Source organism: Amphiprion ocellaris, chromosome 13, assembly GCF_022539595.1.
Source record: "Amphiprion ocellaris isolate individual 3 ecotype Okinawa chromosome 13, ASM2253959v1, whole genome shotgun sequence".
In the NCBI taxonomy this organism is placed as follows: Eukaryota; Metazoa; Chordata; class Actinopteri; family Pomacentridae; genus Amphiprion; species Amphiprion ocellaris.
The window spans coordinates 33838923-33983101 of record NC_072778.1 but is presented as its reverse complement, the minus strand read 5'-3'; the positions used below and the strand labels follow the sequence as shown (position 1 = coordinate 33983101).

Here is a 144179-nt window from a genome sequence, read left to right as displayed (position 1 = left end):
TCTCTAAAATGGAAAAACTGCCAGAAAAGTTACTACTTCATTTCTTTGCACGAATAATAAAGGAGGTGTGATGCATTGAAGTTACTTACTCATTTTTCTCCAGCTGTAGTCTGAGCTCCTGGCCCTCAGCTGAGATTAGAACCTGTTCTTCTGCTGGGTGCTGGAGCAAAGAGAGACAACACCACACATCACCAATCACACATAAGCTGATTCATGTTTTTCAGTATTTTTTTTTAATAAAATGAATGACAAAGACTCACCTCTTTGTTGGCAGACCTCTTGTGTCTGAGGGGATGCAGCCAAATGGGATAAGTAATCTCGTAACTCTGGACGTGCTGCAGGATGCTCCTCTGTGAATCCTGTGTGTTCTCTCCAGCTGCAAAACAAAGGAAATGAAGAAAAACGTGGCAAAAACACAACATAACGCACCTTTTGTGGGTTATTTTTGGTTGCATCCGTTACAGTAGAGATATAAATACTTATGCATGCCCAACAAAGACGTGGTGCAACATTGCATTTCAACAGAAGAATGCATCCAAATGCGTGTCAGCATCGATCGGTCGAATAATAATAATAAAACATCATTTAGTGATCGACACACTCACCATTGTAAACAGCGCCTTCAGATGCAGCAGCAGCCTCGACACAGTGCAGGAAAAGTACGAAACACAGCGAGAACCGCACAGCATCGAGCAGCAGAAGAAGACGAGGAGGCGCAGGAGGAGGAGGACGCGCTCCAGGACGCATTCTAACAGCAAACGGCTCCGATTCAAGTGGCTGAACTGACACATAAATGTGCAAGAACGGAGCAGCCCGGGTTGGTTCACATCGGATGGATCTGCCGGTGACACATCGCGATGCGCCGTTAGACTGAACGGGATGCTGGCAGACCGCGGGACGCACATCCCCGCTTCGTTACCAACCCCTCCCCTCAGAGGGACACCGAGCTGAGGCAACGCAAGCCAGGATGTGATGAAAAGATGTACCAGAGAGCAACAAGACACCCGAGTCTTGATTGCAGAACGTTGGAAATGCAAGCTGCAGACGGAACATCGTGCAATCAGTATTTTCAATCCGAATCAGAAGCCTCTTTATGATGATCCTTCAATGATTGTTTCAGTCTTGAAGGATTATTGAAGGTACGATGCATTCCCCAGAAGTCTATTTTACTACTGTACTATAAAGTTAGAAACATAATAGAAAGAATGGCCGCATTTCCAGCAATAGAAGATATCCTGGCTTCTAGGTGTCTGAAAAAAGAGCTAAATCCTGCATTTCTCATATTATAAATGATCAATATCCCCTTTTCCTGGTAAGGAGACACTCTTTACCTTAACTGACCACATTTTTCAAAGTCCACATGAACAGCTTGCAATGAGCCCTTTAACTAGTCTTGAAGGCCAACTACAACATCCTGAGGGTTATTTTCTCAACCTTAAAGACCCTTGTCAGTTCAAATTATTATTATTTTTGCCTTGTTAACATGTCCATCTGGTGTTTTATAAGTTAGATTACACATGTTGAGTAAAAATAATAAGTAGCCAACGCTATCGCTGAGCATTTTCATCTTGAAACTACAGTGGACCAATGGATATCTCAAAAGCACAGATTCAGACTTCAAGGGTTTCATATGTCACCAGTCTAAGGAACTAATTTTGTGCACAAAGAGACTTTCTGCATCCTTTTTTTGGAGTTAACACAATACTATAACTTGCCATTGTGTAGGGTATGGAGAAGGTTTATGGTGTTTGAGCAGAATCATAGGTGTGCTAGGGTGACTGGAGACTTCATATTGTAAAGGAGGAAAAAGACATCCAAGTCATGATTTCAAGTCATTAAGAGATTATTTTCAAGGATAAACATCTGAATATGTAACTTTGATACACAGAGGTGAGTTTTAAGGGGTTGAATCAATGACCACAGAGGAACTTTAAAGCTTCCTCAGAGCCACTGAAGATGTTAAATAACTCGTTTTTGCAGGCTTGCTTGTACTCTGCACAAATATTCAACCCTTAAATAGGAGCAAAATGCCAAAAATGTAAATTGACTGTGATGCTGAATTCACACAATGTTGGCAATAAAAGAAAAAGCTCCCCTTGTTCCATGTGGAGAGTTTTCATGGATTTTTCCAAGCTGCTAGTGTTGCAATCATTGCAATAAAACTGACTCAAACAGTGACTATTCTATGTTAGGTATTTGTATCGGTTAATTACTGAATGACAACAGATCCTAACAGTGTACGTATCTTATTTTAAATGAGTTGGATTACATGTATGAATGTTGTTTTTTATCTAGTTGTAAATGCAAACAATGGTGGCTTTGCAGTTACGTTGGCAACACTTCAGTGGTTCTTTTCAGCTGTGGGAGATCTTGTTGCTGTCAAACTTTCACACTATCTTCAAGGCTGACAAGAGTTAAAAGTTAACCGGCGTCCTGAATGACATGTGAACGCAGCTTATGTCTCAACAGCTACGCCACCTCATCTGAACTGAGGACAGGAAATTGTTTAAAAGACCTACTTAGGAAGAATTTTAAACTTGTGTGGCGTCTTTCTTACTTTATTCCCATCCAGTAGCCCAGTGGGCATTTGTATATTCTCAGCATGTAAATATACGCTGTCTTTAAATAACTGCACCACTTGCCTGAACACGTTCTGGTTTCTAGGATGTCCTCACTTCTATGAAGCCACATGCCACTGGATGTGTTGAATTTATCAGTGACTCTAGTGAGTGGATTGAAATGGACAGCTTTTTTATGTTATCAAGAAAATAGCAACTTCTCTATGCATAATTATTCATTAACTCAATATAGAGAATGGATAGAGTCTAATCCACTCTGATTCCAACTGAGTGAATAGAAAGTTGACTTGTGGTTACATAAAGTACAGTACAGTAGCTACATACTTTAAATAAGGTCACAGAACCAAAAATACAGCCCTAACTACCGACAGTAACCGAGCCCACTGCAGTAACAGAATACAGTGGGCTTCTACCACTTCAAGCATCCAGCAGCCATTCATACTGAGCCGGTCATTTATAAGTGTGATGATAAATATGCCCCAGAGCACATGTCAGGAGGATAGAGTGTATGCCGGGTGTGCGAGGTATTCTTAGCACTGATGACAGTGCTGGCCGATGGATCCATTCACATCTCTAAACGCCGCCTTGGCTGCAAGACAAGGCCTCTCACTCCAGTCAAGGTATTGGTTTCTGCTTTACTCTGCTTATTTTTACCTCAGATAAACCAGTTTCCCTACTACAGGCTGTAAGTGATATTGATCACTCTGCAAAACGGCTTCCCGAAACATTAAAATTCAAACATTAGGAACTCTGAAAAAGAGGATAGCTGAAGTTTAAAATAGGTAATTGTTGTTGAAAACCTCTCAGTAAAGAAAGCAGTGGGCCAAGAGAAAAGATGTTAAACATGCTGAATGATCAAGTGTTGGTAGTATTCTAAATACCAGACATGATATCAAATGGGGATGTATTTTTGGAAGAGCAACCTTAGGAGAGCTAATCACACTGGACTGGACTGGAGCACTGCAAAAACTCCAAATCTTACCAAGTCTATTTGTCTTATTTTTAGTCAAAATGTCTCATCCCACTTGAATTAAGATAAATTCACTTAACAAGAGACATTTCAGCAGATGGAGGGACTTGTTTTAAGACAATGGATCTTAAATATCTTAAGGCAAACAATCTTGAAATTATCTTGTTTTGAGTTGAATTTTACAAGAAAACTCAAAATAAGTTTAATCCTCGTGTCGTCCTGTGGGTCAAACTTGACCCGTTTTAAAGTTTGAAAATGTGGAAGAAAAAATATATTTTCACAGTGAAACTTCTGATGTCCAAATTTTAAACATTTTTGGGAAATCTTTGAACATTTTTCGGTGGAAAAAAAATGTTAAAAATGTTTCTTAACAACATTCACAAAAAATTTTACCAAAATCCAGCAAATTTGGCTGGATTTTGGTTGATTTTTTTGGTGAATGTCCTTAAAGAAAATATTATAAGTTTTACTAATATATATGGAATCACTTTAGATATTTTTAGGATTTTTTTTGAAGATTTTTACTCATTTTTTGAAAATATTCACAAGAATTTTCTTGCCAAATTTGGGGGATTTTTTAAAAAATAAAACTTTAAAGGGAAACTTTTAAGGAATTATTGGAATTTTCTTCCTGAATGTTTTGCAAATTTTCAGAAATTTAGGAAATTTTTTTGCTGATTTTTTTGGATTTTTTTCAGACAAGGAAACAATATTTTTTGCTGCCCGTAAATGAGGACAACGGGAGGGTTAATACACCTCAAATTAGGAGGTTACATGAAAGCAAAAATCTATTTTTGAGTAAAAAACTACTATTTTTTTTTAGCCTATCTGGATTATTTTAAGACACCTAAGCTTGACAATCCTGGTAAAATAGAGCTTAAAATAAGTTTTTGCAGCTAATTTTAAGATCTCAATATTCTAAATAGCACATGTTATTTCAAGAAATCTGACCAAGCCATTTTTCACTTGTTCTATTGGCAGATTTTTTTCACTTATTTCAAGGTAAAAGTTCCTCGAAATAAGTTTTTTTCTTGTTTTGAGAGGGGCATTTTTTCAAGTGAGTAGAGTGAGCAGATTCCTGGGTCAGACTACAAAACTAATCACGTCCTCCTTCCCTTTAAACATGACAGGCATCATCATGCATATAAAGCAAAAAACCGAAGTTTAATAAACAAAAGTAAGAACATGTTCCAACTGTGAGAGATTCATCATGCAAAGTCAGTCATGAAAGAAATTTCAGAAAACCCTCTTTGAAGGATACTAAGCGTCATGGGTAACCTGTTGTTTGACACGAAGTCTATATCAAGCTGCTGCTAAAATGAGCCACTTTCTGGTCCGATGAGTTCAGAGTTGTTCTCTGCTAGCAGTTGTCGTCCTCCAGGATGTCTGGATGTTCCTCCCAGAACTGGTCTGCGATAATGTCACAGTGGTAGGCCTCCACCCGCCTCCTGCTACGAGTAACCGCCACGTCCTTCTCCTCTTTGCTTGGTAGCTTTGTGCGTTTAGTGACAGTCTCATCTCGCTGGACAAAAGAAATTGTAAACATGATTAATATCATTTAACTTAATTTAAAGAAACAGTACAACATTTTGGGCTCAGAATGACTGGCTGCTGAGTTTATACACCAGATAAAGTCAGAACCAGATAACTATTAACTAACCATGTCCTGGTGGTAACTTCATCTTTATTCTCCAGATATAAATGAATAAACAAACTGGTATCTTGTGATGCCACAAAAATGTCAGAATCTTGTGCAAAAGCTGCTAATTATAAGGAGAAAGTTTCCTTACAATGAGAAACTGAAAGAAATTTTACTTTTCATGTGCTAACAGAACTTTGCTGCTGATTTTGGATTTTCTTGTAAAACTAAAACCCGATACATTGCCATGTCATGTGTGATCTCACGGTACAAGTAGCACTGTTGCAAAATTCTGCATATTTCACAACAGCAAAGCAGTCAGGCAGCAGTTGCCTTCCTTTGTCATCATGGCATGAAGATCTTTTAATAAAAGCTTAAAGGTTGCATGAAATACATATTCTTATATAGTATAGAGTTTGTAATCTTTAATTTTACATTAATAGCATTTCATAATACAGTACAAGCAAGGATCTGTTAAGAAGTCAACCTGTTTGTGCACTCAGACAATGTTCTAATACCAGACCAGAAAGTTGTTTTTCAGCTGCTACATACCAGTTCTCACATGCTCAAGTGTCTTTGTTTGCAGTGAGTTTTTAAAGTCTTGACAATGATATACCTCTAAGTAAAAAGAAAAACTAAAAATTCCATTTGAATATCACAATAGCTACTTGGCTCAAACATGCAGAACCTTAAAAGGAACAACATTCGAGTTTTGCTGTCAGTCAAAACTGCAACCTAAGAATGCGTGATCGTATCACCATCTTTGCTATCAGCTGATGAAGGCTTGGAAATGAACACTGACAGATGAAAAGCATTTGTCAGGATAAAAGCTTGCAGTTTTTTGGAGAATGTGATTTAAAATTATGGCAAGTTTTGAATAGAAAATTAAGTTATTTTTTAAATGTGCACATTTAGAAAGGATTGTATTTTATGTCTGCACCTGCCAGTAGAACATCATGATAAGAGGAGGCATAATATTATGATAATTCCACTACAGGACAGACCTGATGCTCTCTGCAGTTTGATGGAAATAATATGTGTGTTTACTGTATTACTAATCAGCCAAAAGGAGTTGTAAAATATCGGCATATCAGGCATCGTTAAGAATACTGGTTTAGAGCCATTTACAAACCATACAGGGCAAAACAGAGACAGAGAAACATTTTCCACCCAACAGCAGCTCCAGCTGAGAAGAGCATGTATCTCAGGTCCTGTCCACACATACACTGGTATTATTGCTTTGTATTTGTGTCTTTCGTCCACATGCAGATCCTGTTTTAGGTCACAGAGAACGGAGCTTCTGGAAAGCTCCTTCCACGATAAAGATGTTTAGAAACTCTGTTTGCAGTGTTGACATGTTGTCAGAGAGAAACTTGGTTTCTGGCTTGTGACGTCAAAGTGTTCGCCGTTATCTATCGTTATGTTTATATAAGGTGATTTTGTGGAATGGTGGATGTGGCTAAAATAATACCAGTGCTAAGATTGCTTCTTGTATGTTTACACAAAAATGTACAGTTACAGTTCCACTATATTGACAAAACAGAGGCATCAGAATGAGTCTGATCATATGATGCCATCTTCCTTGATGCGCTTCTATTTGTAGCCCAACAAAACTGCTAACCGATTTTTTCAGGATTCTAAGCGGCCAATATGACTTTAGGGTTGTACTGCCACCTGTTGGTGTGGCACGCTCTTAATTTATGTTGTTGCGTTTTCAAGTGGACAAGTTTTTTTTGTGTGTTTTAAGACTAAAGGAACAAAAATGTTTATAAAAGAACACATGTACATGTGGAGAAGGCCAAATTTTCCAGGAAAACATTCTAAAGTCTTATAAGTTCTGACATTGGAAATAAAGTGAAAGAAATCACAGACTGAAGTAGAATTAAGTTGAAGTAAATTAGTTCCTCTGCAATAATTGTTCAGACTTAACCTTAACTTAAAGCTTACCTTTTCCCAAATCAGGGCGGTGCCTTTCCTGTGAAGGGCAGATTCATTGTTGTAGTTGATGTCAAACTCTGAGAACAGGATCTCATTTTTATCTGCAGCTAATGTTCCCTATAAACAGAGAGGCACAGTTGGACACATGCATGTAAATATTACCAAAATGAAGTGTGTACAAAAATGAGCTCATACTCGATTACTCATTCAGTGTAAATTCATCATCCATTCCGCCAACAAAACCATTATAAAGACAACACTAACTCTTGCTTCTATTACTGTCACGATGTTTCATTTACTTCAGAATTAGAATTACAAGTAAATTGATGTTGATGTTGTGATCTATTCCTTGTAAACCTGTTTCTCATTGTTCGCTTTTTTTTAAACATGATATAGGAAATAGGAACTGCAAGAGTTGAGCTGTGAATGACTCATGTTGCCCAAACATCGAGCCAGAACGAACATTTCCACCACTCCTCGGCTGTTTCCCTCACAGCCCACTGGAGGATGAAGTGACTTCCAGAGAACAGCTGCGTCATCCACGGTAGCTGCCACAAATAGCGACAGGCCTGATGTTCTATAGAGTATTTTAATATGAAGCAATAAAAAATTCATACAGAGGCAGCTGAAAACTAATGCACAGGGTTTTGTTTCAATAAATAAACCCCAATGTTTATTCTGATAAAATACTGATAAGTGAGGTGATGGGGGGTAATACCCTGGGCAGGGACTCTGGTTGAAATCTTGGCCCATCATTCACATGCTCTGTACTCAAGCAGTTCCAGTACCTTTACAATGTCTCTGAATAAGGGGACAAAAATGCCTAAAAACTAAACATTAATAAATGAAACACATAATAATAATAATCCATTGGCAGCAGATTAACAAGCACTTCAAATGTACAAAAGTAGTCGGGCTGAAAGTCATTATTTTGAGGCATTACAAAGAAATCAGAGCAAAAGCCCTCCAACACTCTACTCATTGTGCCGATTTTGTAGCTCTTTATACTGGAGTGGAAAACCCTGTCAAAAGCTGGATTTTCTAAAGCTTGGGAGCGGAACAGGAGGAGGTGCAGGAGTCTAGTTTCCTCTCCGACCACTTAAATGACAATATTCTGAAAGGTTAATGTTCTGAAAGTTGAGATGAGCCGTAATAAAAGCAATCAAAGTGCAACAGTATATGTCTTTTGCATATATGATATACAACGTTTGAATAATATAATAAAGAGCAATAAAGAAGGCAGAGTGGCAGAGTTTCATCTGAAAGGGCAGAGCTCACACACCAGCATCGTGTTCAGAGGTCTGACCAAGAATCAAACAAGACAATACCAGTTATTGTAGCATTTATCTTTCAAACATAACAACCTCAGACTGCTCAGAAAGATAACAGGTGGAGGAATGCAAATGATGCAGTGCAGTCGAAAGCAGACGATGATAAGATTCTGGTATTAGTATGATAAACTCACCACAAAGAAATTTTGCAAAAACAGATACCAAAAAAATAGTGCTACTGCCAGCTTTAAGAAGTGGTAAATCGCTTGCAAATGTAGGTTTTCTGTGGTACAGACGAAGAAGAATCTGGGTTGCCAACGAAATCACAAACAGTATTCATTTCTGACAGTTTGGTCAATATTTGTGTAATACTTCTATCACTGAAACAGGAAAAGCTCTTTTAAGGTGCATTTTTACATTGAATTTTTAGCACAAAGTTACTTTTCTAACATTGAATACAATCTTTTCTTTTAAATGTCAATTTTGATCCTCAAATTTTCCCCTGCGGTTGTTGTAAAGCTCAAAGATACTAAACATTTATTTGCCTTAACACCCTCTGTGATTAATTTCCTTGAAATGAGGGAAAATGGCTGATTAATGAACCAACTCATTCGTTTAGAAGTAACTGATACAAAAATTCAACTAAAAGACAATGTCAGTTTGCCTTTGATGTTGCTTACAAGTAAAAGCCAACAGAGAAAAGGCTGTGCAACTTTGTGGCAACACTGATACATCCAATGAGATATGACAATCTGCTACCCTTGATGTGGACATTTGCACCAAAGATCAAGCCAACTGCACACATCTGTTGTGCTTTAATTCAACAGTTAATTAGAGATAATGTGTGGTAAATGTCTTGAGACTGGAAGAGGTGGGAACTTTTATTATTGTGTTTTTGCTGTGGCCTAACAACTTCATATGGATTTACTGGAGATGCTTATAGGATGGATTTGTTAATTAGTAAGTGTAAGCCTTTAGTTTTAGAATGTAGGGCGATCATGAGTAGTCCCATTTTACACCCTGAATGCTGTGTGGATGATCTTTTGTGTATCAGTTTCTAACTGTTAATGTTATGTCTTTAATCTATTTTATGCTTTACACTCTTTAAATATGCAGGTTTTCTTGTTATGAGCTGTTTAATGTCTATCAACAATTCATTATCTTTCTTATTTATACAAATTTTAAAAGGCATAACAGCAAAAGCAGTAGGGTTTCTACTTCCAATTAAAATAATGTCCAGTATATTTGTTTCACTCTCACCTTTAAGCGATCCTCTGCCTGTGTTGTAGTGAGCCCTCCTTTTAGCACTAATGTCCAAAACACTGTGTTGTACAAATTATTTATGTGACCTGAAAGAAACAAAAAGCCGACATAAAGACTTAAATCTTTCACTCTAGCACAACACGGTTTCTGCAGAAATCAGCCAGTCAAATTTAATGCTTTTTAATGCCCTGCAGAAGCCCTGGAAAAATACACTGATTTATAAATCAAATGGAGCAAATGGGTACTTACAGTCCGCTTGCCTCCAACTGAGGTAATCTCTAAGGTTACGGTTGCTAGGATACAGGACCACACGGCCATCAAAGCCTGGGGGGTATAGTAGGGGCTGTTCTTCGAAAAACTCCTTCCAGTAAAACACATATGAGGAGGAGAACTGGGAGGCTACGTGGGTCATGAGCTTACTGTCAGGAAAGCAAAAGAAGAAACAAAGTCAGACAAAGACATAAATGCTGCAGGAAGTTTGTGTGAGAACGAAATTGTCCTACAGTGAGACAACAACTCAGTACCTGGCTCTTCTTTTGAACCAAGTGGAGGTCCTCTTGAAAACAAAACTGAACTCATCGCTTTGACCATACGCGATTACAATATCTTCAAGTTCTTCCATGACAGAGCGTGCACTCCTGGCCATCAGTCCCAACGCCCTGTTATCATTGGGTTTTGTAAACTTGTGCTGCTCTGCGAACCTGAAAAATAAATAAAAGCAAGAAGAAACTCAAAACAACACCACAATTTCAAATAATGTCTCAAGACTACTGATCTGCAAAACCACTCATGTCTTTGCAGAAATGTAGGACGAAGAGAGAGCTCACTTGTGGAAGTTGCGACCATCCAGTCTCACGACAATGTAGCAGTTACGTAGACAGGTGTCATCTGTTTCAAAGTTGCGAACATACTCAAACTTGCTCTTGGCCATGTTGCTGGAACTAACAAAGAGACGGGCCAAGGGTGTCAGAACACAAGACCCAACACGTCCACCAAATCTGCAGGCCGTTCCAATCAGCATTAAGATGCTCCTGAAGAGAAAGAGGAACGAGCACAAACATGAAATGTAAACAAACTGCCAAAATAGGACCAAAGCTACTTTATATTGACATCAAGGCAGAATTAAAAGGAAATTCAAATCATGACTGGGGTTATTATGGAATTACTACTGTTAAAATGTCCATTAGCCACTGTTAATAACAGTTACTTACACAAAGATGTCATGTATGGCGTTAGTTCTCTACAACAAACAGTAAGTTAGCTCTATGTTTACTCCCCGCGTTAGTGTCGAGCTTTTTTAATTACACAAACACTGGTATTTAATGTAGCATGGCATTAAAGCTATGTTATTACTTGATAGCTACATTCATCCACAAACTGTTCTCGTTTCTTACACTCACGTTGGTTTGTGTACAGTCCGTCAATGAATTCTGTCGTAGTGGCACCTCAAGCAGCCTCAACAAAAGTTCCGGAGAAGAAGCGGGGAACTAATAATTAAAAATAAATACATTATTGTTAACCGTTGCTTCTTAGACCTTATAAAAAAATCCATAACATAATACATTATCTCCGTGCTTCTTAATTTGATAATCTATTAAGGCGAGCTGAATTTCACATAAGCTGTTAAACGTCGTTTGTGTTTAGGCGCCATCTTGTGGTACAAAGACAACTAGCAACCAAAGATCGTTTATGCCGGGGAGGTTATGGGATTTGTAGTCCAACTTAAGACCAGGCTCTTTTTCGTAGAGTTTGTCATAGATTAGTGGAGCATTATTATTGCACAATTATATGAAAAATTGCACAGCAAGACAGAAATTCGTTTTTCTATACTGAAATACCAAACTTGAATGTCATATTATAGTCGAGGGTGTTTGATTTCTGCTGAATTAGGTGCGGGGTGAAAACTCAACTGACGACGTTTCCCATAATCCCTCGCTTCACTGTCCACTCTGCGGCTGTTTCAAACATGGAGGAGCGGGCCTCAACTGAACTCATGACATGTGATGCATAGAGTTTTATTGGCCTTTAATATTTAAAAAAGTGGTTTGAACTTAATAATCTAGGTTCGTAGTGGCAACCGTTCAGTTTTATATTCGATAGTTGGCGGTAATGTACCATAAAGCTAACTGCTACAAAACACCAGAAGAAGAAAAATGGAGGAGAGGGAAAGAAAAAGTGTAAAATCTGACAGCAAGGAGACAGAAACAGCACCTTGTTCGAGCTCTGCATCGGCACCGGAGCAACCAAAGACAGACGGTAAAACTGGGGACGACGACGCGCTTAAAACAGACATCTGCTCTGATAAATTCGACCCTCTCCTGGCCTTGTATTCTCCGACTGCGCCCCCTCTTCCCTTTCCAAACATCAAGTGCTTCAACAATGTGGCCGAGTACGAGAGCTTTCTCAAAGGCGGTCGAGGTAGAGCAAAGCCGGAGAATGTGGAGAAAAAGCGGCGGAAGGCGATGAAAGGAGTGGCGGACCCGGAGCGCATCGAGAGGCTGAAGAATCTCATGGTGAAGAAACCAGAGTCAGAAGAAGGGGAGAGCAGCAGCGGCACGACGCAGAGGAGGAGGAAGCAGAGACCCCAGAAAAATGTTCTGACAAGGATGCCCTGTAGGTCCAACACCCACCGCTACTGTTGCACTAGACGGTTGCATGATCGTAGTTTTGTTGGTGGTTCACTAGAGGGATCATTAAGAGGGTTGGAGACCTGTTACCACATGGGAACTGCTGCATCACTGTGAAGAATATTTAAACGACTTTAACTAGACGTTTGTCACCTTTGCTTCATGACCAAAACAGACCAAACACGAATTACTTTCATGGCTCAGAAGTTTTCTAGCCAGCTACTGAGGCACCACAGACCTCCACAGTTACTTCAGTACAGATATTGAAGTCTGTGGAGCTCTCCTGGTGGTCCCAGATCTCTCAGATGGTTTGAGATCTAGTGATAGTTAAAGCCGTACCACATGATTTGCTTAATTTTTTTAGTGATCTAAGCAACAGACCCTTTTGCCCCAGATGGAAACATTTATGCAGATTCTCAGTCATCCAGGTCCTGATAATCCTAAGATGTCTGGAGTCATCATGATGTCTTGAAGACGTTTCGCATCTTATTCAATAGACTTCCTTAGTTCAAACTGATTGGTGGGAAGTTCCAGATGTTTATTAGTTGAGAATAATTACTGGGGACTCCCTTCTTTCCAGGACTTGAGAAATCTCTTAAATGAGACATAAAACAACTTGAAGAAACAAACAAATCCAAGCACTTTCATTCTTCTTGTTTTTCATATTCTAAATTTTATTTGTCCACACATGCTCTGCGTTCTTTCTGAAATGATTTATCTAAAATCTAGCAGTAACTTCGTAATTTGTCTTCTTTAAAGGCAGTTTTGTCTTTGTGTTGCAGTGTTGTTATGTTTATATGATTTGTTGCTCAATCTGCTTGTCATGTGTCTTCAGTATGTAAAGGCAGTCCTTTGGGGGAGCTGTACCGATGTGTTGAGGAAAGGATCAGAGTGAAAGTTCACATTCGGACCTTTAAAGGCCTGAGGGGAGTTTGCTCAGGCTTTGTTGTGGCCTTTGACAAGTTCTGGAATATGGTGAGCGACCTCACTTGTGTTTTTTTATTGTATTTTCTACAAGACATCTGCCATATGCTGAATCTGAAGTGTGCTTTGTTGAATAGTCATGAATTTAATCTCTTTGTTGTGGTCTTTCACCATTCGTTGTACATGTGTCTCCTTACCAGGCAATGGTGGATGTAGATGAGACATACAGAGAGCCTCTATTTGGGGAGGCATTCTACCATGAGAAAGCCCTCACCATTTCACGGGTATGTAAAAGTCTGAGTTTTATTCCTGATCAAAATGTATTTCCGACTGATTTTTAGTTGAAAGCTATAATCCTTTAGATTTCAAATCTGGGTGATTTGACATCGCCAAAGAAATCCACATAGTTTATCAAAGAGGGCTGTTCAAGACAATAGCAGCCTTGATTGGTTTAAACCATGCACACAACAAAGCCAGGTGTAAAGACAACAGCAACTCATAGTAAGCAGTTGCTTACTTTTCTGAGGGTTTGGAGTTGTGTAGTCTGTCTCTAGTGCCTCTTCATCAGCTCACTGTGGCTGCTCTTTCTATTACTCACTGCAACTTTTAAAACTGATCGGCTGTCAGAAAAGCCAAGCTGATTTTGTAGATGTATTTTTGATGAAGATTCACTGTCAGTGCTTTTCGATCCCTTTTTTTCTGCATCACAATAAAAATCACCCTGTGTTATGCAGATGAAATTCTATTAATGCAAGCCAGCAGCTGTTAGAAATGCAACAGTAATTTAATACAACTCTGATAATGCATCAGAAGAGTCAGTATTGTTGGGTTGCCTTTATGAACCCTTTTTACAAAGGGAGGTATTTAATACTTGGTGATGATGACAGGCCCTGACAATAAAATGGCTATCACGAAGAGAGTTAATTACAGAATGTACATTTGTTGAATGACAGTCGATGAAAAATGCTGATCATAAATAGTATTGAAATTGGGTTTTATCATAAGTATTCTAACATTATACCACAGACTTTATATTAAAGATGGATAAAGCCACTGTAAAGGAACCAACTGGCTCGTTGTTCTTGAAGCATTGAGTTTTGAATTTGGCTGTTGCTATCTTCATTTTTTGAAACCAAAGGGAATGTGCAAGGGCAGAAAATAAAACACACACGCTGATGGCAGCAACTTGTCAATGACAAGGCGACCACGCTGTGAAACAGCCTGCTTTATCGTCTGTTTTACTGTAAATGGGACCACAATTTACAAAATGAACTTCATACTGTATTCAACACGACTTGAAACTAACGATTGAGATCATAAATTCTTCAGGCAAATGTTTACTGAGGTAACAAATCAAGTGAGAAATAGTCTAATTTCCTCCTAAGCTTCTATGCAATTACCATAGATATCTATCAGCAGTCAGAGGTGTCATCCTCTGCTGGATGTTTAGAAATATTTAGAAAGGTTTAAAGCACTTCTGTACTGGCTTCACTTTTTCAACCTGGTGGCTACATCCACCTTTTATACACAGTTTCTGCTTTATGCTCTTAAGTTACTAACTAACTAACTAACTTACTAACCCTTACCCACAGATATTAATGTCACTGCAATCTTTGTACAGTTGTTTGAGAAGCTGAATCTCCAGGAAGGCTCAGGAGGCGATGAGCCAGTGAAGAAGCAGGAAGCCAAAGAAAAATCCAGCAAACATCAGCCGGCAGATGCCAAAACTACCCCGAAAAGCTGCTCGGCTCAGCCCACCAGTGTGAAAGGGGACAGCAGGACAGCAGAGTCTAAGCTGCCACAGGAAGTTAAAACCACACAAGGGAAACAGAAAGTCTCAATGAAGGCCCAGGGTCCTCAGACGTATGGCAAGGTCCATACACGCCACATCAACCAGCTCTTCATCCGTGGTGAGAATGTTGTCCTGGTTAACCCACAGCCACTCTGATGTTTTTCCTGTTTGATTATTTACTCTGGAAAAAAGGGAAGTTTTCTACAACACGTGAAGTACTGCGAGAGACTGCTGCGATTTAACTGGATTCAAATGAATCAAACATGGACAACTGTTAAATCATATTGATATGGAGAATTTTATCTGTCCACCGGAGAAATTTACATGCTATAGAGAAATAAAAGCTTCTTGGTGCTAATTCTACTAATGTGTTGTTTTCTTTTCTCTTGTCGGTCATCCAGTAAAGCCTGTGTTCTGATTATTCCCCAGCAGGTGGCAGCATAAACACATTCGAGCCATCTGTGAGCCTATTGTCATCTCAAAGAGCTTGTCCCTTTATGTTGCATTTCCCCGTTAGTTTGAACAGGAATGACAGCGCAGTCTCAGCGGACTTCATAAATGCATTATGAATAATTGAGTTTGTGAAGCTAGAGATTGCAGATGGCACTCAAAAGCTGTCATTTGTCTTGACGTCTCAGATTGCTTTTACTCTTTAATGGGCACATTACCCATAAAAGCACAATTTACTGCATCTCATGGAAGTTGTAAAGATGTTTTTTTCTTTTTCTTTTTAAATGACAGAGGTTAGTTTTGGATGACGAGCAGCACAGAATGATTGTCGCTGCAGTGTCTCCAGGTCTGCATCAGTTTTGTTTTCTTCTTTTAGTTTCTCTTAATTTGACTGCAGAGATTAATTGACCCTGTTTGCATAGATTTTATGTTCTAAGTGGGGCATATTCTATCAGTAGCTGAGCGTTTGTTCATCTACTGCAGGGCTATTCAATTAAAAATTCACTGGGGCCGGATTTTCAGACTAAGAACATGAGCTGGGCCGGACGTTTTTAGCAGACACTGAGCAAAGTTAACCATTTACAATAAACACAAACAGATAAGATAACAAAGACACTGGATGTTTATTAACGTATTGCCACATCCAACAGGACATAAACACAATAGAAGAGCAGTACTTAAACTAAACCTGTGCTGAAATACTGCTTCTTTAAATTTTACATTTCAAACACACAACTTCAACACATTTTGATAGGTAAATATAAGCACATGTTAAGGTGCATATGAACATAAAAACTAAGTGCAGATTAGAAACACCATCTTTTGTTTTGGTTACATCTGAAAGTGCATTAAAAAGTAACTTGCTTAACAGTAACTTTTCAGAACTTGAGACATTTTTCTTCTTTTGAAATAACAAAAAACAGAGTTTGTCCCTGTCCATATTTGGTCTCATCTGAGACAGTCACAGCTTCAGTGCATATAATCAAAAAAAATAAACAGTAGGCACAGTGATAGTTACTATCCCTTTGGAACGAAATAAAGCTGACATCAAAGTGCATAATAAAGTGCAACTAAGTGAAATAACTGTCAAAACTAAATGTATTTCTTAAATATTAAACTTATAATAAGTGAACAGAAAATAGTCACATAAATACATAAAACTACCTTTAGTGTCTGCTACAGCACGCTGCTTTGTTGCACTTACCATGTCTCGAAGACATCTGTGGCGAGAATGTTTGACGTGTCAGACCTGTTTGATAGCAGATGTCACACTCGTCTTAACTTGATCGTCCGTTAAAACTTCATCCACGAAGGCCAACATGCAGTCCTTCAGTTTCTGAGTCTGTGAACGGCCTCTTTTTCGTGGCCCTTTCCTGAGCTGTGCAGGTCCGCTTCATTGTAGTACAGCTCCGGTTGTAAGATGCAGTCAAACTTTGAATTATAGCCGCTCTCTCACGACATCCCTCGGGAAAGTTTGTCCGAAACGCGGCATGTTTTTCAATGTGGTGTCTTCGGACATTATAATCTTTCAGCGCTGCAAAGCACTCGTTGCAGAGTAAACGCATTGGTTTGGCGTTCGGACTTGGTGGTAAATAAATAAATACTTGTCAGTCCACGCAGGATTAAACTGACGGTTTTCCTCGCCGATTTGTCGTTTCAGGATAGAAAAAGACATGCTGCTATTTTCGCCTGTATAGAACTGCTAATGTTAACTTTTCAAACGCGTCTCCTCAACGCAAGGCATTGTGGGTTAGTTGCTAGGTTACGGCAAGTGTTGCATTCAATGTTGGCAATAATGTTGGAATTTTTGCAAGAACTTGTCAGTGTAACCAAAAGATGTTTTTCTGTTTTTCTCGGACCCAAGTCCCAGTCACTCGGCAGTTGTTTTCGGGCATCTCGAGGGTTGCTTTCGGGCCGCATGTGGCCCGCGGGCCGCTAGTTGAATAGGGCTGCTTTAGATGGTTGGAAAGGGGTCATTGGGGGGTGGGCCAGTTGTGAGGGGCCCGCGGGCCGGATGTGGCCCGCGGGCCGCCAATTGAATAGGTCCGATCTACTGTATATGTTACTTTTCATATATCAGAATATTATTAGTGTAGCCCATTTAACAGTCCTCTCCAGAGAGGAAAAATGGGGTCAATTGTTTAATGTAAGCTGTGTTTTAGTTGTGTTTGTCATACAAGTGTGTTCCAACAAACCTTAATATAACAAGAGGAGGGCAGAGCACTGATTGTAAAGAGATTAGATTATACAATTTGTCTCCTGTGTGTATTATACCAGAGTAATCAGGCCATCTTTCTCACTAAGAGGAACTGTAAAATTCAACAGTTTGAATTATCGAAGGATTACACAAATTAAAAGTTATTTGACTGTACAACATAAAGCAATGTATGGAATGTGAGGGTTAAAGTTGAATTTTTGAAACATCTGTTGTGCTGAGCCACTGCAACAGTTTCAACAAGGATCGGATATTTCCATGTTGAAGTCATGCCCTTGTACTGCTCTCTTCTGATTTAGTTTCTGGCTCGTACGTTACCTGAACAGTGATGCAACTTGGCAGGGACAATCTATGTATTTGGTGTTGATTTACTGAAGGGCTTTCTTTATTATCGCTAACAATGATGTTAAACTCACATCAAGTAAATGTAATTTCAAAACCAAGTGCAGCGGCTTCACTTTTGCTGCTTGAAGCACTTTTGAATGAGGCTAATGACACAGCACACCAAATAACACACACCATTAGCAAATTTCAATCAACTGTTTAATGTTGTAGATAAAGAATCTTGACGTGTAAATCAAATCAAAATGGGAATAATGCAAAATTTAATTTTCTCAAAGGATTTTTCTTACATTTGCATATACTAGTGTTTCAGTAACAATCCCATTTTAGAGAGGACCAAAATGAATCAAAGTAGAAAACAAAATGCATAAAATAATCTCTACTGATAATAGAAAAAACAGCAAACAGATTTTGGTCATTTTAATGCCTCAGACACCGATGCAGGGCTACTATGTGTTAGTGTGCTCAGCCTCTCCAGCCCTTTGGGAGAGTAGGAAAGCACAACTTCAGTCCTCCCGGGGCTTCAGAACCCACTGCCTTCTCCTCTGGTCAGTGAATTATTTATCTCATCTTTGACATACCAAAAATGTCAGGCACCCAAGGTCCAATTTTGATTATCAATCACTCATACAAGGGTCAGGAGGCCACCATCGGCAGGCACTTGGACCACTGAAGAAGAAATGTTGTGTACATCTAACACGCAACAAAGCTGGTGTACAGCGGAATGGGGCTGTTCATGCTGTGATGCCCCACAACACATCTTCATCTAACCAACAGAACATACTGGGCGTGTACAAACTGCATCCCAGCCGGTAAAAGTGCTTCCTCTCTCAATGTTTTGTACCTGATAAATTGCAAAACACGCAGACTTAGACTGACGACTGTTATGTCAGTGACAATGTTTGCAAGATTTGTCATTTTAATGTGCAACGTTAATGAAGATGAAAGGTGAAAATGAAAGGCAGCATTTAAAAAGGTGCACATTTAACAGACAGACGCATTAGACAATCTTAATAACAGTCTCGATCAACACTTGAGGTGCTGAATTAACAGTAATAGGTCTTTCATCGGGGTGTTTTTGTAGCTCTGAGGTTATCACTGGCCTGAATACAGTGGGAAATATGGGGCACTGGATAAACAGAAGTGAATGGGTGAAACAACAGCATTTGTAAAGACAGCACACTTGGCTTGAGGCACAAGTACAAACACACTTCATGTTTGTACAAAGTACAGAAGCTCCATTCTGGCAGCTATCTTCAACTCTGCACAGTCTTACTGTCTCTTTCACAGAGCTTAACTGAAGAGAAAAAGGCAAAGGTCTTTCAGGCACTGTAACGAAGAACCCACAACCCCTGTGTGAGGTTTTTTCTACCTACTGATTATCTCATTTGGATGCAAAGTGATTACAATATTCTTAAGTAAAATATGCAGATAGATATCAATAGTAAAGGCCACAAATGATGGTCTGCTGGAGGAAAAATATCCTCAGATTAATCAATAGCTTCCACTGCAAACAATTATTAATTACTCCAACTGTACAAGTCTAGTTACATTTGGAGTGTGGACACTTATGTACAAAGAGAAGGTGTTAATGTGCTTTGTTACAGGTCTTAATTCATATCAGATTTGGTCTGTATGACACAACTCTTCACATTGTCACAGCCTCTCATATTTGAACTTCATAACTTATTGTGTGAGCTCGAGATTTCTATTTACAGGTCAAAGGAAGAGCGAGGACAGGAAAGAGGTAACTTGACATTCTTCGATGTATGCAGAAAGGTAAAATGGCTGATCATGTTATCCAAACTCATCATTCAGTATAGTTAATGTGAATGCGTCTCAAAAACAAGAAAAAAAGAATTATGCAGCTACCGATACATGTTTTTTTTTTTTGCTATTCTAGCGATTTCACTTGATTGAGGTTATAAAGCAAATCCCCCTAACATTCTCTCAGTGGCACTCTCTTCCTTCTTTTCACTGACTCATAACTAACCAACAAGGCACACTTATCTGTGTGTCTGACTGCCATCCCAGACCAGACAGATCATTGGTTCGAACAACACACACACATTCATTTAGATCCATATCGTTACATTACTTTTAAAAAAAAAAAAAGAAAAAGATAGGGAGATTGCATGATGTTGGTATTATGATAGTTGATATTATTCAAGTACTCTTTGTTTGCAGCTCATAACACAATCCTTCGCCAGTGGACGGAGAGAGAGACTGCCACCACTCCTCCTGATAATCTTTGCTCTCCAGTTCCATCACTTTCCAAAGTTGCCAAAGTCAGCAAAGGCATCGTGTTTGGGCTGTTGGACCATGGCAGGGTTCATCCCCATTCCCATGGCACCAGGCATCCCCATGGTCATAGCTCCCTGTTGCATCCCCATGTTCATGCCCATGCCCATCCCCATCATACCCTGGTTGGGTGCCATGCCCATGCCCATTCCCATTCCCATTCCCATTCCAGCACCAGGGTGCATCATAGGATTAACAGGTGGTCTGACTGTTGTAGGTCCAAGACTCATACTGGAAAATCCCTGGGAGAGCATGTTGGCAGGTGCCTGGTTACCTGGAAATAACAGAACACATTTTGTGAATCAATGTGCCAAATTTTAAGTCACATTTGACTGATGTTTTGAAAGAAATCCTGCAATTCATGTCAGATCTACTGATCCACTCACCTTGTTGGAGGGTGTTGAGACTGGGCTGGCTTGGCTTAGGGGGCTGCATGCCAGGGCCCAGGAAGTCCAGGCTGATGTTGACTGAATGATCTGACCAGGTGGATGGGAGGGATGCTTTGGCTCCTGCACCTTGCGTAGCTCCTCCCTGCTGCACAGGCTGGAGGGGCTGCATAGGCTGTGGTTGTAAAGGACCACCCATATTCTGAAGGGGCTGGTAAAGCCAAAGGTGCATATTAGCACAGATGCAATGTTAGAGAAAAACTAATTCATTCCAAAATCACAGACATATATACAGAGATACAACCATAATCCACATTAAAGCTCCAACACTGAAAAACATGATGAAAAGCTGCAGTTTTTTCATAATTCAAGGCCCTAACCCTTTAACCTGACCCATTAAATTCTCATACTGTCATAGCAATCTTCTAGTGTCTCCTTCACAACTCATTAAAACCATACATCTAAAGTAACTAGAGTAAAAGGGGAAGTGGGTTTCTTCAGAGTGAAACAAAGAATGAGCTTTTTAAGTAGGTCAACAACCTTTTAACATAGAAATACAGTCGACATATGCAGGCTTTTGTTGGGTTTTCACTGTTTTTGTAACTCAAATCACATTCTTTTCATTCTATGTCAGTAACAGGAGGAGTGGGTAGTTAGTGGGCGGTCTCTGGGGGAGATGAGCATCTGGTGAAGCTGAGTGTTAACTCTCAACTATCAGGCTTATGCTCAGTCTTTCAATCACACAAGGTATGTCTCTATCAAACAAACTTGCTGACTGATATGGTCAACAAGCAGCATAAACTGTGTGCAAGTGGATGAATGTGTTAAAAAAAAAAAAAACTTTTGTGCTGGAGTGTTGTTAGTTATTTATTTGCCACACCTGTTATATATTTCACACTTTATGTATCATAGACTATTTTGCACAGAACGAGCCTGTGGTTAGAAAAATAAAAACAAATCGCACAATGTGCCACTAGAACAGCTTCAGTGCAACTTGGCTCTGATTATCAGAGTCTCTGGAACTCAACTGAGGGGAGTAAGAATTCTTCCACAGGATATTCTGTCATTTGGTGTTGTGGTGGTGGAGATGCAGCGTGCTGTATAAGGCCAGTAATATACTTTTTAAGTCCACGAGGCTCCTTGTGACATACATATCGTCATCTCCCAAAGGGGCCTCCTAGCAGCACAAAATCTGTGTCCATACAGACAGTTCACGTTGCAACTATGCCACAAAGACAGTAGTACGCACAAGCAGAATACACAGATGCCGACCTACTGCACATGTACAGAATGGAGTCCTCCCTGTGGACTAGAAAGTAGTACAACAACAACTACTACTACTACTACTACACCTTTGTGGTGTCTGCAGCTGTCCGTGTGTAAGTCCACAAAGTAGTTTGATCAAAGTCTAACACACTGGCCTAAAATCTCCCATAGATCTTTAACAACAATGAGATTTGGTGATTGTGAAATCCACAGCATGTGATTCACATCATTTTTACACTTAAAGCATTCAGTGTCTATTCGTGGCCTTTGGATTGGGGCGATGTCATCCTGCAAAAGATGACTTCTACCAGGAATGAAATGTTTCATCACAGAATAAAGATGATTACAGAACAACTTTGTATTGATTTGCATTGAAATTTCCCTCTGAGGGAAAAGTGGAGCCAAACCATGCCAGCAAAATCCCCCCCACTGCATAATAAAGCCACTAAGCCACGACTCATTTTAGGGGTCAAAGATTTTTCCTCTAATTTGTCCCCTGTCTGTACATTGAACTTAATTGATTTTATTTGTCAGTACTGATATTTCGGGGTAAAAATGTAGGTTATAAACGGTGGAGAAAATGAGTATTTAAGGCCTCTTACCAACAACCACTGGCTTGTTGTGGCTTCTTGGGTCACTGTAATTCTTACTGATAGCATCATTTAAACTAATTCCGGACAAAGTTTCTGGACTACAATAAGCACTTTTCAAACAATATTTGTATTTTAACATGGTATCATAAGCACAAGCCTCGCAATACCAAATTTTCCTAGTTATACAAAGGTTGATTCAAATTAATCTGTTACAATATTTTAGCAGAGTCTCTAAAATATAGCAAAGCCCCTTTAAATCACCTAAACTGTATGTTATATTTTTATACACTAACAGTTACACCAACACATTTATCCGTGGCTAAAGAGAATATAATCACATGATAACCCTGAAATTATCAGTCAAACTCCATATATATGACGTCTAACAGTGTACAGCTATTAACTGCAGATATTTTGCTTCAACCTGAATTCCATTTATGCCCAATACAAGAGTCATGTAACGATATGTATATCAATGAATTATTAAAAGGAGATGCGTGTGTGAATAAGTGCAACCATGCATACCTGTGACCTAGACTGAGGCAGGACTGTGGAGCTCATGCTCTGAGTGCTGCTCATGCTAAAGTTGAGGCTCTGAGAGGAGGTCAGGGACTGAGCTGGTACCATCAAGTCAAACAGGTCAGCTGAGGCAGGGCCAGAGGCTGGAGCTGGGGCGGGAGCAGCAGCCAAACCTGCTGTCATGGCTCCAAAAAGGTCATTTCCGCCGATGTTGACGGTCTGAACAGACGCTGGCATCTGACCTCCGGGAAAGGCGTTCCATTCTCCAAAGTCTCCGTTGGTGTTAGAAGCTGGTGCTGCAGGGACAAGGAAGGAAAAAACAAGATGCATGAATGTCTATATCTACCATTCAAACAGTGATATTTCTGTGAGCTGTGTAAATGTCTAATTTTCAGCAAACAGAAGTCATGCTAGCAAATTTCAACCTGCTATAGTGATAAAGAATGAAAAGCTTAATCTTCAGTGAGGGCAGTTTATCCAAGATTCTCAGTGACCACTGGTGCCATATTTTAAATTTTCATTGAACTGGCCTGGCTTGTTGTCTCTCTCTGTCTCTCAGAGCCTCCTCCACCCCCACCAACTTCTTGCTCTGTCCCTGTCTCCTTGTCATCCATAACAGGAGTTGATGTGTGTCTGTTCTTATTATGCAGAGCAGGTAGCAGGCTCCATATGGCCAGGGCTCCCTCCCAGCATCCCTCTGAATATTCTAGCAGTACGGCTGCAACAGGACAGCATAAACATGCACACACTAACAAAAAAACCCCTCTTAAAACCAACCTGATGCAGAGGACAGCCCAGCAGAGGCGGCAGTTGAAGAGAAGTCAGCAAATCCACCAATCAGGTCTGCATCGAGAAACAGAAATAGACACGCCAATTTTAAACAAGTGAGCTCCAGGTGTCATTCTACCATAGTTAGCATTCCTTCAGTGTCAGGAGTGTAGGAGGGAGGGGAGGGGTGGGAGCAGTGGATAGGTGGAGGAGACCAAACATCTGTTCAGCTCTCCCGCCCTCACCATTCACTAGGGACTCCTCCAAAAACATCTGGTGCACTTAGTTCCTATACATCAACTCCCTCCCCCTGCTGTCCCCAAAATCTGAAGCTAGTATCAGCAGCTGGGCACCGCCACTTCCAACAGAGTCTAGTGTGTGCCTGTAGTCACTGTGGAGTTTGTTATGTTGTAACGCTGAACTAAAAAAGGTTATTCCTGGATTCACTGGTGTCTGGTGAATATGCAGCTACTGGAAGACATATTTTTCCTTTTGGACAGAGACTAGTGGTTTCTCTAAGTTTCAAGTCTTTGAACAATTTATCTGCTGAAACCAAAGAAATGCAACTGTGGTATACCTGAGGCAGCAGGCTGACTGGGTGTTGTGTCCACCATTAGCAGGTCAGCTAGGGCAGTACTGGAGGGCTGGGAGGCAGCTGCTGGCTGGGGCTGGAATAAAGAACATTGATAGTTAAAAAAAATCACAGTGCTAACATAATCAGACTTGTATAAACAAAGTTATATCTTAGTTTATGTGCTCATGTGTGCTTGTTCTACCTGTCTGGGGGTGGTATCCGGGCTCTGGTCTCCTGTGTAGTGGGCTGCAGCACCCAGGTCTACTTTCTTTGACGGTACTCCTCTCTTGCTCCGCTTTGCCGTTGTCTCTGTTGCTTGGACAATCTGTACACTCTTGGTGGTAACAGTCTCTTCTTCATCTTTGAATTCTTTTCTCTGCTGGCCATTGTGAGACGATCGACCTCTGTCCTCCTCATTGTCACTGCACAAAAAGTAACGTGTCATGTAAGACGACCAAATATGTTTTTCAGTAATGATGCTAAACCTTTTACAAATTCAGTAACATTTTGGTTTACACCTTTAAGTTTAATATGGTGCCAATATGCTAATATTGTGGCTGTGTCCAACCTGAATCGATCTGGCGAGTCGTCTCTCTCCTTCTTCCTAAATATGTTTATGGTGTCATCAATGGTGCTGCCGATTTTGTCGCTGATCTCCCCCAGTTTTTCACTGAAGGGGAATGGACCTTTATTCTTGTCCCAGTCGTCGTCCCACTTTCCTCGGCTGTCACTGGAGTCATACCTGTCCCCCGCTGGAGAGGAGGATTTAAAGTAGGTGGAAAAGGAAACAGAAGCGTAGGACATTCATTTCCGCCCATGCGTTTATAGTTATGGTTTTCAGGGCATATAATACACAGTAACAGCATAAAGTGACTACATCAGTTCCAGCTGCCTGTATTCAACACCATTGTCAACATTCACAAAATATCAACAGACAGGGGAGTAAGGACTGTGTAGGGATATGAACTTAATAAGAAACCAGAAGTATTTTGTATAGTTAATAATAACTGTGTTTATTTTACTTGCTCAACTGAGGACTTACAGTAACCACGGTATCCCATGCTGTCAGATGACACACCAATGTATTTGTCCTTGTTTTTCTTTGCCTTTTTCCGTTCTTCCCTAAGCCTGTCATCATCCTGGACAAACTCCACCAACTCTTTCACCTTTTGACGCACATTCACACCTTGGTCCTTCCCATGCTCATCTAGGGACAGAGATTTGATGACAAAGAAAAAAAATCATGAGTAATTAATTACAAACTGTAATATATTAAAGACACACACACAAACACACACGTCTAGGCAATAAATATGAACATGTGGGTGCAGAGAACACGGAGTGTCCTTGCTTGTAAACAGAACCTGAAACAAAAACATGGCTGGAAGAGTGAAAGCAGATTTAGGGCAGTGCGTGTGTGTGGTTTAAGGGTTTGTGGACTAAGCAGTGCTTAGGGCCTCCATCCATTCATTACAGCTCACACTGAAGCTATTGTTAATAAATACAAAACACTGCAATCCTGATGTGCAGAGAACCCCCTCACCCGATCAAAGCAAAATTGAAACAGCAAAATGTTTTTTTTTAGCAAGTACGCTGAAGCAGAAAAATAAAAAAAATCAGATGAGAAAGACCAGAATAATACCTTACCTACAAAGTGGTAGGTTTCTAACGATCTAAGGTCATACAGATGTTCTCTGGCACTGGTTACAACCCTCTCCGATCCATTCCTGATTAGATGAGCCAGCAGGAGCAGGGACTATGGAAAAGAAACACACACACACACACACACACACACACACACACACACACACAAAAGTAGATAGAGCAAAACATGCATAAGATTTAATTCATAACCTAAGTCTTGTTGGAGACATTTTGACTTTTTCAGGCTGGAATTTCTATCCTGTGGATATCAGAATTGTTCCTCTCTGAACTTAGAGAATCGAACACCATTTGAGGGATTATAATGTTTTGATTTAGGGTTGACTATGTTTATAGATTTTTTGAAAAAATCTATCAATTACAATACATGTTTTTGTCTCATATTAAGATTTGTTACTGACACCTGATTCTTGCCTGAAAGTAAGAGGCAGTGCAGTTAAAGTTTAAATCAAATGAAAACCAAATCTATGCTAATTTAGGTTGGGTCAAGTCCAAAGTTTTAGGCCTAATCAAAACTGTACTCAGCGGTAAGGCCTTCAAGCCTTGTGTCATAATTAAGCACACAGGTGTGTGGGATATTGCAACAGTACTCTGCCACACCTTGTAGACTCTCCTCCAGTTCTTCTTGTTGTCCCTCAGCATGCGAGCCCACAGCATGTTCATCACCTCTGGAAACTGCTCATACATGAAGGTGGCTCTGTTTACACAAACATTCACAGAAGACAAAAAAAGGAGACGTTTTTCTTTACTGATAAAATTTTACTATAGTAGTGCATTACAACTAACTTTTGTACCAGTTCGTCCTTAAAACAGCCTTCAGCTAAAGACTCTGTTGAACTACAAAACCCCAGGAAGTGAAAGAAGCATTTCAGGAACTACAGGTTCATTTAGCACATTTGTGTTTGTATATCCACCGCATTGAAAAAATTGCAAAGATTAGGCAAATCAGTAGCAAGGTCATAAAATAGCAGTTGGCTTTCGAACAAGTCAAAACAATCCAGTAGCACCAGACATGTGGCTCACACAATCCTGCACTTCTAAAATAAGTCTGGAGTATTGATGAATTTATCTCAGTTGTCTATCAAAATTCGTCCAAATGGAATTTTCAGACCCTCTTCAATTGACAAGATATTAAGTGTACAGCAACATCAGACTGTGTTAAATAAAGCTGGTTTCTGGCACAGCACTGGATTTCCAGGTACACTTGGTGCCACATGTTGTACAACCCTACCAAAGGATGATCTGTGCTGTCAGTTGAAAATAAGAAAAAAAAATCCCTTGTCCATTTAATACTAATCAAGTGAATATTTTTATTTTGTATCACTCTATTCAACAAACTAAATCCGTTTTTAAAATATCTGTCAATCCATTTATTTGTGAACCTGTACAGATGGATACTTATGAGCCAGTCCCTGTAGACAAAGTGAGAAAGTTAATACATGAAACGTGGGCTGTGCACCACATCATGTTCCTTTTTTATTTTACTTACAGTGCGTACTGAAGCTGTCCTTACAAAGTATGCATGCAGTATGCACACAAATTGGGACATACAATTCATCATAATAATGTTCTTTAAGCTTTAACAGTTTGCAATGTAAAATGACCTGTCATCAGCTCAAACTGTTTTATATGACACACTGTGACATATGTGACGCATTTTCCGCTGTGCAGAGCATTGTGGGTCAAAATGACCTGAAAAACATGCTGGCTTGCATACTGCCAAATGCAGTCAGGTGCAGTAGGACATCCTGGTATACTGGTTTTGGGCACACTGCACTGACATAATAGATATCATGACATACTAAATCTTTTTCCAGCCATACTATGTAGTATTTCAGTGTGGGCATTGGAACACACCCAGTGAACCACACCCATTCTGCAAGGAACTTTTAGCACCATTTACAAGGACTTCTAAAGGTAAGATAAGATCCTTTGTGAATAAAGGCCCAGGGATATTTATAAACAGAAATAATGTTTTAGTGTTTCCTCTCTTTCCCTTTTTGCTTTTAGTACTTCACCATGAAATGACTAAACTAAGACTGAGTCTGTGTATATTTTCTGTCTCTCTAACTCCACATAATTATCAACTGAATATCAATAACAACACAACAAATAAAAGTTCCATCTATAGCCCAAATCTCATACCACAACCAGTGCTTGCAGCATTTGAATGAATGTTGCACTCCTGTTGTAGCAGTCATGTGGCTGAAAGCGATTCAGTACTGCCAAATGTAGAACAGCAGCGTCTAGGCTCCAGAAAAATACTACCTTGGAAACGGACTTTTGCAGGCAGGGCCCAAAACTTTAAATAGGTTACCATTGTCAAAATGGAGGCAAAGTTCCTGGAAATGCAGCTGAAAGGGGCTTTAAGGTAGTCTTTGTGGTTTACTCTTATTTACAAATAACCTTGGGATGTTTCAGCAGGACATGTTGAAGAACACAGTGTATTGTCCTTACCTTGCAATTTCACTCATCTGCTGTCCTGATGGTCCCCATGGGTCGTCATTGGTGGCCTCTCTGACCTTAGATTCTACCTCAGAGTAGTTCATCACCACGTTGGTTCTATACAGTATGATGAAGAACAAAAACAATCTTCACTGCTCAAATCAAGTGTTCAACAGGGTGTTTATTTTATTCAAAAATATCTGGCTGCCATTATGACCAAGAACATGGACAATAGATAAAAGGTGTTCCGATGACAGCCACACCCATGCACGTGTCCTTTTAGAGACTAAACGGACAATAGGGAGTGTTTGTGTGTATGCTCTAAACCCAGCTGACATCAAAATCTAAAACAAGGAACTAAACTTGCAAACGCAAATCTACACCTATTATAAATATGTGAATAAAGAAGCAGAATTAACAGTTATATCTGTACTTATCAAAGGCTGTTAACATACCAACAATCATGATGACTGCAGAACTAACAAAAGCAAATCCAGCGTGGCTTATATCTGTTAAATCAACTAATTCTTGTGGCACTCTGTGACAATCAGCACTTTGAAAGACAGAAAACACATGTTCATCCAGTGTTCAGTTTGTATAGGAGGTGTGCCTAGATGCTCAGGGAAAAAAAGATTTCTTGGGGAAGACATGTTCTACTAGTAGGATGTGGAACATTTCATCTGCATTACTGTCTGTTTACCTACTCTGCATTGCTTGTCAAGCACACCTTTGTGCAAGGTATTCTTAATTGCAATTTGAGTATTCCTGATTTGTGAATGGAGATTTAATCATCAATCTGATATGTATTCAGGAATAACTGGATAAACTGGTTATCTGGTCAATTTCTGGAATGCTTGCTGCACTGGGAGCGGTGTATCCAGTTCTAAAGCATTGTCCCAGGAGCATGTTTAGCCGAGCCATTTTCCATCCCCAATGTGCATTTTTTGTCTATTAGTTTACATAAGAATGGCTTCTCATGGGATTACAGAAGTATAATCAATAACGAAACAGGCTTTTTATTTCAGATAATTAAACAAGCCCTGTCACAGTTTTAGTCAAAACACAGCGAGGCAAACAAGGAATTTGAAACTTGCACCTCCTCATCCCTCACTACTGCCACATCAGCAATGAAATGCACAGGGCCTGAAAGAGCAGCATTGATCTGATGGTAGGGTTAACAGGGATACACTCTCTCTGCAGTTCTAAATACAGGCTGTATTACTACTGAAAGCTGTACGGTATGGTTACCACTCTGACAACTTATGCTCTTTTGTAAAATTCTATCTATGCCAAGAAAACTATTTGAAAACTGCCATGCCAGGTAGTTTTAAAAAACTGATTAAAACCAGTCTGAGTTGGATCATGGACTGCAGTAACTTTATGTGCTGAGGGGTACCAGACACACATGAAACTCAAATTTAATTTTGATGGGGATATTCTTCATATAATACTTGGTTCAGTCCCAGAAAAAACTTTATATATGTTTGGAAATATGACCATCATAATGTAGTTCAGGATTAATTTAGACCCATTTAGTTTTAATGAGTCTTATGACTCTGTGCTATGTTACTAATTTCATACACCCTGCATTTATCTAGCTACACAGACGACACAGCTAAGATTATATTTTTGCATGAATGACAGCAAAAAATGTATGTAGTGATGCAACAGCTTATCTCTTCTCAGAGGTTTCTGCTGTCCTAGATATCAGCAAGATAAAGCGGAAGTTGTGATACTCTCACAGTGACACACTAACACACAGATTTCCGCTGTTGTAGTGCTGTAGGTGTCAAAACATTTCCCATGCAGTTACTCACAAACCCAACTGCATTGTATTTTTCAAATAATTCATGCTTTTAATAAAACAGGATGAAAAATGTTGCTTGCATTTCCTGCCTCAGCAAAAATCTCAAAAATGTTGATTAATGCCACCATCAGTGTAAACAATTACTCAAAGTTTATTCGCACACGTTGAAAAAAAAAAAGCATTTCCGTCAAAAAACAGGTGACCATCTTTTAATTATCTCAAGATACAAGCTCTTTCATCACCCACAATTTTAAGTAAACCCAGAGGATAATGAACTCCCTGACACAGAATTACAGAAAGTCATAAAATTAAGTAAATCTTGTCCTTCTTTCTACTGTCTGGCACAAGAGGTGACATTGACAGACAAGTGCGTCAGAGGACTACTTCATGGTTAAACTTAAGAACACACTATTCTGTCAGTTTACAAAATCAGTCATTAAACTTTTGATGGCAGTTAAAATTGTGTAATAGCCTACCACAGACCTAAAGTACAAAACAGCACGGTCACGTTTAGTCAGCAGCTGAAAGTAAACCAGAGTCCAAAGCAGAACAAAAGAGCACAAACCCCAAAGTGTTGCCCAGGTTCAGTGCTGGCTGGTAGAGGGGTACTAAATTACTGGCCAAGCAGGCTTGAACTTACATCGCCATCAAACTATGCAAAGACTCACCAAAAGTGCACAAACATTAAGGACTTACTGTGTGTGTTTCACATGTTTTATCTTTACAGTGCGTCTGACAATTACTTGATTATCTCCTGTTTAAGTTAAACCAAAACCTGACGGAAAGGTAAACAGAGACCAACCAGTTTTAGTTTTACTTAAATAATCACATTTTTGCTGTTAAGGCAGCAGCTGGACATCCACCAACAACTTGTAAAACACTTCAGATAATTGGTCACTTATTAATGATGATAAAGCAGTTAATTTCTGCAGTGGCTCTTAGATATCACAATACAGTGACAGATCACCAATGTGAAGCGATATGCCAGACATATTTAAACTGACTACTATATATTTAGGGTAGGATTAAGGGGATAATAGTTGCCACAGTCATTTTAAAAAGCTAATGCACCATGATATGACGTTGGACAAACTTTGAGGTGTTAAAATGTTTGCTAGTTCCACTAAACAAATAGGTTTGCTGGTAAAAAGAACAACCGTTTTACTGGGAAGACCTTTGTTATCCAGCAAAGTGTTGTAAATCAAAGTTTAACGATTGATAAAACTTACAGTACAGCTACTGTAAGTGTAACTTGGCTACAAGTGTCATTCCGATCACAGCAGAAAAATATAGCGTCCCTACACTGAAATAAGTTCTTCAAAATACTTCCAGACAGTGGTCCCCGTACTGAGGTTGGACAGTATGTCCGTTAACGTATAACGCATAAACATTCCCTGTTGATTATTCAGTCGAGGAGCTGTCAAACTAGCTTAGCTGCCGAGCCTACTCAACTAGCTGCCTCCGCCGACAAGCTACATAATTAGCTCGTTAGCTACGAGAGTTAGCTTGTACTGTCGGAGAAAACGCTCGACCGACACGCTCAGTGCTATCCGAACATTGCAAATGCCATAGCAGACTATCGGAACTAGCAGGTAAAATAACTGGAACAATCACGGGGAACTCCTACTTAGGACAAACCGCGTTTGTAAAAGTCAGCTAACTAACTCGCTAATAGCACACAGGCTAGCTAACTTGTTAGAGTGACGTGACGTCAAAGTTTTGGGTACGTGTCTCTTTCAAACAGGTAAACTACAGACACAAATAACACCGAACAGACGTGAAATAGTCAGGAGATACTCACGCTTTGTCAACCAGCTCCCTAACCTTCCACATGTTCAGCATGATGGCTCAGTGAAAAGGGGCTCGAAGCCTCGGCAAAACTCTTTACTCCAGACGGACGCCGTCACCAAACCTTGAACTCTGGAAAGTAAACTATTCTTCACCTCCCTTTCAAGACAGGAGGCGCAAACGCACCAACAGCAAACAGGAGTGCTCGCTACGGGAAATGCCCGTGTCGCGTCATCAAAACTGCGTAAAGGCAGCATTGGAGTTGTAGTTTTTAGTTAGTACTCAGACACATCCACTGATACTCTAAGTATATTAACCATTCACTGATAAAGAAGCACTGAACAAGTAACACACAGTTATTAGCGACTGTTGGGAGCTAAAAAAAATGAAATAAAACATTTACAGGAGGAATAGTGATTAAACTGTTCTTTCTGTCATGTTTCTGAGGGCCCCCTCCATCATGGACCACTGAGTGTTGAATATAGACTGTAAAAGTCTATTTACATATAACCTGTTTGTGATTGAATTAGATAACATATAAACTTTAACAATGGAAACAACTCACAAAATATCTGAATTAAATATGTCTAATATGCAAGATGAAGCGAGAATGTGGTTTTAAATACATAAAACAACAGGACAATAGGATGCATGACGTGATCATTTGTACAGAACAGCAAAATAAAGTAAAATAAAATTTAATAAAAAAGATTACAAAACAAGAAAAGTATAAAACTCAAAAAAAAATTACCCATAAAGAAAAAAAATTAAAAGTTGCTCATAGGGGATCCCGGGAATCCTTGGATTTGTATGGTTTATTTAACTCTAATATCCAGTCTTAGTCAGGCTAATCTCCATAATTAAAAATACTGTAGGGTTGTAACCTTGATATTTAATTCTTTTTAGATTAGTCCCTGTAATTAATACTACTGTCAGGTATCAGCATTAATATTTATTATTGTCATGTAATGTTATATGTTATCAAAATTTTGTAGGGTCAGGTAAACACACACCATAAATAACACTGTAGAGTCTTTATCTCAACTATATATTTTTACCTTTGTTAGGTTAATTCACAATGTCAATTGTATTTTTCTACTGGAAAGCACTTTGGTGCACTGACTGTTGCATTAAATATACTTTATAAACAATGGTGACTTGATGTGACTTTACTAGAGTATCAGGTGATGTATCGTCTGATATTTTCTTTATTTACTAGCATCAATGGAAACTCAGTGCAAAAAGATATGATAAAGACCTAGGTAGTGGTGAAATTGTAAATTGTACCAACATCAGTTTTCCATTGTAAGGATTTCATTCAGTGAAAATCTTTTTTTTTTTGTATTGTTAACATTTCCAGAAGTTGTTTTCCTCTCTTTTTTTAATGCCGGAGGACATATTATGAGTGAAAAAAAGCAGACAACACCTTAGCAGGAGCATTCCACTGTGTAACTGCAGTATATTGTTGACAGTTTCAAAAACAAAAAGTCAGACTTTCTGAGCTTCATTTGTAACAAACCTAAGGAACCAATGACAGCAGCTTCCAGGGTGGGGCTTTCTCTATCGTTTTGCTTCTTCAGACTCAGTGTCTGAATTGCGTAACTGCAACAGACTTACCTGATGTCACCTGGCAGGTGACTGAGTGCAAGAAGCTGCAAAGGCTTGGAATGATATGAATCGGAACTGGACAACACTCTGTGACCTACCTCTTACATCCAAACATTTTTCATACTGTTATGTATTAGGTGCTTTTTAGAAACAACTTTTAATTTTTTTCATTCATGAGCTCACCATTTAAGGGAAAGCATAGCTGGAATTCATCATTCTGTTCTGTCATCAAGGACAAACAGCTACACATACTTCCTGCTATGAATCATCAGTTAGCTATCTGTTTGTACTGATATGTAAGCACCTTTTCTCTTATGACGTTAGGGTTTATTGCTCCTTCCATGCTTGTTTGCCTACCTGTTGTTTTTATTTATTAATTTTTCTTTCATAACACTTCTAGCTTTCCCAGGTAACCCCATGTTTAGCATCACAACACTATGAACTATGGGCAACTCCCTCACACAAACTTGTGAAAAGTGTGCATAAGAGGCTCAAAATGCACTTGGCAATTTGTGGACATCAGGATTGGGCTTTACACTTAAACAGCTCATTGGTGAGCTGGTGTGCTCTAGCTGCAGTGAGCATGGAGGGGTGAATGGAGAGAGAGGTGGGGACTTCATAAATCTGCACTCTAGAGGGAGAAACTGTGTAGAAATACACCTAAGCCATTTTAATAGAATAGAATGTCTTTACTGACATTGTGTATACAGTGTGCAATGAAGTCAAGCAGCAATCGGGTCTGCACATTCACATAATCAGACATTTTCAGAAGTTCAATAAGATATGTGCAAATATGAACAGTTAGTAGAAATAAAGAATGTGCAACTGTATTTCAAAAATAGCGGGATAGCTTATTCTTTTAAAGACAGCTTATTTTGTACAATAGGAATTATAAAACTAGTAGAGTGACTGATGTTTCACTTCTGGATCTTGCACATTGTTGAACATGTACGAAAAATTATGGCTCAAGTGAAAGGCATAAAGGCATCATTTCAATGGCAAAAGAACTTCTAAACGTGCAACTTTGATGCATGTCAGTGTGTTTTAATGGGTAAATCTGCAACCAGAGAGGGAATTTATATTTTTGCTCTCCCTACCTGTATTATAATGTAGTATTGATTTTGATATCATCCAGTAACACCATTTTACTCTCAAATGACTAGTTAATTCCACTTTTAATTGACACGCTTTGGCTTTCCCTGAGCACGGCTTATTGCACTCTTGCAAAATCTGTCTTTTTTTGTCCAAATGTGCTCCAGCTTTCCCCAAAAACTAAGGCCTACATCACAGTCAGCAGGTCAGCAGCCTGTGTGTTCACTATCCCTCCTCATCTGGCATTCAGGCATGCTACAATGACCCAGTGATGCTGTGTGACAGGCCAGGCAGAGCACTGGCTGTTTGTGTCAATCCAGATCAATCACTCCCTCTTCTGGACGGACAACGCCATCAACGCGCAGAAAGGTCACCGAGTGTGCTCAAGCCAGGCCTGATGTGGTGAGCAGGGAGGTCAGCCTGGTAAGTGGGCATCCTCGACTGGCTGAGCGTCACATTAAATATGGATACGGTCAGTTTATCTGTAAGATAAATTGTTATTCCAGGGTTAATTTTTGTAAAGCAAGAATAAAATGATCGACAGTAGTCATTTCATCCGTCTTGAAATATTTTTCTTTCTTTTTTTAATTCTCTTGTGACCGGGCGTGTGCAAAAAGTATTAAGGCTCTTTGTCATATTGATTGATATTCCATTGGGCAATATGAGCCCTCACATGCCCCACATTCTACAGTGTTTCTCTAATGATACATGTAAATATGGCCCACTGCTTACACTTCTATTGGAGAGCAGGAAGAAACAACACAATAGCGAAAATACAACCCATTTGAGAAAAAAAACCCAACAAGAAACAGCACTTAACAGCCCAGAATGCACTGCACCCAAGGGAGCAACCTCAATTACTGTTACACGTCCGAAAAGGAGAACTCTAGGAGAAGTGATTGCTGAGATGGAAATGGCTGCGTGTGTGTTTGTGTATGTGTGAGTGTGTTTTTGTGTTTGTGTGTGGGTTGGGAGAGGATGGATAGAAAAGCACTCAGTAAAAAGATCTTTCAGAAACACTTTGCCTCGGTGACGTTGACGCGAGCTGTTGATTGACGTGCACTTCTCGACAGAAACCAGAGCTATCAACCTATCTGCCACGCATTAGGAATGGCACGGTCCTCGGGGAGGGGCCTAAGTGGTAAATGATGTCGCTCAAGACACTCTCTGTCAACAACGTGTGTGTATCTGTGAGTGTGTGACTGCTGAGGATGGCAAAGTATTCAATCAGAGCTTTGATTGAAAAACCCTTGTGTCCTTAAAGATCAGAATTCTGCACACTGACATGTAGGCTGCATGTGTGTGTACGCAGAGGCTTTGTTTTAAATACAGTACAATCTTGTGCAGTCCAGGAAAGAACTGGCAGAATGCTTAATTGTCAAAAACGGATCTGAAGCAATATTTACGCAGTTAAACTGTACTGTCAATGCAAGCTTCGGAAAGATTTAACTTTCAAAAAGAAAGAGGAAGAAAAAAAAACATTCTCCGCAAGAATTTGTGTAGACCTACATTCTGTCTTTGGATATGAAAAAAAGGAAAACGTCAGCCTTTCCTTGATATTTCATATTTTGTAACCGCATTCCATTCATCATCTTGCCCTTTGGTTGATCATCAATTTGGTCTACTGAGACCAACTTATCACTAACAACTTTTGAGTTGCAGGAGATGAAATACTGAGGAAGATAAACATGATGTAATGGTAAGACAAGCAGCACTAGGGGGCACTCTGACTTTTCTGGAACTGGAGACTGCTGAGTGTTACACAGGGGTGAGTGCCTTCAGCGTCTGCACACATGTGAGTGAGTGTGTGTCAGTCAGTCCGACCGCTGGGAGTCAAGGCTGTGTGTTTACACGGCTGAAGTTCCCATGACAAATGTGGTCAGAACATCATCTCGATCTGGGAATGTGCACAAAAAAGACGCCGCTTCTATAACTCCACTATTATTCTTTCTTCGCAAACATGTGCTTCCAATCTCTTTGAAACACTCAGTCTTCTTTTTCTTTGCCGTTTTTACAATGTCATTACAAAACAATGTTCTTTGTTTTGCACATTAGCTATGAATTAGCAAACCCGCCCATCGCTGTGCCCATAGAACAGTTTCTGATCTGTGGAGTCACTCGCTGGGGCCCTGCTTTCCTCCTGTCAGTGTGAGGGTTCTTCCAGTGCTGTTATATTTCAGGCTGTTATTGTTGGCCCTCCTGCAGCCCCGGTAAGATCTTTAGTCCTTTTCCCAAGCGATATAACCCCCACACACATCACACAGTATCTGACCCCTGTCTCCATGACACATGACAGGTCCACTGTGGTGTGTGTGTGTGTGTGTGTGTGTGTGTGTGTGTGTGTGTGTGTGTGTGTGTGTGTGTGTGTGTGTGTGTGTGTGTGTGTGTGTGTGTGTGTGTGTGTGTGTGTGTGTGTGGGCATGTGAGCAAGGACTGGTAGCTGTGCGCTTCTATGTGTGTGTTTGCTTTCATGTAAATGTGTTGTAAATAAATGTGCGCTGCATAGATATGTGTACAGAGCATATCTGGCACAGTATGTAGGTACTGAATATGCTAAAACAATGAGGCCACTTGTCACATGTTGAAAGTCGCACAGACAACCCGCTGTGATCTCAAGCCACACACACAGATGTTCCTAATGGGACTAAAGTAGCATTCACATTCCTGCGGATAACCAGTCTGTTTATTTTTCTCTCTAAACCAGAGTGGATTGCCACTTTCCCGGTGAGAAAAAGGATGGAAGATGATAAAAAAAGAAAATGTGAGAAGGCTGATGAGAAGACTCCCGCCACAGTTTAGACCTCCAATGCCAACTGTCAGTCCTGCTAAACCAGCAAACCTCAGCGGCGGTGATTTAAGGGTGACAGTAATGCAGTGTATAATGGAAGTTGATGCCAGTGTGCAATTCTTTGCAAGTTAAAACCGCCATTGTCTTATTCCCCTACATGAGTAACTGAGCTTGGAGTAATTGTGAAGGGTTATGTTTATGAGTCGGGGTGTTACAGTAAATCCTGTTGCTTTATTCATGGGGCAGGAAAGCATTCACATACACGTAGAAAAACCCACACAGGTATGCTCAAGTCCTGAGAGCATCTGCTCCTTTACAGCCAGATTGAATTAGCAATTACAGAGAGTAAAAACCAGAACAAAACATCTGGAGCTGTAAGCAGCAGAGGTTATAAATCTGGGAGAAGGGGGGTATGAAAATGAGCCAAAGTGAGATTCTCAAGGACAGTGTCTCTGATTGGCCCATTAACATGCCAGGGGTGTCAAAAAGGACCTGAGGCAATGGGAGAAATGGGACAGAGCAGAGGGCTTTAGAGGGCATATAGAACACCAGTGAATGAGGAGGTAGAGTGTAGAGCACAAGAGAGAGCCAGAGAGATACCCTGCTGTAGAGGAGTGAAATGCAGCATTAGTAAAGATAATACAGCTATGGAGATATGCGTTGTTTGCGTCTTGAACCTCCTCACAGGAAATCACCCCGATAAGCAGAGAAAAAGCTGCAGAAAAGCTGAGGGGAAGTTGTGAAAAACGACCTAGGGGGTTTGGAAAAAGATCTAGAGCTGCGTGGGTACAAGAATTAAGAAGCGGAGGCTGAATTTCACCACTTTGCCAAACCATAATTAGGCATGTTTGGATACTGAAAATGCTGGGTGGGTGTTTATAAATGTATTTTAACGATTATATCCAGTTTGGTTTAAGTCCATATAAATGTGAGGTTGGAAAGCCGAAGTACCATTACCACATCTGTTTTTTGCTATTATTGGCACAATAAATTACGTAGGCAATTTGTTTTCTGTTGTTAGAGTAATAGAATCAAATTATCCCATGTTAGGGAAATGATTATGTACGAAGCGGAACCCATCAGGGATTCACAAGGCAATCAGTGAAGTAAGACAGAGCTGAAATGTTGGCGCTCTGCACTTCAACTGCTCCAGGTCCACTACGTCATTTTAAAGAACTTCTCAACCTTGGGTAGGAGAAAATTGTACCTGGTTCACACAGAAATACTGGTTGACCCAGTAATCTGTCAGGGCTGTGAGTGCTAAGTCAGTGCAAAACCACAGTGGCGGTAGTAAATCTCCTGTATAACATCAATCCAGTGGAGCTATGTGAATAAGCACAGAGTGAGATAGGAGAACAGTCATAATTGAAAGAACCTGACACAAGCGAAATGAGAAGTGTTTGGAATGAAGGACAATATCAAATGAGTCTTATCAATTAAAAGCCAGGGAACAGTGTTTACATTCCCACTCCATAGCGAAACACTGGGTGGATGTTTCAAATAGGTCAAGGTTGAAGTGAAAACAAAAGTTAGTTGATTAGCAGTCGAGGTGCAACATTCCTAATTTGTATGCTAATCTGGCAGATCATCATATCATGTAGGTACTGTGTGCGATTCTACTTCTGCACGCACTCATTTAATTATCCAAACACAATTCACAAAAGTCATTGGAAACAAACCAAACCAAAATAAAATAATTTGCATATATTTAAAAGAGCAGATAAAGTCCCTCGGGGTTGGTTAATATTTCAGAGGCATAATAATAATATGCTAAATCATTCACATTTTATCCAGCACCAAAACAAAGTGGCTTTGTCGATGTAATTAGGGTGTTTTAGAGTTGAATCACCCTGGCAAATGACCATGTTTTTCTCTCTGGGAGACCAGTGTGTGAATGTATCTAAGCCTCTCCCTCTCCCCATATGTGTGTGTGTGTGTGTGTGTGTGTGTGTGTGTGTGTGTGTGTGTGTGTGTGTGTGTGTGTGTGTGTGTGTGTGTGTTTGTATGTGTGTTTGCGTTGTATTGTCAACGTTCCTCCATGTGCGCGCAGTCTTAGAAAAGGATTGATTAAAGAGAGAGTGTCTGTCTCAGAGCAGTTAATGAGGTTTAGTCCCATGAGCTGCGAGGTTTGGGTGTGTGTGAGTGCATGCACATGTGTGTTTGTGTGTGTGCATGTAGACCTAGTGGAAGACGTTGTTAATTGGCTAAGACTTAGTTTCAGCAGGGGGATAGTCAAGGGCACAGTGCCTCCACATTTGTGGAGTGCCATTTGTAGAACACGATGATACGTTCACTTTCTATATTAAATATTATTTTGAGAGAATGATGAGTCAGTAGCATGCTGACATAAAGAAATATGCTTAAAGATACGCTTAAAATGTTGTATATTTGCATGTAATTTGAATTTGCAAATAAAGCAGCCAGATATTTTTTTTTGTGAGTGTGTGTGAATGATAAAGAAAACAAACTGACTGGAAAAATGCTATTTTGCTATTTGGTGTCACCTGAGTGTGTGTGAAGATGTGAAGGGAATTCATTCATTTTGCTCTCTGGGGACGAAAAAGAAGAAAAGGAAAAAGAAAGAAGAAGAGAGAAGAAAAAGAAAGAAAAAGAAATAAAAAAGACAGAAGTAGAAAAGATACACGGGGAGGATGACAGAAAGGGGAAATGAGGCAGAGTGGCAGAGAAAGAAAGATATTCCACAAAGGCCAAGATGGATACAATCTCACCTGCTCTGGTCTCCATACAGACCTGTCCATCTACATGTATATACAGACCTGTATGTTCTTTTGCAGTGCAACACACAGCACGTCTCAAACAGCAGGAAGCATCGATGCTTTCATGTGGAGCACAGCCCAAAGTAGAGCAAGATCACAATGTGTGTGTTGTGTGTATGCGAGTGTGTGTGTGTGTGTGTGTGTGTGTGTGTGTGTGTGTGTGTGTGTGTGTGAAACCCAGGCTTTTCCCCCCTTGGGACCTGCACAAACACGCTTCCCATCTTTCCTTTGAGTTTCACATTCAAAGGTTCCACTCGTTCAACTGTCAGTCATTCTCTCAGCCAATCAAGGCCGTTCATTCACAGTCTGTTTATAGATCAAGGGTGGTTTAAGCGTATGTATGTGATGTGACTGGAATTTTTACCATGACTAATACTAATACTGTAAATATTCATATTTTTCTGCACATCACCCATGGTGTCAATCAAAATCAACACTATTGTGCCATACTGTGAGTGCGCTGAGAGTCTATAACTGTGCTTGTGACTGCAACGGGTCCTGGAAACCCATTGCTGGTACTAGAAGGATTTCAGAAAATGCATAAAGAAGTCTGGACCAAGAATAAAGAAGGTCACAAAATTGAGTGAATGAAACGAAAGAAGTTCATGATTGTATGTAGAAAGAAAGAGACATTTCTTTAAAGCATGTGCAGATGGAGGTTATAAAGGGAAGTAGCTTGTGTGTTGGTTAGAGCCGGTGTGTTTGTGTGTGTGTGCACAATATGTGTGCATTTGTGTTATCAAAAGAGATTCAGCACGGTATAGAAGCATTTGCTATTGTGTTATAGGGCTATCGCAACCCAGATATGTCATGCTTAATTTAGTGGCTAAGAGTAGAAGAGAAAAAAGGGAGAAAAAACTACAAATTACTGTGAAATGTACAATGTATCTGAAAGTGTGAGTACATCACATAGAAACTGCACTTGTGCTTTAACTCGCAAGAAAACTGAGAGGGAAAGAACATTATAGTGAGAGAGAGAAAGAGAATGAGAGAAGCAAACAGACGGCGCATCAGGTGACAGCAGGCGGTATCAGACCTCACCTCTGATTGCTGTCTATTATGATGGAACAATAGTTTCCTGTGGGCCATGCTAACGACCTGTGTGTGTCAGCAACAGGGGAAATTAACCCAGGCCATACTGAGCCTGCTTTATGCCAGTAGGGAAACTGACAAAAGGAAAGTCAGAGAGGAAAGAAGCTTTCACACACCTGTTATTTAGTGATAGACAGCTGCCATATGTCCATACCTGCACTGTGTGAACCGTGGTTGAGGTTCAGTCTCCAACAGAGGGCAGCAGAGGGCTTCACAGCCCTCAAAGGCCCAGGCCAAGAGACTCACACGTCTAGATCTTCCAAAAATGTCCACTCAACACTCACTCTATGTTTGATATAAAAATTATTTAGGTAGTCGTGGTGTTTTGCAGATAAAGAGATGATGACTTCACCTCAGAGCTATCAAGGTGAGATTCTTGTTTGTTTTTGTCAACTTTTCCTATCTTTCCCAGCTGAAATAAGGTGGGAGTGAGGCTTGAACTGCAGGGCACTGGTAATGGTGGAGTGAGTGTTCTACAGCACGTCTCAGCAAGAAACTAGCTCGATCTATTCACACTACATGCAGAGCCGTGGCCTCCAGGCTTCAGTTCCTGCTTCGGTAATGACTCTGTTCCCCTGTGGAATGTAGAACATTGTCTTTCCTCAAATGAGGGAAGCACACAATTTCTCTCTCTCCCACACACACACATCTACAAACACACACACACATTCACGCACAAGCATCCACTTCAATATGCATGAAACACACATGGTTGTAAACATAAACAGATGAAATAGCGCACACTTGCATGTAGGTACACACATACCTGTACCCTCAAACATGCACGCATGCACGCGCACACACACACACACACACACACACACACACACACACACACACACACACACACACACACACACACACACACACACACACACAGTATCTCTCCAGTCCCAGAAACATTGATTGGGCCTCTCTCTCAGGTTTGCTTGGCCATGATCAATCAGTGGGTTTATAGACCACAATGTGTGGCAGCTTGTATTGCTCTTTCTCCCTCATCGTTACCGATCAGACAAAATCCCACTCTAAGCAAGCGCAATGCACATTCATACAATTTTAATGACTCTTAAATTAACCATCATATTTTTGCTCCACTCCTTCACTGACTAAATCGCTTAATATGCATCAACATTGGCCTCACTTGTGGGTTTCGCCGTGACATTTTTATAATTCCTTTGCACAGGCATTGTGTTTATTTATGAGTGTGTAGGCTTTTTTGGCTGATAAATGGCACAATTAAACAGTGCTCAGACACTCGAGCAGGCGTTTCAGGTTGCTGACAGATTTTTAGTGTCCTCTTCCTTGGCTAACGATGAAAGTAAATAATGTCTTAACGAGGTTGCTGGAGCAGTTGTTTGAGGATTCATTTTATCTTCTACATTTGCTTTGAGCAGCGGCGGTTGAACACAACACAAAAGCAAGGTTCACAGCCTAGATTTCACGCTTTGAACATAATTTAGTAGCTTGTTAACAAATTCCTTTACAATTATTACCAAGGTTACAAATGAAAATTGAAATAATTTCTGAATTTTTCAGGATTGTGTTCGCAGTGAGCAGACTAATTTCATTATTCATGACATTTTCCTACTCTATTTCTGCACATCCAACTACTCATTTTTGCAGTATTTTGAGGTATTAGATGTCTGTTTCTGTGCATTGTTTTGTATGTACATCATAACAGCAAAGCAGGGTCAAATAAGACACACAACGGCAGTGTTAAGCGGCAGTGTGCAGGATGCCACGGAACTTGAATCATCTGACTTCCTGTATGCATTATTCAAGGGCTGCTATTGGCTGCTGTGGGTTTAGTGATGAAAGTAGCCTGACGCAATACTCTGCAACAGTGTTTTACAGTATTGTTTTACAAACTATTGTAAGGCAGGGTTAGAACAAGGGAGAGTATTAGCCAGGCCCTGGGAGGAGGGTAGCTTTATGAGCCCTCTGAGGCTGGCTGGGAAGCGCCTGGGCTCCTGTGCAGTTAAGCAGTAGGCTACAAGCTGCCCCTACATTTACAGAATGCCCTTGGACGGAGGATGTGTGTGAGAGAGAAAGTGTGGGGCATGCATGCTCATGGGCTAATGAGTGCATGTGTTAATGCCTGTGTGTGTTTGTGCGCACATGTGAGTGTGCACGGACGAGATGTTGTTGGGTTGAGTCAGTCTCCAGAGGGAAAGAGAAGGACAAATGCTCCTTAAAAATAGCCCCTGGGCAGCTGGTGTACACAGTCTATCAGCAGTCCGTCCCTGGGGCCAAGGAGGGAGGGGGAGATGGAGAGAAAGAGAGGGAGAGAGAGAGAGAGAGAGAGACAGGGGATGGATGGAAGAGAGAGAAATGTGGAAAAATAGGGTGGAATGCAAAGAGAGAAAGAAGATGGAAAAAATTTATATATATATATAAATATATATATACGGATAACAAAAAAGACAATCCTCCTCTCCAGAAAGAGAGACGATAGTAGAAAAAAAAGAAGAACCAAAAAGAAAAGGAGAACAAACTGAGATAGTCAGTGAAAGACAGTAGGCAAAAGATGGAGAGTGCCCCCCAGTCCCAGTTGTGAATGCTCTAGAGGTCACAGGAGAGGGATAGGGTTTTAGAGAGAGTAGATTTGTCCCCAGACATCTTCAGTTACTAATATACCAGTGTGTGCTTCGCTAAATCGCTCCCAGTCGACAGAAGCAGAGATCCTTGAGACCCACTGAGACCCTTTATGGAAATAACTCTACCCCATTTGCTCTCAATAACTTGCTGTAACAGTGTGTATGTCTGTATGCATGTATGTGTGTGTCTTGGGAGGGTGGGTTGCGAATATTTGAATTGGAGGTGCTCACTGAGCATTTGTGTGCTTAATTTTAATGGACATTCACATAATGGATAGATGGTTTTTACAACTGTTCAATCTAATGGGAGCAACAAAGTCATCAAGCTATTAGATATTTATGGCATTGGAATGGATTTTTAAGGCTGTATTGTGTGCTTTTTTTTTTTGCGATCCTGGAGTGATTTCAGGTATGGCGTTACGGCATTCTAGAAAAATTTGATTAAACTCCGAGATAAGACAAAATTCTCAGAAGGAGTATCAGGTAGAATATAGTTTGCAGCATGTAACTGGAAGGGTTTGTGGGTGTATTTCAACTTTAAATGAGAAATAAAGAGCTGGGAGTCATTCTATGGTTGCCTGAAGGATCCTACACTCTCACAGTATCATCAACACACCAATTAGAGCCACAGACTGGGAAAGGATCAATGCGATTCTGAGTGTGTATGTGTGTGGGTGGTGGGTGTGTGCGCACGGGTAGATGTGTTTCGTTAGTTCCTCCACAGAGCTAATTGAGCTGTTTCTCCTCAACAGTTGGGAGCTCTTAGGCTGCGGACAGATGCCCTTGGGCATCAGTTTGTGTGCATCTGTGTATTTGCCACAGTGAGCATGTGTTCCATCCTGCCATAGTGATTGCAAGAGTTTGTTGGTGCATGCCAAAATGAAAACTTGTGTGTGATGTGTGTGTATGGCATGCAGGCCGTTGGTCTGTCAGTGGCGTATTTAGCGGTCTCCAGGCGTCATTAGTACCCTGACTGTCACATCGGGCAGTCTTAGTTGAGCTCTTTATAAAGCTTTGTTTAGAATACTCCGGCCACATGTGCGCCGCTGCGACTGATGAGCACTGAGCGGGTGCTGATGGAGTGTGTGCGTGTGTGTGCGTGGAAGTGGGGTGGTGACGGAGCAGAGCCGTCCTGACAGAGATGTTACCCAGCAGCAGGATCCCGATCCCCACCCCCTCCACAGACACACAGAAACCCACACTACCATCACCTACTCAAGCAGCCCGGATCTCAATGTCATCGTTCGGGTCATGTTTAACTTGAGAGAAGAGGATATACTTTGTTTATTCCAGGAAAAGGACAGTTGACCATTCCTCACTTAGAGGAAAAGCAGCTAGTATGCAGACTGTATGAGACAACAATAGTCTACTACACAGCAGCACACTGTGATGCATACTGGTGCTATTCTAGACTAATATCCCTTTTATGCAACTGTATACTTTTATTTATGTACTTTATTATACTTCTACATAAAGACCATGACCTCTCTTTGACAACTTCTGTTACATTTCAGTATGTTATTGTATAAACATTTTCATTAGTTACAATATGCATTATTAAATAGAGTAAACCACCTAGTAGCATACAAAATTAAAAACTGTTTAATCCTGACCAGCCAAGACACAGTTGGAGGGCTTTGGTATTGCTCTTAATGTCTAACAGATCTTCCAACTTTCTTCCTCCAAGAATTAGCATCATCAGAAAGACGAAGTCAGTCCAACTATTTGAGCAACTTTCTGAAAGAGTCTATCATTTTATCGAATCCTCAGCGAACAGTGTTGTGATTGTTACTCAATAAAGGTAAATTATCAGATGTTATTATTTAATTTTTTAAATAATGCATTACTTTCATTACTTTCCAACATCACCTGGGATACATGATGATGTAATATCAGTAAACAAAATAGCATTAAACCTGGCTTATATATGCCCACATTCACAAGATCTTTCTTTCATGCTCTTTAGTAAAGTATAACCAAGAAGCCAGCAGCAAAGTTAATTAAAACCAGCCCAAGGAGCACTTTTCTAATACTTTACTAAAATTCTACTTTTACTATAAAATCAAGGCTTCGTTGCACATCTAAGAGAATCAAGGTCACTAGATTCATGCTGCAATTTATTTATATATCTATTTTGCACGTTTGCAAGTTGTAAACCAAACTTTGGGGTTTAATTTTTGCCACTTACTCAGAATTTCCATTAGATTTCAAAATAAAAGTATGAACTGCAACCACAACTGACTAGTAACAGTAATGTGATTACTGAATTTAGGAACACTACTGTGTTACACTCAAATGTAATGTAATCAAAGTGATGAAATGCCCCCAAAACAGGCAACAATTGATTAGGTATGTGGAGTTATGAAAGTAAAAGCAAAGTTTGCACTTCTTATTTTTTTCATTCTTCATATAATTACTTCCATCACTTTTCTGTGTCTGCAACTTACCGAAACACTATAAAAGCCACCTTGAAAGAGAAATGGACTCTTATATGTAATTGTGCAATCACATCAATGCTACAAAGAGACAAAATCCCGTCTTTGAGTGCGACTATTCAAAACAGGTATAAACATTTTTGGTTTTAACTGTGGTTAGAAAATACTTTATATGTCCTACTTTCTTTGTTTCAAGCAGATTGGATCCCTGATGCTGCCATTATTCTATATTTTGTATGTCAACAAATTCCATGAAAAGGCTTTGATCTGTCTCAGTACTGTTTAACATCTTAACCCTGTCTTTGCTGCTTAGACCGACGTTTGTTTGTTTCTACTAAATCTTTACTAACTACTCACCAATGTATGTTTTCATGTTTTAAAAAGTCTTGTCTTTGGCAAATGTCACTCAAACAGCAGGAAGTAATACATTTCATCTCTAAAATAGTACCCATTTTGTGTTATAGGGAATACAGTTGTATAAGAAATTGAAATTATTGTCTTTTAACCTGTTTGGACACTCAAGCATTTGGTCTTGGAAACAGACCCCACAAATAAAGGATAGAGGTGGAATACTTGAACAATACAGAAAAGATCTGTTTAAAATCATTTATTCGACAAAAAGATGAACAGATGTCAAATTCTTCTGTGGATAAAGTAAGTATACCTTCAGCCGTAGAGACTAGTGCTGAAATAACTCCATGTAGGCTTTTTGCATAATTTGAACATTTGTCCAGAATCTCTGACAACAGCTTGCAGAAGGCTATGACTACTCTTCCTTCAGTTTAAAGATGTTTTGTAGGTTTTCTTACATGCACAGCCTGTTTGAAGTCTCCATACATAATTTCAGTGAGATTCAGATCTGGGCTGTGACTCCTCCAATTCTTCTTTTTACCAATTTTGGGAATATGCACAAAGTCATTATCCTGTCTGAAGTTTCACTTCCAGTTTGCCTTGAACTGTCACACATGGCCACACATTGTCTTCAAGCCCTCTTTTGATATGATGCAGAATTCATAGTTGAATCAGTGATTGCTCGCTGCTTAGTCCCAGCGGCAGCGAAACAACCTCAAACCATAACATTTCTACCACCAGGCTTTAGAGGTGGTATGATGTTCTTCCCCTTTGGCGCCTTTGGTCTGTGCCAAACAGGCATATTGTTATCATGTCCAAACAGCTCCAATATGTGCGATCTATTTCTGATTGTAGATGCACGCACTTTGACACCAACTGCTGCAGAGTTACCCACGGATCTTGTGATGAAATTGTGGAGTTCTTGGAGACTTTTTTGTGTCTAATACCTCTCGTGGGCTAAATTTCCTGATACGGTCAGTCCTGGGCAGTCACTTGAAACTGGAAGAGAGTTTTCTTACAGTGAAAGGATTTATTGTTTTCATGTTAAATTAAACAATACATCAAATTAATATGAAGATGGCTACAAAATGACAATTTTATGTGTCATTTCTTTGAGCAAAGTGTCCACTTGATGTCCTTATTTTTTCAAATGATTGTATTTCTGGCAGCAGGATGGTATAAAGTTTGTGGGATTAGTTCCTGTTCATGATAACAAAGGAATCTGTCACCCAGGGTGGCTTACTGATATGTTATTGCTCATTTTTATGAAACAATGGAGCTGTATGTCACAGAGAAATAAACTTCAGGCTATACAGACCAAATTAAGTTAGTACAATTCATTGTTGGTTTTTATCTTTTAATTGGATTACAAGGAAAAGAACATACCGGTCTTATTAAAGCACTGCTCACATGGCAATACAATAGTAATAATAATTCATTTGTATAGTTATACAAAACTCTGAAAGACACCATAATGAATACTTTATTTTTAATACTCTAGTACATTTTGCTGCAAGCACTCCATCTGCCTCCATCTGCATATTTCCTTCACCACAGGACCTTTAATTGTGAAAATTATTTTTAAATTGTGGTATTGCTTCTAAGTATGCATACTTGTGATACATATATGTAATAGATGTAAGCAGCCATGGAATCAACAAGTAGTCAAAGTTATTTTCAAGAAAACTTCCCCGCTGCATCTAGCTGGTGCTAGTCGTCTCTCCTCACCACGGCAGCTGCCTATGATGGTTATCTCTCATTCATTTTCAAACAGGCACACGCCCATACCCACGCACATTTACACACCCACTCCTGCAGCTCCTCCACATTTGCACAGTTGCACACGTTCACACACTTGCTTGTTCTTTCCCCCTCCTCCCCTCTTTCTGTTTCAGAACACAACTTCCAGCTTAACTTCCAGCAGAAGTGCACTACTCTCAGTCCTTCAGCACGAGTCGTTACTTTGAGCTACTTGGGAATACAGTCTAACTTTCTAGTAGAAGACTAGTCATTGAGTTTTCCTCTAGGGACCCCTGCTATATAACTTATACTCACTTTACAGGACTTCCATATCAGTGGAAGGCATCTCTGTTTCTGTGAAAGCACTGGGGTAGGAGTTGGGATAAAGCTATTTGATGTTTTGTAGCGAACGTATCTGAGGTAATGGATACTGTGTGAAAGGGTATGGCTGCGTGAGTGAAGTGACAAAGTTAGTTTGGGCTTTACAGATCTTTAAATCCCCCCGGATCACTCAAACTGCCCCCTTGTACACTCACCGCTCCACTGATTGTGTGTGTTTATGTGCGTGTGTCGGATGATTGGTACCTGGGCTAACAGAGAGGAGTCCCTCAGGTCCTTCTGTGGAGGTTCTCGGGTCTGGTCAGTTAACCTCCATCTCTCTCTTTGATCGCTGCAGCTCAGACGACCCTCAGGGAAAACACACTCAAACCTCGATCAGGCTCCTTTCAGCACACACAGAACCATACTTATCCATAGCAGACAAATGGATTGACACAAGAAAAACTTGCGCATATGCCAATGCGTACACCCCCCTCACCCACGCACGCATGCACGCACGCACGCACACACACACACACACACGCACACACACACACACACACACACACACACACACACACACACACACACACACACACACACACACACACACTTTGCCACACAGTCAGACCAGGGGGTAATGCTATACAGCCAGTGTCAGTGAGAGCAGGGTACTTAAGGTGCTATTACACTCCCATTACCTCTACTCTCATGTGCAATCAGGGAGAGGTGATGGCCTGCATTCTGGCAACACACACCGTTTCCCCTTCTGACAGCACTCTGGACAGAAGCCTGAGGCGCTGGGCTCCGGGATCGTAAGGTAGGTAAGGCGAGAAGATTTAATCCGAAGGGTGTGTGTCGTATCTGCTAGGCAGAAGAGACGGAAAATATCGAGTAGCAGCAGGGCTAACGTGGATAAAGCTCATACTCCCATTTCCAGATGATGATGATGTGTGCAGAGTTTCATGTGTTTGTGAATCTGTTGTAATGAAAGGCATGAAAAGAAAACATCTTTCTCCCCCCGCCCCCATTTTCTACCTGTTTTTTGTGCCCTCTCTCTCTCTCTCTCTCTCTCTTTAACACATACGCACACATACTCTCTCGCTCTCTCTCAGCTGGCCCCAGATAGTTTTGCTCTTCCCCCAGCTCCTCTGGGACCCCTTCTCTGTGTCGTTAATCAGAGCTCCTCAGCTCAGCTTCTCTCTCCCTCTTTCTCTTTCTTTTCCACCCAACACACACACTTGCTTGTGCACATACGCAGCCTTATAGTCTCTCCCCCCAACCTCCCTCCTCCCCCATGCATCCTCAGCCCCATCCATCATAAAACAGCAGTGGGAAGGTGGGGTTGTGTGTAAGTGCAAGTGTGTGAAAGTATGCGCGTCAGGTTTTGTGTGTGCGTCTGTGTGTGTCGGCCCATGTATGTGCGAGCGATAGGCACACATCTCTGTGTCTCCTCAGCAAAAATGAATTGAGACTTTACAAGAAGAAAAGCAATTAGGCCAGGGCTTTGCCCTATCATTCACTGGCTAATGTATCAGAGGCAGAGTGAATATTATTAACGGATGGGGAGGGTAAGGCTCTGTGGGTTTTACAGCCAGAAGGTAGGACAAGAAAAGACTAATGATTGTGATGAAGTAACCCTGAGTTGAAGGGTTTTAATCACTTGTAGGCTTTGTGGCTTCACAGTTGACACGCTCTTTATGATAACTGCATGGCTTCCAGCTCTCAGTCTCCGCCGCGCACCCAACAGTAGTGGGAAAGTATCAAATGAGCCATTATCGAACACGGACAAGGATGGCTGAGTACAATGCAACAAGATTACTCATTCATCAGGACGTGTGAGTGAGGGCCATGGGGCTGAGGCAGCGGAGAAAGACAACAAATTGTGAGTCAGAAAAATGGAAACTACGATTAAGCAGAGGACAAAGAGACAAATTATGGGAGGAGGGGAGGACGAGGGCACAGAGACAGAAGTGCAAAGGAGGAGAGGGGTGAGTGAGGTGGAGCATTGATGGACAGAGTCAAGAAGGAGCAGCCAGAGGAGAGAAGAGGTGAAGGCAAAGCGTTCGGTCAGTGATGCATAGAGACAAACCATTTGCACCTCAGCAGCAACTGACCAGAGTGCTCTTGACTTTCCATGTGTGTGAGATAGTGTGTGTGTGTGTGTTACGAGGGTCAGGGGAAACAGAGTTCAGATCTAGGATAGGTCACACTGTAATGGTGGCTTTTTCAACTACATTTTTGTTTCACATCTCTACTAGCGCTCTTAAATGTCATGCATTTTAAAAGAGTCAGGTCTCTGCGGGTCATGCTGACATTGATGTGTGTACTTTCCTCACACCGGAACCTTCCTCTTTGTGATTTAAAGCAACATTTTGTGCTCTCCAGTTACATTTGTTGACATGACTCAGCTCTTAACAGCAAATGCGATATGATAACTCAATCAGGCAAGACGCTAAATATTGAGATAAGCCCATAGTGACCCTGAAGAAAAATATGAGGCCAATCTGTTCCAGCCTGTTTCTGTGTTACAGTCACAATTACTGGAGATTACAGCCAAATCACTTCCACATGGGCTCAATGAAAATTTTACAATCTCTCCCACAATACACGATGAGGTGACTTTGTTTGGACTTCACCCAATAGAGGAAAGACGAGCTGAAGGGAAGTAAAAGCGAGAGAGAAACTTAGAGCAAGGGGGAAGAGATTTGAAGGCTAGGTGGAGGATTTTTGTAAAGAGCTTATTTTTGAACCTTCATGCAAACATCAGTTTCCCTCCCAAGAATTTCTGTTCCAAAATCTGTCAAATTGGAAACAAATGTTGTGGGTGAGACCGCACGAGAATAAAAAACATTCTTGTTGTTTCACAATCCACCACCAGAAAAGAGCTGGCTCAGAGGCGGAATAAAAGAATGAGCAAGCAAAGACAAAAATCTAAATCAGCTTCAACATCACAGCAAGCAGGGAATCGCGCCAAGACAGATCCTTTATAATATATTGGTATTAAAAAAAACAAAAAACAGACAAGCATGAACAGAGACTGTACAGAGATTACTATGAGGGTCAGAGAAGGATGGTTATGTATTTTTTTCTCTTGGTTGGGGGGGGGGGTCGTAATTCTTTGGGAAAGCATAAGGAGGGTCTTTTTCTCATTTTAGATTTATATTTTATTTTAGTCCCCCCTTGTGAGGCTTCATTTTACAGTTTTAAGAAAGTTACATTTCATAACTTTGGCAGACGATGTGGAATTTATTTTAACAATAAAGAGTTTATCATCATCACACTCATGATGATGATTTTAAGAAAAATATTGAAGTAAGCTGACCAGAATCAGATATATAGTCTTTTACATTCCATGCATCGTCTCTTCCCCAAACCTGCATTACCCACAATGCAATCCAACCCCCAACTGTTCAGTGTGAGATTCAGGTATGTTTTGCTCATAGTAGCTAATGGAGCCGCAAGCTGCTAGCCTCAGGCAAATATGAGGAACAAGCTATGAGATTGGGGAAGTTTGCTTCTTTCTCCACTGTCTTTTTCCCTTTTTTTTCATTTTTAGACTTATAGTCTTCAGCTGCATCCGACTCTGACTCACACAACATCACTTGAGAATTTATCTGATTTCAGGCAGCTCCCTCTGGACCTATAAACGGCTTTCTATAACTTTTTCCCCCTACATATTCACACTATACTTCAATGTGTAAAATCAGTGGAGTTCCCATTAACATAACAAGATATTAACTGGGTTATGCTGTCTTTACTGTTTTATAAATCTGTAGTTATCAGCTGCGAAATATAATGTACTAATTTGTTACATCAGTTTGACATACTGGGAGTTTTTTTTTAGCATTTTTCTATTCCTCCAAAGGAAAAATGTAGCAGCAACTGCGGTGGGCCTTTTCTTTTTTATGAAGTGAAACGTAAAGATCACCCCCCTTCTGTCTCCAATCATTTTTGAATGGTCCCTAAGTCAGTGAAAGGAAGGGGGCAATTGTTGAAGTCATTTCTAGTTTTTCCCTCTTTTCCTCCATAAAGTGATCTTGTTGAAATGTCCTCTTTGTCCACAGCAGCTCCTTGGTAAAACAATCCAGGGTAAAGTCAGAGCGTGTGGCCGTTAACTCAGCCTGGCATACCAGTCTTGCTTTTATAGGTGGCAAAAGCTACTAATCCTTCAGTCCAATATTTACTTAGTCCAAGTTATGCTTTCCTGGACCGTAGCTATGCATCTCTCCTGCTCCCTGCTTATATATTCTTGGCCCTTGATGTATTCCTGGCTCAGGAAGCAACTTTTAGTGCCCCGCAAGGGCTGAGTGAGAAGTGACAGTGTGTGCCAGAGTGAGAGCGAGAAGGTAGGGGGCCTGTTTTAGTTCCACTGTGTTTGTAAGGTCACTCAGAGTACATCTGTATGGAGTGGGAACGCACTCGCTTTCACTGTCACAACCACTCACAACAGCCATCTGTAATGCTGTTATGTGGAGCACTGTGTCCCTTTGTCCCTTAAACACACACACACACACACACACACACACACACACACACACACGCACACACTCCTCGCACGCTCACACGTCCACGTGCACGTCGACAGTGCACGTTCTAACCCTCACGCTCCCTCTCACGGCATAACCTTTCACACGGCAACAAATGAACCAGCGCAAACACACATTAACATAATGTTGGGTTCTAATTGCACGAGCATGTGTTTCTAATGAAAAAGTTGTTTTAGGGTTTTATTCCGCTCCGCTGTCAAACAATTCACCCGTGTTTTGAAATATAATTGTTGGGACTGTAAGAGTTTCGAAACCAAACCAAAACATTGCTGCGATCCTGGTTTCTAATGTTTCTAATTTGTTAAAATATGCTGAGTGAATGACAAAAGTAGAAGTTCGACCTGCCAAGAAAAACATATCAGAGGCAGGGCCATGTGGAAATACAGAGACTCTTTTAGAAACATGATCAATGTAACCTTTGTTACAAGAAGGAGAGAGAGAGAGGAGAGGGGGAGGAGAGGGGGAGGCAAGGAGACAACATACAGAGACAGTAGGTTCATGTTTGTGTACATGTTTATTTATCACTATATCCACAGTGCAGTGCATACAGCGAGAACAAGCTTAGGAATTCAAGGGGACACTTTCATTCTGCTTAGGGATGTACCACAAAATCATGTACATGCATTATTGTGGTAAACGGAAGGTTTTCTGTGTTCGGGTGAATATGTTAGAGAGTCATTTTCACAAACTGTCAGATACTGAGAAGAAGAAGAGAAGAATTTAATGGTTTACAGATGGAAACTATGTCTTTTACTTCTCCTTTGCTGCTCTTTCTTCTCTCAGGCTGGACCGAGGAGGATGTGTAGCCCCCGTCCTCCTCCTCATCCCCACACTTCCAACCCAAAACTAACATACAGCCTGGAAGTGGGCTGAGGACTGTATGTATAAGTGCACGTTGGTGAGGGGGGAGAACTAAATTCATATGGCTGCAGAGCATCTCTTTTTTTTCCTCCCTGCTGCTCCCTGCTTCTCTTTCTCTCTGTCTCCCCTTCCCTCCCTGCATATCTGTTTCTCCGAAGAATAACATACAAACCCTCTGTGAAAGGATTCATGGTTTATTAAACCAGAGGTCCTTTTCCTGTTTCAACACTGAGAAGAAAAAATAAATACCACAGTTTGTTTTCTCTCCCTCTAGCTTAGTCCTCCATCTATCTCTCTATCTATTTTCATACAATTTTTTTCTTCATTTTTTTCTACCATTCTGGTTGTGGCTGTCAATCTTTAACACTTTGTTTTTGGAATGTTTTACCCTGAACTTTCCGTACTCTTAACAATGCGTCTACTTCTTCTTGTTTCATGTCTTTTTTTCCTTTCTTTTTCATCTCTTGGACACCAATCAGCCTCACAGCCCATTAAAGCAGAGTGTGTGACCACTGAATGGGTCCCACTAGTTTACACCCCGTGTCTGCTCAGTCTGTGTGTGTGTGTGTGTGTGTGTGTGTGTGTGTGTGTGTGTGTGTGTGTGTGTGTGTGTGTGTGTGTGTGTGTGTGTGTGTGTGTGTGTGTGTGTTACAATGAGGGCAGACTAGGATAACTCAGGGTAATGTATTGTCCTGGGCGTGCACCCTGACAGTTCCCCCTGCCAGCGCCTGGTCATTCATTACTGCTAATTTGACATGTTTACGGACCCCCCTCCTAACATTACATACTTAAGGCAATCGACTGACCTTAAATGGAAACACCTACAGCCGTGCGGCATGTCAATACCAGATGAGGATGTTTGTATCTGTGTGTCTTATGTGTGTGTGTGTGTGTGTACCTGTAAAGCAGTGCATCAATACTGAGTTAGTGGTTAATCTCAAGGAGCAGGTGAGTTATGTCTGCTCAGACAGGTTCCAGCATTATCTGAGTAAGTGAGTGTAATGCAGCTAAGAGGTGAACAATTCAGAATAATTCAGGGAGTATGCATGCAAGTGTGTGTGTGTGTGTGTGTGTGTGTGTGTGTGTGTGTGTGTGTGTGTGTGTGTGTGTGTGTGTGTGTGTGTGTGAGGCCAACAGGGGAAAGGGAGAGATTAGACCTTTAAGAGGCGATATCTGTTTTGATTTCAATCACAGCCTCTGTAATTTCACCCCCTCCTCTGTTTGTGTTTTTACATATTCAGCACTTAAATACAGTGTTGTGTCATTATTTGGCCAATCTTGCGTTGTCTCTCACTGATACACAACATTAATCACCAATTAGCTTGTCCTGTGACTGGCCACCTCTCTCATTAGAATATGATAGAATATAATGGTACTTAATGATGCTTAGGAAACATAATTAAATGACTGAGCTGTAGAACATGTGGAAGAACCGCGGTGCATCAATCAAAGACGACCCTGTCAATCCAGCGCTCATCAAGAGTGTGGGGCGAGGGCGTGTGCACGTGCGAAAACAGAAGGTGTGTGTGTGTGTGCAGAAACTGCTGGCCTCTATCATGACCTCATTAGGGAGAAATGAAGGGTGGACGTGTCCCCATCACAAGATACCATTGGTGCTTCAAAGTGTGAATGACATTAATATGTGACTGAATGTCAGTCGGTCTATGTGGCTGCACTGGAGCAGATGAGGGGGGGACAAAAAAAAGGGCCATCTCTCTGAGGTATCTGCTCCTAGCTCTAATTAGCATGTGAATAAATGGAATAAATAATCTATATTATTTATGGATTTGCTTTTATCATTAATCAACATAACAAAAAGCTTGTCTAATGCGCTCTCTGCAGTCGCCACTGTACCGTCAGCTGAGGGGAGGACGGAGATGGGGGGAGAAGGAGGGAGAGGAAAGTAGAAGGGAGGGAGGCAAATAGCTTATCTTTTGTTTTGCCTTTTTTTTGTTTTTTCATTTTTGTAGAACAATAAAGATAAGTGTTCTACATACTTGCTTAACACGCACAGTTCGCCGGCCTCCTCCCCTTCTTTCCCTCTCTCTGCCGGCAGTGGTGAAATCCATCTCTCTATCTCTATCTCTCTAACATCCATTACATACCCCAGCCCCTCACCTCCCTACTCATTAGGCCAACGCACAGTAAATTAGCAGCAGCAATTACAGGGAATATAAAGCACGGGCTCTGCTGGGCTCCCTCTGACAGGTACCACACAGATCATAGACAGACACCCACAGTCACCAGGATAATTACTGTGGGAAACGACCACACAGCCTCGTAAGCGAGAGCGCAAACCCGACTGTGAGTGCACACTCATCTGAGGTATGCCTGCACTCAAATATGCTCCGTCTTGCGCGTTCGTGCATACACAGATGCCGAAAGGTGACTTGTGTGCACACAGTAAGTAAGGCCAGGAGTGGAACTTGCTTCCCATTGCCTCTCTATGCATCTCTGTGATGTCCATTGTGACTATTTTCCAACACAGAATATTATTAATATTCATTCCTCCTCTTCTTGTATTTTGCTCACTGTCTAGGTCTGCCTCCATTCTGAACCCCCCACAATCACACGCACTCCCATCCTCTCTCCTTCCCATTTCTTTCCTTCTCTTTCTTCATCCGGGATCCCCATGGGGACTCCTGTTTTTCTTTCAAATATGCCTCTCCGCTCTTCCTCCCTTCATGTGTCCATGCAGGGAGGAGAATGAGAAAAAGAAAGAGGTGGAGTAGGAGAGCGAGGAATGTGTGCATTAATATATTTCATTAGGATACTAGTAGCAAAGAAGCTCCCGAACAGCACCTCTCTTGATGTGCGAAGGTTCTGCCGGCTGTATCCAGTGGAGCAGTTCTCCAGGAATAGCGTCTTTAATGCTATGTCTCCAGAGGGCTGAGGTCTGCTGGCTCCACGCTGCCCTCGGCCTCCCACTCCTATTGTCCTCCTCCCACACTGACCAGTCTATCTGGGCCTGAGAAGCTGCTGGAAATAAAGAGCAAAATGGGTTCACCTTTTGTCTATGTGTATTTATGATTTATGAGTATGTGTGTGTGTGCGTGTGTGTGTTTCAATGTGTGTGTTGCCCTGCAAGCTGCATTTGGGAAAGCTGAATCCCCAAAGCCGTCCGTTGCAGCACAGCGTTGGTGCTCAGCTCGCTAATCAAAAACATTAGGCTCCAGGACTCATTTTCCTCAGGACTAAATATGTAACCTCCATAATTCAATATCCCACCTCTTACTGCTAAATCGTGCATGCTACCACCCACTTTACCGTTTGTCAGCAAACTATCAACTCTGTTATTAGATATATTGGAGTAGAAGCCCTGTTCATTTATGAACCTGTGGGGCAATTAGGGAGGCAAACACACACAAACATGCACAGTGTTTACGAGTCCTTATTTCATCAGTACTTCCAGGTCGTCTTGCTCTCCCCCTTGGCGTTACGGAAGCCTCCAGTTACCGTGGAGACCCTGGAAATACTTTGAGGTCAGCAGAATCCTGGGATCCGCTGTTTTCACAAGCTAATCCAATCGGAGGCTTCTAAATTAGATATGCAAAAAATAAAAAAGAAATTAATTTTCTGCTGATGACCGGGTATGCAAATGATGACTCAATTATGGTGGGCTGGTGCCTTTGCAATTAATAACCTTGGAATCATCATTAACTAATATGTTTAGGAGGAAACTTGTCAGGCTAACCATGTTCACCATGCCATCAGTAATGCATTAATGAATTAGATTCATTAGAGAAAGGAGCCTATCGGGGGAAGGGATGCAGGCCTGTTTCTGACCTGTGGAATTAGTCGAAGCCAGTCCTTCTCTATTCTTAGTCAACTGCCTGTCAGCTATTTGGGGACATTTTCGGTCAAAAAAGAGAAGAGATTCGTAATAACCACCCTCCTCGGTGCTCCATGGGTTGAATGAATCACAATTTTGCTCGCTGATCATAATGAGTCACGTTTAAAAATAAAATGACACCTGACAAAGTCACAGACAAGAGGTAACTTTAATTCAACATTGTGAGAGTCCAAAAGTTATCTTACAGCTCAGTTTTCATCAAAAACAATAACAATCTATACAGTAGAATTTTTTCTTCCCTTATAGAGCTGTTCAGTGTATTTGCAGTCAAAGACAAACAGAGGAAAAAATAGACACCAGCTATTTGGTTTGCATCTTTTTTTTGTTGTTTGTTACCTAAATACAAAACTTTGTCACCCATTACTGATATTCATATTCAGGATGGAACTTTGCTTACAAAGATGCCATTGTATGACAACAGACCTCTGTAGTTCATTTGAAACAGATATGTTGCGGCCCCTCCCGCCCCGGCACAGACCGGCACAGGCACACAAGTGCCTGAAAAACACTCGTCTGTCAGCAGGCGCCTCTGTTAAAACGGTCCTTTCTACCCACTTAACAAAACCAGGCTCTAGAAAAAGAAAAGCAGAGAGAAAAGCCCTATTCTCTGTCCAGCAACAGCTTGAAGACACACGGCAGACACAAAGAAAAGACTACAGAAATGGCTGATGGGCCAAGGAGCTCCCTTTTCATGCTTCGTCACATGTTCTTGTTCTGTTTAGCTTGTAATGAAGCTGCATTGTGCAAAGGCTAATACAGGGAGAGAAGGACTGGTGGTGGGGGGGAATCAGCTGTCAGGTACTGGAGTCAGACCTACGACTCCATGTGTGAGATTAAAATTGTGCTGTGACAGTGCTTGTCTTCACTGTGCGCCCCTCTGTACTACAATTAAAACAGCTCAAACTGTTGTGATCCCGTGGTTCTTGAGAAATATTACTGTCATGCTGTTGAAATGACTCCATTAATTAATTAAAAAAAGGCTACATAATTGCTACAAAAAAGACACAAGTGTTTCTGTGAACACTAACGTGCAGCAAGCACAGCTGAGACAGGCCTGCTCTGCCTGTCCTTCAAAGCGTGCCATTGCTGTAGTATTATAGTACATCGGGGTGTGTGTGATTGTTGAATTATGGCTCTTTGTGTTCTAGTCTGGCTTCACCACCAAACAGAGTGGGTTTGTGCTTTGTCCCCAAGTTCTCATGAATTCCTCTGTGGCAATAGACAATTGTGGTGAGGGTAGAAAACTGTACACGTGATTGAATGAAGAATGGGTTTGCATTGTTAAGGCATCTAGACTGCTGGTAAAGATTACAGTGACAGAAAAAAAGAGTATATAGATACAGTATGTAAGCAGGCATAAATAACACAGGAAAAGAAAGAACAGAGGGGGGAAAAAAAGGAACACAAAGAAAGAAAAACAGAGCAATTTCTTAGTTCTCTTGGTTTCCACACACAAAAAAAGAGTCACTCAAGAGAAGAACCCATGCATATTATCAGTTCAAGAACAGTATCAATCTGAAAGCCTCAAAGAGTTCAAACAAAAAGATATAGATTTACAGTATATATTAATGTGTGTTTATATTCTTAAAAAATCTACTTCAACCAAATACTCTGAATAAGATGCTACTTTTTTTGCCATACAATAAACATTTTCATAAGGAAAAAAACAGATTTTTTTTATTAACTTACAAATAATACAAAAATAGACAATGGCATGTTTTGAATCAACAAATGAAAGCATGGTATACCAATGCAAAACAATCAACATACAAAACAAACAAACAAACAAACAAACAAAAAAGATTTTAAAAAGTCACATTTAAATAGTGAGAGACAACAGTAAATAATGAAACAAAACACTGTGAAATATGTTCACTTACTGTATTAAACTTACACAACACAACTAAACGAGGGTGAGAGTCAATGTACAAATACAAGGGATAAATACATTATTTATAGGATATTTTACAGGAATCCCCTTTTTGTATCCAAATCCATGTTTCTCATGTTTAGCAGATGAGATATTGACAACACACAGTAAATCTATCTTCTGTACTGAGAAGCTGCCTTAAGACATTTAATGTTTACATTTCAAACTATAGCTATTGCAAAAAGAAAAGAAATGTCAAATGAAAAATTCAACATTTTTTTATATACAAAAATATATCACATATATCACGCATTTATTCTAATTTGCTATTTGCTAGACTCCTTCCGTACAGTGCTGGCTGGACGCACACATCCTCTGGCTTTTCAAGTCTTCACTAAAATCTCAGACAAAATGTCAATTTTGGCTAAAATCGTCAGCTTTTCTTCACAAGACAAGCAGAAAAAGCATATTGCAAACAGCTCAATCCTCACAGTTTTGTTAAAAAATTCAAACAAACAAACCAAATGAGAAAAAAAAAGGAAAAAAGAAAGGCATGGTTTCTGATGTTGAAACAGCATAGGGCGATTTTGATAGACCATTTTAGTTTTATGGGATAATTAGCAGCAAAATTGAAGGTTGATTTTATTTGTTTCTGTATTTCTTTGTTTTCTGTGTTGTTGACCTTTGTTTCCATTTGGCCAGTGTGTTGTTATGTGGTTTTAGCGAGCCGGCTAAGCTGAAGAAAGCATCTCCTATTGTGACAGAAGTTACGTAAACTTCATGGTCAAACCAACACTTCACTGTTGTTTGTGCGAGTTACGGATTGCGAGATGGCGTGGGGCCTCCAGTAATCAAACCCAAACCTTACAGGCATAAACACAAAGATAAATAAATGCTCTTTTCATGAGGTCAGTGTCACACTGTGGGCAAACTATCAGTCTCTATACACTCCATCCAACGCGGTGTCAGAGAAGCTACACTAATTCAACCAAGAGGGAAATAACATCACAAAGGTTCATATTGTCCCCTTTTTTTCCTCCTCCCCTATCCCTTCAGATGAAATCCCAATGGAAAGGCCTGAGTTTAACAGAGTCCTGCGTCTTATCTTGACTTCCTTCAGTTCAGCTCCGGAACATAACAGAGACTCGCCAGACTCCGCTACTGTGTCTTTTCCTCTCAACATTCCCAAATCTCCAGCTATCCCAGATCCTCTACATGGGTGGAACGATCATCCCAGGAATCGCTGTTTTGTGGGAAAAGAGGGGGAGGAAGAAGGAGCGAATGGGAGATTGAGGGTTAAAGAAAGAAAGAAACAAAGAGAGAGAGAGAGGTCAGTCATGTGATTGCTGGGTTTCATCTGTCATCACAACAGTCACATAACAGAAATGTGCTCCAGCATCTGGCGAACAAAGACGACTCTCCCTCATTATCTCTTCATTCCGAGGCCCCAGAATCAAAACATTTTCCCTCCGCTGTGCCGCTAACTTGGCGCGCAGCGACAGCATCGTTCAACTTTTCACAGGCCGTCTGAACAGCTTCATGCAAGAGCTGCCGCTGTTAATTGTTAGCAGTTACACTGTGGAAGCCAATTGTGCATCGTGGAGCATAATTCAAACATGAGAGAGGGAGAATGCAGTGACGTGGGATGACAGAGGTGATGAAATTAGGCGCCGCGCTCGAACATGGAAGTGGAACTCATGAGCCCGACAAAGGCAGCTCCACTCGCATTTTTACCTTCTTATATCATCCTCTCCTACATCTTCACCTCCCCACACTCCACCAACCCCCATCACCCCTTTCCCCTCTCCCTTTTTTTTTTTTTACACAGAAGCCATCACTGGGAGGAATTTTTCATATAACATATTGGCTCCCTATTGATTCCCCTCTCTCTCCAATCCACTAATTCCCAGGTTATTTCCTAAGTGTCTCCGGCTTGTTGGGATTAACAGAATGGTGTGTGTGTGTGCGTGCACGTATGTGTGTGTCGGTGTGATCCCCGCACAGTGGCCATTGGCCCTTGGGTCACCGTGGTCAGCGCTCATCAACGCCGACAGAGGAAGTGAGGAAGTGCTTAGCTTAGGGCTCTGATAAAGATTCCCATCCATCATTTCTCTCTCTCAGGATCTCAACACCATACAACATCCTGCCTAGACGAACGGCCCCGGCGCTGCGTTCGGTGGAAATGGGAGAACAGAATGACCCGTGGTGGCATAACGACCCCCTCCCACCCTCCCTACTGAGACACCCACTGCAGCACAGGCAGGAAGCAGGAAGCGAAAACGGGAAATAGAACACATATGGTATGGCACGCTGTCTCTCGGACAAGTCAAGAGTGACAAATAAAAACAGAAACGAGAAGGAAGGGTAGGGCAGGATGGTGCAAATGAGCGGTCTGGGATAGCGTGGGGTGGAAAGAAAACAGAGAAAACGAAAGAGAGGGATAACGTACTTCAGGAGAAGGCCAGGCCCTGCAGAGAGCTGGCTGATGAGTACTTGCTAGAGTCCACAAAAGACTGATCTACAGTGAGGAAGGAGAGTGGAGAAGAGGGTCAAGGAAGGCAAGGAAGGAAAAACCAGGAGTGAAGAGGAGGAAGAAAAGGAAGATTGGAGGAAGAAGTGGGGGTAAAAGTGAGAAATTGTTATCATAAGAGGTGGAGAAAAGCCTGAGAATGAATAATACTGAGTAAAACCTTTTACGCTCATCAACTGCGGCTCCAAATTCATGTAAATCAATGCAAGGTGGTTACTTGTTGAGCATCTTACCTTGCAGGCTGTTAGCATTAGCGCTGGTGCACGTGGGAGGAGGGGAGTTCTGGGGTCGAACAACGGGGGCAAAGGCGCTCTTCTGCTTGACGGCGGCGGACACCATATTGGCCGGAGAGAAGGAGAAGATGCCAGAGGAGCTGCTGCAGTTGGACGGCAGGCTGGTTGACGACGCCATGGTCGGGCTGGACGGGACGACTGAGAGGAGACAGACGGGTAGGAAAGGGTGTTTAAGGAAGGGGGTCGTAGGGTGCATGTCAGGGAAGAAGGACGGGGAGGAAAGATGAAGGCAGAAAAGGGGGAGTTAGAGAGAGGGCCGAGGGCAGAGGACGGGCAGACGGGACGAACAGAAAGGGACTGGTCAATGGATGATGGCAGGAGGGATAATGTTTTGGACTCATCAACTGGCTCAGACTTGTTTTTGCAATGTCTCGTGTTGTTAAGCAATTACCTGGAAATGAGATATTCCATAGCTAAGATAAAAAAGGTGTGTTTAGTTGTAAATTTGCAACTGAAAACAGCCCAAAGCCCCTTTTATTCTCCTCTGATCAGTCTGTTTTGATGACTCATCCTGTGCTCAAGGGGTGAAGTGGGTTGGTAAACAGCTCCTCACCTACTCGGAGCGCGGTAGCCGTAATTTGTTTTCAAGGCAACTTACAAACAAGGCCCTCCCACATCACCTTTATCACAGATAACCAAGCAACACATTTCAACAGCCAGAGCCAGTGGTTCCAATAAATTTAACAAATGAGCTGTTGCCATCTGCTTGAAGGCAACATATTTCTTCACAGATTCTTTGTGGGTTTTTTTTTGTTATCTTGAACATCAGTTGTGGGCCATATGTCACAAAGTGGCACATTCATGTTCAACTTTCTTCTTTGTCACTTGTTTAAACTGGACAAAAAGTACTCTCAAGTTAGCAAATATGTAAACATAAGCAGTGTCAGGATGACTTTGCTGTATGTCATATTCATGGGTCAGAGTTTACCACACTTGAACACACTGCATCATTGCATCATCATTGCATTTCCATTGGAACAGATTGATTTTGCCATGAATTTTCTGAATTAAACATGACTCTGACCAGGCCTGAAAGTCCTCAGTGTGAGAATTTATTGACCTTAGCTGCACGTTATTACTAGCTTCGGTTAATTATGTTAAGATTTAAAATGCAAGACAGTGGTGCAACATTTTGAATAGCAGTTCTACACATTTTTATTTGGTTCCTTGCAAATAAACTGAAGGATTAATACAAGATATTTGTGAGCTGGATTTACTCTGGCTACCGTAAATCACAATCACCAAAGTCACGCATGCACGCACGCACGCACACACAAAAATGGCCAGAAGGTTATTTTTGCAACCCAAATCCTGTCTTCCTCTGACATCATCCCATCCATCCACTTCTCCTCGGTTTGTCTTTTGTCTGCTAATACACTAAGAGCATTTTCCCCCTCAGTGATTTTACAATCAACTGAGTCGTATTTCACCTGCCCTCTGATATCTGCTTCTGCCTTTATTGTTGTTATTATCCAACACTTAGCTTTTATGGCTCTTCCTGACAAATCCTTGCAATAAAGTCATAATCCATTTATGAAGGGGCCTAACTAATCAATTAATGAAAATTGGACCTACAAAGGCAGGCCGAGGGGCCATTGATTGAAAGTGTCTGTGTGGGGCCGATGAGCCTGTTAAAATACTTGTTAACACCCAGGAATCAAAGAGCTGAAATGGAATTGCTTCTCTAGCAATTAGTTTATTGATTTAATCAAGGGTCTTTAATGTAGAGGGTGAATGTGTGTGAGCAGAGGTGGTGGGGTGTGTGTGTCGGGAGGGGGGGTGTTCGGTGATCTGCTCCCCTGGCCAATAAAGTGGGGATTTGCGTTTGACTCTGCTCTTAAAGAAACAGATGAGCCAGCTGAACTGCAACACTTTCTTCTCGTGTGTCAATTTTTGTTTCCGACTCAGTTTCTCAATTCCTGTCAAAGGCTTATTCCGTCATGTTCAAAGCGCCCCGATTTAATCTTTTTGCCTTCTGCGTTGCGATTTTGTCACCCTCTGTTGTTTTTTTGTTTATTTTTTCTAGGATGTGGTGTGTTTACTCACTAGCATAGGGCGAGTTGCCTGCAGATCCATTGAGGAAGTTGGGTGAGGTGCCCAAAGTTGCCATGCCAGAGTTAGCGTAGCCATTCATGCTAGTGGAGACAGAGCTGTAGCTACTCTGCTGGGGAGTGGAGCTGGGGACATAACCATGAGGGGACACACTGCTTGTACTCCTACTGAAACCTATGGACAGAGAAAGAAAGGGAGACAGAGAGAGACGAGATGTTAGGGGGGTTTTAGCAGATGACAGACAAAACAATAAAAAAAAGCTTACATGCAGAGCCGTCAAGTACTCTTTTCCTTTTGCTCGACGAATGGACTTAGCATTTAAAGCCAGGAGAAATTCTCAAAAAATCTTAGGTGGCATACGGCAGAGCGAGAAAGGAATGAACAGAGCGGAGGAAGAATGATCCGAGAGGGATCTAGAAGCAATCCAGCTGCTGAAACCAGAGGACTTTAACCTTACTGGCTCCTCTCCAGAATGAGATATATTGATAAGGCAATTAACACTAAAAGGCCTCTGCAGCTCTCTTGTAATTTAGAAAGAATGAAGCATGTATTTCTGACAGGACCTTTCTCTGCTTTATGCGTTACAGGAGCAGCTAACAGAAGGAAGACAATGTAGGAAGGAAGACTATAAATGTACACCTCAAGCCCAACATGCTGACAGTGGAGGAAAAAAGAAAACAGCTGGAATTGAACATCAGGACCCTCTAGTGCAACAAGAGCTGCCCTTCAGTACTGCTGTCTTCACGCATTACTCTTCAGTAATTACGTCGCACCAATTCTCATCTAAACAAACTAAGAAGCTGATATCTGCTGTTTTCTTCATATCAGATGAAGATGAAGGACATAGGGAGCTCATTGGAATTATTGAGACATATCCAGAGGCTGGTCCATCCACTCTCCTCTTGTTCCCCTGATACATGTGATGAATCACCACTGACTGCACCCACATCTCTCTCTGTCAGACAGGGGCCGACCCCAGTCTAATATACACACCCCTAGGACCCACTCATATTTCTCCATCGTACTCCATCCGTGGCTCTCTTTTTCTGCATTCTTCACTCTCTCACCGTCATTCTTTCCTTCTTTCAAGTTTCCCGTTTCCTCCCGCTGCCTCCTCCTCCTCCCCCTGTCCTCCTTTTGCTTTCTTATTTGCTCCATGCTCCTAAATCACCCTCTCTGAATTTCCCACATGAAAAATAAATTCTGTATTGCACCACTCATTTTTTACTATCCATCCCAAAAAGTAAAGAAAAAAAAGTGACTTTGCCAGTTTCCCCGTTGCTCACCCTGATTAGCTGTTTGTGCCACCTCTGACCCAGTGAAGGAGTTTACGGCCATCATGCCGGCATGGACGGAGCTGCTGCCAAGGCTGGCTAGCTGGTTGTGCCCTCGTGGCACTGTTGTGTAGAGGGCCTCGGCGATATCCGCTGCTCGTTTCAGGATCATCTCCTGACAATGAGGAAGAGGGGGTTAAAAAAAGAGAAAAGTTGTGGTTAGCAACAGAGAAGAGACAGGAAGAGAAGGAGAAAATATACCCTTGATGCAGACTTTATAGCCTCACAAGATTGCTAGATCTCCACTCAAGATATTGTAAACTCAAGCAGCGGCTGAGTGGTTTTGATCAGTGGTCACTGGTAGTGGTGGGATTGATTCCAGTAAATGGAGGAAATGCTCATTACCAGACTCATCAAATCTTTAGCCTGCCTCTTCGTCCCTGCTTTCCATCCTCCTCCTTAATCCCACATCTCCTCCTCTGTCACTCTCACTATTCTCATCTCCTCCCTCTACATTTAGTTTTCATTGTACTTCTTCTCCCTTCCTCCTCGGCGTACGAGCTGATAAAAGCGCTAACATATTCCCATGTGTATGTTTGTGGGTCCCAGATCCTCATGAACACAGCAGGGGGCTGCAGGGCCAGCGGAGACACCGCCTTTGATGCCGCCAGTGGTCCGAAAACCACAAGCATAATCCCGTCTGAGAAGAAGATATTGATGTTTGTGTTGAAATGTGTGTCGGTGGTGGTGTTTTTTTGTGTTTACCTGGTTATTGTGAGGCATCCCGTACAAGGCCTCTACCAGGTCTGCTGCTCTCTTTAAAATCACCTCCTACAATCAAGCGCAGACAGAGGAAGGGGATTGATCATGAGTGTGACGGCTCAGAGAGTTCAGTCACTTTTATTACATTTCACTTCTTACATTATGCTGTGAATGCAGAACAGAGAGTGCGAGAGAGGAAAGAGGCAGACAGAGGAAGGGATAGGAAGAGAAATGGACCTATCCCACCTCTTTGTTACTAGCTGGGCAGTTTGGGAGAGCAGAAGATACTGTTATCTGTGAATAAAACATGAGCCTATATCTCTCTATCAGTCAACCATCTTCTACATCTTCTCCCTCCCTTCTGTCACTGCCAGATCATGAATCTCGGCCCCCCTACATGATCACGCATCAATCTCATTTAACACAACATATCATCAGGTTGACGACCATACAACTCCGCTCGTCAGCTGGGACACACCCGTCTCCTGCCCTGTATTAACCCTGGTAATGATCCGAGTGAATAGCCCTGCATCCACTTTGTGTGATAAATGTAGAACATCATTGCTCAGGTGAAAACCGCCGAGTGGAATTTCCCACATCAAACATTTATCCTAACGTGGTGTTGCCGCTTCTCCGCGCTCATTTTCCGACCGCTTACCCTCCTTTCTCTCCTCGCTCTGGCTCTATTCTTTTCTCCCTCCCTGAGTGTATGAGTGTGTGACTCCAGGCTCTATGTGTGTGTGTGTGATGTAGACACCTACAGCCCTACGAAACCCTTTTTAAAAGTTAATGTGCCGGGGCCAGGATATATGCTGGAGGCGCGACAACCAGAAAATTGCAGCCCCCTCCCCTCCAACCTTCCCCCCTCGTTTCTTTCTCTCCCCTCTGTCTCTTGCACTCGCGCACACACACACGCTGTGCGTTATACTCTCCTGAGTGTATCCCTCGCTGTGAACAAGCCCTGGAGCATGTGTGCTCTCTGTTCCGTGACACACCGCCTTTCAATCAGACCTCATATCTCACACACACACACACACACACACACACACACACACACACACACATGCACACGGAGGCGTAGCCGCACACGCAGCCACGCACATGTGGAGGCTGTCGAGCACACCCAGGACATGACGAGAGGGTCAGCAAAGCAATAAAGATTGTAGAGCGCTGTCCGAGGTGCTAAATTCACTCAATAATGGGAGCGCTGCCTCTGTGTTAACCTCCCATTACTAGCACTATCTGGGTGGAAGGCAGAGAGGAAGGGAGGGAGGGAGGGGAGAGACGGAAAAGAGGGGAGACCAGAGAGGAGGCCTGCTTGAGGTGATTGAGAGATGTAGAGGCCCTAGGAAGGTAAGTGGTTCTTTAGTATGTATGCACCGCTCCTCGCTTCCTTCTCCCTACTTTTCCTCGACGCCCAATGCCTCCCAGGGATTGCTAGATAGGTAGATGGATGGATGAAGGGAAGGAGGGGATGAAGGGGGAGGAGGAGGAGGAGGAGGTGGAGGAAGAGGAGGGGAAATGAGGGAAGTGTGAGGCATTAGGACGCGAACAGATCTGCGGCTGGAGTGAAACGCTACTACAGGAGGACGAGTGAAACCTTCATTTAAATCATCTCTGGCCTCTCTCTGCACCAGCTCCTTACTCTCTGTACATCTCCTCCTCCAACATCTGTCGTCTCCTCACCTGTGTCTCTAAGAACTACTTTCTCCTCCTCCTCGCTATTAATCACTCCCCCGTGGTCCTGGGCTCTGTCTGTACCTATCAGTCTCTCGTTAGCAGAGGGATCTGTCCAGTAGCTAAACGCGATTAGGCAGCGCTCCAGAGTCATTCTGATAAACAGATAAATGTGGTTAGCGCCGTGTTGCCTCCCAAGCTCTGCTGCTGTAAGGGGAGACCATTTCCTGGGCGCAGGGTCTCTTCCCGTAAAGTCAGGCCCACAGAGACGTCAACAGGAAGGGGAACCTGATCCAGAGCAGAGCCTGGCCTCGTCTGGCAGGGCGGTCACTCATTAGCCGGCCCCAGACCCCCAGCTACAGCACAGCCTGAGCTAAACACCCTGCAGTCTGGCTACCCAGCGCTCCCTCCTCGCTATGACTGCCTGACTATTAGCTGCAGCACAGTATGGGGGCTGTTTTCAGCTGGACACTGGATCATTACCACAACATACAGAGATAAAACATGCATTGGCATATATCCTGCTTGTTCCCTCCTCAGTGTGTTTGGGTTCATTAACAATCCCCCTCGCAAAAAAGGTGCCAAGAGTGGAATACGTTATAATCCCAGTCAGTTTAATCTCATTTAAAAACTGACCTTAAGAACAACCGTGGGGAGACTTTGCCAAGGTAGCCAGCCATGAATGGACATTTGTAGCTCAAGAAGTTGCCAGCATATGCCCCTCTCCTGCCCCTCTCTAATGATTGAGGCCAACAGTTGAGAGAAGTGTGGTCGACAAACTGTTATTACCTCAATAAAGGCACAAATCAATAGAGCTGAAATGAACAACCAGGCCTGCCAGCTACCGCTGTTCATTTAGAAGAGAAAGAGACACCACCAAGTGAGGGAGAAAGAGGAGGAGAGGAGAAGAGATGGATGGATACAAAGATATTTAGAGAGATACAGGGGGTTGATAGGCTAAAGACCAGAACTCACTGGGACAAGTCTCGTATCCACCAGACATGACACACAGCGAGGACAAGTGATTTCTCTATCTTCCTTCTGCATCTACCTGGGCTCTCCGTCTCTGCCTCATGGTGACTTCCCTCCACTGAGTTTGTGTGTGTGTGTGTGTGTGTGTGTGTGTGTGTGTACACGTACAGGCATGGAAGGTTGTGTGTGTGAGTGCATTTCTGTGTGTATGTGTGTGAGTGTGTATACGCTGCTTTGTGGATGTGTGTGTGTGCTGGAAGTAATAAAGTCCACCCGGGGTTGACTTCGATCCACTGACCCAGCAGGAGGTAAGACTGGACAGCTATGATGGATCACCTAACCTGCTTCTGCCTCTCTCTTTCTCTCTCCCTTCAAACTCCTTTCCTCCCTCTCTCTCTCTCTCTCTCCCCCTCTTTTCCTCCCTCCATCTATCCCCTTTCCTCTTCCACTTTGCCAGTCTAAATGACCTTATACTCGGTGGAAGGATGAATAGAGTTGCTTGTGCATTCGGTGCACAAATAAAGTGTTTGAACAGAAAATGACCATGGACATAGGATTACATGTTTATGTGCGTACTGTCATGTATGGTCTACTGTCAAGTGTACAGTTATCCCTCTGTGAGTGAGGTCATGCTGCCCTTGAGCCATGTATACATCCATATGTGCTATGAAACTCAAGAAGTTTTCCATACATCTCTGTACCACTGCTACCAAGACAAATTCCTATATCGCGCTTGGCAACCAGCATGAGCACAGACACATGAGAGGAGAGAAGCTACTGTACCTTGGGTAATCTCTCCTGGTCTCCGGGGTGTCTGGGGATGACCTTCTGTAACCTCTGGAAGCCGTAGTCTATGGTTGGTTCGTTCAGTGCTAAGCATAGAGGGAACAGACAGAAAGACAGAGAGAGAGAGAGAGAGAGAAACATTTATTACTTGATTCTTAATAATGACAACCCCTACTGTTCAAGAGCAACTGAGAGATACAGCAGGAGGAACAAGTGACAGCAGACATGAGTGACTCGAGCACAGCTTTACATGAATATTTCAACATTAAACTAAACACGCTGAAAATGTGGGTGTTCTCTATTAAGTCTGGTGTGTGTCTTTGTTTGCCTGTGATGTAATGAATCTCTCTCTGTCGTCTGCTTTGGTGGTTAATAAAAAGACTGTCAGGAATCAGGCGGAGTGAATGTGTGTTTGTGTGCATGCGTGTGTAAATGTGTGTGTGTGTCCTGTGGTCTTGCGTTGATCAGCAACTAATATAAGCAATTACAGAGCTTGGTTCCAATATAACAAAGGCTTGATCGCTCCGGGGAACAAGCTAAACACACACACACACACACACACACACACACACACACACACACACACACACACACACACACACACACACACACACACACACACACACAGAGAGAGTCAGATCATCCAGGCAGCAGGGAGAAAGCACTCTCTCTGCATGCTGTGGTCGTGCTACGGTAATTGAATATGAGAAGATTTACCATGAATATTTAAACATTAGAATAAATACAATGAAGATCTGAGGCTTATAGTACAAACACTTCAGAAGAGGATTGTTGGATAAGTGCTCTCTCCACATAATTCATTCCTAATGTACTGTCTAGCTCTCTCTCTCTCCTCTGTCTTTTACCCTCTGCCTCTTTTTGCGGGCAGCCTGGGGAGTCAAAGCGCAGTCTTGACTACTTTTCTGGCCCATAAGATGCTGCTCCTGCATAGAGTTTGCGGCCATGTATGTTGCGTTAGCATGTGTGTGTTAAAGGAGAAAGAAAAAAGGAGTCATTATGCGTGAGAATGGCCTGTATGTGTTTACGCCGTCCGTCTGTTTCCCCTGTGGGTCGCAGCTTGGACGTTTCCTGAGGGCTGATGCCCTGCTCGCCTCACATCTGAGCAGCCAGGCTGACTAGGCGGCCCCCAGAAAAAGGCCCCTAGAGGCTATGAGTACAAGCTGTCCTGCTGGACCTCTAGTGACTTTACCATGGCTCCTCCCGAGCCGTCCGCTCAAACACACAAACCAGGGGGAAAAAAAGGAGAGCACAGGAGCAAGAATAGGTGATGCTCTGTTTTGGCAACACAAACGTATTTGGACAGCTCTCCCAGCGGACCGTTCCAGTAATCCATAAGAGTGAATGAAAGGAAAGGTGAATAGCTGGAAGCAAAGAGAGGAAAAGTAGAAGTCGAGATGCCAGAAGCAGGCTCAGCTTCCGAAGAATGACACACATTACAAGCCAGCTGGTCCACTGATAAAATAAGCCAAAACAATGAGATGATCACATGCAACAAATAAAGTATGAATTATTTCTGAGGACAAATATTTGACATTACTTCCCTATTCTCTGATCTCTCTAAAGCCTTAAGGAGGATTTGCCCTGGATTAGGCCTGCAGTCTGAGGAGGGGATTGTTCCGACAACATCCTCTCTTTCATCTCAAAGGCTTTTGTTTTTATGATGAATTTTTTATCAGTTCTCCACAATGTGCCAAATGAGCCTCGAGTGAACAATAGCATAAAAACTCCAAGACATACAGAGATACCCCTATTACAAATAAAGAGACAATTTTGGTAATTGAGGGAGGAAGTGATATTGTCTCAGCTCGTTTTCAAGGACCATAAACCAGAAGAGGAGTATGTGGGGGACAACGCACACCACTAACTACCTGGCTGTGTCTCTTTAGGGATTATCTTGGCTTTTTATGCCCTTATATCCATGCTCAATATCTCACATTTCACACCAGGAATTAGTGCTGGGAGGAAAAAAACTGTTCTGCCTCGAAAGAGGAGTGGTACGCTGCTACACTCCAGGATTCAAAGCACACTCTCCTATACAGGTATATTTATAATCCTTAGCTGTCGCTCTCCAGAAGAGCAAATCAAAGCCAGTAAAACATAACTGCCATAAATAAATGAATAGATGAGCAACAGCCCTGGACTGGAGGGATTCACCTAGCAATCACCCACATCAGATCAGATCAATGCTCATGGAAATTTCATGAAGCCTAGAATCCACATCGCTTCATATTTCACTATAATAACCCACAGAGCCGCAGGGGGAGTGTGTATGAAGGGGTGAGGGTGGGGGAGGTAGGGAAGGAGGAGAGGAGGCCAGGGTGGATGGAGAGGGGGAGAACAGGAGTGTCAGAGGTATGAGGGGTGGGGTAAAAAGGGGTGGATGTTTGGGATGCAAAGAGGTAGGGAAACAGAGGGGGAAGGAGGGATAATTGAGAGGTCAGAACAGTGGAGTTGTCCTGGAAACACAGAAGGGTAGGAGGAGGGGAAACTCTAGTCAGTGTCCAGTTGCCCTGTCTCCTTCTCCTCCGGTGTCACAACACTTTGTGCGTGGGGAGGTGAGTGGGTAGTGTACTTGCAGGGTTAGGTAATTGGCTCTGAGGCTTGGTGTTAACACCTTAACAGGCCCTCAGACAGTGGGTAAGGAGCTGATCATATCACAACCTCCTTTCTTACTCCTCCCCCCTCCTCTCCCCAAGTCACACCCCTCCTCGCCTCCCCTCCTCCCCAACTCCCCATCCTTCCCTCCCCTCTGCAGTCTCCAGTGCTCAGGTGTGATCTCATAAGCGCTGCCTGGCGATCGATGCCGCCAGTGGCAGGGGGTTCAATAGCCCTGAATTACGGCTTCATTTCTGCCCCCCCACCCTCCTCCTCCTCTCTCACACAGATGAGAGCTGCTGCTGCCCCCCCCAACACCACACACACACACACACACACACACACACACACACACACACACACACACACACACACACACACACACACACACACACACACACACACACACACACACACACACACACACACACACAACACCCCCACCAACTACTCACAATCCAGATCAATACCTTACAATCTAATTTTTATCCATTTTTCCATAAACCCTGAGATTGCGTTTATTTGCAGAATCCGACAAGCTAAATAAAGCATCGCTTGAACATGTCAGGGAGACTAATGCATGGCTGGAAATTCATACAAAGAAAACAGATGAGTAGAGCTTTTTGCTCCTAAAGGAAGGGAGAGGCTGAGCCTGAGAGAGGGGGGAGAAGGAGGGAAAGATGGGGGGGATTAGAGATTCTACAAATCAATGGAGGTGTGGATACTACTACAACCTAAGCTCTAATTATCTGTTGCAAAAAGTGCTTGTCGACAGTTAACAATACCTGACAGCACAGATCCTCAGCGGCAGAATGCAAATTCTAAAAAATCGGGAAGAAAAGGCTGCGCTTGAATTAAGATATAGGAAAACATAAGAAATCATTGCCTCTGGTGAATGCTTCTCATTTCAGTAGGATATAAAATAATCTACATTCGAAATTCATTTACATCATCATCATGGAGCAGATGCTCCTGTAATAAGAACGGAGCATGCTAAAGAGGGAAGACAAGCCACATGGTGCAGAAAATTAATCTCAATCTTAAATAGAGGTGTGAATTTCCTCGCAGTTAAGACTGTGTGCAGTAAACGTGAATGTATGCAGCTATCTCAGCTGGCCTTGTCTCCAGCTGTAGACCAGCCGTTTTAATCAACAGCAGGCATCCGCCCAAGCTCAATAAAAGACAGCATTCACAAATAGGAGCAAGACAAGTAATTGACCAGCTCGTGGTTGCACCCCACTTTTATTGCCAGATGACTACATGCCGCAGTTGTGCATCTGTGATGTGTGAATGTACTCATGCGTGAGTGTAGGTGTATTACATGTGCATATGAATGTAGAATATATTTCCAAGTCTATGTTAACTTTATATACACAAACATGCAAAAGATTTTCTATAACATTGTGGTATCAACACAACCAGCATCTGATATCCATACAAATTTAAAGAGCTCAGGTGATGTCTAATCAAACCAGTCTTTCTCAATGTGTCTCACGTGCAAATTTCATCGCCATGTGGGACAGTTTGATTGGGGCTCAAAACTTTACAGAACATTCTCATGCTTACAACACTTTCTTTGGCATCATCTGTGTTTCACTCCAGCGTCTGTGTCTACAAAATGAGAGACAACTGACAGTCCTTCCTCCACTCCTAAAACTAATTTGGAGCGCAGAGGCAGGCACACAGAGACGGAGAGAGATGTCAGCAGCAGCTGGTTTAAATTCTGTTCTTGACTTTTGTCTTTTCCCCTCACTGTTCCTGCTCCTCCTTGGTGCAGCTGAGTGATGTTTCCTACACACCTAATCTGCACTCAGTGCTGAAAAACTACCCCTAATGTTTGTGTGTGCGCGTGAGTGGATGCGTGTGGGCGCGCATGGTGCCAGCCTTAATGTGAGCCAGCAGAGCCTTTTAATATCAGCAGAAGCTGTAGTGGAAGCACTAAGCAGACAAGGCTGCATACTGAGGAGGGAGGGATTGCCTTTTGAACGACAAGGGTGATTCATCAACTCCCCCAATCTATGGCCAGTATCCCCGTTTGGCGCATGCAAACACATACACACAAGCATGCGTACACACAGGCCCCACTGGTGGAGTATTATCACTTTATATTGCACGTTGAAAAGAAAAGTCAGAGCTTCCCTGATGAATGTTACAAAGACAGCAATCCAGTAAAAGGTGATACACAACCAAACATGGAGATGCATTTGTACAGGGGAGCGGAGGAGAGGGGGAGAGGGGCAGGCAATGACCTGATAATGAGAGAGGGAGAGCGAGAGAGGGAGATTAGGGAGAGCTGTCAGCCCCAGAGGTGGGTAAGGCAGAGGGCAGAGAAAGGAACAGAAGGGGGATAAGGGGATAAAAAGACAGAGGAAGAGCAGGCAATGAAAAAAAACATTCTTTTATTCTTATCAGTGGATAGCTTAATTGCCTTTGATGAGTCTAATTGGAGCTTTCTGAAGTCTAATGGCAGAGGAGTCCTCAGAGACGGCAGAGGACACATTACTGTAATAGCTTCCCTCTGAATCTCCTCTGCACCAAAAGTCCCTATGCTTGTCTCTTCTGTCCGGAGCTACAGCTGAGTTTCTTTCCATTTGGCGGTGGCTGGTTCTGTAGTATCAATAATCACTTGGAGGAGGGTGTGTGTGTGTGTGTGTGTGTGTGTGTGTGTGAAGGGGGGAGAAATAAACCTATAGATAGGGTTATGCATGAGTGTGAGTGTGTGTGTCGGTTATGTTTGCAAAGCAGCAGTAGCAGCAGTATTGGGTATGTGTTGACTTAATTAGGTCTGTGAGCTGCTCGCTTTCCTCTCCTCAGCAGAAGTTGATTAGCAATGCCAGCTGTCCCCAATGTAATTCAGAGTGTGCATGTGTGTGTGTGTGTGTGATCGTGCATGCACATGTAATATATGAGTATATGCATGTCTGCTAGTGTGTGGCTGTGTGGACGTGTGTGTGTATGTGCTAGCTGCCAGCTGCCATGCAGTGCTGCCAATCCTCCATGATTAGTACCCACTGGCAACTGGGCCCAAACTGGTGCCAAACAGACCCAGGAGGGCAACATGGCCCATGGTAATCCTCGATCCCTCCATTGCATCCTTCTCCACTCTCCTCTTTTTCCTCCACCTCTCTCCACTCACATCAATTGCTTTTTTTGTGCTCCAAATTCATTCTCCGCCTCTTATTCAAGACACCAAATGTGAGCAGGTTCCTCCTCGTTGGCAGAAAGCAAAAATGATGAAAAAAAAGAGAAAAAGAATGGGTGAAAAAGGAGCTATGTGAGAGGTACAAATACCCACTGAGGGTACATAGCAGTGGCTGAAGTGAACTGTGCGAAAAAGTAGAACTGGGATCTATGCCTCGACACGATTGACTGTCACTGTGAAGATGCCAGCGCTTGGCAAGCAGCATCACAGTGTATGTGTTCAGCTCCCAGTGGGTGACCTCTTGCTACCTCTCACCTGTTGAGATTCCTCTATGTGCCTCCATAGAAGCCAAGAGGCAGATAGAGAGAGAGCGAGAGGAGGATGAATTCATTCAAAGAAGCAAGTTTTGAATAAGTGAATGTGACAAGGTGAAAGAGTGGAGGGCTGGGAAGCGATAGGGCGTTTATGCATACGGTTCCCACATGTCTGGCACATTAAAAGGCTGCGTACACACATATACACACCAGCACACACTTCTATACACACAGCTCTATGAGTTTGGCAGACTGTGGGCTGTTGGACAGCTCTGGCATGGCAAAGGCTGCCCACCCATCTGCCCTCTGTCTTAGTAATGCAGTTACTTGTCAACGTGTGCGTGTGTGCTCGGTATGCATTCACACACATGTACAAACAAACACAGGCACCCTATCGCAGTCTTTCCCATAAGTACACAAACCGAGTCATAACTGTGACGCATGGACATGGATTCGGTCCATGCACAGTAATTAGGACACACACAACATGCAGAAAATGCATGCTTGGTGATGCGACGCACACGCTCTCTCTCAGTTGTGATTTTGTCAAATGTTGGCAATTCCAGCCGGGGCTTACAGCCTAAGTCTATCAGTGGTTGAGATTACAGACAGATTTATGTGATTCACAATCTCCCAGAGGACCTGTGGCCTCGCATTGGTTAATCACCGCTTCACATTCACTCTCTCTGCCGCTCTTTTCACCGCACAGCTATAACTCTGCACCGATACACTCTGATGTAACACTCGAGCTATTCATGCACACACTCTCTCTCGCACGGGCCTCTTCCTTTCTGAATCACGCCTTCGACAGGGTTAATTCTAAATAATCCCTCTAATCAAAAGGTTAAACCTCCTCATGACCTTCACCTGCTTCATAAAAGAGGGCAAATACTTTTCCTCCTCTGATCAGCAGGCTTTTTCGCTGAATTATTGAGTCACGTTATTGGATTTGAAATTGTTTAGCATGCACGTTTTGTCTTCAAGAAATGGTGCGGAGAAATGACAGCTTATGAACTGTTCACCACGTCAGTTTTAGCAGATATAGCAAAAAGTGAGACTTAATAAAACTTAAAGCCAGTGTGCAAAGAATTTTTATGTGATTATTTTTTTTCCACACAACGCCTTATTCATAAGTTGTAGGCTGAATTGAGAGAATCTGGGAGAAAACCGCATTAGAAAAGGCAGCAGTTGGTAGATTGGGTGTGCATTATCCCCTCAGATTGCACCACAAATGAATCGTACCTGTGTAGATGAAGCGTCCAGGTGTGCCTTTGCAGAACTGTTTGGATTTGTAGGACAGTGTGACCTCCACCACCCCAGGGATGTGTCTGGGTGGAGTCTGCACACGAATGGCATGGGGGGTGATCAGCTACGGAGAAGCAGAGGAGGGCAGGCAGGTGGATTAATGCAGTGAAACTTCATATCTAAACATGTGCTCAGGGGACTGTTCTCCACTCGTCTTAGACCTTTCCTTTGCAGCTTTGACTTTCTTTCTTTGTATAATAAGCCTGAAAATGATGCGTTAGCGCTAAAGCCCTCAGGTGGCCTTGTAGCCCAAGGCAATGTCACTGTGAGGCTTAGGATGGTTATCAGTGCTGACATGGACTCTGTAAGAGGGGGTTCAAAAGCAGTTAGCTGTTTATGAATAAAACACACTTTCCTCTGCATACACCTATTGAAGAGTATAAGTAAATGTATAATACGCTTGTCTCTGCTGCCCCTGTCTCTGTGTCTGTCAGCCGAAGCTGTCTAGCTGCCGTTAGTCACATTAAAGCACCACTGTGTCTTAAACAGGCTCACTTAGTGTGGCTGATGAGCCCACTCGCCATGTACATGCGTGTGTGTGTGTGCACGCTGAAGGGTCTTTGAAGGAAAACGGTAACTAGACAAAACACAGATGAGACCTCACTGAGTGCTCGTTTTCTGCACGCTATAGTGAACTAGCACTCAAAGCTCGCAGTGCTCAAAAGCTATCAATGCTGCTGCCAGCACTCTGTGTACGTGCATGTGTGTGTGTGTGTGTGTGTGTGTGTGTGTGTGTTGTTCTAACTGTCCCTTTCATTGCTCACTTAGCTAGGCTTTCATTCTACCATTGTCTGGCCCCACTCACCTCTCGGCGAGATAATATAGGAGCTTTTTATAGAATTATTCCTTTACTAAAGAGAAAGCTGTTTAGCTGCACCGCTCACTGACCTTCAATTTCACACATACACTACATTTACATTTTAGTCATGTGGCAGATGCTCCTTTACAAAGGGATTCTTACTGTACGATGTGCACATATTTTCAAGAAGGCAGATAGTAACATAATAAAAGACAGGAGGGGAGGTGAGCAGAGATGTGACAGAAATAAGAGCTGCCACAGAGAGAAATGAGATTGCAGGCTGCTGTTCACATTGTAAAATATTTCTGATATGCCCTTACAGGAATACAATTAATTACTGCTTTTTATATTAATTAATCCATTTATTACTTATTTCAATTAGTTGATTACATTCTTGAGCTATAAAATACCAGAAAATAATGATAAACGAGTTTTGCAAGTTCCAAGAGACTACACCGTGGTGGTTTTCAGTTTGCCTGTTCTCTCAAATGGATTCAATTACAATTACATATATAAAAAAGGTAATTTTTGTCACTTTTCAGCATTAGCTAACCAGCTAATGGAAGTGTATGCGACGTAATGTAAAAACAGTCATTCCTAACCTGAGGGGGTCGCAAATTAAGCAAATAGAGCTGGGGAAAAAAACAGTTTTATTAAGCTGCTCTCCACTCAGAGCCAAACCAAGGCAATAACCTGCAATGAGTGGGTGCATGAAGACACCGGTTCAATATAAGGGGACCCCAGGCGAAAAAAAAAAATAAGAGTGAACACTAGTTTACAGTGGTTTAGGAAGGCCTCTATTTAATGTGTAAACACAGATACAAATACATGTGGGCTGACCTCACTCCACACTAGCATGGTTCCAAAGATGACCTGCAGGCCGTCAAAGAAGTTGTCGCCGATGATGATGACCGTCGCGCCCCCTGTGGTCCAGCCTTCACTGGGGCTGATGGCTTTGATGCTGGGGGTTGCTGGGAAAAATAAAAAAAATATCACAGACATAATATATTAGATGCTAACTAACCTAATGACAGCCCTCTGAGGTCTTTTCTATTGGCACCAGTCCCCTCTTTGTTCCGTCTCTCTCTTTTACCAGCACACACACGGAGACACACATACATCACCTCTCGCCTCTCTCCCAGGGGTCGGGGGCGAGCGAGGAATACTAATCAGAGTGATTATACGCACCCCGTTATTAAACATCACCCCTGCCCTGTGTGTGAGGGCAGCGGCAGTGCGCTTGTTTTATGACACGTGGCAAAGCGTGCGGGCGTGTAAATGTCAGGTGTGCTCAGTGTCTGATCAAAGGCCATGCGACCGGGGAACAGAGCACAGCCAACAGTAGCTCTGCCCTCTGAATACATCGGATTCATTAACCAAACACTTAGCTCTTGCTCAGCTGTCTGTTTCATATATCTATGTGGTAGCTCTCCCTTCCTGACCACAGCACGGGCTCATTTCAGCCCCCCGCTTGGTACATTTGTAATGCGTATTCTTTGCATTTCACCGAACAAAGTACATGGAATAACAACAATAAACCACATTTTCAATAACAGGTATTCAATGTGCTTTTGGCCCTCATCTGTCCGCGTTATGGACTTGGAGATTACCGGATGTGATTGAAGAAAAGAACAGCATTGGGAAAATACATGTTTATACAAGCTAAATCTCCTCTCCTTAACAGATATGCAGCTTGTCAGACATGCTGTAATTCTGTAAAGCGGCATAATCCACTTCAGACTAGGCAGACTTTTTTCCCTGCAGCCTAGCCTTTGCTCTTTGCCTGACTCCCTGTTCTGTTGATCCTCCCCAACAAGCTGGAATGATATTTAGCCCCCCGATATGCCTGCAGAGATCAGCGTTCACCAAGCAGCAATCTGTGGCTGTAATCATGGCCTAAGATGCCTCCTTTTCACAGCCGCTGATATTATGTGCGCTCAATGTGCATGTGTGGATGTGTGCATTTATGTGTGTGTGCATTTATGTGTGTGTGTGTGTGTGTGTGTGTGTGTGTGTGTGTGTGTGTGTGTGTGTGTGTGTGTGTGTGTGAGTGTGGATTAACCAGATGGTGGAACGTGAATCCATGTGATAGGATTATACTTTGGGGTGTTCCTCGATGCCATCTGTTCAACTCTATGCACTGCTCATCTATTACTGCCTGAAATGGGCCCCAAAGTTGTGTATCCTGCACACAAAACTCAACACACACTATACGGAGAAGGGGAGGGAGAGAAAACGACAAAAAAATCGAAACTGCTCTTCTTTTTTATCATTTTGATCTTCTCTTTACACCAGCACGCACTTTTACCCCTTGTGCTTATCGTGCCCGCATGTCTCCATGTCACCCTCTGTTCTGTTCTACCACTCCTCTTGTTCCTCCTTTTAAGTCCCATAACCAGGAGAACAGAAAATCAGAGAAGAGGAAATTCCCAAACAAATCTCTCTGACACAGGGAACATCTGTTATTGTACTGTATGCACTCTTCCCTCTGTGTAAGATCCAAGTTTCACTGATGTCTCCAATATGTCTCGTCTTTGTGAACTTTTCTAATCATCTGTGAGACCAGTCGCAGGGACAAGTGGTCCACCTTGCCTCTGGAGAATAGTCATTAGAAAGACTTAACCATAACATTCAATCTTAATGCAATCTAGTATAGGCCATCATGTAAATCCCTTCTTAGTTTTTTTGTCATTATCATCCCTGAGGTTGACTTTCCTCAAAGAAAAAAAAAATATGTTTCTCTTATTCAATGTCTGGGAAATCGAAATGAGAAAATAACTGGATTAGGGAGTTGGGAATCAGTGCAGGCTCCTAAATCATGTGCACATGTCATTATGAAGTATTAAAGGTTTGGGTTTGACTGTGCATGCGGGGGTGTGTATGTGTGTGCATGGGGTTTTTACGGTGTGCATGGGTGTGTTTGAAAACCTGAGGGATGGGGAGTGATGGAGGGCTGGAGGATAAAAGCAGGTCTCCGAGGAAATAAAGCCAGTGTTGGCTTTAAGCAGAACAGACCTCATAAGACACATAGAGTGCTTATGCGAGGCAGAGTAGAAGGCCCAGAGGCAGAGACCTGAGGGGAGCAAGCCACAAGGGAGAGACAAGAGACTCACTAGCTACCACTCACTCCTCTCTTAGCTCGAGTTAGAAACCCTACAAGAGAGGAAAGTGAGAATCCGGGGAGGAAACAGGAGCGAGATAAGAAAGAAAGCAGGTTTGAGGGGAATAGAGTGGAGACAGAAGAGAGGTTGAGTGTGGAGCCAGACATGGGGGGGAAGGGGATGAGAAAGAGGGAGGGAGGGGAGCCAAAGAGAGAGAAAGAAAGTGAAGAAGACAAAGAAAGCTAGGAGTGAGAGCCCGGCTGTTTAGTTCTTGCTTTTAATACCGTGTTCCAGGTAGGATGGTGTTCCTTCCGAGGGGTCCAGTCTTCGAGCTCGGCGGCCGTGTTTGGAGTTGTTGTGCACAAACATGTTGTCGGAGACGGCCAGGACGTGACCCTCCACGCTCACCGTGGTCGACACAACCACCTGAGAAAAGGAAAACCAAGAGATATTGAGAAACTAGTGATGAAAATAGTGCTGCTTTCTGTGTGCAATAGCTTCTGTGTTGTTCTGCTCACCATGAACAAGTTAAGAACAGGGCATGACTCCTACTTGACCAAAACTATATATTTTAATGGGAATAAATACAATGTAATGTAGAATTAATACACTTTTACTCTCCATAAAAGGTAAGGCAAGATTTAGCATTAGTTTTCCTGTATGAGCAGCACGTTTTGCAGTCTTTTGCTTATTAGGAGGGGGGGACTCTATTTGCTTTGTTTTTGTTTAGCTATATATTTCACATTAGGTTACTTTAAACCTAGAATAAGTGATTGTTTTGGCCTCATACTTAAATAGCTGTGAAAATGCATACACCTTGAAAGCTGATTGTGCTAACACATCAGTAAAAAGCTGCTATTTGCCCACTTAGACATCCAGAAGTCATGCATCACTCTCCTTTTAGCTATGTTTTGGTCTCCACCACCTCCTGACAGAAATTCCAGCCTCTTTAGCTATTAAACGCTGCATTATGTTCATCAGCTAGACACCAACTGTGCATTTGTGTTGTTTTTTGGTGGCAGGCAGCCAGTGTACAGTTGGATTGCAGTTTTTTTTCCTGAAAATTGCTATAAGAGCAGTGATAATCCTCCAAAACAGTAAAAGTGTCAAAACAATGAGCTAAGAGATGCTAAAATTATACGATAATATGAAAAATGCAGACTTGGGGACTAATTTGCTATGGGATCATCACTGCAAGTGTTCTCCTATTACATTTTACACAGTTATTGATCCATTGTTATAAAAAATACAGATTACAGCCATGTTTAATACAAGCCATAAAGTGAATATATATTGTCTGCAGATTCTCAGTCATCCACATCATTGTAATCCTAAATTCTGAAAAAGCCCCTTGAATGATAGCTCAACATCTATAAGCCCAAAAAGTGAAGTTCAGTTGATTTGTACTGACTAAATAATCATTTATACATAAACCTGACGATTAGAAAAGGGGTTTGTCAAACCATATATGCAGCAAGGAAGCAAGCATTTTTCGTTTGTGCAAGAGCTCTAATGTTTCTATTCAACTGTATGGCGGGTTTATGGATTTATATTTTTTTGTTGTGATTATAGACTTTAAGAATATTTGGTTATACATTGATTTTTAGAACAATTTCATTTATCCTTTTGTTCTGTTGGAACATACTATGCTCGTTTGCTTCTGGACTTCTCCCTGGAGAGACGTCCTGCGAGTGCTTTGTTTTATTCTACGGGGGGAGTGAGGTTATGCTGTGGCTGTGTCTGGTGCCTTGCAATAAAATACTGAAGGAGTTAATGTGGTTCTCCACCACTCTACAACACAACTCAGAGTTAGGCCCTTATTGTTGCATATTGTATGCTTTTATATGGTTGTGCGTCACCTGAAAACGCCTCATGTCTCGAGGGTTCCCTGCATTCTTTAGGCAGTTCTGGTTGCACTTCAGGAAGAACTTGAGGAAGAACCTGTGTGTGATATGAAAAGAGACAGATGAGCTACTGAAAGTGCATCTGAGAGTCACTGAAAGACCAGCGTAGTTCAATAAAACACAAAACAGACATAAAACAGCAGTGGCAGACAAGGCTCATAGACTATCCCAGCCTCATCCATCAGATGTTTACGACAAAGGAAGTTTTCTATGTAAAAACAGCTCCAGGTTATTAAGTAAGATGCTACCTTGTATATCCATCTCCGAGCTGCTGTCATAGCACACCATAAACTCACCGGGGCAGACGGAGGCCCCCCCAAGCTGTACAGCCGTGTGACGGAGGTTGTGCTGTAGCTACTCTGCAGCATAGTGTTGCCATTCCTGCCTCTCTCAATCTCAGTGTGAGAGACCACATCAACAGCACCTGCCATGCATTATTAATAGGCTGAGATGGCAAGTATGGCTACCCACATCAATACTTAATGAGGGAGGGAGGCAGGAGGGAGGGTCGGAGGAGTAAAGGGGAGAGTCGGGGGGGTGGGCTGGAGAACAGAAAGGGGACGGCTGACAATTTATTCCCTAGCCCCACCCCAAAGGCTTGAAGCCTGACAACTTCTTCTTGAACTGAAACTACACTACTGTACATCCCTTCACTCTCCCTTCTGCATTGTCTGTGTCTGTGAAAAAAAAAGAAGAGAAAAAAATCAAATGAACCACGAAAATAAACAGCGCCGTGTACAAATAAACAGGAACCCTCAAAAGGGGGAAAATAAAACTACAACATTTCCCACCCCCTCACCCTCCTCCTCCCTTTGAGGTAGCTCAAAGAAGTGCTGACAGCTGAAACTGCTTACAATACAGATCTCCACCAGCCAGAGAGAGAATCACTCCTTTGCTCAGCTTTTCTTTCATATGTCTTATTTTCTCCCCTCTGTTCATTTGTTATGGCTAGGATTCTGCACTGGGCAGCGCGTTTGGAGCCAACTGCCTTAGATATAATCATGCACGAGCAAACGCACACACACAGACGTGTCAAAAGAAACACAGTAAGCAGCAGCGTGCCTTGGACAATTGCTTCATCGAGAAGAAGAAGAAAAAAGGAAAAAACAAAAGAGAGCAAAGAAGATAAATGGACAGACCAGAGTTCTGTCTCATTTCAAGGGCCAGCCTACTGCTGTGTGCATTACAAGCATCTGATGTAACACAAGAACTCGTGAATTTATCCCTGACAACTTTTAAATGCATGACAGCTGGTTAGTGGTAGATGCTGCTCTTCAAGTGAAGAAGAAAAGCCTCTTATGAAGTCAATAACAAACTGTCTTTCTCTGATGCTGTTTTGCTTTTTTTTTCTTCCTTTGGCTTTGTTTGTGTTCTGATTTACGATCTCGCTGGCGCAAGAGGCCAAATCTGAATGAGAAGGGGGGCTAAAAGGGAGAAAAAATAAATAAAAAAGAGAGACAGGAGAGCAGAAAGTGAGAGGAGAAACTGATAGAAAGACAGACAGAAGGACGAGGTAGACAGTATGTGAAATCTGAAAGGAGAGACAGACCACCCTCCTGTATATTTTAGAAGCTGTAGGCCAATATCTCAATAATTCATGAAGCAGAGAGATGGAGTTTTTTTTTTTTTTTTTTTTTTTTTACAGTGGCTGTTAGACCCCACAGACTGAGGGTCTCCCAACTTTCTTATCTCCTCGAGGTCAGGGTGCAGCCTCATAGACAGCTGTGGACTACATCCACTTGTCCAACATACTCCACCTTCCCCACTGCACCTCCTGTTTAATTCATCGATTCCACTCTTTCCCCAACTGTCTCTCCTCCTCCTCTGAGGTGCTCATGATGGATGGATGATGGATAAGTGGAAAGAGGAGAGTTAGGGTCACCAAAGTCAGAGGTGACCAAATCAGGAGGTTAAATATTAGAGTTTGGAGGGGGAGAAAGGAGGAGGAGGTTTTGGTGGTGGGAAAGGAAATAAAAAAAAGTAAGACTACTGGAATACCAAGCGCCAAAGAGAAAGTCAGCATGCCTCATTCGCTGCGCTACTTGTCAGCACGTCCCCTCGATCTCCTGCATGTGGGGATCATCTGATTCATTATTTACATGACTCAAGGTGTCTGGAGTCAGCCGCATGGAAACATTACAAAACTGCAGCCAGTTGATGCCTCTGTGCTCCATCTCATCTCCACCGGGAGCCGAGGGACTGGAATCACCACTGCACACATTTACATGGATCAACAGAGTGTGGGTGTGTGCTGGGAGAAGGAGGGGGGGTAGCTGATACGCAACAGCAAAGAGATTACCATAAGGATTTATGGATAATCTGATTGACAGCTGACCGGTAAATATGGACAGATAGCTGACGATACCCTGTAATTCTCTCAAGTGCTCTCTTAAGCTCCCTATTATCGTGTTTTTTACACTTTTTGATCAATGAAAAACAAATTTATTGTTGGTCTGTCCTGTAATGCCCCTCTGGCAACTGCAAAAGTACCCCCTTGGGGGTATAAAAACCCCTAGTTGGGAATTATGGCTTTACAAAAAGGCACAATACTCCCATTAACATTACCAGTGTAAAACAGTGAATGAAATCAGGTGTTTTTCTTTGTTTCCACAATAAGAATTCATCAGTTTCTGCCTCCAAGGTCATGTTTTTGGTATTTATATTCTATAGTCACAAAGAAATTGGTCATTATTCTTTGGTTTAAGGTTAATTCTATTATTTTTAGGAACCCAAATCCTTAATTTTGATTTTTTTTGCAGTGTTACAATGTGGGAAATAATAAATAAAGCTATAAGATAGAGATATAAAATGTATTTAATACAGTGCGTAGTCAAAAAAATAAGAATGAAATGTTGAAAAAAATGAACATGTTTTGTGCTATGGGGGCATTTAGACTCCTTACTTCAGTATTGATATTCTTCTAGTCTTTATATTCTGGCCCTGTATATGATGTTTTAAAATCAAACAGCGTCTCCTCTGTAGACAGTTGGTTTATAGACGCTATTGTCTCCTACACAGACTCATGTTTGGATTATTGCTCTCCTCTACCTTGTTTGTATTAGAAGCTCTTGCTGGTTTCGAGCTGTTTTACTGTGCAGACTCCACCTGCTACAAATATTACCAGTGCAAATTGCTGCACCGGCTGGATTAAATGAAATAAAACCATTTTGCTCTCACGTAATTACCCCCAAATTCAGAAATGGCTGTGGAAGTGAATTTGTGTAAATAACTGCTTGGCCTCTTGAAGCCTCGTGGCATAAATTTGTAAAAGCGAATACGAACGAATAAATGCAGCCGGTCGCTGTAGTAATTTAATGACCTCACACTTTCATCATATCATAACGGGCATTATTTGTCACTTTGGAGCAATTAAACACAAAATCACCCTCTGCCCATAAAAAACAAAACAAGGAAAGCAATTATAACACAACTTTTAAGTAATCCCTGTAGCATCTAAATATTATTACAGTGGTGATAAAGATTGTCTAAGCGATTAGCTAACAGCAAGGGAGCCTCCGAGGGACAATTCTGTAAGATTTTCTAATAATTTTCCAACATTAGCCACAAATGAGGCAAAGAGTTGTTTTCCTTGTCAGATTTCACATAGATAACTTCAGAGCTGTGGTTGTATTTTCTTAGATACTTTTACTTTATTCTTCTTTTCAGCCTTCTGTTAAAAATTGTGCTGTACATCTTTGCGCCTCATTTCTTTCTTTCTTGCCCCTCCTCTCGCTTGTTTAGTTCTGATGCCGATGCGCTGTAAAAATGGCTGCGGGTGATGCCATAACTCAGCCCTCTTCGCTCCTTCCATCCATTTCTGCTGTACAGATCATCTCCAGAAGAAAAGCACTGTGTCTGGCTCCTAATATGCTTCATGAGGTGTGTAATTCACTGTGCTCCGGAGGGGAGCCATTTGTCTCGGGGGTTAACTAAGTGACACAACAGCACTTCCCCATGCCTGTTACCACCGTGGGACATGTTGAACTAATCTAGGCAGGTAGAAGGATGGAGGATCCCGCACTACAGCAATTAAGCATTAAGATTTGTTCAGGAAATCGATCCTAATGAAGTCAGAGGCGAGCTCGAATTAAGTGTAAATATTTGTAAGCAAATATAAGGTTACAGCACGCATAAAAAAACAAAAAAACGGAGTAACAAATAGGCGCGTGAACTAAAAGTGAAGTCCGGCGCTCTCACAGAATCAAATATCTCCCTCACCTCCTGTTTTGTGTATTTTCTTTTCCTTCCCGTGTTTCATTTCTCATTTTCGCTCTCTTTTTCTCTGCAACTCTTTCTTTCGTTCTTTCCGCCATGCATCACTGACACTTCAACCAAGAGCCTGACTGGCTTGTTTTCGTGGTGACCTGTCTCCCTGCCTGCAGTATACGTTTAAGCATGGAAGCACACACGCGCGCATGCACACATACACACACTAATTTAGGGAGATTTATGAGGGGGGCCTTGCACCAGGAGCCATGCAGGCTGACCTCAGGGGTGTAGGGGGGCACTGGGTGGGGGAGGGAGCCCGGCTCCACAGGGGGGGGGACATTAATAATCCAGAACCAGGTCTGTCTCTGGGCCTGGCCCTCGGCCTCGGATGCAGACTGAAACAGGCAGCGGTGGCCCAGTTTAGATAAGACTGGGAGAGAAACATCCAGTTCAACAGGCCGTACTATCAGATTTCTAGACACATAGATACAGATAGAGATACAACTTGACCGAATACAGAAAATACCACAAATCAAAATATGTAAAAACACACACAAACATTGGGGTACATGGATGTAGAGAGGCCATCTCACAGACTCACACACTTCACTCCATTCCTTTGGAGTGCTACGACTCAAAGTAGTGGTGGGCACCTTTATACTGCCCTCATGTCTATCTTAAGTGTCATGATTTATTCAAATAGAACATCTCACTGCGCTGAAAAATTCATTTCCAGCTCACTCCGTGCATCGTCCCATCCACCTCTTTATCTGCTTGATGTGTGTGCATGTCATGTCAGCTGAATTTGCCCCGTCGTTAAATATTTCTCAGAACAAATGGACCCTGGAGGAGGGAGATGGTGGGTCAGCGGGGGGATCCTCGCTGTGCCTTCGCCGCCCGGGGAGAGGCCCCACTTGGGAGAGATCGCTCCTCGCTTCCCCCCTGAAGTCGGAGCTCCGGTCCCAGCTTGGGGACAGAAGTCCCAGAGACACTTAACCAATTGTGTTTCATCCATTTCATCCGAAAAGGATCATTCAAAATTCAACTGAGAAATAGTGCAGGGAGCATCGGGAAAAAAAGACAGGGAATGAGATCTCTCCTGCTTGGGAACAGCGACAGAGAAGGGAGTGCTGCATTCAACAACTTATAGCCTGATAATATCGCTACCTGTGGGCTAACTTTACACCAGGGGGAGAAAATGCGACCAAATATACATCTGTGCATGTGTGTGCGTACGTGTGTTTGTGTATCAAAGCCATGATGAATAAGAGGCTGTCTGGGTGATGGACAATCTTGGCAGGCGGTGCTGATTGAAACACTTCCTCTGTCGGGCCTGGCCCATTAATCTGAGTGAGACAGAGACAAAGAGAGAGAGGGAGAGAGGCTCCAGGCCCCCAGACCACAGGAGTAATGACGGGTCCTGGTCCCTCTCACCTCAGCGCTGTCCTGCCATGCTGGGACGCTGTGCTACCCTGTCCGGCCCAAACCCTGCCCTCGTGGGACTGACCAGTGAATAATGGCCCTGTCATCAGCCTGGGTAGACACCGCTGCACAGCCGAAGGGTGTGTGTGACCGGGTGCTTATGTTCGCCCACGTACCTCCCTGCGCAGTCATTTACCCTAACTGTTCTCCTCTCTGCCTTAGTTGAGGACTGATGTATTCATATTGAATAGTGTTGATTTAAGCACATGTTAAACTTAATGCATAATGCATCGACTATATATAGCTTGATAAAGAGCATCGTGTCAACCCGGGACCAGCCCCATACATTGTGGGGATGAATGTTCCGCTTGCAAAAGTTCTTTCTTTTTGTTCCATTTAAGCACCGTATTAAATCATAACTATGACTGTGACTGTGCACAGGCTCAAGGTTATGTTTCTAAATGCAGCAGGATCAGAAATCAGAAACTTAATTAGTGTGCCATGTTTGTTCTCGGGTGAAAAGTTGTTCCCTCCAATGGGTCTTGAGGGAGGAATATGGAAGCAGAGAGTGGGAGAGACTGAGAAAATGCGAGACAGAGAGAGTGTGTGTGTGACGGAGGAAAGACAGAGGGAGACTGATGCTGAACAGAGATGTATGGCTTCCTACAGTGCATGAGTGTGTGTGTGTGTGTGTGTGTGTGTGTGTGTGGGTGTGTGTGTGTGTGTGTGTGTGTGCACATACATGTGCACGTGCGTGTTTTGGCCTTGCGTCCCTCTGTGTTTATCAAACATATTACAGCTCCTTCTAGATTCCTCACCTGCACACCCCCAGCCTGCTACATATGGCCCACCAATCACAAAATAAGGAATCATGCATACATTAGCATAGCTAATGGCCTACCCTCTCCATTTAATATGCAAATTTCCTGAAACATTACTGAATGCCGTCTGTTCTAAATGAATAAATTTGAATCGCAATTAGAATAATCCTTTATAATTAATGAAAACTGTCAATTTTGGTTCATAAGTAATTTGATTAAAGTGGTGATGGGACACTTATGAAGTTCACTGGGCTGCGAGGAGTGCGAGAGACACATTCACACCCACAGGCTTGCAAACGCACACGAGCCATAAGATGACCAACAGCAGGGCTGCATTATTGATGAAGATGATTAATAAACTTATGAAAGTGGTTGTCACACATACCAGGCATTTTTTTGTTGTTTTAATAATAATAAAAAAAAAAACTCCAAAACAACTTCTTTCCTTTACCACCATGGAGAAACAACAGATCAATCACGCCTTTCTGCTGCCTGACAGAGAGGGAAAAGTGAGGGAGTGATTGAAGAGGTTTCCCGGCCTCATGGTGCTGTGTCAGTGGCCTGTCTGTCCGGTGGGAGACACTGATGGACTGTCGAAGCAGGGAGAGAGCGGCACACACACATGCCAAGTCATTACGGGGGGGTCTCAAATGCCTCCCTGTTGTTTCTCACAGGAGGATGGGGTTTTTACTTTTCTGTTGGGCTTTATCAGTATGTAATACCATGATACAGGGAGCGCATGGTTGAAGAAGAGGGCGGCGTGGTGTCTAACTCCTCATCAACACCCCCATCTTTGGCTTTAACTCACTCATGCTGCGCTACTGAAGCATATAATGGTGTCACTTAAATTAGGGTCACTCAACTGTGGGAAATTGTCACAATGTGTGCTGCATGTTTATCTCTTCCATTTGCAAGGTATGTATACGGCGTGTGTGCTCGTGTTTGCGCGGCAACCCCAAACATGAGTGTGCGTACGCGAGTGTGTTTGCATGGCTTCAACCCAATAATAATGGTCCAGATAGTGTAGAGCCTCGCAGACTAATTAGCCAAATCACTGAGAAAATAGCAGCCTGCTAATTAATGGGTATTATGGTATTTCAGAAGTCACTGCTCTAATTGGGAGGGAACTGAGCCTCGCATTTCCATACTGCAGTAATACCGACTTTATCCATCCATCTATCTGTCCGTCTGTCTACCTACTTGGCATGCTTGCTTTTAAACACAATCCTCCCCATGCATGCAGGGAGCATAATTATCCTGCTCGAGCTCACATTTACAAATGCGGACGCAAGAATGTACATCATGTTTACATGCATTGCCAAGTTTTTCCACATAAACAGCCACATCAGTCCTGCTGTAACCTCAAGGAGACGAGGACCGCTGCACAACCACATTTCTGACCCCTTACCCTTTATATTTGTACTGATTAAATAGCTTTATATTGCTTTGAGAGGAAAAAGGACCTAATGCAAGTGAATTGGTGAGTAATATAATCCATCTGAATAATTCTCTTTTTGTGTGTCTCCCCAACCGGCCCCTCTGATCCACATGCATATCCCCTATAGGTTCCTCTTAACCCTATCAGACGGTGAGACAATCAAAATAGATTTGCATTCAAATGCCACATGCTCGCTATCAAATATCAAATCAAGCTTGAGTCGCCGAGACAGACAGACAGTCACCTCCTCCCTGCTGCCTCCATCTCCCCTCCAGCACCTCCTCCTCCTTTCTCCTCTCAGGGTCCCAGGGACTCCCATTCTCCCCCGGACGAGCTCTATCGAAGAGTGACAAGCTGTGGCTGGGGCTTGATTGACAGCCTGTTGATGCTTCTTTTTTTTTCCACCACACACCCCTCTTCATATACACACATACACTTTCTCTGCCTCCATTCGCCTCCATCACCTCCCCCTGCTGGTGCACCAGTCTGGGTGTCTGTGATAGCCCCTGGGCTAGTGCCCTGCAGGCTGCACACCACTATACATACAAATCACAGCGTGTCAGCCTTGTGAATGGGCCCATTTTGACTTTGTCCTTGTAAAGTCAGGCCCCCCTTGAAGCGGGCTGTATCTGTATCCTGCCTCTTTCTTTACTTTCCCTCTCATTCTTACATGCATGCACTCAGATGCATGATCAAACTCGCACAAAAGGACAAGTGGCAGCGGCATGCGTGCACGTAAACACAAGCGTGCATGGAAACGCACAGGAAAAAATGGCAGATTTAAATGTGGTGCTAATGGGCAGCACCTCACAGGAGCAGGGTATAAATACATCAACAACAACACAACCCCATAGACAGTCCACACACACCATGACAGCCAAGACCCGGGGCCTAATCTCACACACTCAGCTAGTACACCTGGTTAATGTTAAGAGGGCAGTTATAGTCAATTACATTCCCATATAATGCATAAACCTCCACCCTGCCAGTGCAGGGAGAGTAATTGAAAACAGGCGCAGAGTGGGCCGGGGCCCAGGCAAAAAGTCAACTTCCCACCCCTGACTTTGCCGTGCGCTATATGTGCTGTCTTCCCATGCCATATTCCAGAGTCCTGGGGGCAAATGTAAAGGGGGGAAAAGGAGGAAGGGAGTGGGGGGGGGGTGGTTGCCATTTGGATATGAGCGTGGTGAAAGAGCAAGAGGAAATGGAGTCATATGAGGTAGTGGAGAGGAGGACAAAAGGAGTGGGAAGACGGTGAGGGCTTTGTCTCCCAGGTGAGGTCCAGGGGAGGAGAAGTTAGGGTCATGGCAAGAGGCTGGTGGCCGATGGTGATGCTCCATGTGGGTGAGGTAGAGGGGGGAGCCGTCGGGGAGCCAGTGGCGGGGGTGAGGGGAGAGGAAGGGAGAGCGGTTGTAAGTAGGAGTTTGAGACTGACAGGTGACATTACCCTGCGTCATGGCTGGAGGGACAGAGGGACAGAGGGCGCGATGGTTATCCAAGCAGAGAAATGTCACTGTCCAGACACTGCTGTGACACGCACACGCACACACACATGCACAAAAACACGAAGTGCACGCACACACATACACACAAAGATCCAGGACAAAGGAGTCTGGAGTCTTTGAGAGTGAAAAAGGCTGGCTACAGTGGGCAGAGATGAAGAGATTACACCCTCTCCATTTAAAAAAGAAGGAGATTAGAAAAAAACAGACAAAGCAGAAGAAAAGGCTAAGAGTCACGGACTATACTATTACGAGTCAACAACCTTGCATTTATTCATATTGTCTGCTTCCTAACATTAACTGCCTTTTGTGAAGTTGGTTCTTTCTTTGCATTTGTCCCTTTTCAATCTGCTCTCTGCCGTTTTCATTAAAGCCTAACCTAATTTTTGGCAAAGCTTATAAAATGTCCATATTGCTGCTCATTCGACCCCATTGATTTAGTGTTTGGTTAAATATTCACGACTGTGGATGCAATTAACATGCTGTTAATGAATAATTGATCGCATCTTAAGCGGCCATAAAACTCATGCATATTAATTATTGAAACAGGAAATATGAAAAAAACAGCCTTCCTTGTTTTGCCTCAATCAACCTTCTTTCATTTTATTCTTTTTTATTTATTTATTTTTTGAAGGCAGGAAGGCATGTTGAAAGTCTTTGTGGTGGAAAAGTGCAGCTTAGGAATGTGTGTGTGCGTGGAAACTGAAAATGCTATGAAAACTATGCAAATGCCTCCCATAAACAGCGCTTTAACAGCTCTTATATGCATTTAAGCTGCCTTTGAGTACATCCATTTCGCTCATACATACATCTCGTGTGTGTGTGTGTGTGTGTGTGTGTGTGTGTGTGTGTGTGTGTGTGTGTGTGTGTGTGTGTGTGTGTGTGTGTGTGTGTGTGTGTGTGCAGCTCAGGAGTGATGTGCAGTAACAGTGCGGGCGGGCGTTGTGTTGACAGCCTCCCTGTGACAGAGGTAGTAGCTGCCTGTTATGAGAGGCAAGTGTTTACCACGAGCGAACAGAACAAAAAACAAACGTAGCGAACATGGGAGGCTTGTCAGCGAGAGACTGGAGATCAGTCAGCCAACAATGAGCTTTCCTCTCCCACTGTGTCTCTACTAGTTTATGGTTATAGGCTGATGTCGCCCCTGGCACCTCCCTGGATCCCGGTGGGTGGAGAACAACTGTGTAATAGAGGGAGATGGAGGCGGGAATCAGTTTGAATGTGCCTCGTATTAATGCTGCGGTGCACCTGTGGTCAGGTAAATACTCCTTTTCCCTGTGTATATGTATGAGAGCAAAGCTGCATGTTTGTGTGTGTGTTTACACACAGTTTGGGGGGGTTAAATTCATTACCCGTACATCCTGCACTCCTAAACCACTCTAAAATGCCTTGACATGAAAAATACATCCCAGGAGCAGCCGCACACTCCAGGAAAACACCAATTTACATCGTTGCTTGTTATTTATTTAGCACAAAAAAAGCTGTGGAGGTGTACGCGTGTGTAGGTGTGTGTGTGTGTGTGTGTGTGTGTGTTACCCCCCTCTGTAGCACCTAACTAACTACTCGGCGATGTTTGGTGCCTCGGAGCTAAAAGTGACAAGCCGTCAATTGTGTTCCAATATTAACCCCCTCTCAATGTCTGCATGCCCGTCTTCTTCTCTGTGATGTTGCCTTGATCAAAGAAGCAGCACTTTGGTAAAAATAACCAGGGAGAGTGAGATGGAGGACACCATGCTGCTTACAGACTGATGAACGACGGCCAGACTTTCAGCAAAACAATGTCCCCCTTTTTCTCCTCTCTTTGTCATTATCTTTCTCAGTCTTGGGAAGGCAACATGAGCCGTTGGCTGAGCATGTTTTGGGCTCTTCTTTACACAGCCAGGCCATGACTAGCAGATCATGGTATCCAGTTTTATGGGTTATGTGATCAACCTTTTTATATGGCGAGGAAGACAGCACTCAGCAGCATTTTTTTTCCTCCCACATTTTGTTCTTACTTTTCTGAAGAGAGATTGAAAGAGGGGCTGGGCGGGGGATAAAAGAGAGAAGCAGACCACCAGAGAGACAGAATATGATAGAAGGATGCCCCGTGTCTGTGTTTCATCTTATCTTAGCAGGTTCACCTAGCGGTGAGATTCCTCAAACGCACCTTCAGTCATCGGTAAAGGAGGGAAGGTGTAGGGAAAGGGATGGAGAGAAAGGAGAGAAAGCAAGCACACATACATGAAGAGAGAGCGAGAGAGAGAGAGGGAGAGAGAGAAAAGGGAGGTGGATCTCTCTGTGGCTAATTCTCTGGGTGTGGGAAAGCAGAGCACCTAACACAGGTTGGCCTGGTTTCAGTAATGAGTTTGATTCTTCTCTCTGCCTCCTCAGTCTCACTGGGGACCAAGACTGCATAATAACATCCTTCACACACACACATACACACACTCTTTCTCACACACACACACACACAGGCACAAACAGGTCTATGGGGAGCTAATTATTCTCACCTGTGTTAATTATTGCTGTAAGCCAATCAGTGGACTCTGTGCTAATTAGGCAGTGTTAGGTCTGATTAGTGTTTTGCAGCAGGCCCACTCAAACTGTTATCTACCATACTAGTCCCCTCAGGCGAGAGAGGGGAGAGTAGAACAGGTGGATGCTTGCCCTGTGTGTGTGTGTGTGTGTGTGTGTGTGTGTGTGTGTGTGTGTGTGTGCGTGCTCATGCTTAATGATAAATAACTGAAGGACAGTTTAGATTCACAATAAAACAAAGTCTTATCAGTTTCTTTTCGAATCAAACTTCACCGAAACAAAATAACACGCGCCATCAATTCAACTAGTCTCTGCCCTCTCAGTTAATTGGCCCTGCTTTGGGGTCATTTCTTTTATCTGGACAAACAGTCCCCATGCCCTTTTAGTTAATGAGGGCTGATCCAGGATCAGTTCTGTCAGTAATGGCTCCGTTTTTGCCGGGGTAACACCTCGAATTGATCCACACGTCACATGTGCAAAATCCCCCTCGTCCTGACCCAGGAGTGAGTGTAGCAACAGAGAAAAGAAAAGAAAGATGGGAGTGGTATGAGTGGAGAAGTCTGTGGATAACCTCCCAGATGAGGAGGATGAAAGGAGAAAAGGGGGGAAAAAGGAAGAGAGAAGGAGGAAGAGGAGGAGGGAAGAAAGAGGGGAGAAGGAGGCTGGAGGAAACCTTCCTCTTATGACACGATTGATTTTCTTTCAGAGGCTTGAGCCTGTCACTACTGAACACTTGGTCCCCTAGTCCTCCACACACACACACACACACACACACACACACACACACACACACACACACACACACACACACACACACACACACACACACACACACACACACACACACACACACACACACACACACACACACACACACACACACACACGCAAACATACGCACACGCACACACATGCACAAACTCCGTGCCCTGACCTCCACGTGTGCCTGCTGGTCCATACTGGGTCTAATGACACCGGGGCCTCCCACAGATCAATACGAAACTGTCACTCAGCTGGCAAATGCACGCACACACACACACACACACACACACACACACACACACACACACACACACACACGCACACACAAACAGACGGACAGATGCAGACACACACACACACAAGGTGGGGTATGCGTTTGCACATTTGTGTATGCTGGAAGCAATGTTTTCTACAACCTCAGCAGATGCCCTCGTCCTCCCCCTCTGTCGACACTCCCCCCCTCCACCACCACCACTACACACACACATACATGCACACACACATGCACGTACACTCTCTGGACCAAAGCCATATTCTGTCTCTCTCCTCAGCCGTTTTCTCACCCTCCTGCTCCCTCACACCGAGAGTCTGGGTCCTGATGTAATATTGATGAATGAGGATGGAAGTCCTATAAAAAGTGATAGGTCCTCGTGATTGTAAATTATAAATTGTCATCGATTTCATGTCGCCGCGCACAAATGCGCACATGCAAATGCACACAAACGCACGTATCAAAATAGACATGCTACTCCTTTTTGCCCAGGAGAGAAGGGAAAAGGTTTTTCTCCCCCCTCCTCTCTTGTCTTATTCCATGTCATTCACCAGCATGTCTTCCTGTTTCTTTTCTTCGTTACACACCCCCACCCTTTCATTCTCTCTCTCCCTCCTCAACAATCTCAAGCACCCATCCGCCTCTCTCCATACACATCTCAAGTGGCACTTAGAAAACCAGACTGGGGCTCGAGCCAAACTCTCCTCTTCAGAGAGCTTCAGTGTTTGTGCGACTGTCTGTGACTTTTTGGTGTCTTTGGAATCAAGATCACAGACCCCGCGAAAGCCTCCATCCTCCGTTCTCTTTCAGCGCAGGACAAACAAGCTAATTTACGTCCTGCTAAAAATCTGTTGACTGTGAAAAGCTGTGGCTAAAAACATTTGTTTGTCTCTGTTAAATCACTAATTATAGCCTGGCACAACACAGGGCAGATGCAGGCTAATTCACCATTAGGCCGTTTGGTGTTTATTAAACTTTTATAATGTGATCACTCTGATAACAGCACAATTGTTTCCCTGGGCGTGTGTGATTATAGTGTTGTACCCCTCTGTCCCCTTGTAATGTCTCCCGTTGAGTGTGTGCATATGTCCGTGTATATGTGTGTGTGTGTGTGTGTGTCTTGGAGCTTGCGGAGTAGTGTTTTCCATTTCTCATTAGAGTGGCACAGACTCCTGCTGCAGGGTCAATGGAGGGGGGAGAGGGTGTGTGTGTGATTGTGTGTGTGTGTGTGTGTATCTGTTTGAAGGGGAGTGGGGTGGTAATGAGCGCAGGAACATAATACTACGGCGTCCATTAATGCTCTGAGGCAGTGACATTAGGCATACTTAACTAATAGAGCCAGTCTCTGCAATTACCCACTGTTATCTCTGCAGCTTTAGAGGGGAACCGGCTTTAATAAATGTTTGTAGTAATGTGATAAATGCCAGGTTTGCTCATTTGTAATCTACACTGCGGGACAAGGGGAAGCGGGTGGATCTAATTGTTTTCCTCCAGATTTGAGAATGTGGTTGAGTTCAGAGAAGTCCTTCTTTATAGGAAAAAAAAGCAGATTTTCCTTTTTAGAATATTTTCCTCCAAGTACATCTCCCTCTCTGTTGTCTGTCTATCTCGCCTCTCAGTACCTCACTCTCGGCTCTCAGTGGGGTACCGTTACAACTGTCCTCCTGTCAGACAGAGAAAAGCAGTCCATACCCGACGCTCACTATCACGTCCCTGCCTCCTCTTTTTTCCCTCTCCTCTCATCTCTCTTTCATCCCGGCCCACATCACAGGCGCCGCCGTGATTGTGTGTGTAAACATCTTGTCATGCTAACATGGGCGTCATGACAGAAGAGAGATGCGCTTCATTAACGGCACGCTTGTAAGTTTGTCTTTGTGTTTGAACGTACCTGTGTGGGGTATATGTCTGTCCATAGGCGTGCGTGCAAGTGAGTGCATTTTCATTTTTCTAGGGTCAGCTTTGGGAGTACAGAGAGGATGCATGAATCTTTTGATTTTTTTTTTTTTGTGTGTGTGTGACACAATGTAAAGACCTAAATCAGCTGCAGTTCTACAAAACTGAACTTAACACCTCATCCATGTCACTCAAACGCTCCTCCAAACTCTACTCTGCTTAGAATAACTGCAAATTAACAAGCAAGTAAATCCTTGCTTCGGGAAAATACACCAACAATTTTGTCTGTCGCACCTCACACACCCTTCATTCTTTTGGCAGTAAATCTTCTCTGTTTGTGCGAAGACAATAGCCAGAGGAAGAGGGAGGGAGTGGTGTAGCATGAGAGAAAAAAGAAGGTACAGGAGAGAGGCAGAGGAGAAAGCGGCGCTGTTAATTGTTTTCCAGAAAAAGGTTGCAAAGGTCTGTGCGTTTGAACTGAATGTCACCTCATGTAAATCACAGCTCCTGTGTTGGAGAAGCCAATAACCGGGATAATTAGCGTGACTCTCTCCTGCGCTGAGATCGAGGAAGAGCACGCCGCTGAGGAAGAGTGTTCAAACGCGAGGGGGAAAGATTCCAAGTGTGATTAACCAAAAAAAAAAAAAAAAACCTTCAGAGTTAAATCTGGAGTTTTGAGTGGGAGGACCAAAGAAAAACAGACATAGACAGAGGGGCAGATAGATAGAGAAGGAGGGGAAAAGTAAAGAGAAAGACACATGGATGGAGAAAATCAGAGGGAGACAAACACAGGAGGAGACGCAGAAGAAAGGAAACGAGTGAACATTCCTCTCAGCGAGGTCAAGCCACTCAGTAAACAAACAAACAACGTTAGCAGCACACACATAAAGGGGGTGAGGCGGTGTAAAACAACAAAGTGTCTCAGTCGATTGCCTACGCCTTACTTTGTCTCCCCTCATAAGTTACATAAACACAAACAAAGGCCTTTAAATCCAGCTCTACTTTTTGAAGTGGAACAGTGACATGTGCTTGGGCCTCATTTGTTGATGATTAATGCAAAGTAAAAAGAATATATTAGGAACGTAAGACTATATCGTGCCTTTGATCGGACAATGCTGTTGACCATAATTGTCTGCGTGTTGACGTCCCTGCTTTACGTTTAATTATGGCAGACAGGCTCTCTTGAAGATTCCCTTTTGTCTCTTAACATTACTGCTCAAATTAGTGGAGCTCAATGTCACAAAACTCAAATATGAGAGCAGAAATGAAAAGGTTGAGCTTGGAGTTAGAGTGATATGATAACAAAGTAGCCTATAGATGTTTTTCTTTTTGTTAAAAGGAATCATGCCAGAAATTTTAAAAAGAAGGAAAATCTCACCTACAGTGAGCAGAATGTGATTAAAGAGTCATAACTTTGTTGCACAATCCCATCGCTACTATCACGCAACATATCCCTGTCTCCCCCATGCCGTGCAGGTTTTCCTTCTATTGTGACATGTGAAACTGAGAGCGCCGCTCACAGCGCCTGGCCAGCGATCCATTCTTCCTGGACAGATTGATGGAAAACAATCAACAGACTATACATCTTGCTCGGGCACAGCGGGTCACAAACACTCATCCTGGACACCTGGACTTACATCCTGGGCCACGGCGCTGAGGTAAAACACCAAAGGAGGGGCTGGAATGGAAACTGGCTGATAGGAAGTGAAACACAAGGCTGGAGGGGAGGAGGAGGAGGGGAGGCGGTATGAAGCTGGCATGAAGCATACTGTCTGCGTTCTCACTTTGCAGAAATAATCAGTAAACAATGAATCACGGGCGAGGGCTGAGATCGAGGCATCTTGAAGCCACGGCGCTCGATGACACGCTGGCTCAGCCGAGAGGAGGCCTGAGTATCCTTCACTGAGAGGAGCTGGTGTGTCTATTCAATTAAGAGCAGCAACACAGGCAGCCATGTAACACATTGGCTGTGAGAGAGCACTTAGTGGGCCGTGTGCTAGACTGTCCACACACATCAGCGCAGTGGGAAAACAAAAGCCTTTCTCCCGCGCACACACACACACACACACACACACACACACACACACACACACACACACACACACACACACACACACACACACACACACACATAACCATGCACGTCCAAATGTATAGCATCACACCGAGAGGCACACACTCATGCTCTTCACGCCTCATTTGAAAAGCAAATTGAGCGCATCTTCTAGGGCGAGTCACGGACTAAATCCTGGAAAACGTTACTCTTTCCTCACTCACAGCGCCACACACACGTTCACACATGAGACCTTTCATATGGTAAATATATCTTCACTCTATTTAACTCCCGTTCTATCTGTATCTCTCTAAACCGGTAATTTCCAACACCAAAAATGTCTTAAATAGCTCCCCGAGAAGTAGGACGCTACTCATTTGGGTCAGCTCTGGCCAGCCAAACCCCTTCATTCTGGGACAGAACAAACACTAACACAAAGGCAGAGGGAACAACCAAGGGGAGCAGCCAGGTCAAGCAGGGAATGTCAAGCAGTAATGACAAAGCAGTTTGCAGAGAAAATAGAGCTACAACAGTGCTATTTACAGTAGCTGCAGCCAAAAAACTCCTCATGTCATGAAAGCCAGAACTTTTCGCTGTTATGACATTTGTTAATTGCGTTTTATACGCCCTAATAAACTGGTTGCTACCTGCATTCAGCTGGGGAACATTAGCTTACCTACATATAAAGTGTGATAGCAGCTCTGTTTAGTTTATTGGGTAAAGAATTAAATGACAAAAAACTAACTTAAGCGTTAACAACAATGATTAAAAAAACAAACAAACTTATTTCCAGTGTGCTCTTAATTGTTTCCTCACCGCAAAACAAAGATTGCTTGTCTTATTTTGATATTTCATATTGACAAACCTAAAACGAACGCAGGCATACTCTGGAGGAGGACGATGTGTGTTTTTTGTGGGGTGTTTGGCAAATGAAAGTGAGCCAGTTGTTGGGGGTGAGAGGGCTGTTTCAGAGGCTGCTGGACCACCAAACTCCCTGCTGTCAATCAGCGTAGCCGTCCATCCCCTGGGGAAACACTTTCCTCCAACACTTGGATGGGGGGAAGCACCGCAGGGGAAATAAGAACACAACCAAACAGATGCAGAAAGCTGTGGGTCAATGTGCATCGGTGTGCATGCTATATTTCTGCATGCCTGTGGATCCTTATAAACTGGGCATGCGTGCGTCTGCATATGTATTTGTGCACCGAGTTTGCCTGAAAGCTGCATCTGTGTCTATGTGAGTGTGTTCCTCGTGTGCGCGAGGCAGATTTGTGAGGCAGCTAACACCTGAGGGAGGGGAGTTCTGCCTGCATATCGATGAGCCAGCAACTCTGCCTCTTTGCCCCTGAGCCCTGCACAAACACCACAACCAGCTCAGGGCCAGTCCTTTTCAAAGCCTTCCATAACATCGAATGCAGCTGTCCCCCCTAAGACTGCACAAAAAGAAACAGCACATCAACAACAAAATTTAAAAAAAATCTTCTAAAGAGAGAGGGGCTGTGTGTACTGTGAGCATCCCCTCCTTCTTACCTCCACCCCTCCAGGAAAAGCACCAAATCAAGCTAAAGGAAGATCATACAGGTTTTTTTTTTTTTTGTTTTTTTTTTTAAAGAGCAGAGTAGATAATGTAATCCACCAAGCTGAGTAGTATCCCCCCCAGGGTCTTATGACTCTGTTTCGAGCTTCTCTTTGTCTCAGAGGGAAATGTCAAGCTTCTGATAGTTGGTCAGACACACAATAGAAAGCCAACTGTGAGAAAAAAGTGGAATAAAGGGGGGAAACAATAACCATCCTGCATTAAAAATAAAACTGACCCAAGACGTGGGGAAAGTAAAGCAAATAATGAAGACCTCGGGATTCAGGTGTCAGCAGATACAGTCAGAAGAATGTAGGATAGCTGTACTGTAAGTGTGCGTTCACCTTCTCACTAACACAGTCATGGATATGAAAATGAAACTAAGCTAAGGGGACGGAAGGCGCTGCCAGTAAACCACATTAGCATCAAATGCAAATGAGAAGGGGGCTAATGGCTGGACAGGTGCAGACTGGGCCTCTAAATGACACACACACGCACACACATTTTCGCAGGCATGCACACTCACACACACACACACAAATGAGATGGATGAATTAAACATGGGTGGGCTCTGCTTGGGGGGCTGGCAGGGCTGACATAAAGTCAATGACATACATTATTCACTAGTGCACGTTAGCCCAGCCAAGGCAACACATGACCTCTCACCCCAGGAAGTGCATCCAAACATAACAACCAAAACAATGAGGGGGTTCCCCACTTGAGATTCACGGTGACAAACAATCAGTACATTAGACTGTGTTCAGAACACTGCACAACACAAAGTTTATATGATCCGTCCGAACATGTCCGGTGATTCGATAACATGACAAACCAGGGGCCACAAAGCCTGCAAAGAGAAGTGGGGATTAAAGTCCAGCACCCGACTGACGAATCATTTGGAGCTAAGGTGTTCCAGCATTCAGTTTAAGTTCAAGCAGTCAGGCTAATTCGATTCAGGCTAAAGCAGTGAGAAAACTGAACAATAAAAGAGAGAGCGGTACTTACAGTTAAAAATATGTGAAGAATTCAAACATGTAATAACCAAAAAAAAGTCATACAGTTGCCAAAAAGGTGCAAGAAATGCCCGTTCAATTGATTGCCTATTAAATAAGAAATGTCGTGCGTATCCTCAATATCAGCTCATCAAGTAAACAATATACCGTGATTGACAAACTATACCACACAGGTTTAGGTCTTTAACTGCAGACTTCACTATTTTTTTTAAACTAAAAGTACTTTCAAGTTTACTTTTTTGAGATTGTTTAAAAGTATTAACAGACACATTTTGAAGCATATCTGAAAAATAAAGAATTATTATAATTTTTAAGTAGCATAAACCTAAACTTTCACCACCATATACGATATAGGTGAACACTTAGTCGAAATCTTATTGTGTATTATCGTGTCATTTCTATAAGGTATTTTATATATATAGATTGATTTTCTCTAAACTTTTTTAAAATATTCTGAGTGAAGTTGGTTAATAAGTCAAACAATATGGCAGCTCACCAGAGAGTCAGTGGTAAAGTCTTGGCTTTCCTGTTGGATCAGTATTGCAGGAACTCTGCTTAAACAGCAACTCAGGTTTAGCTCGACAGTTGGCTTTTTCAGGACAAAGTTAGTTTTCAGGCATAACTGAGGTTGAACGATGCTGAATTTAGTTTATGGGACTGAAATAACCTAAAAGTAAGTCAGATTAACCAAAATAAGCCTGGCTTATTAGGTAAACTCGCTGTGTGGCGCAGGCCCCAGGTGCTGACCTGACGGAGGTGAAAGGTGAACCAAAACCTGGTTTGCCAGCGCAAACTACCCACTGTGAAGCTGAGACTCAGTCGGTTCCACTGGCTCACAGAACAGGAAACCGTCGGCCATGACATCACCCTCCCCGGGAGGAGCACTTCCTGCCCGACATTCTTCACTCAAGACACACACACACTCATCAGGAAATGGCCTCTATCAACACACACACACTCCCGGGGAAATAACCAACATTGATGCAGATACACAAGCACAGACGCACATGCAAGGAAATGAGCCACATCAACAGCGGGCTGCAGGAGTGTGTGCAAATGCAAACACACACACACTCAAAAACAGCAATAAACCTGAAATAACATTGTCCGTGCATGTAAACTTGACACCCCGTTGCCCCTCCTATAGCACTGCGAGTGGAAAGGGGGATCATGGGCTATGCATGGCTAACTGGTGGATTCTTATCTCTGGTTGCAGAGTGTCTCTATCCTCCCCTCCAGAGAGGCTCTCCCTGCCTGGGGGACACCCTGCAGCAGGCCTGTGGGAGCTGGACGGGCAGGAAAGGGCCACGGGACACAGGTGGTAGGAGGCAGGAGAGGACACATGGTGCTGGAGGGACAGTCATACCCCCAAAGCGAGTCGGGTTCACAGATTTGTCCACAGTTATATGGATGTACCACGCAAATTAACAAAATTAGGTCTGTGGGGAGACAAAATTTGAGATAAAGCATGCAGAGAGAAAGCAAAGATGTGCACGGGTGGGAGGGAAATCTGTTTGCGATTTGAAAGCCATCCAGTGCACATGATAGACTGATCATATGCAGTGGCTGCATATGATTAACCCCACACTAACCAGGAGTGATGGAGAGAAGTGGAAGTGGAGGTTGGGGGGTTAAGGGCTCCCCTCATATTATCCTGTCTCTGTAAGAGGCTAAAGTGGACCACACATGCTTCCCTGGGGAGGAGACGCACAGGAGCGTCTCACCTTTCAGCTGCTTCGCCTGCCCAGTGTCAAGCACATACACAACATGTCATGCCAAGGTCTGTCTGAATTTCCAAGAGCTCGCCACCTCAGAGGTTAACTTCATAAAATATGGCATGGCTTGTCTTCATCTCTGTTGCTGACTGTTTCAGCTCAGACAGCAGAGAGACGGTTGTCAGAGATGACAGCGTAACTTCTAAAACTGAACGATGCTGCAACTGCAACAGTCTGAAACAAAAACAGCCACAAAGAGGGACAGACTGTGGTTCAGCGTCTCTTTCTGCCTCAGTACAAATGTAAGAAGTGTTCAAGCGCCTTCCTCTATCATAGCCTAAACAAATATGCTTCATAATTAAAATGGGAGTCATATCGCTCCTTGTAGATGCTTTAAAGCACAAACAAATTCTCTTTTCAACAGGAGGCGAGATAAAGAGAGGGGTGAGAGAGATTCTCCCGGTGAGCATGTACAGTACCCAGAGCTCTGCCGATCCACACTGTACCAGATTTGTTCTCCTAACAATCAAATAAGTTTCTCATTAGCTGACTTTATTTTTCCTCATTCCTGCGGTTTTGCTGCAGTGGCCTGTTTCTCCCGTCTTAACGAGAGAGAGCTAATTAGGCAATCAGACCCATTACTCTTCCAGAAGAGTTAGAGCTAGCCCAGCTAATTAGGGCTGTAAAATCTAATCATCTCTGCGAAACAGCAGAGGGCTAACGAGCCCTTATTTAACGAACTAAATAACTTCAAGGGTGGAGAGGGGCTGCTGATGGTATTTCTTTATGAATCTGAAGGAGGGGAACTCATGGTAATTGAGTCAGTTTCAGCCTCACAGTTGTTTGTTTGTTTATGAATCCCGGATTATTACAATTGCCAAGAATATATTGGTACTAAATGAGCAAACGCATAAACCCTCCTCTCCTTATTCCCCTTCAGTCCCCTCACTTTAACACTAGCTAGCACCCCCTCCCCAACCGCTCTCCTCTCACCTGACCTATTTTCCTGTCCAGAAAGAGTGCTCGTTGGAGAGGAAAGCGGAGATATTGCTGTTGTTTTCCCTCCCTCCCCTCCTCCACGTTCTAATTTGTTGTTCGTTAATGCTGCCCTCACACCTGAGCCATCGGGCGTCGGGGGAATACTGCCAACGAGCGACCACAACACATGCTCGGTGTGGGAAAGCTGTTCACGGGAAACGGTCCCGCCTCGGCCATGGTGGCTGCACTCGGAGAAACTTCGACTTCCGGCGCCTCGTAAAAGACGGAGCGACAGAGTGCTTAGATGAGAAAACTCAACAAGTATGCACACGGGAAAAAAACAAAAAAAAAAGAATCAGAAAAATGGCACAGAGTGATGGGCAGGCGTGTTGTCTGAGGCCACGTGGTGGGGTGCAGCTGTCTCAGGGAGCGCTGAGGTGAGGCCTTCCGCTTCACTGGAGCGGAACAAGGGTGGCGCACACACACATAAACTTGTGCACACACTTACAGATAAACACACACACACACACACACACACACACATAAACTTGTGCACACACTTACAGATATACACACACACACACACACACACATACATACACAGGTAAAGAGTAGCTTTTGACAGAGCAGCAGTGAGAACAGGACAGCTGTGTTCATCAGATAGCACAGGTCACTGCCTCATTAACACTCACACAAATATGCTCAAATGCGACAAATTCAAATCAGACATAGAGTGTGCTTCACTTTTACCTGATAGCGCAGTTGTTTAGCAAAGTTATGGATCACAAAATACAGTAAAAAACAGAAAAAAGGGCCTCTCTGTTACTCTTTCATGGAAAATCGCTTCAGCATGCATCTCCTCCAGTCTTACATCTGCACGCTTGAAGAACTCCTCTAAACAAATACTTCCTCTCACGCTGTATGTCCACACACAAGCATACAGCTGAGGCAGGACAGTAAATCTGCGCGGCTTTGCTTTTTTTTCTGACCGACTGTAAATCGCGGGAGCTGCAGCGTCGGTCTGAGGTGGTTTATGACGGCAGGAGAAAGGCGTACACTCAAAGAAAAGTGTGTGTGAGTGTCAAAAGCAGCTAACAACCTTTGGTACCACACCCGTCGAAGATTTATACACAGAAACACACACGCAGACTGTTGCTGTAACCCTAACTACTCATCAGCTAAGTCATCAGCACAACCACACAAACACTGTTTGACCACACTTGAAGCTCAGCTTAACTGCTCTGTGATTGCTCCTCCACTTCACACACTCATACCACTGGAATATAATTTACTTCTGTTCCACACATTTTGCTTACAAACACAATTACGGTTGCTGAAAACCAACCTGTGGCCTGCTTTATTAGGCCCGCAGGTTATGTTTTCTCAGCCAAATCACACATCAAGAAATTGCTTTCATGTGCTTACATCACTGGAAATTCAAGTGACATTTTGTTGTGATTTTTTTCACAGCTGTGAAATGCTTCTGCAACGTTTTCTGCCGGTGCGTTTTGCACACAGTTCCTCTTTTGCGCCGTCATACATGCTGTGTTTTGAGCATCATGTCAGCTGGGGTTGAAGGGCGAAGTTTGCTTACCTGTCGATGATGACAGGGTCTGATGGGGTCTCGTTCCTGTTGCCACAACTCTTCTTATCGCAGCATCGACTGTAAGAGAGGTTGAGAGAATGAGGGGAGGCAGAGACAAAGGGGGAGTTAGTCACCAGAATGTGAGCACCAGAGAGGGCAGAGATAAGGCACAGCTCAGGAAATCAGATGAGCATAGAGGAAAGAGAAACAGGAGTAAAAGGGCGTGAGACTTTTTTGAGTTCAAGCAGAAGCATGAGTCGGATTTTCTGTTTTAGCACGTCAAGGTAAGACCGGGGCTCTCGCACTACAGTAGGTGAGATCAGCAGGGCGATTTTAGGCAAAGTTTGGAGGAGAAGAGTTAAAGCACCGAGCTTGAATGGGGCTGGATAAAAAAACTTGAATTAGCCTCCAGGGCTCAGGTTAGCTCCATTTCTGTCAGGCATCACACAACCAGACATCTTATGTTCTCTATTTTTCCTCAGTGCTCGTCCCCTCCCTCTATCCCGCCTCTCTCTCTCGCTCTTTCTCTCCCTCAGAAGTGGGTCACAGAGTGGTCCCACTGGACCTGGGGAGTAGTGCATGCTGGGTAGAAGGGGGTTGCATACTGATGTGACGAGTCCTTTCTGAATCATTTGACTGCAGCACAATGTAACAGTGTGTTGTGAGCCGTCAGCCCTCCTTTCTCTCTTCCCCCCACCCCCCCAAAAAAGTATCTACCTTTTCCCTCTCTGTCTGCTCGTCTGCATGTCTGTGTGTACCTGTGTCTGACTGCATGTGTGCATCTACTGTATGTGTGTGGGAGGAGATGGAGAAAGTGAGGGAGAGAAAAGGGGGGAGAGAGCGAGGGAGAGAGACTGACCCTCCCCCTACTTTCTCCAGTCCCTCAGGACAAGAGGCTTGGAGAGCCAGATCAGATTTCTGATCTCCACCGTTTCCTGCAGCATATGAAAACAAGTGGTCTAAATTGCCTTGTGTGATAACCAGGAAGTGGCTACGCTTTGCCACTAGCCATTTTTCTACATGCAACTCTGCATGTCCTTCTACATGACTGGCTTGTAAGAGACGGTCCCACGCTGTGCGATGCTTTCATTGATTGTAAATGCATGTGATGGGGCTTGTGAGAGTTTTGCCTGCTTACTACTTTTGAGTGAGCGCGAGTGTGTCTGTATTTTATGTGTAATTCGAGTCTGCCCCCCTCTGCACATAGCTCACTGTCAGGACACAGCAAACTGCATGTATTACACAGACTGAGGAGGATGGGTTTGAGTAATGAGCTTTTCCTTGTCCTAATTAGCTGAACATGAGAGGGATGCGCACACACACACACATATACACATAGACGCACAACAGAAATAGGCCAGGGCCCATCTCTCCAACCCACTTTAAGGGAAAATGATAAGATTTCTATTGTAATTTAGCAGCACTGCTCATGTCTTTGCCCCCTCTTCACACCAACACAGACACCTCCAAAGTGAGAAAAACATTCATCTTGATCTCGCCTCTGTACCATTGGCCAGGTAATAAAAGAGAGACGTAGCACGGTGTGTTTTGTCTTACCTGCACATGATCTCATGGGTCAACAGGACCCGACACATCTCTGGGTTCTTATCCTGGCCCTCATAGACAATCGCCTGAAGAGAGCAAAAAGAAAATCAAAGAAAATTATAAGGACAGTGATTTATATTTTTAAGGGTGCTGGGCTGAAAGAAAACAAAATTCAACCACAATGCAGGGGCAAAATAAAAAACAGAAATGTGTGTGTGTTTCTTTCATCTGGGAGCAGTGTTTGCCTATCTGGCAAATGTGTGTATCGTGGGAATCCAGTCCTGAACAGGAACGCTCTGTTCTGACAGAGACAGTAAGAGGGAAATTCATGTGTGTGTGTGTACTACTGCATGTGCATATGTGTTTGTGCATGCACGTATGTTTATATGCAGTGTACAGTGAGCAGTTGGACTGCCAGACTGGAGTATAGTGCACCATCTGGTCCATACAGCACAGCGTCCAAAAATCTAGTCTGGTTACCCCTCCAACCCCACTCAACATGCTCTCCAGGGCTGTGATCACCCGGCACACACGCACGCACACACACACACACACACACACACACACACACACACACACACACACACACACACACACACACACACACACACACACACACACACACACACACACACACACACAGATAAACATGCTAACACACACGCTCTCACACAAACATCTCCTCCTACTCTTTTCATTCTAAGGCAAACTCTCTTCAAGCCTAATGGCACTAGAGGCGGAACTGGCAAAACAAAAGACCTGATATCAAAACAGCGTTGAAGGGGCTTTACTTGCTTCGCTGTCTAATTCATGCTAACGGAGAATTCCCTCAGTGTGCGCCAGCCCACATGTGCTGCTCTGTATTTCTTTGTGTGATTGAATTGGCCATAACACACTCTGGGATAGTTTGTTCTGTTTCACATTGAGGAAATGAGGGTCAAGGTCCTCAAAGAGTGAGCTGGCATGCATCACTGTCTCTCTCAAACACTAACACACAACTGCCTCTGCACCTCAGCGAGATATTCACACGCACACGTACATACAGCCTGATAAAACACACACACACACACACACACACACACACACACACACACACACACACACACACACACACACACACACACACACACACACACACACACACACACCGTCCCCACTTACTGGCTGCCTGTGCAGAGGTAGAGTATGAGGACACATGTCCTCTACTTTTCTGGGCCTCTGTAAATGTATTCCACAGGTAAGACAGGTCGTTTATCAAGCCGGCTGTGCTGTGCTGAAGTTGAGGGTCTCAGACACAGGCATGCAGCAGGATGAGGGTGGGGGAGGCGGTTGGAGGTAGGGGGGCAACACTCAGACCAACACAACCATTGAACTGATGCACATATCTTGGAGCTTTTTCTTTTTTTTTTTTCTTTTTTTGTTTAAACGCAGAACCTCTTACCTGTTTAGTCATAGAGTCAATGAGACGAACGTACAGGTCCTGCTCTGTCCTGATCCCTGCAGAGAACAGAAGGAAAGATGTTCAAATGCAATTTGCGGCTTTCATACTTTCACATCACATCTGAAGGGAAAAGCTTTAACCCAGCTTTCGGATCACAAGTTTTATTCATTCTGATTTCCCCTGTGAGCCACTTCATGGAAACTATGAGTTCAAACTGTTAATAATGACTTTCAGTTTTTCTATGCCATGCTGTTAGTGTGGTTGAAAAAATTAATTTACTGCCTTTACCCTGTTCATTTTACCCCATAAACATTTATTAATGGTGAAAATGAGCACAGCAGGAAGAAACAAACGTCTTTTTTAAAATAAATTAAACCAAATATAACCTAATTATTCAATCGAGGGAGCAAAAAAAAAAAGAGTAACCGTTTAAAAGACGTTTTATTTAAGCTGCTTGGAGTTGTTTATTGCTGCAGCCAAAGTAGGCCGACCAGGAAGACAGAATATTTACTAGAGGATGCACAAGCACAGCAACAACAACAACAAATAAAACAGGCCTGATAATTAAAATTAAAGTAATTAAGCTTTTTAAAGTTTTTAAAATCTGAATAACGCAACACACAAATACGACACAGCGCTGATAATTCGCGGTAATTTAAATAAATAGAACAAAACACTATTATACCCTTTTACAATGAAAATCAACGGTCTGACCTCCTGTAACATTTATTTCCAGAGTTTCCTCACTTTGCTTTGGCGTATCATTCACTCCTTGCGTTTGTTATTGCTCCATAAAAATTATGGAATCCAAACTCACCGTTACTGTAGAGCAGCTGAAGTCTATAATGGATCCCATTGTTGGTCTTTTCCCCCGTCGTTTCCTATGAAAATTAAACCAAACACACCCGGTCAGAGCGAGCAAACCACCTCCTCCTGGGACTTTTACTGCGGCTCCACAACTTGATATTTTTAGATTACAGACATGTTACGTCTCCCTCGCTGTGGGATCCCATTCAAAATCACCACATTTCATTTTTATAGCGTCCACAAAAGAAAGAAATAAAACTTTCAGAAAGTTACCAACTGATTTAATTACTCCATTTTGGCCAAAACTAAAATCCTCTGAATAATGTAATATTTAGAGAACAAAAAACTTGCAAAATAGTTGCGTTTACAACTTTATTACCTCACACTGGAAATGGAAACTCTTTAAATGCCCCTGCAGACATTTAATATTTTTTAAAAATTACAACAACCTCACATATTTATTGCCTCTCTCCAGTAAATCACTGCGCAATATTAAATGTGTTTTTACTGATCAATAGCAGAGGGGCATTTGGATGCAATAAATAATAAAGAAGCCGGTGGTAAAATCTAATTAATAAAACACATATTTATACGTAAAACATTCTCTTTTAACGCCACTTGCAAACAGGTCAATATCAGCCCCATACATGATCGATTTTTAGGCCTATCAAACACTAATATTGATGTTTGTTTAAAACAGAAAATATCTCGACTGACAACACCTGCAGGAGCTGGCTGCACGCTGTGCTGAGCTGTCAGGGAAAATATGAGTCAATATCAGCAGCGGCAACGGAGGAGAAAAGTTGGCAGTGAGGAGAAATTTGCGTAAAAATGATGCAGGAGTTTTTGCGCTAATAATAATTATTATTGTAATAATTATTAGAATGATTTGAAGAGTGCAAGTCTTTCAGGAAACCACATGTAAAAATCACATCAGGGAAGCCTTTAGGACCAATGATCCCTGCTGTGTGCGTCTGGCTACTTTGGTAATTTATCACTTAACAGGCCACTATACCGTGTCAGACATCACCCCATGCTCTGCGTAAATATGTCCAACATATTTGGAATTTATTCATAAAAAACCGACGTGTAATTAAAAAAAAATAAATGATTTAAGTGTACACACTCACCTTTTCTTTCTCTACAAAGTCAACGAACGTGGTTCTCTCTATTTCCACCGGCTGCCCCTGTCTGTCGTACAAAGCCAGGACGAAGTGGAAGAAGTTGGACTTGCGCAGGTTGGAGGGCGGCTGCTTCTCGAAGTGAGCCCGAGCAAGACCCACTCCGCTGCGGACACAAGCACACACAGCAGCAGCGCCCACCACCACCGTGGTTAAAACACGTGCATTCAAGGAAAAGTGCAAACACAACAGAGATCTGCTTAAAAAACTCAAATAGTGTCCATTCTAAAAGCGCATGTAATTTAATTCCATAAAAGACGCTCTGAACACGCAGGTGCACTTTACATTTTAATTCACAGCAATAAAATTAAGCTGCAACTAAAATATTTAAATGTGCTTTATTATATTAATTTGGACACGTCAGCTGCTCTCATGGATTGGAAGGCCTCTAGTGCGTAATAGTGTGATTATTTTCATTGTAAACTTGCCCAACTTGATTCAATATTTTTATTTCATTTTGCAAGAAAAGCCGCACGGAAAAAATATGCATGCAGAGTTTATAAAGTAACCTGCTCTGCTTCACCACAACCCTAAAAAAAACAGAAGAAACAACCACCGAAGGGAGCCAAAGAGCCTAAACATAAACTCACAGCTCACTTTTCAGACCAAAGTTATTCTAAACCCAGTTAGCTGTGATTCCCCCTCCAGAAATCTCTTTCAGCCACATGAAGTGTTTTACCAAGTCGGACTTTGAGCTAAAAAAAACTTAGCCTTATAATGCCAGCGGGAACAGTGATTATCCCACAACTATACGTCCTCTGGGGACGCACGCTGCCCCAAGTGATGCAGCCGCTCCGTCTTTAACACCGCAGATCTTAATGCGCTTTCTCTCCCCGTTCGTCTCCACGCACCGATCAGAAGCGCAGCGCCAAGGCCGCCTCGGGCTCACCTCTGAGCGGCTGTGTTGGCGTCCAGCACTCCGGCGCCTTGCATCCATGTCCGAACCGCGTTCATCCCGGCCACCATGGGCTCTTCTTTCATACTACTCCCACTCCTCTGGATGCTCTCGTGGATGCCAAACATCAAAACGCACCTTCACGCCGTCTCTATCTCTCTCTCGCTCGCTCGCTCTCCTCTCTCTCTATCCTCCTCTCCGTGGCTCCCTCCTTTTTTTCCTCCTCTCCCCTTGCCTCCCCTCCTCCTGCGTCTGTTTGATCGCGCTGTCAGAGGAGCAAAGTGGCGTGGTCTGTTTCACTTGGCGTTTAGTTGCGCGCGTGTTTCTCAAAGTAAACAAAAGACGCGACACGTGGAAAGGAAAAAGGGGAGCTGTCAGCATCCAGGGGTTAGCTGCAACCTCATGTCAGCGACTCCAGAAGAGAGGAAAAAAATAAAGACGAATGGGGGGAAAGCAGCAGCAGCAGATATGAAGATGAGCAACGCAAAGAACGATGAAAGGGGAAGCGCAGGATGAGAGGCTTCACTGAGTTGGCGACGGTCCCCCGGATCAAGGTGCAGCTGACAGAAACACAAGCAAAATGTCAGTTTTTTTGTTTGTTTTTTGCAAACAGTCCACAGTGAGAAAAAGAAAAAAAAGACGAAGAGATGAAACACCCTCCTTCGCTGCGCTCCTTGATTTCCAAAGTCTTCGCCTCTGTTCGAGATGAATGAAACGGAAGATTACGCGCAATTAAGAGGCAGTCCTTTTGGGTGTAGCGGCGGCTCGGCTCCTCGTCAGCTCCTGTTCGGGTGATTTGCGCTCTTTTCTTCCCTGAGGAATCACTTTGGACCATCTCTGGGATGCCAAACAGGAGAGAACTAGTAGGTGAGGGAGGCGTGGTCTGCGAGGCGAGCAGGGAACGCCCTCAAACACAGTTAATAACGCGGACAATCAGCTGTCCACCAACCCGACCAGCACGCTGCCCGCCCGCCTGCCTGCTGTCCCCGCCTCGTCCCACGCAGTGTCCCGCCCCAGCCACTTAGCCAGAAGCTGTGCGCGGCGTGTGTGTGTCTGTGTGTGTGTGTGCGTAAACTTATGCCAATCTCGGTATGTGCGCTCCTGACAAATAATATATTCACGACAATCAAACAACAACAACTCCGGGGGGGACATTAGTTTAATCCAAGCAGTTTGCGCACCGAGACTAAAAGGGCAGCAATTGAGGAGGAGACCCGGGGTGGTTGTAACATCTATCGTCTGTTTACCGCGTTGTCACTTGAGCTGCAGGCACGAAAATGTGCCCGCGTGTGTCTGCAAAACAAGCTGAAACAGAATCCGATCAAATGTTGTAAATGAGCATCAGATAAAAGTGATTTTGTCTCATTAGTATGTGACAAAAATGCGCAAGAGCACACTGAGAGGAAACAATTTGAGGAACAGTTGCAGCACTTGTGTACAGATTTAATTGTGTTTACTTACGTGTATATGTGTCAGATTAATTCAACATGAACAACCACAACCCGTATTTTTAATTGTTTATAATATGTATGCGTGTGTCTTTGGAGAAAGGAAGAAAAAAAACGACTTTATTCAAACATTTAAAATGAATTTTCAGTGTTGTGTTTTCTCCTAAGAACTGAATAAACTGTGTTGAGCAGTCCAAGTGTTGTTTTTCAGAGTATCAACTCTGGCAGATTATGAGCTTAAGAAAGTTTCAGCTCCCCCCCAAAAAAGCCTGGCAGGCGCTGCGCACATTTTTCTGTTACAGCCCGGTGGTTTGAAATTAGCTTTGATTAGATGCATTACATAAATCTTGCGGGACTAAGTGCTGAATCCAACATAAATATGAGGATTACAGCTAAACTGTGCTGCGTCCCGCTGTCCAAAAAATGTGCACTCAGAAATAACTGCTCACAAACAAACAACAAAATGTGTAACAAATAAAAAAAAAGAAATAATTTGCATGGCTGCTCACAGAGGCGTGAAACTGCACAAGTGGTCTCACAAGCATGAAACATGAAAACTGCAGCCAAACCTGCAGAAAGTGACGAGCTCTCCTCCTGTTTCTCATCAATCCTGGTTTTCTTCCCCCTGATCATTAAGAGTCATCTCTAAATTGTCAAATTGAATTGTCCGGGGGGCATCTGCTCAATAAGTACTGTTTGGTAATTATAATGAAATTGAAAGATGGAGGGGGAGAGAGTCGTGTTTATCAGAAGGGTATCGTTGAAAATTAAGATTTTATCAGCAATTGTAGAAATGAAATGAATTGACACGTAATCACAGTGGGGAAAAAAACTCACAAACAAAATGATTTCTGTAATTCCAATACTGTAAAACGACTTTTACTTTCATTTTAATCTTACTTTTTGTGTGCGTCATATATATATTCCCACATTGCGCACAAGGCAAACTGTGCTATAAATGCCATAAATGGTCAAGGTTGTACACCAAACCACCAGCAATCATCTCATCATTGTCTATAGCTGTTTATTTATGTCTCCTGCTGTGGGAGGAGAAATGTGAGCGGCTCACCACGTGAGTACAGGATACAGTAAATAGTGATAAATAAAAGCGACGTGAGATAAAATGTCTCTCACAGCCTCGCTTTTACGCGCACGCACACACGCTCAGAGCGATCCTTCAGCACATTTGTTTGATTGCGGCCGGTTCTTTCGCCATGATCTGTCTGCCTTGGTCGGCATGTAGGGGCCAGCGCGAACACTGGAGGCCTCTGGGGTGGCATATATTTATATCCCCGAGCACCAGCACACACTGTTAGCCCAGATATCACCGTCTCAGTGACCAAAAACAGAGACGTCAGTTGAGGGGGGGCTAGATGATCTAAACATGTTAATACTGCGGTTTGGTAACTCCGTGGCACCCAGACACAAGGTTTCCGAAATCTCTCCGATCATTACGCACAGGCGGGAATGCGCACGCCATCTAAGCCACGCAAAGGTGCGTCTGTGTATTTATATGACTCATGTTCAAGTGTCCACATATGGGAGGGCTATTAAAATTCCCCCCGTGTTATAACTCTATTAGACATTTTGAAGTAAGTGATGAGAAAAATGGAGTTGTAGGCGCTGCCGTCCGCCTCCTGCGCAACTACCAGATGTTCTCGTAAATCAAAAGGTTGGGCTGATGATAATAATGGCCTGACTGAATGGAAGACTCATAAAAAAAATCACAAGTTGTAAAAAAAGAAAAAAAATCTGGCATATGCTTTCGAGAATGGGCCTTATGTCTAACAATATGCTCTCTAGTCGACATAAAAGGAGACAAATAGAGATGTTTATCATTTAAATATGTAGACGACTCACCAGCAGGATCCTCAATATCAGGATGGAATATTTTTAAACTAATACAAGAAGGCTTTTATGTTGGCAAAGTTAAAGCTGCAATTAGGGATTAAAAATGCAAAATGTTATTGTGATAAATAACAAGTGATTTGCATGTTTTAAAACTCCTTTAGGCAACACATCTTCCTCCAATCCGATTTTACTGCAGGTCAAGACCTATCAGACACACACACGTAGCAGGTGCAATGTTGCCATCTAGCGGCGTCAAAAAGAAATTACACGACTGACTCTACAACATCTTCCCACCACTAAAAGACCGTTGTTTTCTCCAATGTGGCACTTGCATAGTAAGTAGCAAGCAGATAAATGCCATCTGTCCAAATGGCTACTTCTGTGCCCATTCATTAACATGGTCAGCAAATGGGGACAAGGTCAGAGGGACTGTGGATTCAAGAGAACAAGTTGTGAATGTAATTGATGACAAAATTCCTGGATTTCCTCATTTTTGTTTTGAATTACTATATATCTATGTACTGAGTTGAGTTTTTAGGTTGTAGATGAGTTTCAAATTTCAGTTCTCATGGGGATAAGTTGTTATATAGTTTCGTCAAAAGCAGATAGATGCTTCCCTTATTAAATTCTGGAAAGGGAAAGTGTTTTTGTGAAAGGATTCATTTTACAGTGAATAAAACACAAGGTTTTGTCTTTCCACTTATATTATTGTATTATGTATTGTACTACTGTAATAGTATGATAAATGTGTTGATAACATTCAGCTCAAATTTTCATGTCATGCTTTCTAATATATGTATATTTTTATACACACACACACACACACACACACACACACACACACACACACACACACACACACACACACACACACACACACACACACACACACACACACATACACACACAAATAAATCTATGAATAGTTGCAGCAATATTTTAAGTTAAAAAAGCCAAGGCTCCTGGGTAATTAGCGTAGGTATTTTTCACAATTTTCTTACAATTTACAAAAAAAAAATTTAATCCATTAATTGACAATGGGAGAAAATGTTGGATTGTACTGAAAACCTATTTTAACAAATTAAGGTTGGTCTGAAAATACAACTAAATAACAGTGAGCTGCTATTTGAACAAGAATGTCACCTAGAAGTGTTAAAAACTGACACCATCAGGACCAAGAAGTCACCAGTCTAAAGTTACAGCGAACCCGAAGTACTGACAGCTGTGAAAAATACACAGAGATTTCATTTCTACACTTTTAACTACATTAATCAGAGACAAACTTTGTGTTGTTCCTGTACAACCACATCAGTCATGTATCGTCTCGCTTTGTCAGCCCATTCTGTGGTACAGAATAGTCATGTGAGACATGATGCAAACATTATCGCAGTGAGACAGAAAACAAGGTCACGATTATTGAAACTGATTGTTGTAATTGCTTACAGAAGTGTTTTGTTATTCATTAAAATGATTTAATTAAATATACTATAAAGAAGCCCATAAATAGTTTCAGCAATGTTTCAAGTTTTAAAAAAAAAGCCAAACTTTGATGGCTCCTGCTTTATAAATTTAATTATTCAATTTCAATGTCACCTTGGGCTTTGGGATATCAGAGTTGGTATTTTTCACAATATTCGGACAATTTAGAGACAAAACACTCATCCGCTAATCAAGAAATAGTATACAGACAATTAAACAATGATGAAAAAGAACTACTGTAGGCAAATTTAAGCTAATTAAAATGAGATCTCAACATACAACTAAATGCCCTTTCACTGACCATAAACTGTTATTTGACCAAGCAGGTCAACAAGACATGATCAGAACCAAGAATATCACTGGTCTATAGTCACAATAAACTCTAAATATCCTGCATACTGACAGTTATGATTAATGCAAAGTGATTTTATTTCTACACTTTGATTAATCTGAGTCATACAGTGGGAAGATTTCAGTGAAACCTTGTGAGACATGATGATCATTATGGAGAGACTGGACCCAAGAATTATTATTTTTAATTAAAATGATCTGATTAAACTAGCTGCACACTATTCAATTCAATTCAAAGAACTTTATTTTTGTGCCAGAGCATCTGTGTGTGTATTGTACATACAATTCACGTACACAACATTCCAACATACATAATAAACACAGGCAACATACGCACGACGAGACGCTCAGCACCTGTTGCCATTACAGCACCACTAGAGTCAAGACAACTAGTGAGTGCAAACAAGCCCTAGACTTAGTTGACTCCTGTGTTAGAAATATAACAACTGGATGAATGCTGACACAAATATATAAAGAATAATTTTTGGGTTATCTGTTGACCAGATAAAATAACTAATTTAAATAAATCACCTTGGGCTCTGGAAATTAGAATGGGCATATTTTTTAATTTTCTACGGAATTTAAAGACAAAACATTTCATCTATTAATCAAGAAAATTGACAGATTAATGGACAATGGAGAAAAAAAAGTTGATTGCGGCCAACTGAGAGCTAAAAAATAAATCAAAATGAGATCTCAACACGCAGTTAAATGACCTAACACCAGCCATAAACTGTTATTTAACAGGCAGACTAGCGCACATGTTGAATCACAAAATGTAATACTAGAAATTTCTTTTTCAATATTTTCACACGGTTACTGCAGAACATTTTGCTACTTTTGGTTCACATACTGGGGGGAAATCGAACAACAAAATTAGAAATATTTCCCAAAAATGCCCTCTGTAACTTTTAAACAACTAAAACATCAAAGGTCATGGGTCTGGTTAAACCTTTAGAAACATCTGTTCCGAAAGTGCTTTTATCACTGAACCTCTTCTGCTTTTTATGATGGGGAAGTGAAAAGAAGGTTGACCACAACCTCCTGACCAACCACGTTACGGCCCAACGCAATTAAGTTGTAGCTTAATATACGGTACGTGTGATGTTTGCTTGGGTTTTTCTTACACGACATGGAAATTTGGCAATAAATGCATCTGTGTGTCCACATTGTCAACATTGACATTGGAATTTCAGGTTATTTAGATCTGCTTTAGTGCACCTCTTCTGTTTTCATACACACAAAACATTTACACATAATGATTTTGTTACTTTTTCCACAATCTACAGGGGATTTAATATGTGACAAATATATTTCTGACATCTGTAATTATCTGCTTTTAAAGACTAAAGAACACAAACTTTTGTCTGTTTAATAGAATTTAATTGTAATTAATGTTTAACTCTATTAAACAGACAAAATATTGAATGAGATAATTCAGCAATATACAATACATGTCATTATGAAATGAAACAAAATTTTAAAAATACAAATATTCAAAATTACAGATAAAATATTTTCCAGAATTTCCAGAAAGCAACAATATCTCCTGTTTTCTCCTTTAATGAGTCGACTCTTCTTGTGCTTTCAGACCAAAGAACTACAGACTCTTCACAACCTGCTCAAACTCTTGGTACAGGACCTCACCACACAGGTCAAGAAGGTTTCTGTCTCATTTCTACTCTGAAGCTCACCTTCTCCTGCTCAAACTGCTGACAAATGTTTCTGCTGCTCTAAAGTCTGGTCTCCAGAACTTCCTAAAAACTCTCAAAGTCTCTTCTGCTGCAGGTTGCTTTGTAGAACTGTTGCAGAAAACCTCACTAAACCACATGGAGGGGCCTCAAGATAGTCATCCAAATGAAACCATACAAAAACCAAACTAGCACAACCCAAACGCTAAAGTCTCCTGCAGCCTACCAGAGAACCTCTGAGAACAGAGAATCAGGACAGGAGCTCTGACCTTCTGGACAACCAATGCTGGTTCACAAACAAGAATACAGAATGTGTCTGACCAAAAACCTCTAAAGACTCACTACAACCAAGATAAAGACACAACTGCACCAAATCAACTAATCACTGCACACATTAGCACCATGTGCTACCTGTGGCTAAAGAACCACATTTACCAAGACAACTATCCAGTACAAAGCCCTAAAACACAGCAAGAAACACATTAAAGACAATTTTACTGCTGGAAGCTGCAAGCCAACGCCTAAAAAACAAACTAAAGCAACAGAACCAAACCCAGTTCACTGGTGAACAGAAGCAGAGGAAATGTTTGTCTGCAGCTAAATAAAGCAGGAAGACACTGAGCTGCTCAGGTGTTCCTGATAACACCAAGCTGCTCAGGTGTTCCTGATAACACCAAGCAGCCACCTGGACAGCCAATAGGAACACAGCTTACTGGAAGTCCAGAGGGCTGGGTTAGTGAAGGAAATTTAGTTTAAAGTTGAAGCAGAAAGTTACCAAAGAAAGTTGAAAGCCACCTTCTGATACCTGAAATCTCTGAGTTTTCACACAAAGAACACCTGAACATGTCAAACTGGTTCCATAGTAGAACCATCATTGTAAAAACGTCATAGTATGGTGTGTTGCTCAAAAAACATTAGGACCCGGCTGTCAGGGGACAAACATGTAAGAAACATGAGAACAGAGAGAACCCAACCAGTAGGTCACAGTTTATCATCCCCCAGTCATCTCCTGAAGTCCATATGGTGAGAGACATCAGTATCTGGTTGTTCATTTACCAGAGGATGCTTATAATCATGCTGATGTGGTCTGTACTCTACAGTATTTTAGTGACTCAATAAATGCCTAAGTCAACCTACCCGGCCAGCAGGCAGATGGGTCCCCCCATATTAGAGCCGGGTTCTGCTCGAGGTTTTTTTTCCCTGTTAAAAGGGTGTTTTCCTTGCCACTGTCGCCTTTTGGCTTGCTCTGGGGGTTCAGGCATATGGGTTCTGTAAAGTGTCTCGAGACAATTTGACTGTAATTGGTGCTATATAAATAAAATTGAATTGAATTGAATTGTTTTATTTAAAATGCTTTTTAGTTTTCAATAAACATTTAACAGCCTATATGTAATCAATAAATGGCCTTTGTCTATCTTAAGAAAAATTCACTCAGAACTCTGATATGTTAACAGCACTAAATAAATCAATAAATACATGCATACACACAAAAATAAGTTAATAAATTAACTATGTTAAGATAAGATTTAGATTTTTAAAAAAGTTGTTTATGTTTTTGCAGAATCCAGTATTGCTCACTGGTTGGTCATTACATTTTGTTAGTTTGATTTCACTGTTTAAAATGATGCCACCTCTTTTCAGACAGAACCTGTGATAATAAAACAATACAAAATTTTTAGTTCCGTGTTAATAAAGCACTTAAAGCTTTAAGTATGGCTAAATGCTTTTTTCACAATTAAATATATCACTCCTTAGGTGGTAGTGGCCCCAAGTTCAGTAAAGTTGGAAAGATATTCACAGATTCGGGCTTCCAGCATCAATAACTCATTAGATATAGGTTGTCAAAACATAAACGGTGCCTCTTTCCCATTGTTGCAAGGCAGACAATGTGCTACAAGCCCAGTTTTATCAAAAGTAGCTGTCTTTCAAGCTACAGGAATAACATTGGTGTCTATGGAGTGAACAGGGTCCGTCTGCAATTTGCAAAACCGCTGCAACAGTAAAGAGAGACAAATATTCAATAACTTCACTCTTATACATTGTAGTGTCACTAAAATCACTGCAGCCTTCAACTGGCTCCTGTTGACAAAGTGTTTTAACAGAAATGTAAATGCTGTAATTTGATTCTTTTAATGAACCATGTAACTTGAATGGATGTGATGCTGGTGTGACCACAGTGCACACGTCTGATGTTGCTCACAGTGGTCCAAGGAACGCTCAAGGAGTTTGTGTGTTTGCTCAGACTCATGAAAAATTAGAGGGAACACTGGGTACAGCTCAAATACGCTTTTTCCATAGTTTGGGAGAATTCTGAAACACCAAAGATGGTGAATCTATGACACGTGTGCCACCTCTTCCCCTAAAAAACAATCTTTGGAACCGCGCAACGGTTATAAAACATACAATGGTGCAACGGTGGTGTTGTGATGATGAGTGAGTGGAAAAAGTATAACCTGTGGGGGCTTTCAAACCTCATTTAGGAGCAAATTCACCAAACTTTTCAAGCAGATTTTTATCAGGTTTGACTGGTGTTTCTAGACATGCAGTTTTTCTGTCTCAGTGCACATTTAACTTACAGTAATGGCTCTTTTTAGCCTGAAACGACTGTCCACAGACATTACCAGCTGCCAGCTGAGTTTCAAAACTTGCCTGTAAGAACTTGTCATTGGCCAAAATGAGTTTAGGAACCACTACATTGGACTGTGATGAATAATACTGTCACATGCACTGCACTGATAAACCATCACACTCATAGTAGGCTATCGTTCAACTACTATGATAGCATTGCAAAGCTGAGTTACACAGATACTTGTGTTAAGTAAGTGCAAGCACATTCACCCCTTCTGTTGTTTAAAGGTCACTCCCCTGCTTTTACACCAAACGATCATTTGATTGTCTGGAACGTGGCCTATTGAGGAAGTCTGTCTGAGCTCAGTTTTTAAATGACAGTTCAGGGATTCTCAATAGTCCTTTCTATTAAGTTATCAGCAGCATTTGTCAGATGATTCAAGATAAACTTAAGAGTTGTTAACAGCCCAAATGTTTTAATAGAGTAAAGCAGATACTGGATGATTTGTCCCAACAAACTGATTTATCTGACAAATCTGTAGCTGCATCCAAGAGAAGGGCAGCGAGAGCAAGAGAGACATGGAAGGAAAACGCAACACAATGTTTGTCTTGGCTGTGGATGGAGGAAATACCACATGTGCCATATCTGCTTCCAGTGAACAGGCAACAGATAAAACAATGCTTCTGTGATTTGTCAAGTGTGCGGAGGCAAGTTTCCACCAAAAGCCACACTCTCATCCAGCCAGTTACGGAAAAGACTACGGGCACCTCATGATCATCTAAACTTTGTTTGTTGGTCGAATAGAAACAACTATTGGTGTTTCTGTTCTCTGCAAAACACAATAGGGGGTTTGAGTCAACATTTCCAACCTCATTTGAGGCTAAAAGGGTTACAGGAAGATTTGATGCTGTAGAAAACTGCACAAATCGCCTGCAGCGAGGGTGAAGCTGCTGATTGGGACTGTGAGAAAAATGAAAATTCAATCTTGAGAACACACAGGACACAGTAAACAAAAAGATTGTGCTGAATTTTTATTTTATTTATTCACTTGTCAATAAGGATTACACATTACCAAAGCCGTGTTGTTAGATAAAATAAATATAAATAGATAAAAGCATGTAGCATTGCTTGAGAAGTCCAGTGGTGGGATCTTTTTATGCTTCTTCCTTGTTGTGCCGTCTGTTCTTCTTGCTTCCCCTCAAACTGTAATGGGAAACAAATTAAAACTGAGTTGTTTAGAATTTGTACAGATTTTCTGAGCATCACAGGCAGCAGTATAGTGTTTGTTTTTTGAAGAAACTAAGAGGCACAAAAACAGATGAAAGGGATAATGCAGAGAGGCAAAGAGGTATAGAAAGTGGAAACAATGACATTAAAAGGAACATCAAAAAATCCAGCTGCAAATCACAGCTCCTGTAAAGATGTTAATACTCGTGTGTGTGTGTGGGAGGTAACTCATGTGACAGGCAGCATGTGGGGAAAACACTCAGGGGCAGTGTTTTCCCCACATGCTGCCTGTCACCTGTGTTGCTTACCGGTAAGCAGCACAGGTGAAATAAAAGCTGAATGTCCCACGCTACACCACTGAGAGGCACTAACCTGAGATGACTCCACTCGCTCCACTGTGAGTCACAGATGGCATCCTTCGCTCGGACACACACCGCCTTTGCCTTGTGCCACACTTGAAACTGGCAAATGTTTGGAGACTGGACCATCGTGGTCTAGAAGTTAAATTTAAAACGACATATTACATCACAACCGTTACGCAACATTTGCCCTCTGCTCAGATTTGTAGTGACTTCTTGACATTGACACAAAGCTTTGACATTTCTTTGCTATTTTCACTTTACTTGCAAGTTCCTCTTACCGTGGCAGCTTTTGAGTCAGTACACGGGTTGTTGCACCTCCTGCATTCACCCCTGAGCTGTGCAATCTGGAAAGTGAGGGGGAAGTAGGAGTAGGGGCTGCTCCAGGACCTCGGGTAACTCCACTCTATCACCGAGCTGTTGATTTTTACGATCCTCACCTTGTCAGGTTTCACTATCAAGGGTGGAAGCAAAACAGAGTGAGATGAAAGCAATGATGGGAAGAGGAAGACAAAACTGTCATGTGCACAGAAGTAAATAAACACCCCCCCAGATGTTTCACCTATCTCTGACAGGTAAAAATGCTTGGAGTAGTTCTCCACCAGGAACTGCTTGGTCTTGACATAGACGGTGATGTGGATAGGCTGGCTCTCCTCAGCGTAAGGACAGTGCTGCTTGTCCAGGCAGGAGATCCTGCGAACGCTGTCATCCACCGTGCAGCTGAAGTTGCTGTGATCCGAGGAGCACATCCACAGCTGAGAACCGGAGTCTAAAGAACACTGGATGCTCTTGTTGTCAGAAACACTGTAGAAAATAGTGAAAACATGCATTTATATATAGATTACATAAGATTCTGTAACAAAATCTCATGTGCAAATAGGTGAAAAAGCAGTTATGGTGTTTTGCAAACAAGTATTGTGAAAAAAGAAACAAATCACTATTTAAAAAAAAAAAAAAAAACATATACCAAAAACAAGTAATATTTTTAGAGGAAATCTGATCCCAAGACATGACCTCGACCCTCAATATCACAGAAAATATACTTTGTTATGTTTCCTCTATTAGGAGGTATTTATGGATGTCCCTGTGCAGTCTCAGCTCCAACATGAGTCTGCAAACCGTGTTATTATTGGAGCGGAAAACCAGAAAACATTTCAGCAGTCTGCGAGCTTACCGTCGAGCTTTGATGAATGCTACTTTGCCAACGCGGCTGGGATGCCAGGCCCAGGAGCAGTGGAACTCTCCGTTGTAATTTTGAGCGGAGCACTTTAAATAATCCTCTGATGGGAAACGTGAGAGAACACAAGGAGATTTAGCAGTGGAAGTACTTTAAAATGTCTTCAGTTTAAGCAACTGTGCCGATGTGACACTGTATTATATGCAAGAAGTCCATACCTTTGTCATTTTTCACCAGAATCTTCCTCCTCTTGGTTTCATCCTCTGAGATCAGGACCACGGTGTGATTAAGGAGCGATCCGTCCTTGCTGTGGCAGGTGTAGTTGCCTCCTCCGAGGCTTTCCTCCAGCCGCACCAGATAGGAGTTTCCTCTCTGTGCTTCCTCTTTTCCATTCTTCTTCCAAAAAATACCTTGGCTCTGGTTGCCTATCCTCATAAGCTCCTCTGGCAGCTCAATGCAGCTCAGGGGCTGCTGGCCCAAAGTGCCATCCACCTCCACAACCAGGACTAGCAGGGGGAACATTGACACAGACATACTGGAATGAAAAGAGATTCAGGAAGACTTGTTTGAACCTGAGGTTATAGATTCCCTTGAATATCATACATACTGTTGGGCAGCAGAGTCCAGTGACTCCTTGGAATTTGGTAGCTGACGTGTAGAAATGCACAGACGACGGTGAAAACAAACAACTTCATCTGAAAGAGAAAACAGGGAGGGTAAAAATGAGGTGGAGAGAGTGATATACAGAGAAAGAAAGCAAGAAAATGAGAGGGAAAAAGAAAAAAGCATCACAACAGAACAAAGGCCAATAAATTAACAAACAAATTAAAGCAATAAAATTGCAGTTATAGTTACCCAGTGCAATAATTTGAGCCCATAAATCCATGCAGCACACTATCACTAGCTTTCATTAGCATTCTGATACCTCAAGGAATTAACCTAATGAAAAACTGCATATAAGGCCAGGCTGCAGCTAACACTTATTTTCAATGTTGATTATTTTCTTGATTAACCAGTTAGTTGTTTAGTCTACAAAATACCAGAAAATGCTGTTTTTTTTTTGTTAAATCAATCTGACCAAATATATTAAAATTACTGTTACAGAGGAGTAAAGAATGTAGAAAATATTCACATTTAAGAAGCTGAAATAAGAGAATATGAACCTCAAGTGTTAATAGTTGACAACTAATCAATTAGTCAATTAATGGCTGCAGAGAGTAAATAATAGACACTCCTTCCATAATAGCATCTAATTTCCACTATTCTAAAAACATCCAAATCAAAGAACAGCCAGCTGACTAGTAATATAATCCATCTTAATCACTATTTAAACTACCTGAACAGAATCATGCAGAAATATGATTCACACAGTGTTATTGAATTTATTTACATTAACATTTTTTTAAACGATTCCTTGCTGACACCTCACTTTTTTCCCTTTAAAAAGAGCCCTGCAGATAAGCAGTTAACAAACGAGTCAAAAGTCACCCTACCTTGTCCACAACCTCCAGATTTAATGGGGATGTTGCAGTTGTGGGAGAGTTTTATACCGACATCTCGTGGTGAAATTTCCCCACGTTGCCTTGAATAGAAAAAGTCCAGAGGAACTTCGTTTTCCATGTGTCTTGATGAACAGCAGAATTCGGCCACCTAATACTCACTTCCACTTGTGTGCCCCACTGACAGTGAAAGCACAGACTGTGTTTGGTGACCTTTGAAGAGCTGCCAGTAAGTCTTTTGTGGCAGTCTTGGGTGTTTGTAGCCTTTAATTTCATGTTGTTTGCTACCTGCGGTCGTGATGTTTGCTGACTTTCAAGTTGGTCGGATTCCCTACCGTGTTCCACTTTCATTTTGGTCGGGACATCCAACACCTTGGTGCAGGATGACGCACATTTTTTTTCATCCCAGGCAGTTTCAGCGTTTTTCTCTGTCTCACTAAAACTGCACTTTGAAAACAACAACAACAACAACAACATTCAAACTGCCGGAGAAAAACTATGAAACCTCCATAGTGTAACTAGGAAAACACAGAAAGCAGGCCTACCGTGTCAACTTCTGCAAAAGTAAGAAACGAGTGTGACATCACTGTCTGTGTAAACAAGCAAACCGGAAACAGCTGCAGGTGATTTGTTTTGTAATGATGTAACCAGAATGTACCACTACAATCGCTGTTACCTGCTGGAATGTACCATTCACATACGGCATGAGAGGGGGGATTTGCAACTTCAAAACACCCCATTTAATAGCTGAGAAAGTCTGATTACTTGAGTGTTTCCAGCGTAAGAAAAACCTTCCTGAATTTAAAGTGTCACTCACTACTTTTTAAAATTAAAAATAACAATCTCTCGCTCGCATTAACATTTAAAATATTTGTTCTTTTTAAATGTCTTTTTTTAAAAAAATGTTAATACAGAAGTCACAAAAACAACAGTGACATGTCATTGAAAGAAAACCAAAACAAAACAACAACAACAAAAAAAAAAAACAAGAAAAAACCCAAGAAGGAACTACTGTTTTTAGGTTTAGCCTGTATAGCGCTTTTACCTGGCTACCACTAGCCGTCCTGTTTATGGGTGCTCACTACTGACTGCATATAAACCTGGACATCATCCATAGGTTTTCTGAACAGCAGGTTGCTGGCTCAGTGTGTTGGCTCTGGTCATCACCATCTTGCCACCACCTGACTAACCTAACTCCAAACTAATCCTAAAATGAAGGAGGACATGGAGCAGTAGTCGAGCTGAGGTGGGCCATGCAAACAGCTCTGGGCCTTGAATTATCCTGTGTCACACCATTACATATCCATCTATCCATTTATCTCCATCTATCCACTTATCCATGTTTGGGTTGTGGTGGCATCAGGCTAAATACGTAATTTCAGACATCTATCTAACCCCACAAAGTTTTCCATTTCCTCATGGGAGATCCCAAGGTGTGTGCAGGCCAGACAGGCAGAAATATAATCCCTCCACTGAGATCTGGGTCTACTCCGGGTTCTCCTCCCTAGAACATACCCAGATGTGAAGGAACAACAACTCTACTGTGCTGAATGTTCTGAGAACCTCAGACCTGGTTAAACTAAATCACTTTGAAGTTAATCTCAGTGTTTTTACACTAACCCTGCCTGTGTTAACACAATGGAAAAAAGATAACTCAAAGTAAATACATCAAGGAACACCAAACAACATAAAATTCTCAGTTCTGTAGCAAATACAGCAAGAAACAGAAAACCTTTCAGAAATCACTCCTGTCCATTTAATCACAGTTTGCAATACAAAAAATATACCCAGTTCAGGTGTTTTTTAAATAGTTCTTCACAATTATACCTCAGTCCATCTCATAACGATCCACTTCAGATTTTCACAGTGATCCCACAACTCAATCAGAATAAGGAAGTTGTTTAAAGAAAAGTTCACTCGTCCATAAGAAAGAATATCCTCACACCAAATATAACCCCAGCTTTCTCTAAACTAGCAAAAAAATAACATAAAAAAGTGAAGAGGAGAAATAAAACAGAAGATCGCTGATGTTTATCCAACTCCGGGTTCTCCGGGGATATACGGTTCTCTGGATTTTGAGAGTTCTGTGATCCTCTACGCCTAACTGGCTAGTGCTGACGGTGTGAAGCCAACATGGTTAACTTTCTCCAAGATGCTTGGGCTGGCAGACAGTGGATCCCTCACCACTGCTTTGCTGGCATCCGGTCCCATACTCCTCTGAAGAAGTGAGATACCCAGCTAAGTGTGGACAAGGCCTTAGACTTCTCCAAACAACTTCCCTGGGCACCTACTTACATTTCTTTCCAAGGCCTCTACCAAGAAGATATGAATCTCATAGACAAGCAGTGACTAGAATATCACAGGCAGCTTGCCATGCTGGTGCTATATTTGCCACTGGAAGCCTTGACTTGTCAACAGATTTCACCTGTAGTGGTACTATAATTACTGTAGCTGAGGAACAAAGAGATGAGGCTGGAATGTTTTTGACACAGCTGTGAAGATTTGGTTTCGGTATCCTGCTCTGGCGTGGGTATGTGTATGTAGTTCAGGTGATTTTACATGGAGCTTCAGTCATGTTTGTGCATTCCCATGCCGATGTAGAAATATCAGGGTGTTCTGAAATTTGTCAGAGAAAAAGGTAAAAGCCCACAGTAAACATTTTTTTAAAAATATGAAGCAACTAGATGAAATAAACAGGGTTTGGGTTTGAAAAAGTACATGGGATTAATGAGAAAATGTTGACCATGAATCTTCAGTACCTGCTTTTCAATATTTCCTCATATTAAGCAACTGCATTCATGATGTATCCTATAATATTTTAGCTTGGTATTTATTATTTGGTCACAGTGAAGCCCATAAACACATGACAATCTATCAATTAATTATTTATTTGCTTTATTTATAGCCACATTGAATATTCTCTAAAAAAGAAAAGAAAAATATCATAAAAAGCAGTCAACAGATGATGTATGATGCATACTTAAAGAAAAACCAAACGGAAAAAAATGTCATGAGAAACGTGATGTAATCACAAAGTGACACCAGGAAGCAAAAATGAAATAGGACGTGGTAGAGACAAAATAATGAAACTGACAACAAAGGTGGCAATGATATTGTGAAAAGAGAAATGAAAGGAAACATGAGCAGATTAGAAGCTCGGACTTGACCTGCCTAGGTAGACAGACAAAGAAATGTATTTCTCAAAGCCTGTTCCTTTACAGCATTGGCTCAATCAAAGCATTTTAACTGGCCAGCGTTGGTGGTGCCACAGCTGAAGACTTACTTACACAAATTGCAAACATGGTCAAACAAAGCAACATAAAACTATTACACAAATTATTGGAAGGAATAGTGAGACAGGTCATTTTTCCTTTAAAAAGCCTTTAAACAACTTGTGAGTTAACCATGTTTTCTGTGAAACTATTCAGTCTTTGTGATTCAAACTTTAATGGAAAAACATTAAAATTTACGGAGTTTTTATATCTCTCTGTACTTTCCTGTGCAGTGTCTGTTTATTCAAGTTTTGTTTAGACTCAACGTAACTATCACCATTGAATTTGCAGTCAGCAAGTAGGATGATCCAAATGCAGACAAATAAATGTAATTCTTTTTTATTCGTGGAATGGTAAACTTTATTTATTCAGTACCTCACAAGGGCTTTTTATTTTTTATTTTTTTATAGAAAATGACTAATGATGGCCCAGTGCATATTTTAGTTTATGTGTGATACCAGGCAGTGCCATAAACATGCAGTCATGAAACTTCTGGTCTCAGTTTCATGACCTGTTTGGTTGGTTTTACTCTGTGAGTTTCTGCTTTTCTGTTGCAGCATGGTAACATGTATGTGTACATGTATTGTATAAAGCATACACAGAATAATTGAAGCATGTTGACAGAGACTGAAAAAAAAGTTCAGTCACTGACATCATTTATTTGACTTTTATTTTCAGATAAGCTGAAGTCAGTGATATGAACAAATAGGAATCCCATTAAAAACAATAGTACTGTATTTGCTTGCCTTAACTGGTCACCTGATAACAACTGCGTGTAAATAATAGCAGTTTTTAGTAGATGTTTTTCAACAATAACCATTTGTGTAGTATTTATTTGTGACCACTAGATGTCGCCAGAGGGTTATGTGTTCCTTATGTCTACACAGTCTCCATTAAAAGCTGCTGCACACGTTGAAGGAATCAGGAACTTAATAAATCTTTTATGCAGCCTGCCCAATTTAAGCAATATTACTTACTAACACCATGGAACAAATGCACTTTATTTTTCCAGCATAGATTCAGATTTAATTGAGTACTGCTGGCGTTCTCACTCAAGTGTCATAACTCAATGTTCTGCAGCTGTTGAGAATTACACAGCTGGGCAAGAGCTTCTATATGTGCTTGAGATCTGCAGGAGTGCACTGGAATGTCTCCCAGATGCCCCCAAACCATAACAGCCGGAATGAAATCAGTACAATGATCTCATTTGCGACGGGTAGAAAGGAGGGGAAACAAAGGGGAAAAGAGAAGACAGTTATGATGTAATGTGTGTGCACAGGTGTGTGCATGTGTGTAGGAGACATGAGGAAAACAGTGAAAGGAGATGTAGAACAGTCAGCTCATATAAAGTGGTGCATTTTGTGCCTTGATCCACAGCCCATTTCATTTTATTTTTGACAGATCCCTTTGTGTTTTTGTGAAGACAGATTAGTTGTTCTTCACAGATAGTTTCTCGTGGCATTGAATTTGTTTTGATAAGTTTTCTTCAAGCTTAGTGGAAGTGATAAAGCAAATTTTCCTTGGGAACTCTTTTTTTATAATATTTGTACAAAGATCAATCTGTGTACACATACACAGATTCATGGAACTTCACAGACGGCACTGGGGTTACTGCTCTTGACATACCTCAGTAGTAAATACAGACCAGATTTACTGTGCTAAAGAAATAAAACCGCCAAGGGAGGAATTTCCAGTGTGAAATGCTTTGAAAGTTGGAGGAGATTTGACCAAAGAGAGCTGAGGCAGAACTGATAGAAAATGACATCAATGCTTCCCAGTAAACTGTACTGGGCTCTTAATCCCAGTCTTTGTATTTTTATGTTCTGACCCTACATATAAGACATTTAAAGTTTCAAATTTGAGTGTCATTGGGTCAATATGCTGCAGCAGATGTTTGTGTTTATATATTTCTGTTGGTCACTGCACCTTCACTATGATTCCAGTGTTTCGTTATTTATATTCCTGCTTATCATAAAACAAATGTAGGTCTACAGCCATATAATACAGTTTGTTAGGCTGAACTTAGCTATGCAGTTCTTACACATAACTAAACATTCAACAAATCTTAAACAGCGAGTCTTTACACTGAAACAGCTGCATTGAATCACCGTTGACAGCGAGTAAATCAGTAGCATTTTGCAGCAGCCTGATAGGTGTCTGAAAGCACTGCTGATTAAAATCTGACCATAATCTGATAACTGTTGAAAATAATAGGCTTTTAAGCTGTTAACCTTATGTCCTCTGCATACAGATATAGAAAGATACAGTTTTTCATCAGAATGGTCAGTTTATTCCTTGATTTATGAAAAAAGCAAGCAAATTATTAATAATTCCTCATTATCAGAATGCCTCAGTAACTCTCTGAAAAGTTTACATTTGATCCAAACTGGTACAGCACAAGAGATCATAGTATGTCTACCTTATTAGCTTCTTGTCATTTGTGTAAAATCCAGAAAACAATTTGAAATTCTTCTCCTCACATACAAACCCATTTATGACAAAACTCCATTGTGTCTTAAACACCTTCTTGTACCATTTTAATCAGAGTGTAAATTTACTTGTAGTTCCCAGAGTTTCCAAAAGCAGAATGGGATTCAGAGAATTCAGCTGTCAGACTCCTCTTCACTGGAATCAGCCCCCAGGTTTAGGTTCAGGAGACAGACACCCTCTGTGCTTTAAAGTTAGACCTTAAACCTAGGACTGACTCAAGTGATCCTGAGACATACCTTAGTTATTGCTTACTTTCCATGATGCATTGAGCACCTCTTCTCTTCTCTTCTCTTCTCTTCTCTTCTCTTCTCTTCTCTTCTCTTCTCTTCTCTTCTCTTCTCTTCTCTTCTCTTCTCTTCTCTTCTCTTCTCTTCTCTTCTCTTCTCTTCTCTTCTCTTCTCTTCTCTTCTCTTCTCTTCTCTTCTCCCCTCTCCTGTCTTTATCTCTCTATACACTTCTATGAAACAGCTGATTGTCACTAACTTTGTGCCCCTTCACTCAGGTAAGTGGTGTTGTGTCCTCGCTCCAGGCATCTGTGACTCCACTTTTCTTATCTGCAGTTACTGGTCACACCGACTTCCCAAGTGTTTATTGGTCTCTTATGTGTTGTTTGCCTGTTTTCTATCTGCTATCCTTTGTTCTGTGCAATTTAACCTCACCCCATCTGGTCGAGGCAGATGATTGCCCTCCCTGAGCTGGTTCTGCTGGTTCTTACTGTTAAAATAGTTTGTTCTTCCCACTGCTGCAAAGAGTTGCCAAGAGGAAATCAATTGGATTTGCTTGGTTTCTATAATGTAATATTGTAAGGTCTTTACTTTACAACAACCAACATATGTTTTGAATTTCCTACTACATGATGACAATAGCACACTCTGCTACTTTTAATGTTGTATCTATGTTCACCATCGTAGTTTAGCGTGTTAGCATGCTTAAATTTGTTCAGCAGTACTCCAGACAAGGCATAGCTGGAGATTTGTGGATGTTAAGTAAATATATGACTATAAACAACAGCACTAGAAAAACTGAAATGACTCCACTGTAGAGAAAATTCAGGTATTCACTAAGAACAGCATACAATTTAGCCACTTGACGTCGTGAACATGTGCAAAAAATTTCAAAGCAATCCATCTGGTAGCTGCTGATGTATTTCAGTCTGCACCAAAATGGTTTAATTAATCAGTTGACTGAGCGAACAACAGACCAACGTTGCCACATCCTTAATTGCACTGGCATGGCATTAAGTACAGAGAAGAAGCTCCTTCATCATTGTAATGGAGCGAAAAGCTAAATTCTTTTTACGGATCTTTTCCTAATTATTAGAAATCTCTGTATTTATATTACAATCTTATCTTGATTCTATCCAGTTTTATAGTAAATAAAATCATCCCTGAACAGAAATGAAGCAACGGGGCCTAAATACCAAAACCCTGTTCACAGTAAATGTGAGAGTTCACAGAGTTCAATTAAGTTTCCAAGACTTTTGCTGCAGATAAAATGTTATTAATGAAACTGACATCCCATGCCGTCATGGTCTCTATCGTGGTCTCTCAGGTAAAATGCAAGCTGATGCCGCTCCGTTTATCGTCCTCTCTCAGAAGAACGGGGTCGATGAGGGGTAGCCTACTGGAGAGAAGGGGTAGGTGGGTGAAATTATATCACCTTGGGCCAGGCTGCCTCTAAAGTTTCTCCTCCAACACTGCTAGCAAGTCACTTTGTTTAAGTTTTGCACAATTTTCACACTGGAAGCTTGTTAGAGAAGAAAGTGTTTATCAAATGGCCTGATGGTTTGGCTTTGTAAAGAGGCTATTTGTATGTAACAGGATTTCTTTTCCTTCAAAAGGAGAAACAATGATTTTTTTCAACAGACAAAGAGGAGGAAGTGAAGAATCAATTGAAGAATAGGCCTAAAGCACTAGAAGATGTTCAGGACATTGATTTTTCCTATTGTGTGTTTTCGAGGCAAGATTTTATGGGGAAGTGCACATTGACATCTTTGTGATGAAGACAGGAAGGAGAGGTGTTAATTATCCCCAGATTCATATATTATAAAATACAATGAATCGTTAGTGACATTTTTGAATTACCGTAAGAAACAGGAATAAAAATGTCACCCATCCGCTACTTTCCCATACTGGTGTTAATTGAAGTGTGCACGTGTCAGGAAATAATTGGAACAGCATTTTCAAACTGTGACATTTGGATTATTCCAGTACTGGTTTAGCAAAGACTGCAGATATCAAAATGTGTACGATTAGTTTCAGCATGCCACAGGGCCATTTTATTTGAACTCTGAATGTCAGTGTTTATTCCCAGGGAGGATAGTTTTTCCTTTCTACAAGCTCATGGTGTGTGGGATAGAGCTCAATCTGTGGGTGGTACTGTAAAATAAAGAAGGGAGCTGGTTCATGCACAAGATGTTGTTGTTTCTGTCTGATAACTTTGTCAGATTGTCTCATGAGGTCAGTGACTGTTGTCTGTGTCTGTGTGTGTGCATAAAGTGAGCACACTTAAAATCAACGAGCCCAAGTGACTCACTTCCGTTTAAGTGTTATTTCCAGTGTCTGCCTGTAACAGGGACTTAAGCCGTCCAAATGGACTTGCTGGATCTGCTTTGAACGACTCAACCTTTGGCCTGGGTGTTATCTCCAAGTGCTGGGAACGGTGCCAAGCTCCACAAGAATATTGCTCATTTTCCTTATTTTTTTCAGTATCAATTTTTTTCCTATTAGTAATGGATTTCTTCCTGCACTGGTGTCCTAACAGTGACACAGGGCAAATGTCTGGAATTCTTGCAGGCTGCCTGGGAGCCTTTTTTCAGTGGGAAGCAAAGCCAGAGAAATTGGAGACAAAATGGGCTAATCCATTCTGCTATGTGCAGTGTAGCATGTAAGAACCTTACCATGGCAACGTCACATTTCTGTCACGTGTATAGTCATTGTATTGAAAGGATGACAGAGAGACAAAGAGAACATGGACGTCTTGTCAGTTTTATAAAAGCAGGTAGGTGTTTCTCAACTACAGCCTGTGACAAGAGTCCTGTCAATGTAACCTTATCTGCAATCTGGGGTTGACTTATCATGATTTTTTTTTTTTTCACAGAAACAGAGAAAGTCTTGTCAGGCTTTGAAAAAAAAAACAATTTCCTCAAGAGATTTTCTATTATTTAAACCTATGATAATATGTAAAATAATAATAATAATTACATGGGTAAATTGACCAATTCTTATCCATGAAGTTTTGATCATGTACCTAAAATTGTGCTTGCAACACTTTGTTGAAATTGAAAAGAAAGAAGGTGATAAAACGTGACTTCACTGTGCAGTGAATGTGATCATATTCATACTAGGCAGCATGAGGGCAGAAACATCCTTAACCCTTGGATGTACGACTGATTGGACCCTACACTCGCCTATAGTGGGTCAAACATGAGCCGTATAAGAATCAGTGTGTTTTTATGTCATTTGGTTAAGAATAATAATTTATATTATTGTTTGTATTATATTTTTGTTCACACAAGAATGATTTCATGTTTGAAATATGTGTATTTTTCACTTTACAACAGATTTTGAATATTTTGATAACTGAAAAAGAAGAATATTACACAGAACAGCAATAAAAAAATGTCAGCATCCATTTTGTAGACATTTTTCCCACTGTTTTCCTCCAGCTGTTGTTACTCTCTGTCCCTCCAAGTTTGTTCATCACCTCTTGTATGGTATTATCAGTGATAAAGAGCTTGGGGTAGTAATACAAATATTACAATTCCTTTAATAGTATAACAGACAACTTAAAAAATTAAATGGAGTGATATCAGATGCATATTTTTTGAAGAATAGCTGGAATATGAAATGATGAAAACTTTTCATGCAAAGATATTGCAAGGAAACAACCTCACTGGGTAATTTTTGACCCACTTATGCATCTAAGGGTTACAACAGAGGGGTTAAGTCCTGTCAAAATACTTACCGTGCCTTTCAAATTTAGGTTTGTATTTATTTTTCACAGAAAACTTTGGCTTGCAGAATATATGTGACCATGAACGTAATTCTTTGCATATTATTTCTTTGCAAAATGATCAGAAATATGCATGGATGGTTTGGATGGGTGGGAAATCTTCGGAAACTTTTAAAAATATGGATCAATTACATAAACAGCACTAAATTGGGGCAGTCATTTGTGAAATGCTGTATGTTATTCTTGTCGGTCAGACCTGTTGAGTGATGCTGAGCAGCCTGGTTGTACAACACTGAACAGGCAGGTTGTCATGTATCAAATGGAAAGAGAGAAACTAAGAAGGGTCTAAGGTATTTGTTAGTCTGTACCTTTGATTAAAGGTTTTACTTCAGATCTTCGATGCATTCAGGTGTAATTTTGGATCAAAGAGGGTGATGCGTAATTAGTGGTAGTGCAGGCAACAGCAATCACTGTAATGGACTATTTTGGTCTGGTCACATTGTATTATCTGAACTGCGCAGACTGATATGTGGAGAAGCAGACTTGTGATGCTGTGCCAGTGGAATGTCAAATGTCTAAAGAGGCAGCCTCTTCAAAGGCAGGGTCCTGCCATGGCATTGTTTTTTTCTTTCCTTACCCGGGGAATAACTTGAGCAAGTGTGTGAGAGAGACTCACGGGAAATGAGAGGAGCTGGTGGATCATGTCACTATCACACTGTCTTGTAAGGGAAAAAAAATAAATCATTATATTTACGTCAGTCCACTAGACATTATTAGATGTATAGTTTTCTCATGTGGTTTAGAATTTACAATCCAGAAAATGAAACGAAGATGAAATACAAGCTAGTAGCAGAGACAGACACACAAAGTTGACCTAAAGGTAAATAGCAGTTCCATAGTTGACCAAATAACTCACTTTTGTACCACCACATTAAACAACAGAGGTTAAGCACTGCTGTTTATTATGTAATTTGCAGCAGACTTTAAAGAACCCTTATACCACTCATGACACCATTTGCGTCTATTTCCAGCCATATTTTATACAAATACTCTGCTTAGAATTATAATTTATGTCTCATTTCCTTTCCACAGTAGAATTCATAACAAAAAAATGTCTTCCAGGACTAGTCATGAGGGAAATAGTGGAACTAAGCAGCCCAACACAGTGAGAAGATGGGACAACTGAATCCCAATTAGCAACAGTGGTGATATCCTGACAGCAACAAGAGAAAGTGTTTGTTATATTTTGCTGAAAAAACTGTGTGTTCAGCAGCTTACAATAACAGAACAGTACAAACGAAACAATGCATGTAATGAACATCCAGTTAGCTATTCTACCATGTGCACAGACTAGTTTGTGCACTTGTAGAAAGACAGTTTGAGGATTTATCTAGCTGTTTCAGCCAGTATGGAGCCTTTCTGATTTATTTATCGTATTTTATCCACTTTTGCAATGTCACACAAGATATCGCTTACAAGGTGACAAGGTTGAGTTAGACAAATCTAAGCGACTTATTAACACCATCAACATTAGAGCTCATTTAGGAATACAGAAGAGAGCATGAGTCCACCTCTGTAGAACATATTGTAGCCTAAGCTGGACTGATTGGGAATAATAACTAGACTGAAAACTAAATATTTCCAAACAGGAGCACCAAAATACGCAATTAAGACATTAAAGTGAACCGATAACGAGGAAAAAAATGTTCCCATGGGTGCAACTTATGCAAGTTACTTATGTAACTCTGCTGTTTGCTGTTTCAGCCGACTTCCATGTCATTATTTATTTTTTCTATCTCTTCCCTGCCCTTTTTTTTAGCTGTTTTTTTTCAACCACTTCACCTCCCTCTCATGTATGCAAGTGGAAAAATGCATTTACTTGGTTAAAGCTGGAACACCTGGTCTGGTACTTAACAGACTTCTCCAATATGGATTTTCCCACCAACACTTTGTCTCAGATCAGTACATTTAATGTCCATTTAGGTTGTAGCTGCAGAAGAAGGATGTGTTTTTCTCCTCTCAGGGTACTGCTTTCCTTGGCCAGAGAATGTTACATCATAGATGGACACGTTTCTGCTTTTGATTCATGTCCGCTGAGTACATGAGGTATTTCTAAATGTATGCAAGACTAAACCGATTTACAGTGTTTGACAAGCTACAGAGACACTGTGTCTCTCTTAATACATGAGCCAGTGTAGTTTCTGGAACGGTTGCCATCCCCTCTTCACGGAACAACAGGTGTTACACCCAGATGCCTGGAAATTAATGGTTAGGAGGGGAGATGTTCCAACTCCTTAGACATCAACTTTCAGAAACTCCTGGTTCAGAGGTTCTGTGTAGGTCAATGTGAGTTCAGTTTCATTATCTCCTCAGTGAGTTTGTGTTTGCTGGACCTTCGTTTCTGCATCTTTTGTCTGAATTTTGTTAAGCAGTCCTGAATACTATTTAGCTTTTTTAAAGTGTACTTTTAAATGTTGTCACTTTTAACAATCTCCATGCCACCTAAAAGCTGTGATGTTGTTTTTCTAGTGTGCATGTGTGGAACATGTCAGATTATCTTTGATAGCAGTATGTATTGAAGAGTGTGTACGTCTTTGTCTGCATGCAGGTCTGCAGCTGCTCTGTTGTACAGAATGATGAAGGCTTTACGTCTCCTCTTCCTCCAGAGAAATGATGCAGTTGCTCCGTAGAATCATAATGCATCACTTGTCTGTCATCGCACTGCCAACTGATTTTTCATGCTTAGCTGGCTTTGAATTATAATTATTTTTTGTAGTAACAACAGGACCATTCTGGTTGCTCTGGGCATGAATTCTCAGATAAGATGAGGACTGGCCATTCTCAGAGATACTTGAACTGGGTACATGTTTGTTAAAGTTGTAATGGTACGTATATTCATCCTGCACAGTTCAGTACAGGATGTCCAGTTCTGTAAGATACAACCTCAATCTGCCATGCTGTGTGATCCAAAAGATTTCTATCAGAACACTTATGTGTGCTTACTTTGAAATTCTAGAGCACAAGTTCCACTCACTCCTTTTACACTGTGTGATATTCTTCTACCATGTGTCCACTCCCACTACACATTTAAAGTGGAGTCGCTGTATAGCCAGAACCTGCAACTGCTGCTCACACTGTCAAACTGTCAACCACATACAAAGCAGAGTTTATCTTAGAAATATGTAGGAACCAGTGATTAGTGCTGACAAAAAGGGAGAAGGACTGTATTATTTAATTGGTAACTCTAGATTGTCTGTAGATGTGCATGTGAGTGTGATTGTTTGTCTCTATGTGTAGCCCTGTGATAGACTGTTACCTGTCCAGGTGTCCCCTGCCTTCACCCTCAGTCAGCTGGATAGACTCCAGCCCCCCGTCACCCTAATGAGGATTAAGTGGTGTGTGGATAATGGATGGATGGATGGAATTGAAAAAGTGTATAAACAAACAAACATGTTGTTTCATGCAATTCTCTGTACTGAGAATAAACTGAACCATGACACCAAAATGATAATATATACTGACCTGTGAATTTTGTGTACACCCTGATGAGGTGTTGCATTTAGTGTCTGATGCCACAACACATACAATTGTCTTTGCATTAAATTTGACGTCTGATTCAAGAAAAAAACTTCAAAATCACTATCAGCAGCTCAAAATATTGCTGTGACACTATATTCTATATTTTCTATATTAAATATTCTAATGAAAATCAATCAGTTATAATGTTCCACTGTTGTAATTAATTATTACTGTTGAGTGAAGTAAATGGGTTTAAAAAACAAGGTTCGTAGTGTGCTTTTGGTGAGCTGTGGACTTTTATATTCGAGCCAAGCACTTTTATCAGCTTTTGCCACATATCCAGACATATCCACCGGCGTTTTCGCCTCATTAAACAAGCTGGGAAAATATGTGCAATCCAGAGACCATGAGAGTTTTCTTTGTAGCCCATTAACTACAAATCACAATTTCTTTCATATCAACTGTGAATGTTTCCTGAGTTTTCTTAAAAAAAAAACAAAAAAAACCCCAACTTTTTAAGTATTTTAATCTTGCCTTAGATAAACAATCCATCACAGTTAGAATGAAGTTACTTTTTCTTACATGTTGCTGTGTGGGACTGCAGTCACAAACACGGAGTCACAGCATGGAGATATTGCTTTGGCAAATCAACTCAATCAATTGCTCAACAGATAAATAGATAAATAAACAACAATAAAATGAATCTGAATAAATATATGAATACTTGAGAATGAGTATGGTAAGCTACTTCTTGTTATTGCTCCTTAATTATCACCTTATTTTTAATTTGATTTTTAAAGTGATTTCCAGCATCACAGTGCTAATTTCAGGTGTGTTATCAAACTTTATAGTCTATCTCATACAGCTGTTGTTATATAAGTACTGTGAATCCAGAAACATTTTTTTAGATATGATATTTCACAGATAAAGCTCATTACTTATACAGATAATAACTGATTTAGGGATTATTGGGGGAAACATGCGGACAAACGATTAAAAACAACAAGAATAATGGTTCAAATTCAGATTGGTTAAAAAATGTTTCTTTCTTAGTGAGACTGTTTGCATTTTGTCCCCATTTCCCCTCCACTTTCTATGACTGAAAGGATGATCAGAGCTAATTTACTCAAATGGACGCTGACTTGCAAGAGGAAACATAACAGCTCTTTTCGGCTTGCAGCTGTTGTGTGAACATTACATTTAGACACACTGAAGAAGGCAGCGCCACATCTGAATACGTCACACTCGACTCCTACAGAGCCAACTCATTACATTTCATTAATCCACCATCAAACCCAAAGCAGCAGCAAGAAGGCTCATGATGTAGCGGCCTTCTCTGAGCCTTAAAATGCTTACAGCTTTCAGCCAGTATCTGCTGCACCTCACCTCACCTCACCTCACCTCACCTCCCGGTTGAACAGGTTGTGTTTTATAGTGTCCTTGCTTCAGTCTGTGTTCATTTAGACAATCTGACTGTGTAGTTGTTTGTGTTTGATGTGTTTTTTTGTAACTTTCAGCTGTGTTATATACAAAGTCTTCTCTCCTGGTGCATCTGTGATCTTGCTGCTATAGCAACTGCTATCAGGGAGACGCTCTTGTATAATCTGTGCTTCAAAAACAAAAAAGCATCAGATAGAATCAGCAGTAATGTACCATAATATTTGCTGAACACACACAGTTATTTAAAATCTGTCTTCCTAAGTCACAAAGATATAGAATAATACTGAAGTAGTAAAAAAAAAACAACAAAAAAACACATCCTCTGGGATAGAGGCTTTTTGAAAATTTGTCATCACAAATATTGGTTCAAAAGCTGTTAAAGTTAACATCAGTCTATTTAGTTGATATGATTAGATGTGTTGTAAGATGAACAGGGAGAGAAGAGAAAAAAGCCCTGGAACATTCTATCGCTTTGTTGTCTTCCCCAGTCACAGGTTCTAAATATTCCCATTTATATGCAGGTGAGTGAGCAGGTGGATGCCAGTCTATTATCCCCTTTGATTTGTATTTTGTAAACAGCACGTCAGAGATGATGGTGGAGATGGAGAGCAATCAGATTCTATAATTATATCTGCTCTCTTCCGGAACACAACGTTAATATTAGAGATTCTGCTAATGCATCTTTCAGTTAAAACCAGAATTAAAAGCTGCATTATTCATCACTTGCAATCTTGGCACAAAACCTGGGTGGAAAAATGAAGCCTATCATGCACTACTTAATAGAAGCCATTAGTCACAAGTGAAGTGGGTTTGAAATATCCTGAGATACCTTAATGTTCGTCCTTTAGATGTGTTTCAGAAAAATTTTATATATTTGAAGACGTATAAACATATTTTGAAAGACATTTTAATTTTAAATGACAAGTGAAGCACATCTAATACAACTTTCCCAGTTGAATCATCGGTGCTAAATATGTTTTTACTTTTGTTTACATGTATAAGTTTAAGGAGCAAGTATGTCTGCATGAAAAGAGAAAATAAAAGGAGAAGTCAAGGTAAAGATTAAGATTTTCAGACTAAATGATGAGGAAAAAACCTGCAGGCTTTAGGATTAAAAGGTCATACTCATGAGCTAAGCTAATGCTATGGATGACTGCATGCACATTTCATAGAAGCAGTTAAAATAGACTTTACAAAGAAATGTTTACCTATACTCTGTCAGCCGGTTTAATCATTGATGATGTCTTGGTATAAACTGTGTACACACGCATAAAAACATTTATTCTTTACTGCTTCTGGTGGGGCATTTATCCCTCAGCCATTGTTTCATAATAAATGTATGTATATATAATTATTCAGAGAATTGTATTTATAACCCCAGGTGGAGCATGAAAGAAACCACCAGCCAGTAGATTAAGTGAAACCTTCAATGCATGTTGAAAGAATCTTTTGCTCAGTAGCAACACTGTACGCCCAAACAGAACTATGCAGCTGTGGAAGTTGATATTTCCCCTCTGGAAAGTCTTTGCACCAAACAGTTCCCTGATGTGGGTCTGAAATGTGGTAATGAAAAGTTTTTAGTTTCATTCAGTGCAGACTTTAAAGTACCAACAAAGCTTTTGTGTAAGCAGCAGCACATAAGGTGTGTATTTAGCTATTTGGAATGTTGGAGAATACTGAGCTGGAGCGGTTTAACATGTTGATACTTCTTTTATCATCAAAACCTGTCACTCCTGAATTTCATTAACATGATCCGATCTAACAACTGCTTTCTGTATAAAGAAGTCAAGCTTGTTCACTGATGCTTTTAGAATGTTGGCTTACTTTTCATGTGTGTGCAGCACTAATGACTTTTGAAGGCTGGATAAAGACAGGAATCAAAAAGAAAACTACAGGTTGTGAGCACTCAGACTATATTAGTATCTTGGTTACACAATGTATGGTTGCTAGTCTTGGAAAGTACATTTACTCAAGCACTCTACCTAATTTTCCCTTTGATGGGACTTTATACTTCCACTGAAGCCATTTCAGAAGATAATATGGCACTTCACTACTTCACTACATTTATTTGACGGCTCTAGTTACCTGATGCTTTTGGGAAGATTTTCCACAATGCATATATAAATGAGGGCACTTTAAAAAGAGGCAGAACTTTCATTTTTAGAAAAGAAATCACTGTCCAGAAAAACTCAAATATTTGATGCAATCAAAGAAAGAAAGAGAGGAAAACTTTAGGTTGGCTGCTGTTACTCCAGGACAATGCCCCCGTCTACATAGCACAGCTAGCAGAGGAGGCCAAATATGGTTTTGAACTGTTGCTCCGTGAACCTGATTCACCCAACATGCAGTGCCTGATTTCTATCTGTTTTCCAAACTGAAATCTCACTTGCTTGTTTGCCATTTTCAGAGTGTTGATGAGGTCATGCATGCTGTTGAAGAGTATCTTTAATCTCAAGATGTGACCTTGTTCCACAGAGGGATAGTGAAGCTTGAACATCAGTGGAGTACAAAGTGCATTAAAGTTTAAAAAATGCTTTCTCCTGCCATGATTTCTGGTGAGGCCGAGAACTTCTTCAAGTACCCACGTATATAACAGTGAAACCACCTATGTGATTATATTAAGGTCCTCCTTGTGCCACAAAGACACCTCC

At 42.0% G+C, this 144179-nt stretch overlaps 6 protein-coding genes across 12 annotated transcripts in view; 1 reads left to right on the top strand and 5 right to left on the bottom strand.

Annotated features, from left to right (window-relative positions):
- adam19b (ADAM metallopeptidase domain 19b) overlaps positions 1-3960 on the bottom strand; it is a 23894-nt gene extending 19934 nt beyond the window's left edge. Inside the window, exons 1-3 of the mRNA XM_023298158.3 lie at positions 606-3960; positions 261-376; positions 90-160 (exon numbers count right to left, since the gene is read on the bottom strand). Of these exons, the coding sequence (XP_023153926.1) occupies positions 90-160; positions 261-376; positions 606-747 (329 nt within the window). The 5' untranslated portion in view covers positions 748-3960. The remainder of the gene's footprint in view (positions 1-89; positions 161-260; positions 377-605) is intronic.
- A 734-nt stretch (positions 3961-4694) lies between these two features.
- thg1l (tRNA-histidine guanylyltransferase 1-like) lies at positions 4695-12014 on the bottom strand. 2 transcript variants are annotated; one of them, XM_023298182.3, is made up of 8 exons: positions 11872-12014; positions 11061-11147; positions 10488-10691; positions 10185-10361; positions 9910-10079; positions 9658-9746; positions 7136-7243; positions 4695-5071 (listed from the first exon to the last, which is right to left on the bottom strand). In XM_023298182.3, the coding sequence occupies exons 3-8, from the start codon at positions 10679-10681 to the stop codon at positions 4910-4912; spliced, it is 900 nt and encodes a 299-aa protein (XP_023153950.1). In that variant the 5' UTR covers positions 10682-10691; positions 11061-11147; positions 11872-12014; the 3' UTR covers positions 4695-4909. The 2 variants fall into 2 exon arrangements, with proteins under 2 accessions (XP_023153950.1, XP_023153949.1); XM_023298181.3 differs by lacking the exons at positions 11061-11147; positions 11872-12014 and adding an exon at positions 10872-11054.
- Positions 11599-15366, top strand: lsm11 (LSM11, U7 small nuclear RNA associated). The gene is made up of 4 exons (XM_055016726.1): positions 11599-12273; positions 13123-13262; positions 13412-13495; positions 14833-15366. The coding sequence occupies exons 1-4, from the start codon at positions 11814-11816 to the stop codon at positions 15157-15159; spliced, it is 1011 nt and encodes a 336-aa protein (XP_054872701.1). The 5' UTR covers positions 11599-11813; the 3' UTR covers positions 15160-15366.
- Positions 15367-18193: 2827 nt separating this feature from the next.
- clint1a (clathrin interactor 1a) lies at positions 18194-32293 on the bottom strand. The gene is made up of 12 exons (XM_023298201.3): positions 32133-32293; positions 28537-28641; positions 26680-26776; positions 26065-26173; positions 25460-25624; positions 24986-25169; positions 24620-24839; positions 24421-24511; positions 23853-23918; positions 23082-23371; positions 20698-20908; positions 18194-20585 (listed from the first exon to the last, which is right to left on the bottom strand). The coding sequence occupies exons 1-12, from the start codon at positions 32171-32173 to the stop codon at positions 20278-20280; spliced, it is 1887 nt and encodes a 628-aa protein (XP_023153969.1). The 5' UTR covers positions 32174-32293; the 3' UTR covers positions 18194-20277.
- A 26017-nt stretch (positions 32294-58310) lies between these two features.
- ebf1a (EBF transcription factor 1a) lies at positions 58311-113995 on the bottom strand. Of its 5 annotated transcripts, XM_023298144.3 has the most exons (17): positions 113197-113995; positions 112257-112413; positions 111137-111200; positions 110320-110375; positions 108891-108964; positions 107343-107411; positions 83534-83615; positions 81959-82100; positions 79414-79544; positions 77712-77838; positions 70395-70483; positions 66966-67031; positions 66213-66375; positions 64921-65100; positions 62815-63012; positions 62501-62569; positions 58311-61294 (listed from the first exon to the last, which is right to left on the bottom strand). In XM_023298144.3, exons 1-16 carry the CDS (start codon positions 113328-113330, stop codon positions 62502-62504), a joined length of 1800 nt encoding a protein of 599 aa, XP_023153912.1. In that variant the 5' UTR covers positions 113331-113995; the 3' UTR covers positions 58311-61294; position 62501. The 5 variants fall into 5 exon arrangements, with proteins under 5 accessions (XP_023153912.1, XP_023153914.1, XP_054872581.1 ...); XM_023298146.3 differs by lacking the exon at positions 62501-62569; XM_055016606.1 differs by lacking the exon at positions 64921-65100.
- Positions 113996-117331: 3336 nt separating this feature from the next.
- Positions 117332-127462, bottom strand: il12ba (interleukin 12Ba). Of its 2 annotated transcripts, XM_035942892.2 has the most exons (9): positions 127399-127446; positions 126848-127300; positions 125962-126049; positions 125573-125860; positions 125352-125457; positions 124740-124981; positions 124459-124631; positions 124191-124312; positions 117332-123794 (listed from the first exon to the last, which is right to left on the bottom strand). In XM_035942892.2, exons 3-9 carry the CDS (start codon positions 126047-126049, stop codon positions 123746-123748), a joined length of 1068 nt encoding a protein of 355 aa, XP_035798785.1. In that variant the 5' UTR covers positions 126848-127300; positions 127399-127446; the 3' UTR covers positions 117332-123745. The 2 variants fall into 2 exon arrangements, with proteins under 2 accessions (XP_035798785.1, XP_023153916.1); XM_023298148.3 differs by lacking the exon at positions 126848-127300 and having other exon boundaries at positions 127399-127462.
- Positions 127463-144179: the final 16717 nt, after the last annotated feature.

Excerpts from the sequence above, each read along its gene's own strand:
- ebf1a (XM_023298144.3), bottom strand. The coding sequence starts at position 113,330 with ATGTTTGGCATCCACGAGAGCATCCAGAGGAGTGGGAGTAGTATGAAA. Across the intron at positions 108,965-110,319 it reads TTGACTCTATGACTAAACAG|GCGATTGTCTATGAGGGCCA; the intron begins GTAAGAGGTTCT and ends TGCTCTCTTCAG. Across the intron at positions 67,032-70,394 it reads ACCAGGAGAGATTACCCAAG|GAGGTGATTTTAAAGAGAGC; the intron begins GTACAGTAGCTT and ends GCTTGATTGTAG.
- il12ba (XM_023298148.3), bottom strand. The coding sequence starts at position 127,437 with ATGTCACACTCGTTTCTTACTTTTGCAGAAGTTGACACG. Across the intron at positions 124,313-124,458 it reads CTGACTCAAAAGCTGCCACG|ACCACGATGGTCCAGTCTCC; the intron begins GTAAGAGGAACT and ends TTTAACTTCTAG. Across the intron at positions 123,795-124,190 it reads AGCGAGTGGAGTCATCTCAG|TTTGAGGGGAAGCAAGAAGA; the intron begins GTTAGTGCCTCT and ends TTCCCATTACAG.
- clint1a (XM_023298201.3), bottom strand. The coding sequence starts at position 32,173 with ATGCTGAACATGTGGAAGGTTAGGGAGCTGGTTGACAAAGC. Across the intron at positions 25,625-26,064 it reads AGAAACCTACCACTTTGTAG|ATGAGCATGGGAAGGACCAA; the intron begins GTAAGGTATTAT and ends CTCTGTCCCTAG. Across the intron at positions 23,372-23,852 it reads TGGGCTGTCCTCTGCATCAG|CACCAGCTTCTAACACCAAC; the intron begins GTTGGTTTTAAG and ends TTGTCCCTGCAG.
- thg1l (XM_023298182.3), bottom strand. The coding sequence starts at position 10,681 with ATGCTGATTGGAACGGCCTGCAGATTTGGTGGACGTGTTGGGTCTTGT. Across the intron at positions 10,080-10,184 it reads TGGTTCAAAAGAAGAGCCAG|TAAGCTCATGACCCACGTAG; the intron begins GTACTGAGTTGT and ends CTTTCCTGACAG. Across the intron at positions 9,747-9,909 it reads CAGTTGGAGGCAAGCGGACT|GTCACATAAATAATTTGTAC; the intron begins GTAAGTACCCAT and ends TGTTTCTTTCAG.
- lsm11 (XM_055016726.1), top strand. The coding sequence starts at position 11,814 with ATGGAGGAGAGGGAAAGAAAAAGTGTAAAATCTGACAGCAAGGAGACA. Across the intron at positions 13,263-13,411 it reads TTGACAAGTTCTGGAATATG|GCAATGGTGGATGTAGATGA; the intron begins GTGAGCGACCTC and ends TCTCCTTACCAG. Across the intron at positions 13,496-14,832 it reads AAGCCCTCACCATTTCACGG|TTGTTTGAGAAGCTGAATCT; the intron begins GTATGTAAAAGT and ends ATCTTTGTACAG.